At 43.1% G+C, this 106,185-nt stretch overlaps 1 protein-coding gene and 1 long non-coding RNA gene across 4 annotated transcripts; one reads left to right on the top strand and one right to left on the bottom strand.

Moving 5' to 3' along the window:
- Positions 1-16,202: 16,202 nt before the first annotated feature.
- LOC311137286 (C2 domain-containing protein 5-like) lies at positions 16,203-80,563 on the bottom strand. 2 transcript variants are annotated; one of them, XM_084171710.1, is made up of 29 exons: positions 79,831-80,563; positions 78,294-78,419; positions 69,407-69,515; positions 69,221-69,307; positions 68,726-68,897; positions 66,141-66,236; positions 65,865-66,020; positions 56,956-57,205; positions 46,887-47,047; positions 45,343-45,431; positions 36,922-37,030; positions 27,101-27,215; positions 26,766-26,939; positions 26,390-26,581; positions 26,081-26,267; positions 25,804-25,968; positions 25,662-25,706; positions 24,410-24,550; positions 24,230-24,293; positions 24,074-24,135; positions 23,874-23,972; positions 23,660-23,749; positions 23,420-23,480; positions 23,166-23,258; positions 22,501-22,539; positions 22,110-22,181; positions 19,264-19,460; positions 17,523-17,669; positions 16,203-17,343 (listed from the first exon to the last, which is right to left on the bottom strand). In XM_084171710.1, exons 3-29 carry the CDS (start codon positions 69,494-69,496, stop codon positions 17,218-17,220), a joined length of 3,279 nt encoding a protein of 1,092 aa, XP_084027836.1. In that variant the 5' UTR covers positions 69,497-69,515; positions 78,294-78,419; positions 79,831-80,563; the 3' UTR covers positions 16,203-17,217. The 2 variants fall into 2 exon arrangements, with proteins under 2 accessions (XP_084027836.1, XP_084027835.1); XM_084171709.1 differs by having other exon boundaries at positions 22,110-22,211.
- LOC311137301 lies at positions 70,429-95,930 on the top strand. Of its 2 annotated transcripts, none has more exons than XR_014613935.1 (4): positions 70,429-70,649; positions 88,303-88,669; positions 92,640-92,731; positions 93,087-95,930. It is a non-coding gene; the product is annotated as an uncharacterized lncRNA (long non-coding RNA). The 2 variants fall into 2 exon arrangements; XR_014613936.1 differs by having other exon boundaries at positions 93,090-95,930.
- Positions 95,931-106,185: the final 10,255 nt, after the last annotated feature.

Raw genomic sequence — 106,185 nt, forward strand, 5'->3', positions numbered from 1 at the left:
TCTTCATAAAGAAACAGCACACACAAGCTAGGTTTCCATCCAATTGGTTACAGATTTTCATGCGAATATTCTAAAATCTGCATAAAAAGAATATGTGCATTTTCCCACCAGAGATATGTTTCCATCAAATTGACTTGTTGGGGATAAAAGGCTTTGTGTGATGATGTAGTGCACATAAAATCAGCTCCCATGAATGAGACATTAGCTCCCCTAAATGGAACAAAAGTCAAACTTTGGAGGGTCTCTAAATAATGCTAATTTAACCATTTTCCTATTTGTTTAAAATGCAGTGGTAAATATTAAAATAAAAGCTTTGAAATGAAACAAACACCCCCACCTCTCTGTCATGGTTTAAACCATTTATTTCTACTTGGCTGCACAAACGGTCTCCCTGCTCCTTTAAACGCATAGATTTTCCTTTGTACTTGCTCATTTTTCCCCCAAAATGGCCATGCGACCTTGATAAAAATAGCCTTTATTCCAATACATTAGATTTATCCATTGATTTATAATTGTTTTCGTTTGTCAGTCAGCTGTTTAGAGCGCTCATTGCTTAGTTTTTCAGGTGTGCGGGTATTGGTGTGCTCTGTGCTGTCTGTGGCCAGAAGTAGACAATTTATTTTCTATCAATAGTTGTTTTCTTTCCTGGATCAGCTGATGTTGGTCACCAATATCACTAGACAACTAGCCTACAGCTAGACACCAATGCACATCTAATCCATCCAACATTAATGACAGTAGGCCAATAGTAGCCTCTTTTGCTTAGAAGCATTCCATTTTGCAATATAAACCTACATTATTTTGGATTTGTGTGCCCATGAGAACTGTTTTCATGGCAAAATACAGTGCATTTTCCGAGATCTCCAAGATCCAGGAATCCTACAGGGTTTAAGTTCAATGTTCTAATTCAATTGTTAAATGCCTAATAATTACAAATAACACCGTCATAAATGTAATTAATGTAAGGAAAGGACTCCAAGCATTCAACTCATGAATTATGGACAACTCATGAACTACGGTGTAAACATGTTTTGATTCAACTCCTGTATTATATTGAACGTAGGCTACCTGTGTATTATATTGAATGTAGGCTACCTGTTCTGCATGTGTTCATGTGTGTAAAATTGTCTCGGCTGAGAGGGTAGGCTACCGGCGGTGGTGTAGGTCTAGTGGAGGGTAAACACAACTAAACTCATTAAAGAAAAAGTATTAGTCCAGTTCAAGGTGAGTAATCGCTGTTCTGATGTCCAGAAGCTCTTTTCGGTCATAAGAGACGGTAGCAGCAACATTATGTACAAAATAAGTTAAAAACAATGCGAAAAAACAAACACAATAGCACGGTTGGTTAAGAGTCCATAAAACGACAGCCATCATTATTTTTTCTGTGCTGGCTGAGCATGCTCTCCAGGAAGGTGTCACCCAGATGCACTGTGGGATAGAATTCCTCAATGTACACCCTCCTCCACCAGCGCTTAGGATACGACCTACAACCTACACACTAAGTCAGCTGTGAAAACGTAACAATGACTCACCCGTTAATTGATGCTTTCTGCATTGCCTCAATGAAGATGTCGACATTCAGAACATTGCCGTGCAACATGAAGCAACAGCTACCTATTTACCACCCAGTGGTTCTCTGTCTGTCTGTGTCTGTGTATGTGTACTAACCTGTCAGCCAGTGTTTCAGTGAACCAGTATTTGTAGGGGTGAGGTCTGAGGTACTTAGACACATCAGACTGGATCAGTTCAATCACTGGAGAGAGACATGCACGGTATTAAGAGATTTCAAAACACAGTGAACTCACATTTAAAGGCATATGTGTGTGTGTGTTATTGTGGCTGCATCGGCAGTAACGCAGTGCCATTAACCTCAAAAAGAAGAAGTGTCTGTACCCTACCGTCTGTCTTGCCCTGCAGCAGTCTGTACATTAGGCTGGTGAACCAGGGAGTGTCCGTGTGTGTTCCCAGGGCTGCAAACCACATCTGCCAGTCCAGCCATGGTTGGTGAGGGGTGATGACCGAGGGAGGGGCACTGAGGTTCCCTGGCTTATACATAAACTCTATATCCTAGAGGAGGGGAACGGGGTGAGGGGTAAGAAGAGAGACAATTAAGTTGCATTAAGAAAGCAATGAGTTTGTCAACTTCAGGTCTTAGGTTTAAAACAAAGTTCTGATAACAGACATATTACTAACTAGTAAAAGTCACCTGCCGTCCAGGTGACTTTGTCCATGGATCCCTCAATGACCACCTCAGGACGCCCCACCCCCACCCCAGTCATGCATCTGAACAGGCCATAGGAGTTGACCAGCTGGTAACGGCTGACCGCATCGTAACCCTGACGCACCACCGGCCACACACTGGCGTTACTGTCATACTCTATATAGGTGAATGGGACCTGGAACACACACACACTGCTGTTAGAGTCATATTCTATACAGGAGAACAAGATCTGGAAATGCTGGAACACAAGGGATTAGGTGTGTAACAGTTCACCACAGTTCGGTACATATTGCAGTTTTGGGGTCACGGTTCGGTTTCAGTACAGTGGAAAAATGAAATGCCAACAGTTACTGTAGTTAATTTTTCTTTATTTAAGAAAATACAAAGTGTTGGTATTCCTGATTCCATATATGATCATGAGTCATATAATACCTGATGAGAGCACAATCAGCATGCTGAAAATGGTATACACGAGTTCATCTGACTCTGGGGTAGTAGATAAAGGGCCTCATTGCCAAAATCCCAAAATATCCCTTTAATACAAAAAAATATATGTTTTAAGTGAAATATTAGCTTTTGTCTGAAGCCAAAAAAACAGGAAATTCAAAAGCTAATTTGACCAATGCACTAACAAAGCTTTTCAGCATAAGCAGCTTGACTACTGCTAGAGTACTGTAGCTTTATTGATCTACTGTACTTCAACAACAGACGTACTGACATTGGATGGGTTGATTAGGATTCAAACCTTCTCTCAAACAACCTAATATACAGAGCAAAAATATAAACACAACATGTAAAGTGTTGGTCCCAAGTTTCATGAGCTAAAATAAAATATCCCAAAAATGTTCTGTATGCACAAAATGCTTATTTCTCTCAAATGCTGTACACAAATTTGTTTACATCCCTGTTAGTGACAATTTCTCCTTTGCCAAAATAATCCATCCACCTGACAGGTGTGGCATATCAAGAAGCTGATTAAACAGCATGATCATTACACAGGTGCACCTTATGCTGGGGACAATAAAAGGCCAGTCTAAAATGTGCAGTTTTGTCACAACACAATGCCACAGATGTTTCAAGTTGAGGGAGCATGCAATTGGCATGCTGACTGCAGTAATGTCCACCAGAGCTGTTGCCAGAGAATTGAATGTTCATTTATCTACCATAAGCTGCCTTCAACGTCTTTTTAGAGATTTTGGCAGTACGTCCAACCAGCCTCACAACCGCAGACCATGTGTATGGCGTCGTGTGGGCGAGCGATTTGCTGATGTCAACGTTGTGAACAGAGTGCCCCATGGTGGCGGTGGGGTTATGGTACGGGCAGGCATAAGCAATGGACAACAAACACAATTGCATTTTATTGTATGGCCCATTTTTTGTATCGGTGACCAACAGATGTATATCTGTATTCACAGTCATGTGAAATCCATAAATTAGGGCCTAATGGATTTATTTCAATTGACTGATTTCTTCATATGAACTGAAACTCAGTAAAATCTTTGAAATGATTGCATGTTGTGTTTATATTTTTGTTCAGTATACATACTCTTAGAGGAGGTTTACCCCTACTCTACGGTAGAGATTATCCCATTCCACTCATTTATACATTATGGGAAGGTTTTCCCGGACACAGATTAAGCCTAGTCCTGGACTAAAAAGCAAGATCAATGGGAAATCTCCAGCCAAAATTATTTATAGTCCAGGACTAGGAGTAATCTGTGTCCGCGAAACCATTCATTAACCCTACATTTGACCGGCCTAATACATAAGCCTACTGAGATGGGAAATGGACAAGGTAGTTGACAGCTTTTGAACATGTTTTGAAGCTATACATGGTTTATGTTCCTGTTATAAACAATGAAGTAATGCAACCTTATATTTTGGATTATGATAGGGTAAAACAGTTACGCTATGCTCTTGAGACAGTTATAATTTATAATATTTTAAGGGTCAATCTGTGATTGCTTCATACACGTTTTGACTTTTAAATGATGTACAAATTCTTGAAGAATATACAGTGAGGGAAAAAAGTATTTGATCCCCTGCTGATTTTGTACGTTTGCCCACTGACAAAGAAATGATCAGTCTATAATTGTAATGGTAGGTTTATTTGAACAGTGAGAGACAGAATAACAAAACAAAAATCTAGAAAAATGCATGTCAAAAATGTTATAAATTGATTTGCATTTTAATGAGGGAAAAAAGTATTTGACCCCCTCTCAATGAGAAAGATTTCTGGCTCCCAGGTGTCTTTTAAACAGGTAACGAGCTGAGATTAGGAGCACACTCTTTTTTTTCTTTTTTTTATATATATATTTTTATCATTTTTTAAAATATTTTTTATTTTTTTAGTATTTTTTTTAAATATTTTTTTAGGGGGAATGGATCAGCTTAATATTGCAGATAGATTGTATCTTCTATCAATGTAATTGTCTGCATCACTTCCAATCGCCCATGTTTTTTAAAATCTTTATATATACTCCCCTTTATTACTCCACCATAACCCCACCATCCTTTCCCTACTTGGAGTAAATTAGTGAACAACAATGCCCAGGCCTCTACTTCCGGTCTATACTTACTATCTACACCTTATGGACAGAGTTAATTTTACAATAATTCTATTATATATATATATATAATTTATTTTTTTATTTTTTATTTTTGGCTCCTGAACTTCTTCTACTCTCAACCTCTCCGATCATTTTCATGATGTCCATCCGGTTTGCTTCTATATGCCATATCTTTCTAACTGTGCTCTTTCCCAAAAGATCCCAACATACAACCTATATACTTATTATGGACACAGTATGCTTACATTATTAGCTATCTTTGTTATTATTTGTTGTTATTTGTTATTAGTCCCATCCTTCAACTCTATTCAATACCTCCCATCTATCTCTTAACACCATCCATATAGGATTTCTATTTGCCATATATATTTCAACCGTACTGTGATGTTTTACAAAAGTTCTGAACCTTTCTATTCTCATTGCTTCTACAGATTGTGAATTAAAAATAAACATTTTTGCTAAAAGTATTATTATATTATTGATTGATTGACTATGACTTTTCAGATCACCCAGTAATGCTATCTGCAAGGTTAGTTCCAGGTAAATATTGCAATCTTTTAGCCATTCCTGGACCTGTGTCCAAAAACAAGCTACAAATGGACAGAACCAAAACAAATGATCTAATGATTCTGTCTCTTCACAGCAAAATCTGCAGAGCTGGGAAGATTGTATCCCCCATATAAATAACATTCTATTGGTAGCAAGAATTTTATATAATAATTTAAATTGAAAGATTCTAATTTTTGAATCCGGTGTCGTTTTGCGTGTCAGTTCATAAACACTATGCCATGGGATCGGTACGTCAAAGATCTCTTCCCAACTATTTTGCAATCTATATGGGACGGCTGTCAATCCTTTGGTCCTTAAGTGAAACTGATATACTTTTTTATTTATCACAGTTTTCCTTAACCAATTATGTTCTTTAATGCAAGGCCGACAGACAAGTTCCTTACTTTCTCCCCCTTCCACTTTCCTCTTCCACTTTTGCGGTAAGGCTGCAATTATTTGGTTGTAATTTTGGGTAGAGCAGACATCATTTACAAAGATTATACCTTTTTTAAACATTCTGTCAAAAAATAAAGTTTTTTTGTCAATTAGTATATTTGAATTTAACCACAATATTTGTTGCATTATTTGTTCTGTCGTTTCTGGAGGATTAAATTGAAATTGCAACCAACTTTCTATAGCTTGTTTTAGAAATAGTGACATTTGGGAGATTATTTCCTTTTCAAATAACTGAAAGTGAGAGGTTGTAATCTGAATAAAGGGAAAAAGGCCTTTCTTGAACATTGGGTGAGACAATCTTACTAATTTGCTTGAACCAGTTCGGATTTAAGTATAACTTTTGTATGACTGAAGCTTTTAGTGATAGGTCTAATGCTTTAATGTTTAATAATTTCTGTCCTCCGAATTCATATTCATTATATAAATATGCTCTTTTAATTTTGTCTGGCTTGCCGTTCCAAATAAAATTGAATATTTTTTTCTCATATAATTTAAAAAAACTGTTCGCTAGGCGTAGGCAAGACCATAAGCAAATAGGTAAACTGGGATAATACTAAAGAGTTAATCAGTGTGATTTTTCCACAAATTGACAGGTATTTTCCTTTCCATGGTAGTAAGATCTTATCTATTTTTGCTAACTTTCTATTAAAATGTATTGAAGTGAGATCATTTATTTCCTTTGGGATATGTATTCCGAGTATATCCACATCACCATCAGACCATTTTATTGGTAAACTACATGGTAATGTAAATTTTTTATTTTTTAGTGATCCAATACATAATATAGTACATTTGTCATAATTTGGTTGTAATCCAGAGAGGTTAGAACATTTATCTAGATCCTCTATGAGGCTGTGGAGGGATTCTAGTTGTGGATTTAAAAGAAAACATGAATCATCAGCGTACAATGACACCTTTGTCTTTAAGCCCTGTATTTCTAATCCTCTGATATTATTATTGGATCTGACTTTAATAGCTAACATCTCGATGGCCACAATAAATAGATATGCCGATAGTGGACAACCTTGTTTCACTCCTCTTGACAGTTTAAAACTTTCTGAGAAATAGCCATTATTTACTATTTTACACCTAGGGTTACTATACATGATTTTGACCCATTTTATAAGAGATTCTCCAAAATTGAAATGCTCCAGGCATTTATATATAAACCCCAGTCGAACTTTATCAAATGCCTTTTCGAAGTCTGCTATGAATAGCAGACCTGGTTTTCCATATTTTCCATAGTGTTCTATTGTTTCCAATACTTGCCTTATATTATCTCCAATGTATCTTCCATGTAAAAAACCTGTCTGATTAGAATGAATAATATCCGACAATACCTTTTTAATTCTATGCGCTATACATTTTGCTAGGATTTTTGCATCACAACACTGAAGTGTAAGGGGCCTCCAATTTTGTAAATGGACTGGATCTTTATATTTTCCACTTGTATCCTGTTTCAGTAATAATGAGATCAGTCCTTCTTCTTGAGTGTCAGATAATCTACCATTTACATAGGAGTGGTTAAAACATGCTAATAACGGTCCTCTTAGTATATCAAAAAAGGTTTGGTATACCTCGACTGGTATGCCATCCAACCCTGGAGTTTTCCCAGACTTAAAGTCTTTAATTGCATCCAGAAGTTCCTCCTCTGTATTTTCACCTTCACATGAGTCTTTCTGTGTGGCTGTTAATTTGACATTATCAATAGAAAAAAAATCTCTACATACGATTTCTGGCTCCCAGGTGTCTTTTATACAGGTAACGAGCTGAGATTAGGAGCACACTCTTAAAGGGAGTGCTCCTAATCTCAGTTTGTTACCTGTATAAAAGACACCTGTCCACAGAAGCAATCAATCAATCAGATTCCAAACTCTCCACCATGGCCAAGACCAAAGAGCTCGCCAAGGATGTCAAGGACAAGATTGTAGACCTACACAAGGCTGGAATGGGCTACAAGACCATCGCCAAGCAGCTTGGTGAGAAGGTGACAACAGTTGGTGCGATTATTTGCAAATGGAAGAAACACAAAATAATTGTCAATCTCCCTCGGCCTGGGGCTCCATGCAAGATCTCACCTCGTGGAGTTGCAATGATCATGAGAACGGTGAGGAGTCAGCCCAGAACTACACAGGAGGATATTGTCAATGATCTCAAGGCAGCTGGGACCATAGCCACCAAGAAAATAATTGGTAACACACTACGCCGTGAAGGACTGAAATCCTGCAGCGCCCGCAAGGTCCCCCTGCTCAAGAAAGCACATATACAGGCCCGTCTGAAGTTTGCCAATGAACATCTGAATGATTCAGAGGAGAACTGGGTGAAAGTGTTGTGGTCAGATGAGACCAAAATCGAGCTCTTTGGCATCAACTCAACTCGCCGTGTTTGGAGGAGGAGGAATGCTGTCTATGACCCCAAGAACACCATCCCAACCGTCAAACATGGAGGTGGAAACATTATGCTTTGGGGGTGTTTTTCTGCTAAGGGGACAGGACAACTTCACCGCATCAAAGGGACGATGGACGGGGCCATGTACCGTCAAATCTTGGGTGAGAACCTCCTTCCCTCAGCCAGGGCATTGAAAATGGGTTGTGGATGGGTATTCCAGCATGACAATGACCCAAAACACACGGCCAAGGCAACAAAGGAGTGGCTCAAGAAGAGCACATTAAGGTCCTGGAGTGGCCTAGCCAGTCTCCAGACCTTAATCCCATAGAAAATCTGTGGAGGGAGCTGAAGGTTCGATTTGCCAAACGTCAGCCTCGAAAACTTAATGACTTGGAGAAGATCTGCAAAGAGGAGTGGAACAAAATCCCTCCTGAGATGTGTGCAAACCTGGTGGCCAACTACAAGAAACGTCTGACCTCTGTGATTGCCAACAAGGGTTTTGCCACCAAGTACCAAGTCATGTTTTGCCGAGGGGTCAGGATGACTGATCCGTGTAAAGGAAAGAATGAATGGGGCCATGTATCGTGAGATTTTGAGTGAAAACCTCCTTCCATCAGCAAGGGCATTGAAGATGAAACATGGCTGGGTCTTTTAGCATGACAATGATCCCAAACACACCGCCCGGGCAACGAAGTAGTGGCTTCGTAAGAAGCATTTCAAGGTCCTGGAGTGGCCTAGCCAGTCTCCAGATCTCAACCCCATTGAAAATCTTTGGAGGGAGTTGAAAGTCTGTGTTGCCCAGCGACAGCCCCAAAACATCACTGCTCTAGAGGAGATCTGCATGGAGGAATGGGCCAAAATACCAGCAACAGTGTGTGAAAACCTTGTGAAGACTTACAGAAAACGTTTGACCCGTGTCATTGCCAACAAAGGGTATATAACAAAGTATTGAGAAACTTTTTTTATTGACCAAATACTTATTTTCCAACATAATTTGCAAATAAATTCATTAAAAATCCTACAATGTGATTTTCTGGATTTCTTTTTCTCATTTTGTCTGTCATAGTTGACGTGTACCTATGATGAAAATTACAGGCCTCTCTCATCTTTTTAAGTGGGAGAACTTGCACAATTGGTGGCTGACTAAATACTTTTTTCCCCCACTGTATATGTGCTTTCTTGAGCAGGGGGACCTTGCGGGCGCTGCAGGATTTCAGTCCTTCATGGCGTAGTGTGTTACCAATTGTTAAATTGGTGACTATGGTCCCAGCTGCCTTGAGATCATTGACAAGATCCTCCCGTGTAGTTCTGGGCTGATTCCTCACTGTTCTCATGATCATTGCAACTCCACGAGGTGAGATCTTGCATGGAGCCCCAGGCCGAGGAAGATTGACAGTTCTTTTGTGTTTCTTCCATTTGCAAATAATCGCACCAACTGTTGTCACCTTCTCACCAAGCTGCTTGGCGATGGTCTTGTAGTCCACTCCGGCCTTGTGTAGGTCTACAATCTTGTCCCTGACATCCTTGGCGAGCTCTTTGGTCTTGGCCATGGTGGAGAGTTTGAAATCTAATTTATTGATTGCTTCTGTGGACAGGTGTCTTTTATACAGGTAACAAGCTGAGATTAGGAGCACTCCCTTTAAGAGTGTGCTCCTAATCTCAGCTCGTTACCTGTATAAAAGACACCTGGGAGCCAGAAATCTTTCTGATTGAGAGGGGGTCAAATACTTATTTCCCTCATTAAAATTCAAATGAATTTATAACATTTTTGACATGCGTTTTTCTGGATTTTTTTGTTGTTATTCTTTCTCTCACTGTTCAAATAAACCTACCATTAAAATTATAGATTGATCATGTCTTTGTCAGTGGGCAAACGTACAAAATCAGCAGGGGATCAAATACTTTTATCCCTCACTGTATACATGATCAAATACAAATCTTAGAATCAACTATTAAAGACTACCAGAACCCACTGCATTCTCAAATTACATTGAATGAACTACAGGACAAAATACAAACCCTCCAACCCAAAAAGGCCTGTGGCGTTGATGGTATCCTAAATGAAATGATAAAATATACAGATCACAAATTCCAATTGGTATACTTAAACTTTTTAACATCATCCTCAGCTCTGGCATCTTCCCCAATATTTGGAACCAAGGACTGATCACCCTAATCCACAAAAGGGGAGACAAATTTGACCCCATAACTGCCGTGGGATATGCCTCAACAGCAACCTTGGGAAAATCCTCTGTATTATCATTAACAGCAGACTCGTACATTTCCTCAGTGAAAACAATGTACTGGCTATTTACCAAATTACCGTACGGCAGACCACGTATTCACCCTGCACACCCTAATTGACAGACAAACAAACAAACCAAAACAAAGGCAAAGTCTTCTCATGCTTTGTTCTTTTAAAAAATGCTTTTGACTCAATTTGGCATGAGGGTCTGCTATACAAATGGATGGAAATCGGTGTTGGGGGAAAAACATACGACATTATAAAATCCATGTACACAAACTAGTGTGTGGTTAAAATTGGCAAAAAACACAAACATTTCTTTCCACAGGGCCGTGGGGTGAGACAGGGATGCAGCTTGAGCCCCACCTTCAACATATACAGTATATCAACGATATACTGTGTATGTGTATATATATATCAACGAATTGGCGATAATGAACTTCCCAGTTCACTGCCGTGCAATAACTCTACAGTCTGCAGCACCCGACCTCACCCTACTAGAATCTGAAGTCAAATGTCTACGGTTTGCTGATGATCTGGTGCTTCTGTCTCCAACCAAGGAGGGCCTACAGCAGCACCTAGATCTTCTGCAAAGATTCTCAGACCTGGGCCCTGACAGTAAATCTCAGTAAGACAAAAATAATGGTGTTCCAAAAAAAGGTCCAGTTGCAGAACCACATACAAATTCCATCTACAGTGGGGAGAACAAGTATTTGATACACTGCCGATTTTGCAGGTTTTCCTACTTACAAAGCATGTAGAGGTCTGTCATTTTTATCATAGGTACACTTCAACTGTGAGAGACGGAATCTAAAACAAAAATCCAGAAAATCACATTGTATGATTTTTAAGTAATTAATTTGCATTTTATTGCATGATATAAGTATTTGATACATCAGAAAAGCAGAACTTAATATTTGGTACAGAAACCTTTGTTTGCAATTACAGAGACCATACGTTTCCTGTAGGTCTTGACCAGGTTTGCACACACTGCAGCAGGGATTTTGGCCCACTCCTCCATACAGTCCTTCTCCAGATCCTTCAGGTTTTGGGGCTGTCGCTGGGCAATACAGACTTTCAGCTCCCTCCAAAGATTTTCTATTGGGTTCAGGTCTGGAGACTGGCTAGGCCACTCCAGGACCTTGAGATGCTTCTTACGGAGCCACTCCTTAGTTGCCCTGGCTGTGTGTTTCGGGTCGTTGTCATGCTGGAAGACCCAGCCATGACCCATCTTCAATGCTCTTACTGAGGGAAGGAGGTTGTTGGCCAAGATCTCGCGATACATGGCCCCATCCATCCTCCCCTCAATACGGTGCAGTCGTCCTGTCCCCTTTGCAGAAAAGCATCCCCAAAGAATGATGTTTCCACCTCCATGTTTCACGGTTGGGATGGTGTTCTTAGGGTTGTACTCATCCTTCTTCTTCCTCCAATCACGGCGAGTGGAGTTTAGACCAAAAAGCTATATTTTTGTCTCATCAGACCACATGACCTTCTCCCATTCCTCCTCTGGATCATCCAGATGGTCATTGGCAAACTTCAGACGGGCCTGGACATGCGCTGGCTTGAGCAGGGGGACCTTGCGTGCGCTGCAGGATTTTAATCCATGACGGCATAGTGTGTTACTAATGGTTTTCTTTGAGACTGTTGTCCCAGCTCTCTTCAGGTCATTGACCAGGTCCTGCCGTGTAGTTCTGGGCTGATCCCTCACCTTCCTCATGATCATTGATGCCCCACGAGGTGAGATCTTGCATGGAGCCCCAGACCGAGGGTGATTGACCGTTATCTTGAACTTCTTCCATTTTCTAATAATTGCGCCAACAGTTGTAGCCTTCTCACCAAGCTGCTTGCCTATTGTCCTGTAGCCCATCCCAGCCTTGTGCAGGTCTTCAGTTTTATCCCTGATGTCCTTACACAGCTCTCTGGTCTTGGCCATTATGGAGAGGTTGGAGTCTGTTTGATTGAGTGTGTGGACAGGTGTCTTTTATACATTTACATTTACATTTTACATTTTAGTCATTTAGCAGACGCTCTTATCCAGAGCGACTTACAGTTAACGAGTTCAAACAGGTGCTTATCCAGAGCGACTTACAGTTATACAGGTAACGAGTTCAAACAGGTGCAGTTAATACAGGTAATGAGTGGAGAACAGGAGGGCTTCTTAAAGAAAAACTAACAGGTCTGTGAGAGACGGAATTCTTACTGGTTGGTAGGTGATCTAATACTTATGTCATGCAATAAAATGCAAATGAATTATTTAAAAATCATACAATGTGATTTTCTGGATTTTTGATAAAGTGTACCTATGATAAAAATTACAGACCTCTACATGCTTTGTAAGTAGGAAAACCTGCAAAGTCGGCAGTGTATCAAATACTTGTTCCACCCACTGTATACACCGTTGCCCTAGAGCACACAAAAAACTATACGTACCTCTGTCTAAACATCAGCGCCACAGGAAACCTCCACAAAGCGGTGAACAATTGAGAGACAAGGCAAGAAGAGCCTTCTATGCCATCAAAAGGAACATTACATTTTGACATACCAATTAGGATCTGGCTAAAAATACTTGAATCAGTTATAGAACCCTTTGCCCTTTATGGTTGTGAGTGCTGGGGTCCGCTCACCAACCAAGAATTCACAAAATGGCACAAACACCAAATTGAGACTGCATGCAGAATTCTGCAAAAATATCCTCTGTGTACAACGTAAAACACCAAATAATGCATGCAGAGCAGGAGTAGGCCGATATCCGCTAATTATCAAAATCCAAATAAGAGCCGTTACATTCTACAACCACCTAAAAGGAAACAATTACCAAACCTTCCATAACAAAGCCATCACCTACAGAGAGATGAACCTGGAGAATAGTCTCCTAAGCAAGCTGGTCCTGGGGCTCTGTTTACAAACACAAACAGAGACCCAGGACAGCAAAACAAAAAGATAATTACTTGACACATTGGAAAGCATTAACAAAAAAACTGAGCAAACTAGAATGCTATTTGGCCCTAAACAGAGAGTACACAGTGGCATAATACCTGACCACTGTGAGACTGACCCAAAATTAAGGAAAGCTTTGACTACGTACAGACTCAGTGAGCATAGCCTTGCTATTGAGAGAGGCCACCGTTGGCAGACCTTGCTCTCAAGAGAAGACAGGCAATGTGCACACTGCCCACAAAATGAGGTGGAAACTGAACTGCACTTCCTAAGCTCCTGCAAATTATTGGGGATTTATTATTCTCCTAAATTGATGGGATGACTAACTTAGAAAGAATGCATTCTTGACTGGGCTAATGTAGGTTGTGACACCTGGCAAGGCTGTGATTGATGTGAAGAGCTGTTTTAGGGGGTAAAATGAGATAAGGATTGTGTCTTCAAATGCTAGACTATACTGGTTCTTTGTGATCTGTGAGCCTTCCTTGGACGTAGGAATGATGTCTAAGGGAGCTGGCTCTTCTCACTATGACAGGTTGCTATGATAAACTTGTGCCTGGCTGAAGTGTGCAACAAATGGCGCCGAGGAGATGGGACCAACCCCTGAACCAACGGATTGGCTGAGTAAGTTTAAACCACGCTCAAGTCTTTACTCTAATTGGCCAGCAGAGAAGTGGGAAATTCCCTCTGTCAGAGTATTTGAGTATTGAATCTGAAACAATGTGTTAGTTCTCTGGGGTGTCCTGCGAGGCATCTCAGAGAGCCCGTATATACGAAACATCATATTTACCATTGAAGGTTTTTGCATTAATTAAAATAACTAGTATATCTTAGAAGTCGTGTTGACCTCTTTTGTTCCTAATACCAGATTTGAATTGACGCGACTTTGACAAAATGTATGACCATAGAGACACATTTTACCCTCAGATTACACAGACTCACAAAGAATTAGAAAACAAATCCAATTTTGATAACCTCCCATATCTAATGGGTGAAATACCACAGTGCCATCACAGCAGCTAGATGTGTGACCTGTTGGCACAAGGGCAACCAGTGAAGAACAAACACCATTGTAAATACAACCCATATTTATGTTTATTTATTTTCTCTTTTGTACTTTAACTATTTGCACATCCTACTACACTGTATATAGACATATGACATTTGAAAAGCCTTTATTTTTGGAACTTTTGTGAGTAATGGTTACTGTTCCTTTTTATTGTCTATTTCACTTTTGTTTATTATCTATTTCACTTACTTTGGCAATGTAAACATGTTTCCCATGCCAATAAAGCCCTTTGAATTGAAAATAGCTAGCTGGCTGGCAAACAGCTGCTAACATACCACAACAATCATAGCTCGCTATCTGGTTAGAAAGCAATGACTGTATGCTAGAAAGCTATCCTAACTAAATGGGACAGCTAGCTAGATAGCTCATCTGGTATGTGTAGATAGAGGGAGACGAAGGCGAACATTTAGATGAGAGCTATACACCAGAGGAACAGGGGGCGCGGCAGAGTGATACAGCCCATGTCTGCGCTGTGTGGAGCACTTTACTGGGTGTCTCCTCTCTCACTGCTCCTCCAACAGGGACCATCAGTTGGCTACTGTAGCGGGGTAAATCAGAGTGGGATTTCCACATGACCGGAAGACATGTGAGGTGGAGCACTGAGGTGGAGACCGTTCTAAAGCGGCGTTCACATGCAAGTTGGAACTAGGAAACTCGGAAATGTCCGACTTGCTACCTGGTTGAACGCGGCATGTGTATGACATATCCTAGTTCCGACTAGTATATGAACGCGGCATTATTATATTAGTGGTGGAGACACGTCGCTACAGGTGGTTGAAAATGTTCAGGGGGAAAGGAAAAGACTGCCGCACATGCGCAGGATAGACACCCTAAACGGAGTTTCTAAACCCAGATGCGCAACATCGCGAGACTCCCGTGAAAGCTTGTGAAGCAGACCAGGCCAGGTTTTGGGGTTAGAGAAGTCAACGAGATGAGTGAAACATTCTGCCTTAGTTGTACATTTTCTCGAAATCTAAAGGCACAACCTAGATTCGAGCCAATGTCTTAAGTTGTTGAACATGTTATTACTCTAACCCCGTGCAAGTGACATACTGACACGTTTTCATTTTAGTCAAACTTTACATCGATGGTCTGCACATGCGCAGTTCGGCGCGAGACAACCGTTAGACGATGACGTGTTTCTGCGCATGCGCTTAGCTAGCGTCACGTCACTATGATATCGCCTACAAGCGTGATCGGGGATTTCTATTGGAGACGCAGTTTCTGCTTATCTTCATACTGTACTGTCTTAGCCCTAAATCACGTAGCTCTGGTCCTGAGCTTGACGTTATACGTGCGGCCTCAAACGCCATGGACCAGAGCTACCCTCAATCGAGAAGATTTAATGTACCCCAGGATAACTTGTCTTTCCTCGTTTACAAATTAATCATAATTTCAATGCAATGTTATCTGCTTTGACATTGAGGCAGGACCAGGCACTGGCAGGCTGTTTTTCACTGTATCAAATCAAATTTTATTAATCACATGCATCGTAAACAACAGGTGTAGACTAACAGTGAAATAGTTACTTGCAGGCCCTTCCCAACAATGCAAAGAGAAAGAAAATAGAAAAATAATAGAAAAGTAGTAACACATAATAATAAACAATAATATATACAAAATGAGTAGCGATAACGTGTCTATATACATATATTTAGCAGAAGCTCTTATCCAGAGCGACTTATGGGGTGCCAGCACCGAGTCGATGTGCAGAGGCATGAGGCAATTGAGGCAGATATGCACCTATAACTAGGAATAAGGTAACTAGTCAACAGGACTAGTTTAGTTTATTGTGAAGGACTGATTATCTCAGGCAACGAGCAAACAGACAGTCATGGCAATAATAGATACATGCAGACACTAAGCAACACAACCTATGTATGTATGTACATTCAAGTCTTACAGCAAAAGAGACAGGTTATATTAATTAACAGTAGAACAGATCACCGTACCCTTACTTCTCTTATACCGTATAAATCAAACTTCCAGGATTTCATTAGACATGCAAAATTAGACTCCACAAATATCATTTTACATTATAAAAATACTCAAATCTGATAGTAGAGCACATTTACACAAACAAAAGTGGCATATAAACAATGAACAAAAATGTGTCATCGCAATTAGTTTGTTTTCCAGCATTTACATGATTGTTAAAGACAGGAGAGTTCAGTAGTATGGAGACCTGGAAGGCTGCAGTCAGGACAGCCAGGAGTATGGCAGGAGGCTGTCCACAGGGTGTGTGTGTGTGTGTGTGTGTGTGTGTGTGTGTGTGTGTGTGTGTGTGTGTTGGCCAAAAAATAGTCTGACAGACAATTAAAATACTTTTATTTCTACAATCTCTATCATGGCCATCTACAGTAGTTACTACCCTGTACTGAGTATGGTACTCTCTAACATGGCCATCTAGTAACTTCCCTGTCCTCTCTCCCATGGCTGTCCACTAATGAATACCCTGTCCACTCTAGCATGGCCGGCTAGTGACTGCTGAGACTGGATGGAGAAGGATCGGTCTTTTAGCTGCATAAAGCTTTACCATGTTTTGGAATGTCTATAATATCACAAACAGACAGAGAGACAGCGACATGACAGACTGCCTCTCTAAATGGCTTCTGTAGAGAACCTCAATGGACAATTAAGAGACAATTTCTCCATTACCTCTGCGTGTTTGTTTGCATGTGTAACTTTTGGGGTCTTACCTAACCTTATGACGTCCATCTGTTTAAGGCAGACACAAATCCCGATTATTTGGATGGCTAGACTCAAGTGTGTGTGTGTGTGTGTGTCATGTGGTCCCATCAGCCCCAGTGCTGCTGGTCTGTCTGCTGGTCAACAGAGGGGGTATGGCCTCTTGGTCTGATTCTCTGATGAAGATAACAGCATCACCACTAACATTAATCAGACACTGAGCCTAGAGAGAGAGAGAGAGAGAGAGAGAAAGAGAGAATGAATGACGGAGAGAGTGAGAAAGAGAGCGAGGACAGACATGAGGTTCTTTAACCTGTTGGTTCTTTGAGAATATCTTGTAATGCTATAGGCCTCCAGTTCTTTAACTAACAGAGCAAAGTAACAGTGTGTGTGTTTTTGTACCTGGTTCTTGTTGGGGTTTTCCATGAAGACACACTCCTTCATGCTGTATGACACTAAGGCGTTGCCCCCCAGAGCTGCAACATGGGCACGGACCATGGCAAACACCTCCGCTATGAAGGAATGGAGGAACCCACTTACACCCCCCTCCTAACACACACACACACACACACACACACACACACACACACACACACACACACAGGTAAATATGCTAACCATTTCTCAAATGACTGCCTCGCCTGGTTCACCAACTACTTCTCAGATAGAGTTCAATGTGTCAAATCGGAGAGCCTGTTGTCTGGACCTCTGGCAGTCTCTATGGGGGTGCCACAGGGTTCAATTCTCGGGCCGACTCTATTCTCTGTGTATATCAATGATGTTGCTCTTGCTGCTGGTGACGCTCGGATCCACCTCTATGCGGATGACACCATTTTGTATACATCTGGCCCTTCATTGGACACTGTTAACAAACCTCCAAATGAGCTTCAACGCCATACAACACTCCTTCCGTAGCCTCCAACTGCTCTTAAACACTAGTAAAACTAAATGCATGCTCTTCAACCGAACGCTGCTTGCACCCGCCCACCCGACTAGAATCACTACTCTCGGCGGGTCTGACCTAGAGTATGTGGACAACTACAAATACCTAGGTGTCTGGTTAGACTGTAAACTCTCCTTCCAAACTCACATTAAACATCTCCAATCCAAAGTTAAATCTAGAATCGGCTTCCTATTTCGCAACAAAGCCTCCTTCACTCATGCTGCCAAACATGCCCTCGTAAAACTGACTATCCTACCGATCCTTGACTTCGGCGATGTGATTTACAAAATAGCCTCCAACACTCTACTCAGCAAATTGGATGTAGTCTATCACAGTGCCATCCGTTTTGTCACCAAAGCCCCATATACTACCCACCATTGTGACCTGTACGCTCTTGTTGGCTGGCCCTCACTACATATTCGTCGCCAAACCCACTGGCTCCAGGTCATCTATAAATCATTGCTAGGCAAACCCCAGTCTTATCTTAGCTCACTGGTCACCATAGCAACACCCACCCCTAGTCTGCGCTCCTGCAGGTATATCTCACTGGTCATCCCCAAAGCCAACACCTCCTTTGGCCGCCATTCCTTCCAGTTCTCTGCTGCCAATGACTGGAACGAACTGCAAAAATCTCTGAAGCTGGAGACTCTCATCTCCCTCACTAACTTTAAGTATCAGTTGTCAGAGCACCTTACCGATCACTGCACCTGTACACAGCCCATCTGTAATTAGCCCACCCAACTACCTCATCCCCATATTGTTATTTATTTTGCTAATTTGCACCCCAGTATCTCTATTTGCACATAATCTTTTGCACATCTATCATTCCAGTGTTAATATGAAATTGTAACTATTTTGCACTATGGCCAATTTATTGCCTTACCTCCATAATTTACTACATTCGCACACACTGTATATATATTTTCTGTTGTATTTTTGACATTATGTTTTGTTTACCCCATATGTAACTCTGTGTTGTTGTTTTTATCGCACTGCTTTGCTTTATCTTGGCCAGGTCGCAGTTGTAAATGAGAACTTGTTCTCAACTGGCTTACCTGGTTAAATAATGGTGAAATATATATATATATTTTTTATCACTGCTATGAGCGAGCAGAGGAACAGACTACGCACACCTCATTTCCTATTCATCTCTGATGACACCTTCAGGAATCTATCACACAAACGTGTGTGTGAGTGTACCTCTCGTAGTGATGTGGTCTCCCTAATGAAGAACATGTTGATGATTCCCAAGTATTTCACAATGCGCGTCCCGGGAAGGAAGGACAGAGGAGTCATCTTCACCACGGTAACAGGGGCACTGCACGGCAACGACCTGGTGGAGCGTAGAGACCGGGACCGCCCCTCTGGGAGAGGACTGCAGCGCTCTGAAGACGAGACTGGAGGAGGGGTGGTGGGGGAGAGAAAGGGAGCGAGAGAGAAAAAAAGAAAGGGATGGATGGAGATAACAAACTCAGCCTTTAGATGGCGCTACAAAGAATAGCAGACATGAGCTATGAGCTGGAAGAAAATCGATGCAGTGTGTGTGTGTAATTTGAATATGAACTATAAGCGGTGTGTGTATGTGAGTGTGTGTGTGCGCAGTAAGGCAGCATGGTGCCAGTATAATCACAGTGATGAAAGCGTGAGCTGCCATGTAGTGACAGACAGATAAACAGCCATACAGCCTCCGCAGACAGACAGACTGGCCAGACCTCAGCCACATGTGTGCGTGCGTATGTATTTACAGTGCCTTCAGAAAGTATTCATACCCCTTAACTTATTCCACATTTTGTTGTGTTACAGCCTGAATTCAAAATGGATTAAATAAAAAAGAATTCTCACCCATCTACACACAATACCCCATAATGGCAAAGTGAAAACATGTTTTTTAGAAATGTTTGCAAATGTATTGAAAATGATATACAGAAATCTAATTTGCATAAGTATTCAGACCCCTTTGCTATGACACTCCAAATTGAGCTCAAGTGCATCCAATTTCCTTTGATTATCCTTCAGATGTCACTACAACTTGTGGCCAATTCAATTGTTTGGACACGATTTAGAAAGAAACACCTGTCTATATAAGGTCCCCAGTTGACAGTGCATGTCAGAGCAGAAACTACACCATGAAGTCCAACGAACTGTCCATAGATCTCCGAGACAGAATTGTGATGAGCCATATATCTGGGGAAGGGTATAAAACAATTTCAGTGTTGAATGTGTCAAAGAGCACAGTGGTCTCCATCGTTGGGAGATGTAAAAAATATGGAACTACCCAGACTCTGCCTAGAGCTGGCCGTCCGACCAAACTGAGCAACTGGTCAGGTAGGTGACCAAGAACCAAATTACCACTCTGACAGAACTAAAGTTCCTTGGCTGAGATGGGAGAACCTGACAGAAGGACAACAGTCTCTACAGCACTTCACCAATCTGGGTTTTATGGGAGAGTAGCCAGATGGAAGCCACTCCTGAGAAAAAGGCACGACAGCACACCTGGAGTTTGCAAAAAAGCATGTGAAAGACTGAGATCATAAGGCAAAGCATGTGAAAGACTGAGATCATAAGGCAAAAGATGTGGTTTGACGAGACAAATGTAACTCTGAGGTGAATGCAAAGTGCTTTGTCTGGAGAAAGCCAGGCACAGCTCATCACCTGTCGAACACCATCCCTACCGTGAAGCATGGTGGTGGCATCATGCTATGGGGATGCTTCTTAGTGGCAGGGACTGGGAGACTGGTAAGGATAGAGGGAATAATGAATGGAGCCAAATACAGGCAAGACCTTGAGAACCTGCTTCAGCATGCAAACGACCTTAGACTGGGGCAAAGATTTAAATTCCAACAGGACAATGACCCCAAGCATACAGCCAAAGCAACGCTGCAATGGCTTCAGAACAAGAATGTGAAAGTCCTTGAGTGGCCCAGGCAAAGCCCAGACTTGAATCCCATTGGAAATCTGTGGAGACTTGAAGATTGCTGTTCACCGCCGCTCCCCATGTAATTTATGAGAGCTTGAGAAAGTATGCAAGGAAGAATTTGATTAAATCCCCAAATTCAGATGTGCAAAGCTGATACAGACATACCCAAGACGACTCAAAGCTGTAATCGCCGCCAGAGGTGCTTCTGCAAAGTATTGACTCAGGGGTGTGACTACTTGTGTAAATTAGATATTTCTGTATTTCATTTTCAATAAATTTGCTAACATTTCTAAAAACATGTTTTCACTTTGTCATTATGGGGTATTGTGTGTAGATGGGTGAGAAAAACATTTCATACACTTTGAATTCAGACTAACAACAAAATGTGGAATAAGTTAAGGGGTAAGAATACTTTCTGAAGGCACTGTACCTATGTGTGAGAACGAGTCCCCATGTGCGTTTGTTTGAATTAGCGTGTGTGTATATGATCGATACAAAACAGAAACAGAAGGCAGTCTGCTAAGCAGAATGATTGAATCAAGACAGAGTGTGAAAGATGTTCCATCTAGTAACATAGTGAATGATGCTTCAATCAGACCAGGAACCTTCACAGACAATTTGAACAACATTATGTCTGCATCTCAAATCACTCCCCAGTTAGAGCATTACACAGGGATCTGCCATATGGCTCTGATCCAAAGTAGTGCATTATAAAGGGAATAGGGTGTGATTTGAGATGTGTCGTGTCATTTAAACCCAGTTAATTATGCTCAGTTATCATCACAGTTTATGACAGTTAATTTACGTAGCGCAGAAATATCAAACTGCATTTCCCCCAGTTGCCAGCTTTAGTGAGATATTTTTAGTGCGGTTTAAGCGGGTTTTAAGATCCTCTTTGATGTTTACTTCCTCCATGTCGGTCACTATTGCGACAGAGTCAGAGGTTATACACTGGCTGTTGGTGGGCTAACCCTCTGAGGGGTGGAGCTTCAACTTTCACACTCTAGCTAATCAGCTGGTGCATGATCTGCGACGCTCCACCACCCAGCGGGGAGGGATGTGTATATTTGTTTGTGTGCGCGCGCGCGTGTGTGTGTACCAGAGTGTGCTAGCAACTGTGTCCTCCTACTTGTCTTAACTGATCCTCGTCTTATGGTGTGAGCTTTCAGCCTAAGCAGCTCTAGCCAGGTGCTGCATCTGTCTGCAAAGGAACCGTAATCAACCGAGGGAGCTGGAGAAAAATACACACACCGCATACATGCACACACACACACAAACAGAGAGAGAGAACACAACATCCACACCGCATATATGCGCGCGCGCACACAAGTACCGAAAACCGCATACACACAACATAACATAATGCATAATACAGACACACATAAAGAAAAGAACATGGGATAAAAAAATACAATAAATAAAGGATGAGGTTGGGGGCGGAGCAGGAGAACAAAAGGATGAGAACTTAAAACAGGACCGTGGTAGCCATGGCAGCCGGGAGGGGGTGGGATGGGGCTTACCTCGAGACGAGGAGTGGACCATGACACTCTCAGGAACACCTGTCGACATACACACACCATGATCCACTGCCAGACACACCCACAGGTGTTGACTCTTCAGTCCTCAGCAAGATACAACACACAGTATCTGAATACCTTACAGACACTTCCTTTCCTACGTTCTATTCCTTTGTCCTACTACCTGGTCCTATATCCACATCTTGTTCCCTAGTCCTAAATCCCATCTCCTAGTCTTGGTTGATATGGAGGAGGTGGAGGGCGGCCGTTTTGGTTGAACCCCTGCTCTCTTTCCAGACCAATGAAGAACAGGATTGTTTCTCTTCTAGACATCAAAATGCTATTACTCCACTTCGCTCTAGATACACAGACAGGGCTGCAGGTCTAAAATACCTGAGAGAGGATTTACCTGGTTATACAGTCACAGTATTTACCTGGTCATACAGTCTCAGGTGGTAAATTCATGCTTAACAACCACCACGGAACACATTGAAAAAGACAGAGAATAGAACACTATGGTTAAGGGAGTTTCAAGGGGTGAGAGATTACAGGCAGTTAGAGGATTTCTGATGTTTTGTCTGCTGAGGGATGGTTATTGGAGGATAAAGGTTAGGCGGTTGTGAGTGGTTAGGGTTAGAGGGTATAAGGAGTAAGGTGTGGTGGTGTACCTGAAGGTTTGGCTGTAGGCTGGTTGTTGGAGGACGTTGACTCTCCACACAGCTCCATAGAAAACTGTAGCTGCTCCTCATTCTCACCACTCCCTGGAAAACAAACAAACAAACAAACACACACAGAGTTCAATCTCTTTCACCACTCAACCCACCAGAGTGCACCAACTCAAGTAGAGGGTCTTATCTCTCCAGCTCTCCATAACTCCAGAACCTTCTCTAAGCCCTGACATATAGCCTTTAAGAATACTGACCCTTGGTGACTGCCTGCTGAGTCTCCTTGTCAAAACTCATGGCTACGGCTGTCACCGCCACCTGGAAGGGAGAGGGGGAGAGAAAACGGGAGAAGGTATGTGAGAAAATGAAACTATCTTTACCTTGTTGCTATCATTTAATGACACAAATGTAAGAAAAAGACACTGACAAAAATTTAGTTAAGAAAGATGGACAAGATAGGAGAGGTGTGCTCAGGTATGTACAGCATGTCCTCTCACCTGTATGAGTTCTTCCTCTGGTACGGCTACAGTGAAGTTGAGATGGCATAGACAGCAGGGGATCATGGAACGCAGCTTAAAGTATAGACTCTACACACACAGACAAATAAAAAGCAGACAGTTCAATTTAATATGGAAGTTATAGATTAAGTAGATTAAGTAAGAGGAACAACAACGCTTGACCCATGCTTCCCTCTTGTGTGTATGGTCTTACTCTGAGCATGTTCTCACAGAGGTCAGTGAAGATCTTGTTTAGGCCCTGGTTGGTCAGATTGGCATTACTGAGTCTGTAGACCCGGACAGACGTAAACATCTTGGGAGGAACAGAAGAGAACAAGATATTATAAATCGCACAATAACCTGTAGTACAGTAGTAGTAGTGGTAGTAGTATTGTTTCAGTGTGCGAGTCTAACCTGTAGTCCTGAAGTCCAGTTGTAAATCCCAGGCATGACCTCCGTGTTACAGCTGTAGAACCCTGGAGAGAGACAGACAGATGGACGGATATGGTGAAAGAGCAGAGCCGAATTGAAAATATAATTTATAGTAGAACAGTGTGCCTGTGTGTATACCTGCAGGTATGGGGGCATCAGTGAGTAGGGATTGGATGTCCTCTACTGCATCAGTGTCATCAATCTTAAGACAGAAGAAGAAATGCATTAACACACCGCATCCTATACTATGACCACACACTACAATTTACACATCCAACATAACACACCCTACAGTACAGGACACCCAGCCAGCCATACCTCCAGTACGAAGGCATCCTTCTTGCCGTGGGAAAGGTCTAGTTCTGACAGCTCGTCTGAACTCTCAGAGGTAGACCTGAACAGTCTGCTGGACCGCTGTCTGTCAGGGATAGGAGACCCCACCACCTCCTCAATACACTCCTACAACAACAGCAATAACAACAACACAACAATACATGTAAACGTGTGTCTGTGTGTTTCTGACCAACCCTGTCCGGGTTTTGAGCCGCTGAGTTAGTCACAGTCCCATAGAAACACCATCAGTCCAAACCACACAATAAGTAGCTACTTCCATATCACATCCAATTCACCCACACCCAATATAGCGCTATCATCAGAGTAGGTTTTTATATTAGTTAATAGCACACACACACAATTTAGTAGAGGGAGGGAAAGTGAGAGGACTCTTTTCAGGGGTCGAGTTAACGCAGGATTTAGCTTTTTTCACGCAGAAAAGGAAAGACAAAACGCAGAAAAAATATCTTGCTGCATTTTGTAAATGCAGATCTAAAATGCTTCTTATTGTAAATTCTGCTTGGCTTCAGTCAGGGTTTGCTCAAAATTATTAATGTAAAAGGACTAATTTCATGCTTCAGTTTCACTTTTCCACTCGGATGAAATATCTTTGCTCTAGTCATTGGATCACCAGACAGAGCTCTGACTGATGTGTAGGCTACTTTTCTCAGGTACTTTTCTCCGGTAGCAAGTTAAAATGCAAACAAAACATTAGGAAATGCAGCTGGCTACATTCTTTCTATGATAAACATTTTTGCTAAAAATACCTTGCTTATTGATTGTAAGCTAATTTACTGATGTGTGGATGCTAGCCAAATAGCATTACACTGCTGTTGTCATCTGATAAACTATTTTCTGCCAAATTTGTTGCACTAATGTATTTTGTGTTAAGAAAAACTACAGTTGCACGCCCCTTGGAAATGCATGAGCATACTAGCTGTGTTCTTGAGTGTACCATCATAGAGCTCTGATTCTAGACTGTACTTACACAGAGTTGTGATTCTAGAGTGTACGCATTTACTATAGAGCAGTGATTCTGGACTGTACTCATACAGCTGTAATTGTAGGACTACTCATATTGTGATTTTAGTGTATTGTACTCATATAGATGTTTAATTCTTGAGAGGCCATTGTACTCATACAGAGCTGTGATTCTAGAGGGTGTTGCACTCATAGAGAGCTGTGATTAATAGAGAGGGTAGTGTGGCATGCATCACTAATTGGGCATGCTCAGTACCGTATTCAGGCTGGTGAATGCCTCAGGGTCCAACGTAAATAACTTCTTAACAACCAGAGAAAGATACAGAGAGGAGATAACTATCACCTTCATATTTACACAGAATTACAGCTACACACATATGGCTGTGTGTGTGTCTCACCGGGGGGTGTATGTTGTAGAGCTCCTTGTTCTTGGCGATGGTGTCATTGATGCGTTTCTGCATGGTGGAGATGTGTTGGTCGTAGCTCAGGTCACTGGGGGTCTTACTAGCTATCTGGATACCACCTGGAGCTGGCAGCGCTGACAAGTACACGCCCGTTGCAGACTGGACACACACACACACACGTCAGAGAGAGGGACACACACACACTTGTCAGATACACACCTTGTAGAAGACTCGAGGAGAGGTAGGCACGCACACAAGCACACAGACTTACAGCTAGTCCCAGGAGCATGTTTTCTCCCACACTGATCTGAATGCGGAGTCCAAACAGAGCGTTCATGGAGCGCAGCTTGAGTTTGTTCATCAGCTGGGTGTGGAGCTCATACTCCATGAAGGGGAGGAGGTTAGAGATGGCTGTAGCGTTCACCTCCCCTTGGGCCTTCTTCTTCGTACGACACAACCTGTAATATAACACAATTTTATACACCTCCCTGGGCCACCTTCTTCGTAGGAAACAGTTTGGAGGAACAACATAATATTACCCACACATAGACAGGATATATGGTGGTAGTGTGTGTGTTACCTGGCCTGTATGAGGCAGCCCTTTCCAGTAACAGCAGCCTCAGCAGGTAGGTCTATGGTAGTAAAGAGCACGTCAGGGACCTTCTGTCTCCTACAGTGGTAGCAGTATGTGAGCTGAGCTGGGAACGGCATGTTGAACTCATCATACGGGATGTGACAAAACCCGCAGCTAGGGGGCGACGCATCCTCAAACCTGGAATACACACACTGCTCAGAAAGACTGCTAAAACGCAATTTTTTAATTCAATTATTCCAATTCATAACACCACTCTCCATTTAGAACCAATCAATGACTAGGTTAGTCCAAAACCTCCCGGCCACTCAAATCTTCTCATACCTACACTAACACCCATCCAGCATTGTGTGTGTGTTCCTACCCCAGCCAAGTTGAGCTAACTTCCCCATCGCCCCTCTCCGACCCCACCATGCTGGGGTGCGGTTGCCGTGACAACCTGTGGTCGCTGCCGCCAGTGTCCAGACAGCCCTCACGCATGAATCTGGGATTCAACATGGCTGCCGTGCCAGATGCAGACAGGATACACACCTCCTCACTGTGGGAAGAGGAGTGAGGGGAGAAGGAGGAGAAGAGAGGGTGGAGATGGTGGATAACTTTAGATACATTTCTTTGCCTATAATACACTAACAGACTTTGAAATAGCGCTTCAGTCTATGTATTGTGTGAGTATGAGTATGGTGTGTGTGTGTAGTGTACCAGATGCTGGTGCTCTCGCTGTATCCCACAACAGCGTGGCAACCCAGGGCTTTGGCATGAGACTTGATCTCCTGACGAATCTCCTCCCACCACGCGTCCCTCGTCTCCGGCTCGTCTGCAACACAAACACACATAACATAATACACAGACATGCATAGCGACACACACACACACTGGCTGGCTACCTAACTGACTGACTGTCTACCAGAAACTAGCAACAGTCAGAAATTAGCTGACTATCAAAAACTAGCACCTATTAGAAACTAGCAGACTATCATACACTAGCACCTATTAGAAACTAGAAACTTTTAGAAACTTACTGACCATCGGAGTGGCGACTATTAAAAACTAGCTACTATCGGAAAATAGCAACTATCGCAAATTAGTGACTTTTTGCAAATAGCGACTATTAGAAACTAGAACTATCGAAACTAGCGATTATCAGAACATAAGATGCAACTGACATTTTTTTTTGCTGATTGTGTTAAAATGGTGGATCATAGCAAGCAGATAACGCTTAACCAACTGTCAGTTCGTAACACAGTGAACATGTTGATGACGATGATGAACATAATGAAGGTGTTTAGTTAGTGTCTGGGCTGTTCTCATCTCATAGCATCATCTCCAGGCCAGCCAATCACAGGAAGACAGGAATGTAGGGTGGCGTCCAAACCCCCTACATCTCCTTTACTTCATTCCCATAATGTGTTGTGTTCAGTAGGCCACACCAAAGCTATAAATATGGAAACAAATAGGAGTATTCTTATTGGACAAGTTCAGGAAGTGCTTTCCTGTTTCAAAACATTATCTACAGTTTTCGAGGTTCCTGAACAAGGCCCTGGCCTCACATAAGGCCAGGAGAGGAGGAGAAGAGGCCCTCTCAGAGCCTTCATCATACTCAAATGAGGGACACCTGGTGGAGGCTGAACCATGGTCCTTAATAATAACCATGGGTCCACTCTGTACCTCCTGGGACAGGCCACATGCTCACAGAGAGATAGAGAGATGAGAGAGAGGGAAGAAGGGAGAGAGAAAGAGGAAAACAGAGAGAGGAAGGAAGGAATGGATAAATGAATCAGGCATAACAGACCCAGAGCAGGGTCCTCTCAAAAAAAAGCAGCATGTCTCACACGTACGCTTGTGTTCACACGCATGGGTGAGCTCATAAACACGTGCACGCGCATGGGCAGAGGGCCATATTCATTCATCACAGAGCTTGAACCAACACAGCCCTTTCTCAATCGAACTACACTACCCTCTGTCTCGCACTCCCTCGATTCCTGTACCCCCCTCCATCCTCTTGTCTCTTCCCCCCCTCCCAGCATGAATACGGCCCAGTGGATCCAGGGATGATGCACATGCCCAGTCTGTCTCAGTTTGAACCTGGACAGGTTTGATAGAGGAGCATTACTGAAGTGCAGGGAGAATGTTAGGGATGCAATGTGTCACACACTGCCGTAGCAGCTTGGGAAGGTGGGCTAGCCAGGGGGGAAGGTAGGGGGGGCTTAGCACATGCTCAGCACACACACATACACAGACTAGAGAGAGGAGGATGGCAGCTCAGTGAAAGAAACAGAGCTTTAGTTTAGAGGTTTAACTAGATGCTTGCAGACACCCATATTTGTGTGGCTGGGTGTTTCAGTGAGCTACCATGTCTCCAGTGTGTGAGACCAGTAGGAGGATGGAGGTACCTGCAGCGACACTATTCCAGTCTAGCAGTTTGTAAGAGCGTGTGTTACCCAACACTGGGCCAGAACAACACACACCATTAGTACAGAAAGAGAGAGGAAAAAGAGAAGACAAACTACAACACAACAGCACCACAGTCATTGCAAAGACACAGACCACTGAGTCAATACCAGAGTCTAACAGAGAGAGAGAGAGAGCGGACAAGTAGAGAGAAAAGCAGATAGAGTGAGAAGACTGATCAGAGAGATGATGTGGAATTAGACAAGCAGGGAGAGAGAGGTATAGGCTATTAGAGAAAGAGAAGAGGCATTCACTAGCAGATGTCTAAGACAGGGGTGTCAATCTGGCCCACCGGTAGTTTGAGTAATAAAAAATTAATATATACACACACTGAGTATACAAAACATTAAGAACACCTGCTCTTTCCATGAAATAGACTGACCAGGTGAATCCAGGTGAAGGCTATGATCCCTTATTGATGTCCCTTAATCATGCTCCCTTCAAAAAATGAAGGGTTAAAGGTAGATTGAATGCCTGGTACACTCCAGAATTATCAGAAGTCATTCATAAAAGAGATCACGCTTGGGCCAAGGCCTGGAACATAGGCTTAGGGCCGGACTGGCAAGCTTTTAAACAACTGAGGAATCTTTGTTTAAGACAAATCAGAAAGGCTAAATCTGATTGTAATGGGAACCCAGCTAAATTGTGGAAAACTCTCAGATCCCTGAAGGGTTCTACTTCCTCCTCTCTGCCACAACAAATTAATTTACTGAAAAAAATGCCATCATTGATGCATTTAATCACCATTTTATTTCAGCGGGCTCTCTTTTAGAAATAACTTCTAAGCCTATTGATAATGATATTGGGTTGGATGCTGATAGGGGAAACTTGCTGTATGATCAGAGAAATGATAGTCAAAGCTTTTCTTTTAGGCTATTTACAGAAGAAATCCACAGGGCCTGACTAACCGGATCCGGGTCTGCTTAAGTGTGCAGCACCCATCATTGTTGGCTTAAATGAACCACATTTTTATTTAACACTGTATAGTGTTAATAACATATTCAAAAAGTATAGAAATCAGCTCGTGCTGCCACTCCATAAGGGCGGGGATAGTAGTGATCTTAATAATTATCGCCCCATTTCAAAGCTTCCTTGTCTAGCTAAGATTCTTAAATCCTTGGTAAATGTACAAGTTAGCTCTTTTTTATCTGAGAAATATATTTTGAATGTAAACCAATCAGGATTTAGGCCTGGGCATAGCACTATTTCAGCAAAAACTTTAGTTGTTAAGGTTGGACAAAGTTGAATTACTGTTTAACGGTTGCCACGCCTTACTTTTCTCCACACCACGCAAAAAAATAAACTAGGCGTATGTCGCGGGTCACTACTTCACAGGAGAGCCATTTGAACGTAAACTTTTTTTTAAAAATGAAAATGCGTTATTGGGGCAGAAATGCCTTCTGGAACATGTGAACTTTCATGTGCCTTAATAACAAACTTGTATGCCATTCGTAAATACAAATAAAATCGTTAAATTACGAGCCTAGTTGGTTTAGCCACAGAAAAAGACAAGAACCTTCCCGCTAGCCATGATTGGCTGAGATAATTGTGGTCCTCTGTAGCTCAATTGGTAGAGCATGGCGCTTGTAACGCCAGGGTAGTGGGTTCGATCCCCGGGACCACCCATACGTAAAAATGTATGCGCACATGACTAAGTCGCTTTGGATAAAAGCGTCTGCTAAATGGCATATTATTATAATTGATGGGCTGGACATGCAGGTAGATGAGTTTGGATTGGTCTGCCATGTAGCATGCTTCTGTTTATAATGGGAGCTGCTCAGTATGTGTTGATAGTCCTTTCTACTGCTCCGTTTTTTAAATGTATAACGTTAGCCATCGAGAACTACAGAAGTTTTGCTACTTTTCTTAACAACATTGATGCCCTGAATTTAGCAGGCGCTATCGACAGATCAGATGGAAAAAGTGATTTGCTACTTTCTGCACACGCCACAGTCAGTGTGAACCGGAGTAACTTGACACAATGCTGCCCAAACAAGATGTAGCTGCAAACAAAACTGAGTTAAATGGTTCTAGTCTTACGTGAAGCTTTCATCCATGTATACGGGTAAGAGTCTAGAAACAATTTCAGATGTTATAAATTTCAAATTTGGTCAGAAAGTCATGTTCATTGCAAGTTAAAGCGTACTGTTAGCTAGCTAGCGAACGTTAGCTTGCTGGCTCACTATTTGCATTCTTAGTTACAGCCTAATGTAAGCTAGCTAACATTGAACCTGGTTGGTTAGCTTTAGCTATATGCAGATTCATACTCCAGCTATGACAATGTTTCTATTGGTTGATAGTAGTACGAGTTTGGATTATGCCAGTTCATTGTTTAGCTAGCTAGCTACATGTCTAAACAAAACACTTCGCCAGATGATTACATGACCCATCAAGTTAGCCAGGTGTGTCTGGGGGTGATTACGGCCATCTATTGTATTTCATGAACATGTGTATATGTCTAGACAATAGTGACCCATCCACTTAGCTTGATAGCATTCTAGCATTTCCTTCACATGACCCATCAATTTAGACAAGTGAGTCAGGTAAGCGTCATGTAATAATTATAAAATATTTTTATCTGGACACTTTGTTTTTGATATTGCTACTATGCACGTATCCATTACACTATCCTGTTTACACCATCTGTATCCTGTGCATGTGACAAATCAACTTTTTATTTTATTTGACATAGTGTGTTTACCAGAGACTAATGTGAAGAACAACATGACCTGCACCAAAGTCTGATTAGGAAATAGGCCAAGGACTAGATAAAGTGTATTTTTACCTGGAGTTTTCCTTATTGTAGGCTACTACTTTAACCACTTTTAGTCTTGAAATCTTTGGTTGTTTACTAAACTAATCGCTCTGTTTAGCAAATGGCCTCATGTGAATGCTTAAAGACATGGGTGTGAACAATGCTGAATGGGCATAGACAAAGAGCAGCTCTCCAGTAGGTGTACCAAAACATTCAAGGGCCATTTTCTCGAAAGTGGAGTTACAAGTTTATGAACTTTCAAAGCAGAATTACTTTCCCATTGTTCTTCAACTGCAATGTATGATATACCATTTTCTAGCTCTGAGTCGCTACTTTTATCCAACGTAAAAAACACAATTTCAAATTTTGCTATATAAGACCGAATCGAGGCAGTAGGTCACATATGCAGATGATACTATTATGTATGCCCAAACTGTTGTCACAAAGTTGGAAACACAGAATCCTCTATATTGTTATTGTATGCTGTAGTGTTAAGATTTCCCTTCACTGGAACTAAGGGGCCTAGCACAAACCACAAAAAACAGCCCCAGACCATTATTCCTCCTCCACCAAACTTTACAGTTGGCACTATGCATTGGTGCAGGTAGCGTTCTCCTGGCATCCGCTAAACCCAGATTTGTCCGTCGGACTGTCTGATGGTGAAGCGTGATTAATCACTCCAGAGAACGCGTTTCCACTGCTCCAGAGTCCAATAGCGGCGAGCTTTACACCACTCCAGCTGATGCTTGACATTGCGCATGGTGATCTTAGGCTTGTGTGCGGCCATGGAAACCCATTTCATGAAGCTCCCGACAAAACAGTTATTGTGCTGACGTTGCTTCCAAAGGCAGTTTGGAACTTGCTAATGAGTGTTACAACAGAGGACAGATTATCTTTACACGCTAAGCGCTTCAGCGGACCTGTTCTGTGAGCTTGTGTGGCCTACCACTTCGCGGCTGAGCCGTTGTTGCTCCTAGACGTTACCACTTCACCATAACAGCACTTACAGGGCAGAAATTTGACGAACTGACTTGTTGGAAAGGTGGCATCCTATGACGGTGTCACATTGAAAGTCACTGAGCTCTTCAGTAAGGCCATTCTACTGCCAATTTTTGTCTATGGAGATTGCATGGCTGTGTGCTTGATTTTATACACCTGTCAGCTCTACATCCCAGGAGAGTGGGAGGTTTAGGCCAAAACACCAACATACGACACAGCCAAGCCACAGCCATGCACTACCAAACCTCAACACCAGGGGCAGCAAACAACACACACAGCACAGCGTAAGCTACTACACAGCTACCACACACACACACAACTACCACACATGCACAACTAGCAGCTCCCGGTTGAAGTCCACCCTAACCACAGATCTAGCAGTGTTTCCCCTATATTAATTTAGCCAAGACACATCCTTAAAGGGATAGTGTGAGATTTTGGCAATTAAAGGCAGTGTAGCACCTATTTCTCAATGTCAGAAATGCATATAATAGTAACTTAGAGCACCCCAAGAAAACATTTCCAAATTACAAACTCCTAAATCAATTGTTATAATATTGTAATGTTATTCTAAAAGTTGGGTTTGAGGTTTTCTCCAAATCAGCTCTAACTTCGGAAACAATCCCAAAATGCCCTGCGGTCAGCGTCACACGGTGAATGAAAAACTTCTAAAAAGTGGTGAAAATGAGGTGGGCGCATTTGGAGTCTACTCGTCAATCCGCCGGGCACGTCTTCCCTGATAACTTCCATGGCTATCAACAATGGAAAGAGGACTTCAGCAAGAAGTTGCTTCTCAAAGTGGATGCTGACCCTTCCATTAACATGGCTTCTAAAGCATCTCAAACAGCCAGCAGCACCAGCAGAAACCGCAAGCATTATCACTGGCATGCTAGTGAACCGGGTAACTGATACAACTAACCAAATGTAAACATGTCTGCCAGCTGTTGGTAGCCAACTGCTGATGCTGTCATAGATGGTACAAGCCCATGGGAAAGAGTAGTTTTCAAGGTGTTTGTCGGGCTGCATGATGTGGTAATTCGGTCATTCAGCAGTTTTCTATATAGCCTGCCGAGTGTGGGCTAAACTGAAATATGACGTGTCGGCCATGGATCCGATTGTGGATCAGGTGGCATTTCGGAGAAGCCCCGGAGCCATGCTTTCTTTGGAGGGGTAAATTGTGGATTCTGGTCCGTGGAAAAGTGTATTTTTTTACCTTATGATCAATGTGGTCACCAGTTGCTTCTTGTTGAAGAGGCAGCAGATAACATTAGCTTCCTATAGCTAGCTATCCTCTTCTTCCATTTCTGAATACATTTGTGGCAATTTCTTTCTAGCTGGCTAAATAAGTGAGCTAGATTTTGTTTGTGTACTGCCATTTGTTCATAACATTGCTAAGTTTGTCACTGGTATGGACTAGAAAATATACTAAATCGCGCTCGTTAGACAATGATAGCCGCAAGCTAAAACTGGGGAGAGAGAGAGGTGAGAATTCACTTTGTTACTTTCAGGGGTGTGAATACTTACAGTACCAGTCAGAAGTTAGAGTTATTCTTTATTTTTTACTATTTTCTACATTTTAGAATAATAGTGAAGACATCAAAACTATGAAATAACACATATGGAATCATGCCGTAACCAAAAAAGTGTTTTATATTTGAGATTCTTCAAAGTAGCCACCCTTTGCCGTGATGACAGCTTTGCACACTCTTGGCATTCTCTCAACCAGCTTCATGAGGAATGTTTTTCCAACAGTCTTGAAGGAGTTCCCACATATGCTGAGCACTTGTTGGCTGCTTTTTCTTCACTCTGCGGTTCAACTCATCCCAAACCATCTCAATTGGGTTGAGGTTGGGTGATTGTGGAGGCCAGGTCATCTGATGCAGCACTTCATCACTCTCCTAGGTCAAATAGCCCTTACACAGCCTGGAGGTGTGTTTTGGGTCATTGTCCTGTTGAAAAACAAATGATAGTCTCACTAAGCGCAAACCAGATGGGATGGCGTATCGCTGCAGAATGCTGTGGTAGCCATGCTGGTTAAGTGTGCCTTGAATTCTAAATAAATCACTGACAGTGTCACCAGCAAAGCACCCCCACACCATCTCCTCCTTGTTTCACGGTGGAAACCACACATGCAGAGATCATCCGTTCACCTACTCTGCTCGCGTTTCTTGGCCCAAGAAAGTCTCTTCTTATTATTGGTATCCTTTAGTAGTGGTTTCTTTGCAGCAATTCGATCATGAAGGCCTGATCCCCGCAGTCTCCTCTGAACAGTTGATGTTGTGATGTGTCTGTTACTTGAACTCTGTGAAGCATTTACTTGGGCTGCAATTTCTGAGGCTGGTAACTCTAATGAACTTATCCTCTGCAGCAGAGGTAACTCTGGGTCTTCCTTTCCTGTGGCGGTCCTCATGAGAGCCAGTTTCATCATAGCGCTTGATGGTTTTTGCGACTGCACTTGAAGAAACGTTAAAAGTTCTTGAAATTTTCCGTATTGACTGACCTTCATGTCTTAAAGTAATGATGGACTGTCGTTTCTCTTTGCTTATTTGAGCTGTTCTTGCCATAATATGGACTTGGTATTTTTCCAAATAGGGCTATCTTCTGTACCACCCCTACCTTGTCACAACACAACTGACTCTGCACCGGTACCCCACTGTATATAGCCTCCCTACTGTTACTTTATTTGACTTCTGCTCTTTTTTTCCTCAACACTTTTTTGTTGTTGTTGTTTTATTTTACTTTTTTATAAAAATAAAAAATACATTGTTGGTTAAGGGCTGTATGTAAGCATTTCACGGTAATGTCTACACCTGTTGTATTCGGCGCATGTGGCAAATACAATTTTATTTGATTTGATTGGCTCAAACGCATTAAGAAGGAACGAAATTCCACAAATTAACTTTTAACAAGGCACACCTGTTAATTGAAATGTATTCAAGGTGACTACCTCATGAAGCTGGTTGAGAGAATTCCAAGAGTGTGCAAAGCAGTCATCAAGGCAAAGGGTGGCTACTTTGAAGAATCTCAAAATATATTTGTTTAACACTTTTTTGGTTACTACATGATTCCATATGTGTTATTTCATAGTTTTGATGTCTTCACTATTATTCTCCAATGTAGAAAATAGTAAAAAATAAAATAACTGGAATGAGTAGGTGTGTCCAAACTTTTGACTGGTACTGTATGTAAATGACATATTTCTGTATTTCATTTTCAATAAATGTATTAACATTTCTTAAAACATGTTTTCACTTTGTCATTATGGGTTATTGTGTGTGGGTGAGAAAAAACATGTTTAATCAATTTTAAATTCAGGTTGTAACACAACAAAATGTGGAAAAGTCAAGGGGTATGAATACTTTCTGAAGACACTAAATATCAGATAAAGGTCCATTATTTGCTACCTGGAATGTAAACCCTTTTTCTACTTACGCAGAGTCATGCCCCCGAAACCCCACCAGTGAGGATACCTGACATGGCGCTTTCCTGACGTGACGATCCACTGTTGTGCAGCGCAAGAAATATGATTAAGTTACACTTGAAATTCACTACTAATGTTTGCCATCTAAATATCTTATAACTTTAACTATAAGTCTAACTATCTAAGATGTGCCAAAAAAAATCCTCTCCAGCTCAGGGCTCCAGCTATGCATTTGGTTTGCTCACTTGCTAGCTAGTGGCTAGCTTGCAAGATCATGCTTCTTGTAATTTTGCCCAGAATTTCAAGTGTAACTTGATCACCTGTTGGTAACAGTAAAGACAATCAATCCCCTCCTGGTTTAAGATCCCTGCTGTCTAATATTTGTTTTGTGCGTGCAGCAAACCTTTTGAGATAGTTGTACAACTTTATGAGCTGGGGTGTCTGTCCTTGCATTAGTTTATATTCGCTTGCACTAGTTAGCATTTAGCTAGCATCCGCTACGGGAATTCGCTAGTACTTTGTTAGCAAATATATATATATATATATTTTTTACACTTTGACATAAATAGCGCCCCCTTGTGTGGACTGCCAGTAATACCGTAAACCCCGGTATGGTACAGGAAGAGTATGAAGGTATGAAAATCTGGATACCGCCCATCCCTAATAAACTCTAGCTGACTAACACACTGATCCCACTATGTGACACACCCCTCTAGCCATTTGTTGATCCTTAATACAGATGATCCCATTGATGATCCTATTGGGTGGGTGGGTCATGTCATAAACATGATCTAACTAGCCTTGAAACACAAGCTACAGTGCAAAATGGAATACAACCTGTAACACACGTTGCAGTGTTTTCCTATAGCTGGGACCGTGCGGTCGTGTGGAACTCACCGGGGTTGTGTATGCGGTCAAGCAGCTTGACCGAGCGGGTGCTGACCACTCCCCCGACGTGAACCAAGAAGCCAGGGGGGAAACAGGTCAACGTGAAGAAGGGGAACTCCTGAAAAGATACAGGGTCACAAATAGGGTCAGTTACAGTAAAAGTCAGGTTAGGAATCAGTGGTCAAACCTGTCTCCACGACCTCTCCTTACAGTGGAAACAGTAGAATAAAGGATTGGCGTGCTCAACCCTATCTTCTTCACACAATAAGGTGCAGGGTTGTAAGGGCATGAGAAAAACCTACACTGACTTAAAGTAGTCTCTGCCCACACAGATATATGTAATCTGCTAAATGAATGAGTGTTGGTTCTTCTCTTCTACTTCTGAAACACAACCAGACATAGGACAGGCAGGCAGAGAGTATACAACAGGGCTCAAGTCCAGGCCTGGAGGTCTGAAGTACTACTGGTAGGCTTTTCTCCCTGCTAGTTAATTCAGTTGATTGATTATCACCAATGTCTAAATCATGTCCCTGATTAGCAAGGGAAAGATAACAACCAACAGGAGTACTGACCTAGAGGTCTGGATTTAAATATCCCCAATATACAGTTTATACTACAACAGCATACCTGTAATACAATACTGAGTCCGGTGAAAATCTAATTGTGTATCAGAGTAAATACACAGGGTCATACTGCAGCCTCCTGCTCTAATGGTCTGTAGTTAACCCAAGTGTGATCCAGGTGTGATCCAGGTGAGGGGTAGTGAGTAGAGGTCTTCACGGGTCCAATAAATTGGACCTATTCCAAAATGGACCTGGGGCTTTCCCACCCGGACCTGATATTCATATTGTTTTTGTTATAGAGACTCGTTCCGAACAGAGGACAACTAGATGTGGTCCTCTGTAGCTCAGCTGGTAGAGCACGGCGCTTGTAACGCCAAGGTAGTGGGTTCGATCCCCGGGACCACCCATACACAAAAAAAAAAAAAAATGTATGCACGCATGACTGTAAGTCGCTTTGGATAAAAGCGTCTGCTAAATGGCATATTATATTATTATTATTATTATTATTATTATATTATATTATATTATATTATTATTATATATATATTATAGATCTGGTTCTTATTCGCTGTGTGTGCCACTCTCTGCAGCTTGCTGTAAGTCATGCTTACAATGACACCATCCCCCGTAGTGTGGAGTACTTGGTACGAGAGACTTATAACTGGTTTTCAGTGTCTCCAAAAAATAATAATAAGTAACTCCGCCAGAATGTCTCTTTTGGGTAACTTTTGCCAGTCCCAAGCCCGGATAAAGGAGGAGGGTTGGAATTGTGACATAAAAAAAAAAAAGAAGAATCGACAGAAGAAAGTTCATTTGTAGTTCTAAACATATTTAGGGTGTTTTTTACTCACTTTTTGTCTCACCCACAAAGTTATTCCTCTCTCCTACAGCGTCCATCACAATGACATGCACATGGCAAATTATGCAAATTAGGTGATGACGTCATGTAGCGACTTCTAGCAACTTTTAGGACAGCCAATAGCTACTTTCCTTACTGAGGAGTTGGCAACACTGAAGCAGCATAAATAATAGAATTGCGCTCTCTCTCTACTGCAACAGTCCGTTTGGATCTGTACGGGCCATTCAGGACAAGTCAGTTAAAATTACACATACCCGAGACCCATGACAATCATATCAGAGCGGACCCAGACCTGTACCAATATTTAGAATTCGAATGCTCGGGTCCCGGATCGGTTGCAGGAGAATGGCGCCGGAGGAGACGGCTGCAGTTTTACGGCCCTCTAACCAATTGTGCCATTATGTGTGTTTTGTCGCGTGATTTGTAATTTATTCTGTACATAACGTTTCTGCCACCGTCCTATGACCAAAAAGAGCTTCTGAATATCAGGACAGCGATTACTCACCTCGTATTGGACAATGATTTTTTCTTCAACGAGTTGGATGAGAAGGATATTCTACAGGGTCCCTGTAGCTCAGTTGGTAGAGCATGGCGCTTGCAACGCCAGGGTTGTGGGTTCGTTACCCACGGGGGGCCAGTATGAAAATGTATGCACTCACTAACTGTATGTCGCTCTGGATAAGAGCGTCTGCTAAATGACTAAAATGTAAATGTACAGACACCCGACAATGCCCAAATCCCCGTCATTCGCATGAGAAAGAGACTGAGATATCGTGGACGTACACTACTGTTCAAAAGTTTGGGGTCACTTAGAAATGTCCTTGTTTTCCATGAAAACATACATTAAATGAGTTTGAATAGGAAATATAGCAAAATGCATAGGAAATATAGTCATTGACAAAGTTAGAAATAATGATTTTTAATTATAATAATAATTGTGTCCTTCACACTTTTCTTTCGTCAAAGAATCCTCCATTTGCAGCAATTACAGCCTTGCAGACCTTTGGCATTCTAGTTGTCAATTTGTTGAGGTAATCTGAAGAGATTTCACCCCATGCTTCCTGAAGCACCTCCCACAAGATGGATTGGCTTGATGGGCACTTCTTATGTACCATACGGTCAAGATGTTCCCACAACAGCTCAATAGGGTTGAGATCCGGTGACTGTGCTGGCCACTCCATTATAGACAGAATACCAGCTGACTGCTTCTTCCCTAAATAGTTCTCGCATACTTTGGAGCTGTGCTTTGGGTCATTGTCCTGTTGTAAGAGGGAATTGGCTCCAAACAAGCGCCGTCCACAGGGTATGGCATGGCATTGCAAAATGGAGTGATAGCCTTCCTTCTTCAAGATCCCTTTTACTCTGTACAAATCTCCCACTTTACCACCACCAAAGCACCCCCAGACCATCACATTGCCTCCAACATGCTTGACAGATGGCATCAAGCACTCCTGCAGAATCTTTTCATTTGGTCTGCGTCTCACAAATGTTCTTCTTTGTGATCCATAACACTTTTTTCCAATCTTCCTCTGTCCAGTGTCTGTGTTATTTTGCCCATCTTAATCTTTTATTTTTATTGGCCAGTCTGAGATATGGCTTTTTCTTTGCAACTCTGCCTAGAAGGTCAGCATCCCGGAGTCGCCTCTTCACTGTTGACGTTGAGACTGGTGTTTTGCGGGTACTATTTAATGAAGCTGCCAGTTGAGGACCTGTGAGGCGTCTGTTTCTCAAACTAGACACTAATGCATTTGTCCTCTTGCTCAGTTGTGCACCGGGGCCTCCCACTTTCTATTCTGGTTAGAGCTAGTTTGCGCTGTTCTGTGAAGGGAGTAGTACACAGCGTTGTACGAGATCTTCAGTTTCTTGGCAATTTCTCGCATGGAATAGCCTTCATTTCTCAGAACAAAAATTGACTGACGAGTTTCAGAAGAAAGTTCTTTGTTTCTGGACATTTTGAGCCTGTAATCGAACCCACAATTGCTGATGCTCCAGATCCTCAGCTAGTCTCAAGAAGGCCAGTTGTATTGCTTCTTTAAATCAGCACAATAGTTTTCAACTGTGCTAACATAATTACAAAAGTGTTTTCTAATGATCAATTAGCCTTTTAAAATGATAAACTTGGATTAGCAAACACAACGTGCCATTGCAACACATGACTGACGGTTGCTGATAATGGGCCTCTGTATGCCTATGTTGATATTCCATTAAAAAAAAATCAGCCGTTAATAGCTACAATAGCCATTTACAACATTAACAATGCCTACACTGTATTTCTGATCAATTTTATGTTATTTAAATGGACAACAAAAAATGCTTTTCTAAGTGACCTCAAACTTTTGAACGGTAGTGTAGGTCGGGGTGCCTTGTAAGAATCCGACGGCGAGCAAGTAATCTGCCTCTTCCTTCAATCCTATTAGCCAACGTACAATCATTGGAAAACAAAATGGACGACCTAAGATCAAGAATATCCTACCAACGGGACATTAAAAACGGTACTATTTTATGTTATGTTTCACCGAGTTGTGGCTGAACGACGACATGGATAACATACAGCAGGAGGGATATACACTACATCAGCAGGATAGAATGGCTGACTCCGGTAAGACAATGGGTGGTGGTCTGTGTATATTTGTAAACAACAACTGGTGCATTAAATGTAATACTAAGGAAGTCTCGAAAGTTTTGCTCGCCTGAGGTAGAGTATCTAATGATAAGCTGTAGATCACACTATTTACCAAAATAGTTTTCTATATTTTTCGTAGCTGTCTATTTACCACCACAAACCGATGCTGGCACTTAGATTGCTTATGGCCTTATACAGCTCATTGAGTGCAAACAGGAAAACGCTCATCCAGAGGCAGCGCTCCTAGTGGCCAGGGACATTAATGCAGGGAAACTTAAATCCGTTCACCTCATTTCTACCAGCATGTTAAATGTGCAACCAGAGGAAAAAAAACTCTAGACCACCTTTACTCCACACACAGAGACGCGTACAATGCTCTCCCTCGCCCTCCATTTTGCAAATCTGACCATAATTCTATCCTCCTGATTCCTGCTTATGAGCAAAAACTAAAGCAGGAAGTACCAGTGACTCGGTTAATAAGGAAGTGGTCAGATGACGCAGATGCAAAGCTAAAGGACTATTTTGCTACCACAGACTGGAATATGTTCCGGGATTCTTCCGATGGCATTGAGGAGTACACCACATCAGTCCCTGGCTTCATCAATAAGTGCATCGATGACGTCGTCCCAACAGCGACCATACGTACATACCCCAACCAGAAGCCATGGATTACAGGCAACATCCGCACTGAGCTAAAGGGTAGAGCTGCCGCTTTCAAGGAGCGGGACTCTAACCCGGACTATTATAAGAAATCCCGCTATGCCCTCCGAAGAACCATCAACAGGCAAAGAGTCAATACAGGACTAAGATCGAATCGTACTACACCGGCTTTGACGCTCGTCGGATGTGGCAGGGTTTGCAAACTATTACAGACTACAAAGGGAAGCACAGCAGCGACCTGCCCCGTGATACAAGCCTACCAGACAAGCTAAATCACTTCTATGCTCGCTTCGAGGCAGGCAACACTGAAGCATGCATGAGAGCATCAACTGTTCCGGATGACTATGTGATCACGCTCTCCGTAGCCGATGTGAGTAAGACTTTTAAGCAGGTCAACATTCACAAGGTCGCAGGGCCAGACAGATAACCAGGACGTGTACTCCGAGCATGCGCTGACCAACTGGCAAGTGTCTTCACTGACATTTTCAACATGTCCCTGACTGAGTCTGTAATACTAACATGTTTCAAGCAGACCACCATAGTCCCTGTTTCCAAGAACACTAAGGTAACCTGCCTAAATGACTACCGACCTGTAGCACTCACGTCTGTAGCCATGAAGTACTTTGAAAGGCTGGTCATGGCTCACATCAACACCATTATCCCAGAAACCCTAGACCCACTCAATTTGCATACCGCCCCAACAGATCCAGAGATGATGCAATCTCTATTGCACTCCAAACTGTCCTTTCCCACCTGGACAAGAGGAACACCTACGTGAAAATGCTATTCATTGACTACAGCTCAGCGTTCAACACCATAGTGCCCTCAAAGCTCATCACAAATTAAGGACCCTGTGACTAAACACCTCCCTCTGCAACTGGATCCTGGACTTCCTGACGGGCCACCCCCACGTGATAAGGGTAGGTAACAACACATCTGCCACACTGATCCTCAACACAAGGGCCCCTCAGTGGTGCGTGCTCTGTCCCCTCCTGTACTCCCTGTTCACCCATGACTGCATGGCCAGGCACGACTCCAACACCATCATTAAGTTTTCCGACGACACAAGTGGTAGGCCTGATCACCGACAACGATGAGACAGCCTATAGGGAGGAGGTCAGAGACCTGGCCGTGTGGTGCCAGGATAACGACCTCTCCCTCAACATGATCACATTAGAGGCTGCTGCTGCCTATTGAAATCACTGGCCACTTTAAGAAATGGAACATTAGTCACTTTTATAATGTGTACATATTTGCACTACTCATCTCATATGTAAATACTGTATTCTATTCTATAATATTCTACTGCATCATAGTCCAAGCCGCTGTCATTGCTTGTCCATATACAGTGGGGAGAACAAGTATTTGATACACTGCCGATTTTGCAGGTTTTCCTACTTACAAAGCATGTATAGGTCTGTAATTTTTATCATAGGTCCACTTCAACTGTGAGAGACGGAATCTAAAACAAAAATCCAGAAAATACCATTGTATGATTTTTAAGTAATTAATTTGCATTTTATTGCATGACATAAGTATTTGATCACCTACCAACCAGTAAGAATTCCGGCTCTCACAGACCTGTTAGTTTTTCTTTAAGAAGCCCTCCTGTTCTCCACTCATTACCTGTATTAACTGCACCTGTTTGAACTCGTTACCTGTATAAAAGACACCTGTCCACACACTCAATCAAACAGACTCCAACCTCTCCACAATGGCCAAGACCAGAGAGCTGTGTAAGGACATCAGGGATAAAATTGTAGACCTGCACAAGGCTGGGATGGGCTACAGGACAATAGGCAAGCAGCTTGGTGAGAAGGCAACAACTGTTGGCGCAATTATTAGAAAATGGAAGAAGTTCAAGATAACGGTCAATCAACCTCGGTCTGGGGCTCCATGCAAGATCTCACCTCGTGGGGCATCAATGATCATGAGGAAGGTGAGGGATCAGCCCAGAACTACACGGCAGGACCTGGTCAATGACCTGAAGAGAGCTGGGACCACAGTCTCAAAGAAAACCATTAGTTACACACTACGCCGTCATGGATTAAAATCCTGCAGCGCACGCAAGGTCCCCCTGCTCAAGCCAGCGCATGTCCAGGCCCGTCTGAAGTTTGCCAATGACCATCTGGATGATCCAGAGGAGGAATGGGAGAAGGTCATGTAGTCTGATGAGACAAAAATATAGCTTTTTGGTCTAAACTCCACTCGCCATGAGGTCGAAGGAATTGTCCGTAGAGATCTGAGACAGGATTGTGTCGAGGCACAGATCTGGGGAAGGGTACCAAAAAATCCCTGCAGCATTGAAGGTCCCCAAGAACACAGTGGCCTCCATCACTCTTAAATGGAAGAGGTTTGGAACCACCAAGACTCGTCCTAGAGCTGGCCGCCTGGCCAAACTGAGCAATTGGGGGAGAAGGGTCTTGGTCAGGAAGGTGACCAAGAACCCGATGGTTAATGACAGAGCTCCAGAGTTCCTCTGTGGAGATGGGAGAACCTTCCAGAAGGACAACCATCTATGCAGCACTCCACCAATCATGCCTTTATGGTAGAGTGGCCAGACGGAAGCCACTCCTCAGTAAAAGGCACATGACAGCCCACTTGGGGTTTGCCACAAGGCACCTAAAGGACTCTCAGACCATGAGAAACAAGATTCTCTGGTCTGATGAAACCAAGATTGAACTCTTTGGCCTGAATGCCAAAGGTCACGTCTGGAGGAAACCTGGCACCATCCCTACGGTGAAGCATGGTGCTGGCAGCATCATGCTGTGGGGATGTTTTTCAGCGGCAGGGACTGGGAGACTAGTCAGAATCGAGGGAAAGACGAACGGAGCAGAGTACAGAGAGCGCACAGGACGTCAGACTGGGGCAAATGTTCACCTTCCAACAGGACAGCGACCCTAGGCACACAGCCAAGACGACGCAGGAGTGGCTTCAGGACAAGTCTCTGAATGTCCTTGAGTGGCCCAGCCAGAGCCCGGACTTCAACCCGATAGAACATCTCTGGAGAGACCTGAAAATAGCTGTGCAGCGACGCTCCCCATCCAACCTGACACAGCTTGAGAGGTTCTGCAGAGAAGAATGGGAGAACCTCCCCAAATACAGGTGTGCCAAGCTTGTAGCGTCATACCCAAGAAGACTTGAGGCTGTAATCGCTGCCAAAGGTGCTTCAACAAAGTACTGAGTAAAGGGTATGAATACTTATGTAAATGTGATATTTCCATATTTTCATTTTTATAAATTTGCAAAGAAATCTAAAAACCTGTTTTCGCTTTGCCATTATGGGGTATTGTGTGTAGATTGATGATAAAAACAATTTAATCAATTTCAGAATAAGGCTGTTACGTAACAATATGTGGAAAAAGTCAAGGGGTCTGAATAATTTGCGAATGCACCGTAAGGAGAGGAAAAAAACTGTAAACTGTTGAGAAGCAGCCCAACTCAAGAATAAAACCCCTGAGCAGAACCCAGGCAGAAAAGAGAGGTTTGATAGAAGCATCCAGAACAAACACTGTGTGTGTGTGTGTGTGTGTGTGTGTCATACCCTGGTGTTTACAAATATACCAGAGGATGAGGCTCCCTGAGAGGAAGGAGTGGTCAAGAGGATGGAGAGATGGAACATTATTCACTATTACATAATCATACTTCCCCCTAATAAACTTTTCACAATTCATCCTTTCACACAGCTAAATGCGGTGCGGTGTGTGTCCGGTGTGTGTGCGTACCCTCTGCACCAGAGCTGATTGGGTATGCTGTCTGAGGAGGGTCTTCAGAGGCCCCACCTCTTTTCCAACGCTGCCCACACTCCCCGTCCCTGATAGGACGAGAGAACAACACTTCACCAATCACGTCGCTTCATCACAGAAAGCTGGCATTCGTCGACAACCATAAGTATGTAAGTAGCCTTGCATGAGCCTTAGCTTGTGTGAGCTGGAACACCTTGAAAAGCATGCATATCCCATATTAATACTGTCCCTTAGACTCCTATGCTAATATCTACATAGTATTTATCATACATCTTTGTTAATGACAACATTCCCATTCCCTTAAATCTACCTGTGAGGATAGAGATAGTTCAGATAGCTGCTTTATTATCCCCTCTGTACACTACTCTACCTGCCACTGGCCATGGAGGCTGCATACTACGCCACCATAGAGAATCATAAATAGGGGTGGATGTGGGGGGGCTGGACATGCCTTAACCACACATTGGGGTGGAGAAACATGGGTAGGGGGGAGGGGGTCACTCCAGGGCAGTCAGTATCAGGGCCAGAGACCAGCAGGGCTGGACAGTTCACCCAAGGTTAAGTGGGGTAAAGTCAAGTGGGGTAAAGTTTGAGAGGAGCACATTTATGGCTGTTATAGAGGTTTCTAAGGAGTAGTTATAGATGCAGTTTGTAAAAGGTGTTTTAGAGCTTCATGACTTCTGAACTCTGTACCCTACCAGAGACTATAATAAAGGATATTTAATTATTTAAGTGTAACAGGTGTTATAAGGACTGCTATAGACCTTCATGACTGTCCTACCGGAGGACGCCAGCATCAGCTCTTCACTGAATGATACACTCTTTCTCAACACGGACCCCTCTGATTGGAGAGAGGGGAGAGGGGGTGGGGTGTAGGTTATGAGGGCAGACCCAATGCTGCACAGGATTAGCCCAGAGGGAGGAAAGGACGGGGAATCGGAGGAGAGGGCTGGGGAACTGGGACAGAGGAAGATCCCAGGACGAGACACAAATCTCTCTGGGGAGGAGGTCACTGTTGGGCAGAGAAAGAGGTAAAGAAAGAGAGGGGAGGAGAGGAGGGGAGAGAGAAAGAGAGAGAGAGGCAGGAGGTGGGGAGAAGAGAGAGGAGAGAAAAAACAAGGAGAAAACAAGAAGAAAAGACAGCAACAAAAGAAGAAAGAGACAATGGAGGAGAGTCACATGATCTTAAATCTGACAGGAAAACAAATGGAAGGGACATAAAACTCCTTTAGGAAGAAGGGAGTAGGGGAAGAGAGGAAGTAAGGGGGATCCTAGGGTGTTTTTCCACCAGTAGGGGGAGCCATGTCCTGTCCTACGGGATGTGCGGGTTATTATGTGATGAAAACCAGAACTCTACGGTCCACAGCTGTTGTTAGCGTGTTTCTAACAAAATGACTTGAAAAAAAATCAATAAAACAATGAACTCGGATGGCAAAATCAAACAACACAGTGAGTTTCTGAGTGGGGGTGAGGAAAGGTGCAGAGAGGGGAGGAGAGGGTGAGGAAGGGTGGTGAGGTCTTACCCATCTTGGGTGTCAGACTGAGGTCTGTGTCTGAGGAGGAGGACTGGCGACTGCATGGCTTGGATGGAGAGAAGGGAGGAGGAGAGGAGGAGGAAGGGAGGGTTCTGAGAGGCGTGGGTGGGACGGAGAGGGGGTGGGGGGGGTCCTCACTGAACACGGGCCTGCCAGGAGAACACACACACATCAGTCAGTGTGTGTGTTTGTGTTTGTGTTTGTGGAAAGATGCTTTGCTGATAGGTGTATGTGAAGTGTGTGGAGTACAAATGACTTGGCCGCGGAACAGAAAGCCAAGCACATGAAGCGTAAGCACAGTGTTTCCCTTATATTAATTTAGCAACAGCGGGTCGCCGCTGCTAAAGCATTGCCGCCACTCCCCCAAAAAATAAAACGGATTTTAATTAAAAGATATATATACAGTGGGGAGAACAAGTATTTGATACACTGCCGATATTGCAGGTTTTCCTACTTACAAAGCATGTAGAGGTCTGTAATCCAGAAAATCACATTGTATGATTTTAAAGTAATTAATTTGCATTTTATTGCATGACATAAGTATTTGATACATCAGAAAAGCAGAACTTTATATTTGGTACAGAAACCTTTGTTTGCAATTACAGAGATCATACGTTTCCTGTAGGTCTTGACCAGGTTTGCACACACTGCAGCAGGGATTTTGGCCCACTCCTCCATACAGACCTTCTCCAGATCCTTCAGGTTTCGGGGCTGTCGCTGGGCAATACAGACTTTCAGCTCCCTCCAAAGATTTTCTATTGGATTCAGGTCTGGAGACTGGCTAGGCCACTCCAGGACCTTGAGATGCTTCTTACGGAGCCACTCCTTAGTTGCCCTGGCTGTGTGTTTCGGGTCGTTGTCATGCTGGAAGACCCAGCCACGACCCATCTTCAATGCTCTTACTGAGGGAAGGTGGTTGTTGGCCAAGATCTCGCGATACATGGCCCCATCCATCCTCCCCTCAATACGGTGCAGTCGTCCTGTCCCCTTCGCAGAAAAGCATCCCCAAAGAATGATGTTTCCACCTCCATGCTTCACGGTTGGGATGGTGTTCTTGGGGTTGTACTCATCCTTCTTCCTCCTCCAAACACGGCGAGTGGCGTTTAGACCAAAAAGCTCTATTTTTGTCTCATCAGACTACATGACCTTCTCCCATTCCTCCTCTGGATCATCCAGATGGTCATTGGCAAACTTCAGACGGGCCTGGACATGCGCTGGCTTGAGCAGGGGGACCTTGCGTGCGCTGCAGGATTTTAATCCATGACGGCGTAGTGTGTTACTAATGGTTTTCTTTGAGACTGTGGTCCCAGCTCTCTTCAGGTCATTGACCAGGTCCTGCCGTGTAGTTCTGGGCTGATCCCTCACCTTCCTCATGATCATTGATGCCCCACGAGGTGAGATCTTGCATGGAGCCCCAGACTGAGGGTGATTGACCGTCATCTTGAACGTCCTCCATTTTATAATAATTGCGCCAACAGTTGTTGCCTTCTCACCAAGCTGCTTGCCTATTGTCCTGTAGCCCATCCCAGCCTTGTGCAGGTCTACAATTTTATCCCTGATGTCCTTACACAGCTCTCTGGTCTTGGCCATTGTGGAGAGGTTGGAGTCTGTTTGATTGAGTGTATGGACAGGTGTCTTTTATACAGGTAATGAGTTCAAACAGGTGCAGTTAATACAGGTAATGAGTGGAGAACAGGAGGGCTTCTTAAAGAAAAACTAACAGGTCTGTGAGAGCCGGAATTCTTACTGGTTGGTAGGTGATCAAATACTTATGTCATGCAATAAAATGCAAATTAATTACTTAAAAATCATACAATATGATTTTCTGGATTTTAGTTTTAGATTCGTCTCTCACAGTTGAAGTGTACCTATGATAAAAATTACAGACCTCTAAATGCTTTGTAAGTAGGAAAACCTGCAAAATCGGCAGTGTATCAAATACTTGTTCTCCCCACTGTATATATTTTACATTTAAGTCATTTAGCAGACGCTCTTATCCAGAGCGACTTACAGGAGCAATTAGGGTTAAGTGCCTTGCTCAAGGGCACATCGACAGATATTTCACCTAGTCGGCTCGGGGATTAGAACCAGCGACCTTTCGGTTACTGGCACAACGCTCTTAACCACTAAGCTACCTGCCGCCACACATATGTTTTTTTAATGTAATATTTTAAATACATAAAATATATACACTACCGGTCAAAAGATTTAGAATACCTACTCATTTAAGGGTTTTTCTTTATTTTTACTACACTGCTCAAAAAAATAAAGGAAACACTAAAATAACACATCCTAGATCTGAATGAATGAAATAATCTTATTAAATACTTTTTTCTTTACATACAACAAATCACACAAAAATGTATCAATGGAAATCAAATGTATCAACCCATGGAGGTCTGGATTTGGAGTCACCCTCAAAATTAAAGTGGAAAACCACACTACAGGCTGATCCAACTTTGATGTAATGTCCTTAAAACAAGTCAAAATGAGGCTCAGTAGTGTGTGTGGCCTCCACGTGCCTGTATGACCTCCCTTTGGTGGATGGAGCGAGACATGATGTCCCAGATGTGCTCAATTGGATTCAGGTCTGGGGAACGGGCGGGCCAGTCCATAGCATCAATGCCTTCCTCCTCCTGGATGAGCTGCACTACCTGAGCCACTTGTGTGGGTTGTAGACTCCGTCTCATGCTACCACTAGAGTGAAAGCACCACCAGCATTCAAAAGTGACCAAAACATCAGCCAGGAAGCATAGGAACTGAGAAATGGTCTGTGGTCACCACCTGCAAAACCAGTCCTTTATTGGGGGTGTCTTGCTAATTGCCTATAATTTCCACCTGTTGTCTATTCCATTTGCACAACAGCATGTGACATTTGTCAATCAGTGTTGCTTCCTAAGTGGACAGTTTGATTTCACAGAAGTGTGATTGACTTGGAGTTACATTGTGTTGTTTAAGTGTTCCCTTTATTTTTTTGAGCAGTGTATTTTCTACATCGTAGAATAAGACATCAAAACTATGAAATAACACATATGGAATCACATAGTAACAAAAAAGGCATTAAACAAATCATAATCTATTTTATATTTTTCAAATTGCCACCCTTTTGCCTTGATAACAGCTTTGCACACTCTTGGTATTCTCGCAACCAGCTTCATGAGGTAGTCACCTGATATACATTCCAATTAACAGGTGTGGCCTTGTCAAAAGTTAATTTGTGGAATTTCTTACCTTAATACGGTTGGACGTACTGACAAATTCTCTAAAACAAACATTAAATTATCTGGCAACAGCTCTGAGGAACATTCCTGCAGTGAGCATGCCATTACACGCTCCCTCAAAACTTGAGACATCTGTGGCATTGTGTTGTGTGACAAAACTGCACATTTTAGAGTGGCCTTGTATTGTCCCCCAGCACAAGGTTCACCTGTGTAATGAGCATGCTGTTTAATCAGCTTCTTGATATGCCACACCTGTCAGATGGACGGATTATCTTGGCAAAGGAGAATTGCTCATTAACAGGGATGTAAACAAATTTGTGCACAAAATGAGAGAAAAACTTTGTGCGTATGGTACATTTCTGCTATCATTTATTTCAGCCCATGAAACATGGGACCAACACTTTACATGTTGCGTTTATATTTTTATTCAGTTTATCTTTGAGAACTAACAATCACCTAAAAAAAAAATCCAAAAATGTCATGGCATGGCATGGCCCCCATTGATTTAGTTATAATGTTTAAGTCACTCAGATAGCATAAGAACACGGCATAAGCCATGGCAAAATGTGTACAATTGCAGGAAATTTGCTTTAAAACAGAATTTTTTTCAAACATCCCAATGGCAAATTGTAGAATTGCAGGAAACTAACTAAAAAAAAGTAATAATAATATTTAAATGCTTTAAAACAGCGACAGTTGTTCTCTGCGGCCAAGAGGAGGGCCTCTAAAATCTTTGGTCGGAGACTGCACCACTGGCCACGCCCACTACCACGCCTTCGCCACGCCCACCACTTAAGCACCATTTTGATCCAGAAAAAACCTTGCCACTGCTGCTGAAAAAAATCCTAGGGGAAACACTGGTAAACATAAACACACAAACACAGCTACTGTATATCCAACTGAGGAAGAAAGCATGGAAACAACACAAAATGGGCCATACCAACACAACACCAAAGGAATGAGCAGTTTCTTGAAATGTAATTTCAATTAACTTCCAGAATAGACTGAACTGAAATGGAATTGAGCCCAACAGGCTCCTGAGTGACTGCCCCTTTGAGACAAACAACGTTGATTATACTAAACTGGACTAAGATGGGTGCTGAGGAAAGGTGGAAGGGATGGATCTGCCTGGCTGGGTATCATATGTCCAACAGTGGGCATGGCTCTGCTGAGGGGGCTCTATGATTGGCTGAGGGGTACACAGGAAGAGGAAGCGTTTGGGGCTGCGGATATCACCATCTTCTCATCTAATTGCAAGGAAGAAGGGGCTCTCCGGGCGACTTTTTTTTTTAGGGAGAGGGTGGTAATTCTCTCTCGATTCTCTGTCCCATGCTCTTTTTCTCTGGCTTTCCCTTTCCACCCCCCCTTTACCTCGGTCTCCTTATCCCTCTTTAATAATCCCTCCCTCCCTCTCTATGTACCAGTGAAGGCCCATGTAGGAACACAGAAGTTCTGGGACAATATTTATCTTCCTGCCTCCCCTTCTCTCCCTCCCTCCTTCACACTCTCCCTCTTTTTTTCTGTCCGTACCAGTGAAGACCAGAGTAGGGACAGAGACAGAGAAGTTCTGGGAGTGGGACAGTCTCTGAGAGCTGCAGGTTGAGTGGACAGGGCTGTTGTGGGTGGAGCGACATCCGTGGGCCAGGGGAGACCTGAACCATTCACCACGCAGAGACAGAGAGTAGACGAATCCAAACGCACACAGCAAGAGAAGAGCCAATCCGTGTGCAGCAAAGGCAGAGAAGAAGAGAAACACAACACACCACAACATTGCAGCAAAGAAAAATAGAGCACAACAAAAGACAAGACAAAATACAGTGGGGAAAAAAAGTATTTAGTCAGCCACCAATTGTGCAAGTTCTCCCACTTAAAAAGATGAGTGAGGCCTGTAATTTTCATCATAGGTACACGTCAACTATGACAGACAAATAGAGAATTTTTTTCTCCAGAAAATCACATTGTAGGATTTTTAATGAATTTATTTGCAAATTATGGTGGAAAATAAGTATTTGGTCACCTACAAACAAGCAAGATTTCTGGCTCTCACAGACCTGTAACTTCTTCTTTAAGAGGCTCCTCTGTCCTCCACTCGTTACCTGTATTAATGGCACCTGTTTGAACTTGTTATCAGTATAAAAGACACCTGTCCACAACCTCAAACAGTCACACTCCAAACTCCACTATGGCCAAGACCAAAGAGCTGTCAAAGGACACCAGAAACAAAGTTGTAGACCTGCACCAGGCTGGGAAGACTGAATCTGCAATAGGTAAGCAGCTTGGTTTGAAGAAATCAACTGTGGGAGCAATTATTAGGAAATGGAAGACATACAAGACCACTGATAATCTCCCTCGATCTGGGGCTCCACGCAAGATCTCACCCCGTGGGGTCAAAATGATCACAAGAACGGTGAGCAAAAATCCCAGAACCACACTGGGATTTTTGGTCCTCTGTAGCTCAGCTGGTAGAGCACGGCGCTTGTAACGCCAAGGTAGTGGGTTCGATCCCCGGGACCACCCATACACAAAAATGTATGCACTCATGACTGTAAGTCGCTTTGGATAAAAGCGTCTGCTAAATGGCATATTAATTAATATTAATTAATTAATTAATTAATTAATTAATAGTGAATGACCTGCAGAGAGCTGGGACCAAAGTAACAAAGCCTACCATCAGTAACACACTACGCTGCCAGGGACTCAAATCCTGCAGTGCCAGATGTGTCCCCCTGCTTAAGCCAGTATATGTCCAGGCCCGTCTGAAGTTTGCTAGAGTGCATTTGGATGATCCAGAAGAGGATTGGGAGAATGTCATATGGTCAGATGAAAACAAAATAGAACTTTTTGGTAAAAACTCAACTCGTCGTGTTTGGAGGACAAAGAATGCTGAGTTGCATCCAAAGAACACCATACCTACTGTGAAGCATGGGGGTGGAAACATCATGCTTTGGGGCTGTTTTTCTGCAAAGGGACCAGGACGACTGATCCGTGTAAAGGAAAGAATGAATGGGGCCATGTATCGTGAGCTTTTTAGTGAAAACCTCCTTCCATCAGCAAGGGCATTGAAGATGAAACGTGGCTGGGTCTTTCAGCATGACAATGATCCCAAACACACCGCCCGGGAAACGAAGGAGTGGCTTCGTAAGAAGCATTTCAAGGTCCTGGAGTGGCCTAGCCAGTCTCCAGATCTCAACCCCATAGAAAATCTTTGGAGGGAGTTGAAAGTCTGTTGCCCAGCGACAGCCCCAAAACATCACTGCTCTAGAGGAGATCTGCATGGAGGAATGGGCCAAAATACCAGCAACAGTGTGTGAAAACCTTGTTAAGACTTACAGAAAACGTTTGACCTGTGTCATTGCCAACAAAGGGTATATAACAAAGTATTGAGAAACTTTTGTTATTGACCAAATACTTATTTTACACCATAATTTGCAAATAAATTCATAAAAAATTCTACAATGTGATTTTCTGGATTTTTTTCCCCTCATTTTGTCTGTCATAGTTCACGTGTACCTATGATGAAAATTACAGGCCTCTCATCTTTTTAAGTGGGAGAACTTGCACAATTGGTGGCTGACTAAAAACTTTTTTTCCCCACTGTAAGTGGTTCTCTACCCCCTCCTTTTGCATTTTAACATCCACCTACAGTGAGGGAAAAAAGTATTTGATCCCCTGCTGATTTTGTACGTTTGCCCACTGACAAAGAAATTATCAGTCTATAATTTTAATGGTAGGTTTATTTGAACAGTGAGAGACAGAATAACAACAAAAAAATCCAGAAAAACGCATGTCATAAATGTTATGTTATAAATTGATTTGCATTTTAATGAGGGAAATAAGTATTTGACCACCTCTCAATCAGAAAGAATTCTGGCTCCCAGGTGTCTTTTATACAAGTAACGAGCTGAGATTAGGAGCACACTCTTAAAGGGAGTGCTCCTAATCTCATCTTGTTACCTGTATAAAAGACACCTGTCCACAGAAGCAATCAATCAATCAGATTCCAAACTCTCCAACATGGCCAAGACCAAAGAGCTCTCCAAGGATGTCAGGGACAAGATTGTAGACCTACACAAGGCTGGAATGGGCTACAAGACCATCGCCAAGCAGCTTGGTGAGAAGGTGACAACAGTTGGTGCGATTATTTGCAAATGGAAGAAACACAAAAGAACTGTCAATCTCCCTCGGCCTGGGGCTCCACGCAAGATCTCACCTCGTGGAGTTGCAATGATCATGAGAACGGTGAGGAATCAGCCCAGAACTACATGGGAGGATCTTGTCAATGATATCAAGGCAGCTGGGACCATAGTCACCAAGAAAACAATTGGTAACACACTACGCCGTGAAGGACTGAAATCCTGCAGCGCCCGCAAGGTCCCCCTGCTCAAGAAAGCACATATACAGGGCCGTCTGAAGTTTGCCAATGAACATCTGAATGATTCAGAGGAGAACTGGGTGAAAGTGTTGTGGTCAGATGATACCAAAATCGAGCTCTTTGGCATCAACTCAACTCGCCGTGTTTGGAGGAGGAGGAATGCTGCCTATGACCCCAAGAACACCATCCCCACCGTCAAACATGGAGGTGGAAACATTATGCTTTGGGGGTGTTTTTCTGCTAAGGGGACAGGACAACTTCACCGCAATAAAAGGGACGATGGACGGGGCCATGTACCGTCAAATCTTGGATGAGAACCTCCTTCCCTCAGCCAGGGCATTGAAAATGGGTCGTAGATGGGTATTCCAGCATGACAATGACCCAAAACACACGGCCAAGGCAACAAAGGAGTGGCTCAAGAAGGAGCACATTAAGGTCCTGGAGGGGCCTAGCCAGTCTCCAGACCTTAATCCCATAGAAAATCTGTGGAGGGAGCTGAAGGTTCGAGTTGCCAAACGTCAGCCTCGAAACCTTAATGACTTGGAGAAGATCTACAAAGAGGAGTGGGACAAAATCCCTCCTGAGATGTGCGCAAACCTGGTGGCCAACTACAAGAAACGTCTGACCTCTGTGATTGCCAACAAGGGTTTTGCCACCAAGTACTAAGTCATGTTTTGCAGAGGGGTCAAATACTTATTTCCCTCATTAAAATGCAAATCAATTTAAAACATTTTTGACATGCGTTTTTCTGGATTTATTTGTTGTTATTCTGTCTCTCACTGTTCAAATAAACCTACCATTAAAATTATAGACTGATCATGTCTTTGTCAGTGGGCAAACGTACAAAATCAGCAGGGGATCAAATACTTTTTTCCCCTCACTGTACATGCTGTAGCTAAAGAAAACACTTGCATCGGGCACCCACCCTACCTCCTTTCATCCCTCCCCTCCATCCATCCCTCCCCTTTTCCATTCCTCTCCGACCGTGCACGAGCAGTTACAAGCTCATGCACAGCTCTCAGACATACAATGCATCTAGAACTCACTAGCAGCAGTAAGTACGCTATTGATAGTGGAGTACTAGTCAAAAAAGCTTAACCACAGGAGCACACAGTACATTGATTAGCCTGGATAACTATCAGACAGACAGACAGAGAGACAGGGGGAGGCTGTACAGGGAAGGGGGTTGTGTGTGTACGTGTGTATGTCCCAGATATGGAATGTACTGTAGCCATGTCACATGATTATAATACAAAAACACACTAGGGCTGGACGATACAGGCAACATATCATATCATAATATTTTTCACTTTTTTACGGTATGACAGTTTTGGAATATTAAAATATCTTAATATGTTTTATGAGTGGTTCACGACCCTAGGGTGGCAACACAAATTATGTGATTTCAAATGGGGCTTTCTCCATTCTGTTTTATACTGTTAAATCCAACTTGAAACAAAAATCAATTTCAGCATTTCCTGTCCTTTTGTTATCATTTCCACACTGTGCCACGCAAGGCAGGATGACACAGGCAAAGAATCTTGGCCTAGTTAATTGGTGAACTGTTGGAGTCATGGAAATAGAATGATTATTCTAATTATATAGTTGGAATATAGTGGGCAGCACAATGAATACATAGTTGTTTGACATGACAACGAATTAATAAGCCAGGGAATAATTATTGACAGGGTAGGATCCAAGTGTTGGTCAGTGTTTCCAGGTGATCATAATTAGATGTTACATTACATGTTCTTACCTCACGTAGCTAGCTATTCATGCTTCGCCTATTCCTCTCTGATTTAGAATACACCGTTTCACAAACAACATGCGTATCTAGGCCTACACCAGCACTGGTACCAGGCTATATTACGTTTGCTCTGACTGAGTACATTTAGCCAGCTAGCTAGCGATTAGCATTAGCGGCTAACTTTCTAAGAAATTACAAACTAGCAGACAGTTTGCAGACAGTAAGATACACAAACTAATAGTGTACTTTTAGAACACTTGTGGAAAGTAGCATGTCACCAACATGTTGTTGTATTTATCTGACTCAGTGGTCGAGCAACTGCTCTTTCCTTGTGTGACAGGGGTCAGGGCTTGGTGTGGAAAGCAGCATGCAGCTACACAATAGGAGAAAGACGACTCAAGTAGAAAACGGAGTAAACTATAAAAACTGACATTACACGCCCCAGATTTGCATATCACATTTAACAAACCAAGCATTGAAATACTGTTATAGAAGATAAAGAAAAAATCCAAACCAGTCCGTGCATCAATACCGGTATATAGTAAAATACGGTATACCGCCCAGCCCTAACAAACACCACATGTTGAGAACCTCAAAAATACTAAAACACACACGAGTCAGTACAATGGCAGGACATGGACACATACACTCTTTCCCTCTCTCGCATGCACACGCGCACACACAGGCTCCATGCTCATACAGTCATTCAATACTCACTCTTTGCTGTCCTTGGAGGGGGAGTTGCAGGCATTGGATGTGGGGGCAGTGTTGGGGAGTGTATGTGTGTTGGTATGTGTGGTGGTGTTTGGAGCAGTCCCAGGGCTGAGTTTGTCCAGAGTGCAGGCGGTGCCGATGGCTCGGACCACCAGACCTGACTCTCCCTCCAGATCAAAGCACTGCAGGTACCCCACCACCGCATTACCACCCATCTCCAACACCTTCAGACCTATCTTCCTCTGCAGCTCACCTACACACACACACACAGAGAGGGAGAGACGGTTTAATTTAATGGAGTGGCTGCAGTTCCGGATTTTCTGGAAACCCGATTTGCCGTGGCTTAAGGATACAGAGATTTCTGTTCATGTGCGGGATTTGTTTTTACATAGCTGCTGCCCACTCCGCTGCAACTGTAGCTGCTGCTCACTGCTCCGCTGCTGCTTCCCTATCCTATATCGGCGATGAACGCCTTTGTCTGGTGTCGTCTACAAATGTAAAAATTCCATGCCTCAGTAGGCTATTAAGCATAAGCGCGATTCCATGTTCCTTTTTCAGGAGGGGAGTTAGAGCTATTTACATGTTGTACACGAAAGATATGAACATGTTCATACAAACTTGCAGAGTTTTTTGTTTCATCGCAAAACTCAAGTGGGTACATGCAGCTATCTAGGCTGCATATCAAACACAACGTTTTTTAATCATGATTGCAAACATTGGCTAAGCAGGATGCAGACAAAGTAGTAGTGTTCTTTTTCAGCAAGTCTGGCTAATGGCTACAATACGGCAGCAACTACAAACATTAGCCTACATCATCACACAAAACGCAGATTGTTTTTGCTCCAATGCAATGTGTAGGGACTGTGTCCTGCCTGTGCAACTGCAATATCCGTTACAACAGTCTGAAGGTTGTAGCCTTCATAACAATGGCAGGCTCCCGAGTGGCGCCGCGGTCTAAGGCACTGCATCTCAGTGGTTGAGGCGTCACTACAGACCCCCTGGTTCGATTCCAGGCTGTATCACAACCGGCCGTGATTGGGAGTCCCATAGGGCGGCACACAATTGGCCCAGCGTCGTCCGGGTTTGGCCGGTGTAAGCCGTCATTGTAAATAAGAATTTGTTCTTAACTGACTTGCCTAGTTAAATAAAGGTAAAATAAATAAATATAATTACGGCCTTGAATGTTCATTCAAATCGCCTCTGGGTGTTTATTTCAGCTGTTCAGAAATATCAGCTACATCATCATGTTTCAGAAGAGGGTGAGTAAAGAGAGAAACGTTAAGGGAGGTGGAGTGTGAGCAGCAGCTATGTAGAAAAAATGTGTGTAAAACACCACACGCACAGAAGGTGATCTGGAGCCGTAGCTTTGAGAAAGAGGTTTCCAGAGGGGCAGGGCGGGGGAGAAAACTCAGTGTTCGCAACCATTGGCCTTAATTTAACCAGGGGTCAAAGGCCAGTGATGTTTTTACTTTAGTGTCTGATTTAGACCTGGAAAGACTAAGTTATATTTCAACCAAGTTATGTGTGGACTTCCTAGCTAATCATTACCAGGGAAAAACTAAAACCCACAGACACTACTGTCCTCAAGGACTGGAGTTTGACACGTGGTTTACCTTCAGATTATCCTACAGTATGTGTATGTTTAGATAACCCTGGGTGTTGATGTATATACCAGACATAAGGGAGATGAGTCTCTGGCAGGCCTTGTTAGAAGCCCTGAGGGTTCTGATGTTATATACTGTAATACTATAGAATAGTTATATAGTGTAATATATACAGTAGTCATTGAGTGCTAAGAATAGGTTTAAAGTATTAATGTCACGTGCACAAGTACAGTGAAATGCCTTTCTTGCAAGCTCTAAACCTAATATGCAGTAACCAATATCAATTTAGTACTAAAAATAACAAGGTAGAACGAAAACACACAATAAATAAAAATAAGAACACGAAAAGTAAGTAAGGTATATATAGGGTCAGTTCCAATAAAATATTTACAATGTGCAGGGGATACTGTAGTGATAAGAGGTAGATATGTATAGGGGTAAGGTGACTAAGCATCAGGACATTTGATAAACAGAGTAGCAGCAGCGTATATGATGATTGTACGTGAGTGTGTGTGTGTTTGTAGAGTCAGTATAAATGTGTGAGCATATGGAGTGTGTGTTTGTGCGCGCGTGAGTGTGTAGAGTCCTGTGAGTGTGCATAGAGACACTAACACACAAGGGTCAACTCCAATAATCTGTGTAGCCAGTCTTATGGCTTGGGGATAGAAGCTGTTCAAGAGCCTGTTGGGTTTCAGACTTGATCCACCGGTACCGCTTGCCTTGCGGAAGCAGCGTAACAGTCTATGACTTGGGTGGTGGAGTCTGTTGCGATTTTCCAGGCCTTCCTTTCACACCGCTTGATATAGAGGTCCTGGAAGGCAGGGAACTCGGCCCCAGTGATGTACAGGGCTGTCCGCAACACCCTCTGTAGAGCCATGAGATCGAGGGTGGTGCTGTTGCTACAACAAGTAGTGATCCAGCCAGTAAAGATGCTCTCAAACGGTGCAGCAGTATAACTTTGAGGATATGAGGGCCCATTCCAAACCTTTTCAACCTCCTGAGGGGGAAGAGGCGCTGTCGCCCCTTCCTCACGACTGTGCCAGTGTGTGTGGACCATTTTAAGTCCTTAGTGATTTGGACACCGAGGAACTTGAAGCTCTTGACCCGCTCCACTGCAGCCCCGTCAATATGGATGGGGCGTGCTCGTTCACCCCCCCCGTTTCCTGTAGTCCACGTTCAGCTCCTTGCACTTACTGACGTTGAGGGAGAGGTTGTTGTCCCGGCACCACACTGCCAGGTCACTGACCTCCTCCCTGTAGGCCTTCTCATTGTTGCCGGTGATCAGGCCTACCCCCGTCGTGTCGTCAGCAAACTTGATGACTGTGTTGGGAGTCATGCGTGGCTACGCAGCCGTGGGAGTACAGGAGGGGACTAAGCACACACCCTTGTGGGGCCCCCGTGTTGAGGGTCAGCGTAGCGGAGGTGATGTTGCCTACTCTCACCACCTGGAGTCGGCCCGTCAGAAAGTCCAGGATCCAATTGCAGAGGGAGGTGTTCAGTCCTAGGGTCCTAAGCTTGATGATGGAGTTGATGTGTGCCATAACCAGCCTTCGACTTCTTGGGAACAGATGTGAGTGCTACAGAGCGGTAGCTGTTATGGCATAAAGCCTTCGACTTCTTGGGAACAGGAATGATGGTGGTCAGTTTAAGACATGTAGGGATTACAGACTGGGACAAGAAGACGTTGAAAATGACTCTGAATATGCCTGCCAGCTGTTCTGCGCATGCTCTGAGAACGCTCTGTAATACCGTCTGGCCCCGCGGCCTTGCGAGTGTTGACCTGATTAAATAACTTACTCACGTCGGCCTCGGAGAGCGAGATCAACAAGATGGCGCAGACAGACATGGTCGCCCTGTTTATAGCGCCTAGCCAACTTCGAATAAATGTTTTTTTGCTCAGAACTTTTCTTGCATTATTACCTACAGCCGAATATAACTTTTGGATATTAGATCAACGGTCACTCACCAGCATTTTGACTAGAAATGAGACTTTCCTGAATTGGATCCTTTTCTTTTACTCCCCAAGGCAATTCCATTAATCCCAGGGGCTGCCCCAAGACACCGTCGTTGGAGAAGAGGAATAAGGATTGGGCTTTTCGTCCGACTCAGGAGGCGTGCATATTATCCACCGATTCGGAGTATATTACTCGCTAATGTTCAGTCCCTGGACAATAAAGTAGACGAGCTCAGGGAGAGGATATCCTTCCAGAGACATCAGGGACTAACATACTAGACTTGGGCAATATCCGTTTATACAGTGTACAGGGGTATTTCGAAATCCCGATGGTATGAAGGGTTGGGGGAGCTGCGAGGGTGCGTGCTACGCCACTGCTTATAACTAAGCAATAAGTTAAGTATAACTATAAGAAATCTAAAACGTGTCAAATAAATTTTATCTAGCTCAGGGCTCCATGCATTTGATTTGCTAACTTGATAGCTAAGTGGCTAGATGTCAAGATCATGCTTCTTGGTTACAGCAGATACATTCAATCCCCTCCTGGATCAAGATCCCTGTTAACTAAATTGTTTTGTGCGTTAACAAAATTATAGCGCCCCTTGTGTGCACATTCGGTAATACCGTATACCATGCTACAGTACAGAAAGGAAATGGTAGTATGAAAATCAGGATATCGCTCAACCCTATAAATAACTCTTCCACGGAATCATGGCTCTCTCCGGATATGCTGTCCCTGTCCATTCAGCCAGCGGGGTTCTCCATCCATCACACAGACAGAAAGGTGGAGGTGTATGTTTCATGATTAACTACTCATGGTGTGACTGTAGTACCGTACAGGAACTCAAGTCCTTTTGTTCTCCAGATCTGGAATACCCCACCATCAAATGCCAACCGCGTCACCTCCCGAGATAATTATCTTCGGTCATCGTCACGGCCGTGTATACTCCCCCCCCCCAAGCTGACCCCACGACGGCTCAAGGAACTACACTGGACTATGTGCAAACTGGAAACCGCATATCCTGAGGCCATATTTATTATAGCTGGGAACTTAAAGGAAATCTGCGGAAAACGCTACGGAAATTTTATCAACAGATCTCCTGTGCTACTCGCTCATCTAGCACTCTTGACCAATGCTACTACCCCTTCCGGGTCAGCTACAAGGCCGTACCCCGCCTTCACTTCAGCAAATCAAACCAAACTTTGTCACATTCGCCGAATACAACAGGTGTAGACCTTACCGTGAAATGCATTCTTACAAGCCCTTAACCAACAATGCAGTTCAAGAAATAGAGTTCATAAAATATTTACCAAATAAACAAAAGTAAAAAATTATAAAAAGTAACGAGGCTATATACAGGGGGTACCGGTACCGAGTCAATGTGCAGGGGTACCGGTTAGTCGAGGCAATTGTAGGTAGGGGTAAAGTGACTATACATAGATAATAGACAGCGGGTAGAAGCAGTGTAAAATTAAATTGGGGGGGGGGGGGGGGGGTTGTCAATGTAAATAGTCAAGGAAGCCATTTGATTAATTCTTCAGCATTCTTATGGCTTGGGGATAGAAGCTGTTAAAGAGCCTTTTGGTCCTAAACTTGGCGCTCTGGTACCGCTTGCCGTGCAGAGAACAGTCTATGACTTGGGTGACTGGAGTCTGACAATTTTCTGGCCTTTCCTCTGACACCGCCTAGTATATAGGTCCTGGATGGCAGGAAGCTTGGCCCCAGTGATGTACTGGGCCGTACGCACTACCCTCTGTAGCGCCTTACGGTCAGATGACGAGCAGTTGCCATACCAGGCGGCGATGCAACCGGTCAGGATGCTCTCGATGGTGCAGCTGTAGAACTTCTTGAGGATCTGGGGACCCATGCCAAATCTTTTCAGTCTCCTGAGGGGGAATAGGCTTTGTCGTGCCCTCTACACGACTGTCTTGGTGTGTTTGGACCATAATAGTTCGTTGTTGATGTGCACACCAAGGAACTACAGCCCCGTCGATGTGAAAGGGGTCGTGTTCTGCTCTCCTTTTCCTGTAGTACACGATCAGCTCCTTTGTCTTGCTCACATTGAGGGAGAGGTTGTTGTCCTAGCACCACACTGCCAGGTCTCTGACCTCCCTATCGGCAGTCTCATCGATGTCGGTGATCAGGCCTACCACTGTTATGTCGTCAGCAAACTTAATGATGGTGTTGGAGTCGTGCTTGGCCACACAGTCGTAGGTGAACAGGGAGTACAGGGGGGACTAAGCACGCACCCCTGAGGGGCCCCAGTGTTGAGGATCAGTGTGGCAGACGTGTTGTTGCCTACCCTTACCACCTGGGGGCGGCTCGTCAGGAAGTCCAGGATCCAGTTGCAGAGGGAGGTGTTTAGTCCCAGGGTCCTTAGTTTAGTGATGAGCTTTGTGGGCACTATGATGTTGAACGCTGAGCTGTAGTCAATGCCTCCATTCTGCTCCTCCCCTCCTATAGGCAGAAATTTAAACAGGAAGTACCCGTGGTAAGGACTGTTCAATGTTGGTCTGACCGTTCAGAATATATACTTCAAGATTGTTTTGATCAAGTGGACTGGGATATGTTCCTTGTTGCCTTAGAATAGTATTGACGTATACACTGACTCGGTGCCTTAGTTCATCAGGAAGTACATAGAGGATGTTGTTCCCACTGACGATTTGAACTTATCCAAAACAAGTGGATAGATGGTAGCATTTGCGCAAAACTTAAAAGTGCGAACCACCGCATTTAACCAAGGTGACTGAGAACATGGAAGACTACAAACAGTTCAGATATGCCCTCCGTAAGGCAATCAAGCAGGTGAAAACGACAGTACAGGGACAGAGTGGAGTTGCAATTCAACGGCTCAGACAAGAGACGTACAGTGCATTTGGAAAGTATTCAGACCCCTTGATTGTGTAAATTCTACTGATTGGACATCGATTTGAAAAGGCACACACCTGTCTATATAAGGTCCCACAGTTGACAGTGCTTGTCAGAGCAAAAACCAAGGCATGAGGTCGAAGGAATTGTCCGTAGAGCTCCGAGACAGGATTGTGTCAAGGCACAGATGTGGGGAAGGATACCAAAAAATATCTGCAGCATTGAAGGTCCAGAAGAACACAGTGGCCTCCATCATTCTTAAATGGAAGAAGTTTGGAACCACCAAGACTCTTCCTAGAGCTGGCCGCCCGGCCAAACTGAGCAATCGGGGGAGAAGGGCCTTGGTCTGGGAGGTGACCAAGAACCCGATGGTCACTCTGACAGAGCTCCAGAGTTCCTCTGTGGAGATGGAAGAACCTTCCAGAAGGACAACCATCTCTGCAGCACTCCACCAATCAGGCCTTTATGGTAGAGTGGCCAGACGGAAGCCACTCCTCAGTAAAAAGGCACATGACAGCCCACTTGGGGTTTGCCAAAAGGCACCTAAAGGACTCCCAGACCATGAGAAACAAGATTTTCTGGTCTGATGAAACCAAGATTGAACTATTTGGCCTGAATGCCAAGCGTTACGTCTGGAGGAAATCTGGCACCATCCCTACGGTGAAGCATGATGGTGGCAGCATCATGCAGATGTTTTTCCATCGGCAGGGACTGGGAGACTAGTCAAAATGTGGAAAAGGTGAAGGGGTCTGAATACTTTCCGAGTGCCTTCAGAAAGTATTCACACCCCTTGACTCTTTCCACAGTTTGTTGTGTTAGAGCCTGAATGTAAACATGTTGTTGATTTGTTGTCTCTGGCCTACAAAATACACTATAATGTCAAAGTGGAATTATGTTATCAGACATTTTTACAAATGCAATAATGTTTAACATGATTTTTTAATGACTACCTCATCTCTATACACCACACATAACATTTTCTGTAAGGTCCCTCAGTCGAGCAGTGTATTTCAAACACAGATTCAACCACAAAGACCAGGGAGGTTTTCCAATGCCTCGCAAAGAAGGGCACCTATTGGTAGATGGGTATAAATAAGAAAAGCAGACATTGAATATCCCTTTGAGCATGGGGAAGTCATTACAAAGATACAGGCATTCTTGTAGTCCCCTGTAGCTCAGTTGTTAGAGCATGGCGCTTGCAACGCCAGGGTTGTGGGTTCGTTTACCATGGGGGGCCAGTATGAAAATGTATGCACTCACTAACTGTAAGTCGCTCTGGATAAAAGCGTGTGCTAAATGACTAAAATGTAAATTCTTCCTAACTCAGTTGCCGGAGAGGAGGGAAACAGCTCAGGGATTTCACCATGAGGCCAATGGTGACTTTAATAAAACAGTTTCAGAGTTTAATGGCTGTGATAGGACAAAACTGAGGATGGATCAACAACATTGTAGTTACTCCACAATACTAACCTAATTGACATAGTGAAAAGAAGGAAGCCTGTACAGAATAAAAAATATTCCAAAACATGCATCCTGTTTGCAACAAGACACTAAAGTAATACTGCAAAAACTGTGGCAAAGCAATTAACTTTTTGTCATGTTTGGGGCAAATCCAATCCAATACATTACTGAGTACCACTCTCCATATTTTCAAGTATAGGGATGGCTGCATCATGTTGTGGGTATGCTTCAAATCGTTAAGGACTGGGGAGTTTTTCAGGATTAAACAGAAACGTAATGGAGCTAAGCACAGGCAAAATCCTTGAGGAAAACCTGGTTCAGTCTGCTTTCCACCAGACACTGGGAGATGAATTCACCTTTCAGCAGAACAATAACATAAAACACAAGGCCAAATCTACACTGGAGTTGCTTACCAAGAAGACAGTGAATGTTCCTGAGTGGCCGAGTTACAGTTTTAACTTAAATCTACGGCAAGACCTGAAAATGCTTGTCTAGCAATGATCAACAACCAATTTGACAGAACTTGAAGAATTTTGAAAATAATAAATGGGCTAATGTTGCACAATCCAGGTGTGGAAAGCTTTTAAGAGACTTACCCAGAAAGACTCACAGCTGTAATCGCTGCCAAAGGTGCTTCTACAAAGTATTGACTCAGGGGTGTGAATACTTATGTAAATTAGATATTTCTGTATTTAAGTTTAACTAGCAACATTTTCTAAAATCATGTTTTCACTTGGTCATTGTGGGGTATTACGTGTAGATGGGTGAGAACATATATCAATTTAATCCATTTTGAATTCTGGCTGTAACACAACAAAATGTGGAATAAGTCAAGGGGTATGAATACTTTCTGAAGGCACGAAAATACCCTCAAATAAAAAGACATTCCTGTACTGTCACCTCAGAAAACATTTGATCTCAAATCCAAAACGCTGGAGTAGAGAGACAAATTAAACGTTTTAGCTTCACTGTCCAAAACGTAGGGGAGTGTATATAGAGAGAGTTAGATAGCGGGGTTATGTACCAGACATGAGAGAGATGAGTCTCTGGCGGGCCTCGTTAGAAGCTCTGGGGGTTCTGATGCGGTCAATCCACTGGTACTCTGGGTCCTCGTTCACCACCAGCTCCTCAACAAAGCCATGGACCAGCGCCACGCGGTAACACCTCGGGATGGACGTTGCTAACACACAGCGATGCGCATAAACACATATCAAACACATATTCATCATCATCATTAGTCATTTCTTGTGACTAGACGTCATCTCTACTATATTACAGCCCCATAGCGAACCAGACTCACTACAAAAGAACTTGACACCACAGGAGGACTGTCTGAAGCGGTTCAGGTCATTGAAGAGGTCCACCTTCACCAGAACATAAATCTCCCCTCTGATACCTGCAGGAGAGGAGAGGACATCAACAGAAACATTACTACCAGATAGAAACAGCACCTAACCCTAGAAACCCCAACTCTTCACTAACACGTTACTCTCTCATCTGACACTAGGAAGACAGAACCTACATCATTACGACCCAACGGACACAGTTAAAGAACAGCTTTAAGTAAAGCAGTTTTTTTTACAGCAAAGACCAACAGCATACATTTATAGGCTGTTACACAGAGAACACTGTATCTGTGTCTGAAAAGTCCCACTGTGGCCATGCACCTTTTGATGGGGAAGTATATGACTGACGTCACTAGTGTCAGATGGGGAACTACAGTGAGGGAAAAAAATTTTTGATCCCTTGCTGATTTTGTACGTTTGCCCACTGACAAAGACATGATCAGTCTATAATTTTAATGGTAGGTTTATTTGAACAGTGAGAGACAGAATAACAACAAAAAAATCCAGAAAAACGCATGTCAAAAATTTTATGAATTGATTTGCATTTTAATGAGGAAAATAAGTATTTGACCCCTCTGCAAAACATGACCTAGTACTTGGTGGCAAAAACCTTGTTGGCAATCACAGAGGTCAGACGTTTCTTGTAGTTGGCCACCAGGTTTGCACACATCTCAGGAGGGATTTTGTCCCACTCCTCTTTGCAGATCTTCTCCAAGTCATTAAGGTTTCGAGGCTGACATTTGGCAACTCGAACCTTCAGCTCCCTCCACAGATTTTCTATGGGATTAAGATCTGGAGACTGGCTAGGCCACTCCAGGACCTTAATGTGCTTCTTCTTGAGCCACTCCTTTGTTGCCTTGGCCGTGTGTTTGGGGTCATTGTCAAGCTGGAATACCCATCCACGACCCATTTTCAATGCCCTGGCTGAGGGAAGGAGGTTCTCACCCAAGATTTGACGGTACATGGCTCCGTCCATCGTCCCTTTGATACGGTGAAGTTGTCCTGCCCCTTAGCAGAAAAACACCCCCAAAGCATAATGTTTCCACCTCCATGTTTGACGGTGGGGATGGTGTTCTTGGGGTCATAGGCAGCATTCCTCCTCCTCCAAACACGGCGAGTTGAGTTGATGCCAAAGAGCTCGATTTTGGTCTCATCTGACCACAACACTTTCACCCAGTTCTCCTCTGAATCATTCAGATGTTCATTGGCAAACTTCAGACGGACCTGTATATGTGCTTTCTTGAGCAGGGGGACCTTGCGGGCGCTGCAGGATTTCAGTCCTTCACGGCGTAGTGTGTTACCAATTGTTTTCTTGGTGACTATGGTCCCAGCTACCTTGAGATCATTGACAAGATCCTCCCGTGTAGTTCTGGGCTGATTCCTCACCGTTCTCATGATCATTGCAACTCCACGAGGTGAGATCTTGCATGGAGCCCCAGGCCGAGGGAGATTGACTGTTCTTTTGTGTTTCTTCCATTTGCGAATAATCGCACCAACTGTTGTCACCTTCTCACCAAGCTGCTTGGTGATGGTCTTGTAGCCCATTCCAGCCTTGTGTAGGTCTACAATCTTGTCCCTGACATCCTTGGAGAGCTATTTGGTCTTGGCCATTGTGTAGAGTTTGGAATCTGATTGATTGATTGCTTCTGTGGACAGGTGTCTTTTATACAGGTAACAAACTGAGATTAGGAGCACTCCCTTTAAGAGTGTGCTCCTAATCTCAGCTCGTTACCTGTATAAAAGACACCTGGGAGCCAGAAATCTTTCTGATTGAGAGGGGGTCAAATACTTATTTCCCTCATTAAAATGCAAATCAATTTATAACATTTTTGACATGCGTTTTTCTGATTTTTTTTGTTGTGGTCCTCTGTAGCTCAGCTGGTAGAGCACGGCGCTTGTAACGCCAAGGTAGTGGGTTCGATCCCCGGGACCACCCATACACAAAAATGTATGCACGCATGACTGTAAGTCGCTTTGGATAAAAGCGTCTGCTAAATGGCATATTATTATTATTATTATTATTATTTGTTATTCTGTCTCTCACTGTTCAAATAAACCTACCATTAAAATTATAGACTGATAATTTCTTTGTCAGTGGGCAAACATACAAAATCAACAGGGGATCAAATACTTTTTTCCCTCACTGTATATAACAGACTCAATGTATAGTGTGGTAGACGGGGAATTATACAAGGTCGTTCCATTTGATTGCGATCACTTTTTGACCACACCCCTTTTGATTTGAATGAAACTTTCCATACAAGCTTTATTTTTTATATAAGCTTTTAAATTATATCAAACTCATCCGTAAAAATGTTCCAGTGATTAAGAAATGGATGTCTCATGGTATGGTGGGGTATGCAAAACGGGTCAACTTTGAGTACCTCCATCTCCTGAATGTTTTGCCAATCAGGTCCAAAATGTCACTTTCTGACCACTTCTACCATGGGCAAATAAGTATGGAAAGTTTCGTTCAAATCAAAAGAGGTGGGTCAAAAAGTGATTGAAATCAAATAGAATGACCCTATAACAAACACACCGTGTATAGTGTCGTAGATGGGGAACCATCCAGAGATGACAGTAGCAGCCTCGCAGGACAGCAGAGGGTCGATGTCAATGTAGACCTTCCCTATTGCATCGTTGGCACTGTAAGTGTCATGGTCCAACACTGTGATTTGTAATGGCTCATCCTGCAAGTCCTCATCATCCACCTAGTAGGAGGGTGACAAAGTTGAGGAAACAAGGATACATACTATCATGTTGACTGTAGCGTATTTACACTGTAATCCAATGCCATTCACAAACACGAATTATTAAAACATCTAATTGGGCACAGGAAACGAGGGGAAACGTCAACAATAAGACAGCGATTGGAGGAAGGCTCCAGGAAGATGGAAATGATCACAACAGCACAGTCAGTCAGCTCCTGTAGCGCGCTAGTACTAAGCCAAGGTTGAACAATTCTGGTAGCCTACTTCACGGAGATCTAATTTCACAGAGAAATAAGTCAAGAAGTAGTTTCCATACATTTTACCTCAAATTTGAACCACTCCGAGTTCCACTGTGGGTTAAGGGACTTGGGGAAGACGTCTGTTTTGAAAGTTGTGTTGCCAAACTTGACCTGTAAGAACATCAATGAAGAACACCACAAGGCTAGGACTGCAGCACTGTAACACAGTATATACACGTGTTGAAATGGTTGTAGGATTACGTTGCTCACCTCTACGAAGGCATCAGTGAGGTCGCTGGCTCTGTCCATGACTGGTAAGTGGCGCCCTGCCACGATCTTAGCTTTCAACTTCCCCGGCATGATTCAGCTTTGTCTTAACCTGCAGATGCAAGAATTAAAAGGTAAATCACTTCATTATTACAATGCCTACATAAGAAGATGTCAGCGTTCTTTAAAAATCCTTAATACTGAAGTGTCTGTTCCAGGTGCGTAGGAGTCAAAATAAGAAAACTGGAAGAGATGGAGACCCGCACACTGTCGAAAAAAGAAATAAATCCAAAACTGAGGCTTGAATGCAAAATAAATAAGTTTATTAAAACATCATAGTGCAAGAAAGTGCATAAATGAAAAGGTTTGTTTCATGGGCACCATGATGTTTTAATAAACATCTTAATTTTGCATTCAAGCCTCAGTTTTGGATGTATTCCTTTTTTCGGCAGTGTGCGGGTCTCCATCTCTTCCATTATTACAATGCCAACACGTGTACTGTTTACCTGTATTCATCAGACCATGATAAAATATGAAAAATTAATGAGCTAACAAACCTAAGGTCACACTGCAGTTATGCTACTAAGAAGAATGATGATAGTCCTGTTTGGCCCAGACATGGGCACGTGGTCAGGTGACATATGTTGCTGACAGTTAAAGAGTAGGAAGCAGGAGTTTTTACTCAAAGTAACAAAAGTGTGGTCAAGGACTTAGTAACTTAGTTGTAGTCCCAATCTGGTTACCTATAACTACAAACAGTTATGTATTTTCATATTTATTTACTTATTTCCAGATATCTTCTACACTTGCCAAAATTGCACTATTTCTCAACATCATATGGAGAATATACTTTGCATTAGCTAGCTTGAGCGTTGGCAGTGGTGAGCTACAATCCACCAATCACCGAGGAGGTGTGCCGTAAACAACCAATCAGATTCCCCCACGTGGGGGCCGCATGATGAAGTAGGCTACCAGAATTGTTCAACCTTGGCTTAGTACTAGCGCGCTACAGTAGCTGACTGACTGTGCTGTTGTGATCATTTCCATCTTCCTGGAGCCTTCCTCCAATCGCTGTCTTATTGTTGACGTTTCCCCTCGTTTCCTGTGCCCAATGCCACCTCTGGATTATTGCCTCTGGAATGTATCTACTTTGGATTTACCGCACTATATTCCTATTGGATTAGCTGACTCTCCCTCGGCCGGTGAAATGGTGAAGCGCATCGTTCCTTGGCTCTCCGTCAAATCAGTAAGTCTTCGCTCTCTCTACTTTATATGTGCTGGCTTTTTTTGTTGTTGTGTTCTGTGAGTTCCTGCCTGTGCTAGACTAGATGGTGTTGTTCTCCATCTTACCACTTCACTATGTCGATGTGGGGGTTGGCTAGCTAGGCTAGCTAGCAGGCTCAAATAACTAACTTTAGCTGGCTGGCTTGCTGGCTAAGATAACTGTATATACCGGTAACATTATTTGATAACTGGTTAGATGGCATTATGTATTTCCAAAACGTTGGTTTACTTTAATGTAGCTGTAAGCTAGGTGTTGATAGCAACTGGCTGATTCATGCAGTGCTAACATAAGAGTATCAGGATGGTAGGGCTAACGTTAGCAGGCTAGTAGGGCTAATGTTAGCAGGCTAGCAACCTTGCAAGCTGATTTGTAACAAACTCATAATGTACTGTATATGCTTGTAAGTTGGCTGAAAATGTAAGTGAAACCAGTAGTGCAAACAATTTGGTTTAATTTTAATTTATACATTTAAAGTTATTTCTGTTGGGAGTTTACATTATAGGGAGTAGGCTGGCTTGCCGGGTCCTCCATATTACATCACATCGCACAAAACATTTTCAAGCATGACTTCGGCATTCTTCGGTTTGATGTAATAACTCGAAAAGTGAGGTGTAACTTAGCATTGGGACTTTTGACGCATATACTAATGCAAATCTACACTACCGGTCAAAAGTTTTAGAACACCTACTCATTCAAGGGTTTTTCTTTATTTTTACTATTTTCTACATTGTAGAATAATAGTGAGAACATCAAAACTATGAAATAACACATGGAATCATGTAGTAACCAAAAAAAGTGTTAAACAAATCAAAATATATTTTATAATTTGAGATTCTTCAAATAGCCACCCTTTGCCTTGATGACAGCTTTGCACACTCTTGGCATTCTCTCAACCAGCTTCATGAGGTAGTCACCTGGAATGCATTTCAATTAACAGGTGTGCCTTCTTAAAAGTTAATTAGTGGAATTTCCTTCAGCTTCGAACTAAGAATGTAACTGTTGACATATTGATCTACAAGTCATTTTGCATGCCGAACAACCCCCAGGCAATATCAATAGCCTAGTCAAACTGGGTACGGTGCCCTGCTTCACGCACGCACAGTGCCCAGCTTCGTGTGCTGACCAACGCAAGGTAGGTGACCTGTTTCTGATATTGCACATCTATGCAGCACCTTCAGCATTCAAATGCTAAAACAGCTTACGTGATATTAGGCTTTATTTATACTGAACAAAAATATAAAACGCAACATGTAAAGTGTTGGTCTTATGTTTCATAAGCTGAAATGAAAGATCCCAGAAATTGTCCATACACAAAAAAAGCTTATTTCTCTCAAATTGTGCACAAATTTGTTTACATACCTGTTAGTGAGCATTTATCCTTTGCCAAGATAATCCATCCACCTGACAGGTGTGGCATATCAAGAGGCTGATTAAACAGCATGATCATTAGACAGGTGCACCTTGTGCTGGGGGACAATAAAAAGCCACTCTAAAATGTGCAGTTTTGTCACAACACATTTCCCTCAAGTTGAGGGAGCATGCATTTGGCATGCTGACTGCAGGAATGTCCACCAGATCTGTTGCCAGATAAATTAATGTTAAATTCTCTACCATAAGCCACCTCCAATGTCATTTTAGAGAATTTGGCCTCACAACCGCAGACCACGAGTAACCACACCAGCCCAGGACCTCCACATCCAGCTTATTCACCTGTGGGATCGTCTGAGACCAGCCACCCTGACAGCTGATTAACAACAGAAGAATTTATGCACAAACTGTCAAACAGTTTCAGGGAAGCTCATCTGCGTGCGTCGTCCTCACCAGGGTCTTGAACTGACTGCAGTTCAGCGTCGTAACCGACTTCAGTGGGCAAATGCTCACTTTCGATAGCCACTGGCACGCTTGAGAAGTGTGCTCTTCACGGATGAATCACAGTTTCAACTGTACCGAGCAGATGGCATTGTGTGGGTGAGTGGTTTGCTGATGTCAATGATGTGAACAGAGTGCCCCATGGTGGTAGTGGGGTTATGGTATGGGTAGGCATAAGCTATGGACATTAACACAATTGCATTTTATTGATGGCAATTTCAATGCACAGAGATACCGTGACGAGATCTGAGGCCTATTATTGTGCCATTCATCTGCCGCCATCATCTCATGTTTCAGCATGATAATGCATGGCCCCATGTCGCAAGGATCTGTACAAAATTCCTGGAAGCTGAAAATGTCCAAGTTCTTCCAAGGCCTGCATACTCACCAGACATGTCACCCATTGAGCATGTTTGGAATGCTCTGGATCGACGTGAACGACAGCGTGTTCCAGTTCCCGCCAATACCTAGGAACTTCGTACAGCCATTGAAGAGCGGTGGGACATTCCACAATCAACAGCCTGATCAACTCCATGCGAAGGAGATGTGTCGCGCTGCATGAGGCAAATGGTGATCTCACCAGATACTGACTGGTTCTGATCCACGCCCCTACTTTATTTTTAAAGATATTTGTGACCAACAGATGCATATCTGTATTCCCAGTCGTGAAATCCATAGATTAGGGCCTAGTGAATTTCCTTATATGAACTGTAACTCCGTAAAAACGTTGAAATTGTTGTTATCCATGCGCTGTTGAAAATAGTACAATATTTACAAGTATATTGGGCAGGGCTGACCCCATTTAGTCGACTGGTCGATTGTTGGGTCGATAGGCTGTTGGTCGACCGATAATTTTTACGTCGAGCAGTGGCCAAAAAAAATAACAAATAAAAATGTCACGTCTTGATTGACGCCTGTCTCAGTGAACTAATCATTTGCGGACGTCGCGGGGATGGCACACCAGTAGTAAATTTCCCGTTAATTCCCATCATTTCTCATCTACAATGTTAGTTTGGTTACTGTAATTTCTGTTAATGCATTCAATATATTGTTATTACAGTCTTTTACAGAGTGGACACGTTGTTTGCAGAGCGCACATCCTAGGCTACACTTGTGAGAAACAAGTTTTGGTTTATTTCATTCCATTTACGAGTTGTCAATTTATTCATTGTGTTTTGTTTGGAGCGCTCCTGTCAATGTTGAGTAAGAACGCGCACCTGATTACGCATAGAAGTATGCCTAGGCTACCTGGCCTGCACACAAATGTAGGCTTATAAATGTGCCCATTTGGGGATCTGATAGTATTTCTGATTGTTTTAACTCGCAACCACTAATGAGCTATGGAGCTTCTCAGAGTAATGTTTTCACCTCAAACAGCAAGTAAACAAAGTCTGTTTTTGCATCCATTGAGAATGAATTGTTGCGCCCTCTTGACATGAGTGGTGGTGTTGTTGGTCCATGACAAGTCCTCATGATGTAGACGTAGAGGAACTTAAGACTTGTGACTCTACTACAGTCCCATTGATGTGGATCAGGGCATGTTCCCTCCTCTGCCTCCTGAAGTCAACAATCTCCTTGTTTTACTGACATTGAGGTTGAGGTTGTTATGACACCACAATGTCAGTTAACTTACCTCCTCCATATAGGCTGACTCGTCATTGTTGGTTATCAGGCCTACAACAGTGGTGTTGTCAGCAAACTTGATGATCGAGTTGGTGTCATGCAAGTGTGGAGGAGGGGTTGTTGCCAATCCTCTCAGCCTGTGATCTGCCCGTCAGGAAGTACAGGATCCAGTTGCAGAGGGTGGTGTCGAGCTTGGGGGGAACAATTGTTTTGAATGCTGAACTGTAGTCAATGTACAGCATTCTCACATACAGTGAGGGAAAAAAGTATTTCATCCCCTGCTGATTTTGTACGTTTGCCCACTGACAAAGACATGATCAGTCTATAATTTTAATGGTAGGTTTATTTGAACAGAGAGACAGAATAACAACAAATAAATCCAGAAAAACGCATGTCAAAAATGTTTTAAATTGATTTGCATTTTAATGAGGGAAATAAGTATTTGACCCCTCTGCAAAACATGACTTAGTACTTGGTGGCAAAAACCTTGTTGGAAATCACAGAGGTCAGACGTTTCTTGTAGTTGGCCACCAGGTTTGCGCACATCTCAGGAGGGATTTTGTCCCACTCCTCTTTGCAGATCTTCTCCAAGTCATTAAGGTTTCGAGCCTGACGTTTGGCAACTCGAACCTTCAGCTCCCTCCACAGATTTTCTATGGGATTAAGGTCTGGAGACTGGCTAGGCCATTCCAGGACCTTAATGTGCTTCTACTTGAGCCACTCCTTTGTTGCCTTGGCCGTGTGTTTTGGGTCATTGTCATGCTGGAATACCCATCCACGACCCATTTTCAATGCCCTGTCTGAGGGAAGGAGGTTCTTACCCAAGATGACGGTACATGGCCCCGTCCATCGTCCCTTTGATGCAGTGAAGTTGTCCTGTCCCCATAGCAGAAAAACACCCCCAAAGCATAATGTTTCCACCTCCATGTTTGACGGTGGGGATGGTGTTCTTGGGGTCATAGGCAGCATTCATCCTTCTCCAAACACGGCGAGTTGAGTTGATGCCAAAGAGCTCCATTTTGGTCTCATCTGACCACAACACTTTCAACCAGTTTTCCTCTGAATCATTCAGATGTTCATTGGCAAACTTCAGACAGGCATGTATATGTGCTTTCTTGAGCAGGGGGACCTTGCGGGCGCTGCAGGATTTCAGTCCTTCACGGCGTAGTGTGTTACCAATTGTTTTCTTGGTGACTATGGTCCCAGCTGCCTTGAGATCATTGACAAGATCTTCCCATGTAGTTCTGGGTTGATTCCTCACCGTTCTCATGATCATTGCAACTCCACGAGGTGAGATCTTGCATGGAGCCCCAGGCCGAGGGAGATTGACTGTTCTTTTGTGTTTCTTCCATTTGCAAATAATCGCACCAACTGTTGTCACCTTCTCACCAAGCTGCTTGGCGATGGTCTTGTAGCCCATTCCAGCCTTGTGTAGGTCTACAATCTTGTCCCTGACATCCTTGGAGAGCTCTTTGGTCTTGGCCAGGGTGGAGAGTTTGGAATCTGATTGATTGATTGCTTCTGTGGACAGGTGTATTTTATACAGGTAACAAGCTGAGATTAGGAGCACTCCCTTTAAGAGCGTGCTCCTAATCTCAGCTCATTACCTGTATAAAAGACAAATGTGAGCCAGAAATCTTTCTGATTGAGAGGGGGTCAAATACTTATTTCCCTCATTAAAATGCAAATCAATTTATAACATTTTTGACATGCATTTTTCAGGATTTTTTTGTTGTTATTCTGTCTCTCACTGTTCAAATAAACCTACCATTAAAATTATAGACTGATCATTTCTTTGTCAGTGGGCAAACGTACAAAAAATCAGCAGGGGATCAAATACTTTTTTCCCTCACTGTATCCCACGCCAATTTCTGGACTTTCACATAGGGGTTACTAGGTCACACCCAGTACAAACAACATTTGAAAAATAAAACAAATGTGGCTTGATTATCAAGTGTTTTGCCTTGCAATAATAAATAAAATAACAACAAAAAAACAACAAAATGCTTAGATAGCATTTTGAAGTACTATAAATGGTATTTACTAACATAATATTATTACTAAAATAGTTTATAAAAAATCCTACCCTAGAATTGGGTTTAGGGTTAGATTTAGGGTTTTTAAGGGGGAAAAACTGTGTTTATAGTGCTCTTGCTCCTCCCTGTGGCCTACTGTGGGTACTACATACCTCACACTTACTAGGCTCATATTCTGAGGTAGAGCTACAAATCAATGAGCTAGACCTATTTTTTTGTTTGTTTGTTTATTTAACCTTTATTTAACTAGGTAAGCCAGTTGAGAACAAGTTCTCATTTACAACTGCGACCTGGCCAAGATAAAGCAAAGCAGTGCGATAAAAACAACAACACAGAGTTACATATGGGGTAATACAAAACAAAGTCAAAAATAAAACAGAAATAAATATATATACAGTGTGTGCAAATGTAGCAAGTTATGGAGGTAAGGCAATAAATAGGCTATAGTGCAAAATAATTACAATTAGTATTAACACTGGAATGATAGATGTGCAAGAGATGATGTGCAAATAGAGATACTGGGGTACAAATGAGCAAAATAAATAACAATATAGGGATGAGGTAGTTGGGCGGGCTAATTTCAGATGGGCTGTGTACAGGTGCAGTGATCGGTAAGGTGCTCTGACAACTGATGCTTAAAGTTAGTGAGGGAGATAAGTGTCTCCAGCTTCAGAGATTTTTGCAATTTGTTCCAGTCATTGGCAGCAGAGAACTGGAAGGAATGGCGGCCAAAGGAGGTGTTGGCTTTGGGGATGACCAGTGAGATATACCTGAGGGAGCGCATACTACGGGTGGGTGTTGCTATGGTGACCAATGAGCTAAGATAAGGCGGGGATTTGCCTAGCAGTGATTTATAGATGGCCTGGAGCCAGTGGGTTTGGCGACGAATATGTAGTGAGGACCAGCCAACAAGAGCGTACAGGTCACAGTGGTGGGTAGTATATGGGGCTTTGGAGACTGAGTTGCAAACCTATCCATTTGGTTTGCAACTCAAGTGAACCTGCGCAGTATTCGCTCAATTCGATGCCTAAGAACGAACAGATTTCAACGCATATCAAGTTATCCAGCAGCCATTTAGAAACAACAAATCGTTTTAAAAAATGTTCTTAGTTAAATTATATGTATTCTGGCTGTTTAAATTGGCCACATTTTGAATAAGAGGCCAAGTTTTACACCTTTTTCTGAAGAAAAAATAAATATGGCCAGCCATCTCTAGCACTGTGGGTCATCACAACATGTTCCGAGGGGAACACTTTGCTTGCTCACCAAGTAGCCGTAATAATAAGTTACCTGAGGTTAGCTGAGTGGCGATTTTAGCATGTAAATCTTGGTGGGCAAAAAAACAATATTTGGGGATGCATGCCAGCAAAGCCACTACACAACATAACACAAAACATGAATTGCACTATAAAGGTGACCACAAATTGTTAGGGCCTACATAAAGCGGTCTGTCCCAACAGCAGTCCCAACACCTTACCACTGTTACACCTGGCTTTCAGCGGAGCCTTGTCTGGCAGCGAAACAGTTCATTCAGGCTCATTTACTGCCTTTAAAAAAAACATTGCTGATATGGGTGACTTGCTTAAACAAATTGGGTTTCTACTGACAATTGAGATGTACAAACTATGGCATAAGGGGACGACATGCGGATAAGAGGCAATCCGTCATTTTATAAAGACATTAATGAGCGAGCTAGGACGGATGTAGTCAATATAACTATTTGTTCAACACTTTTGAAATGTACAGGGATAGAATTCAGAACATGGGCCTTTCTTACAGTGTTCTCCCTGTACACCAAGTCAGAAACGTATGATAAATAAAGGGGGCATATAAGCAGACAATGAAAGCTCTTACAATATTCAATGACTACATTTCTCTAAAACAGGTTATAGGCCACATGTACACCACCAAGTCAGAACAGTAGGTGAAATTAGACAAAATTATTAGGGTGAGGCACATGGGCTACTAACAGCTTACTACACAACATACACTTAGTATTACATGCTTAGCTACAGTATACATATCTCCCTGGCATATTACATTTATGCAGCAGCATTCAAGAAATTTTTGGACTCACCTTGTTGTGCTTACTTGAACAGGAAGGTGGCGCGGCAGTCCATTGTGGGCAAATTTTGTCATCAAACTTTGTCATCAAAGTCTGGCATTCTCTGGATTTATGGTGCTTTCAAGACAACTGGGAACTCTGAAAAAAACAAGGTCGAATCATGATGACGTCAGTGATCTTCAGGTCGGAGCTCTAGAAAGAGGCCTGAGTTCCCGACTTACAATTCCGAGTTGGATGACCGTTCAAAACGTATTTTCCCAGTCAGAGCTAATTTTTTTCCTTGAGTTCCCAGTTGTCTTGAACTCACTGAAGTCAGATTTCCCAATTCCGAGTTAACAGTTGTTTTGAGCGCGGCATAAATTATGCTGGCTTGACAGCATGGCCAATGTTGAATGTTTATCCTTTTAAGTTTGGAAAATAGACCCTTAAACCCAGATATGGGACCCACACCTAATCCACTGAATAGCAGGCTAGTTATTGCTTTGCAATGCTTGCAGTTAGTCACTAATTCCTTTCAAACCACTCATTGTTGAATTTGCGATTTCCCACTTGTTGTGTACTGTTTATGTCCAATGGCCGATGAGCACCGATACATTTCATATAATTTCTCAAGAATATTTATCTTCATATGACAAGGATTAAACATGATTTTCCAGTAGATTGTCAACTTGACTCATGATGATGACTGCTAGCTAAGATTTTGAAAGTATGATGTTGACATGATCAGTCCAATCAAAACTACTGTAGATATAACGTGATTTGATGTCATTTTATCTGTGGCCAATGACCTTGAGCATTATTGGATGGGCACTTCTAATGTGACTATGGCTCTACCCTTAGATTTGGCGGTGACATAGGGTCCCCATGAGTGACAGAACACTGATCCAATCACGGCGAAACTAGAGAACGTTACCAACCCCTAAACTCTGTTTTTTCCACTGGCTACCCCACCACCACAGAAAGCACTGAGCTAGGCTGAAACACCTGCATTTGGAGCTGCCTTACTAAAGAAAGCAAAAAAGAGACCATGTTTGTATGCGGCTTTATTAACTCAATGAACTTCCCTGAATGACGGGTCGCCACTGGGTAAGCCTACAAGGTTAATGTGCCAACTATAGCGAAGTTGGCATTGTGACGCAGAACAATGGTCTGGGAATAGAACTTTCGGAAGGAGAGTTGCTGCTCAATAGAACTAATAGGAGCTGGCAGGTTGAAAAATGTCCTAAAATAAGGCCCGTTTTTTCACGATTACTTCAAACTACGGCAATCAGCTGGGACATATGGTAATAATGAAACTGGGCTCCATGGCGGATGCAATTAAGTAGTTTTAATCAGAAAAAAGGGTAAAAAATGTAATGTGTCCAGCCTACCAGTAGCTAGCGTTAACGTTACGGAATTGCAGTTGAGTGACATGCGTAGTTAGCTATTTCTGGGTCGCCACACAACATTGACATCTGTTAAAAACAGCATAGGTAGCTAACATATAAAGCAAGTTGGCTAACTATGTTATTAGACGTCATTGAGTGTCGTTACCAGGACTATGACTTACGAGAAAGTTGGGGACCCAGCAGCGTTTTTTCAGCTGGACATTGTTGACAACCCGCGCGCCTGACCTCCGCCTCTCTCCCAAACATGACAGGAGGGTTCTCCTCTCAAATACCGGGTGGAGTTGGCTAATTCACTCTTCGACGCTATATGGCCATTCACTGCTTCAAAAACGTTACTTCTGTTAAGTTGATAATTAGCTAATAAAAAATGCAAATACACTGTAGACACATTGCGGCTAACATCCCCGACTCGACGAATGGAAAATGCTAGCGTCTCGGCAGTAACACTAAAACGTAGTTCCGGGTAACGGCGTTTCGGAATCTTTCAAAATAAAAGTCCACTATTCTAGGTGCCAAAGTAAAAAGTAGGGTTGGGATTACTCACTAGGACAGGGGGATTCAACTCTTACCCTACGAGGTCGAGAGCCTGCTGGTTGTCTGTTCTACTTGATAATGAATTGTACACACAGGGGCGGTCTGCAACAGCGCGTGAGGATTATTTTTAAGTCTATGTTGAGGATGGCAGGGAAATCGCCGATTAAAATCTATGTCGATTTTGTGTATAGAGCACACTTCTGACAAAACAGAATTACGTTTTTTTTCTGCAATGTTGCAAACTAGCATAAGGTCAAATGTGTCCTTCCTGGTCTGAAAACAGTGATGAACATAGCACCAACAGACGTCATTCTTCTTCTTCTTTGGAGTTTAACGGCGGTTGGAATCCAAAATGTTGTATTACCGCCCCCAACTGGACTATTATTTAAATCCATGATGCTTCGTGAAACAAAATGGGAAAAGGTGAAAAGAAAAAGTCAAACTAACCTTACACTCATTTAAAAACCCACTACCCCATTCCACTACTTTGACCCCATCTGCTCCTGCACCATGCCAACGGCCTGGAAGGACGGGACACCACCACTAAAGTCAAATCTCATATGATCAAATACTTCTCTGCAGCTTCCACATCTATTTTCTGTGATTTACCACCAACATACATGTGTGGGAGGGTTCTTGAAATGTAACATCCAATCAAAATCTTGTTGCTGGGAGCCAGCGGACCATTCAAACCGTTTTTGCCATTCAAAATTATCCAGACCTCCAAGAGTATGGAGGACTAAAAGTGCCACAATTAAATAAATAAATACACCATTAAATAATTACTTAAATGTGTCATTAATTAATTAAAATTAGAATTAAATACATAAATGTGTAATTAAATGTATCATTAATTAATTCAAATACCGATTCATTTTATGTAAAATACATATATAATTATTTCACTATTTACATTTACATTTCATGATCCTGCATTGCAGTGATTCATGAATTACTTAAAACTGTCAAACTGACCCATCAAAGTCAGTGGGCGGGGCTAACGCGAATCTAGTCTGATCCATTGCTTTGGTCTGAAGTAGAGTAGGCCAACCTGGATAGAGACAATGGAGGATCTTCGTGAACTTTCCAGGGAGTTGGTTAGAGACATTTTAAACTTAGCAGAGGATGTAGAAGCAGGACCTGCTGACATTATCCGGAATTGATTTGTCTTGGCTTGATGCAGAGGGTAACCAATCAGGCGTTAGGTTCCGCCTACCAACTTTTGATGGGTCAGTTTGACAGTTTTAAGTAATTCAGGAAGCACTCCAACGCAGGACCATGAAATGTAAATGTAAATAGTGAAATTATTATATATGTATTTTACATAAAATGAATCGGTATTTGAATTAATTAATGACACATTTAATAACACATTTATGTATTTAATTCTAATTTTAATTAATTAATGACACATTTAAGTAATTATTTAATGGTGTATTTATTTATTTAATTGTGGCACTTTTAGTCCTCCATACAAGAGAGGCATGACAGCTATGTGACTTTGGAGATATGCCAACGCCAGACTACTACTAAACTAACATATGGAATTATTTTAAGATGGTCATACCAAGAAATATGTAGCTATTTGATTTTGAATTGGAGGACCCCTGGTAGATATAAAAAATACATATATTTGTAAAACTATTTGATGAAACATTGAATTTGGTCTTAGGCCTATTCGCCAATAGAAATGCATTGAATAACAGATTCATACGTGGCGTGTCTGTTCTATATCTGCGAGAGCTCAGAAAAAAATAAAATAAAAACTTTTTACCATGGAATTACCTGTATACCTTTGACATGGAAATTCCCTATTCAGTTCCATAAATGTTTCTGCCCGGTACCGGGTTACCTTCAGACGAGTCCCGTGACACATGTTGGGGGTCGTAGACATCATCTTTCCATAGGGGGGTATGCTACGGATGTTTTTGTGAAAAGACAGATTTTCGAGATGTCTCCTGGTCTGACATACATCGCTGTAGCTCTGCCAACTTCCACCGCAGATGTGGAAGGCCGACATCGGCGGATGTGGTGGATTGAGACGCAGCCCATGCAAAAAAACGGATATCTCTAGTTAAAGAAAGATTTGCATGGGGATTTTTTTATTATGCCTCAAGCGGAGAATGGGGGGTCTCAAGTGGAGAAATTAGTGTAATATATATATACAGTGCATTCGTAAAGTATTCAGACCCCTTGACTTTTTCCACATTTTGTTACGTTACGGCTTTATTCTAAAATGTATTCAATTGTTTTTCCCTCATTAATCTACACACAATACCCTATAATAACAAAGCAAAAACAGGTTTTTAGAATTTTTTTCAAATGTATTAAAAATAAACTCAGTACTTTGTTGAAGCACCTTTGGCAGCGATTACAGCATCGAGTCTTCTTGGGTATGACGCTACAAGCTTGGCACACCTCTATTTGGGGAGTTTCTCCCATTCTTCTCTGCAGATACTTTCAAGCTCTGTCAGGTTGGATGAAGAGCATCACTGCACAGCTATTTTCAGGTCTCCAGAGATGTTCGATTTGGTTCAAGTCCGGGCTCTGGCTGAGCCACTCAAGGACATTCAGAGACTTGTCCCGAAGCCACTCCTGCGTTGTCTTGGCTGTGTGCATAGGGTCACTGTCCTGTTGGGAGGTGAACCTTTGCCCCAGTCTGAGGCCCTGAGCGCTCTGGAGCAGGTTTTCATCAAGGATCTCTCTGTACTTTGCTCCGTTCAGCTTTCCCTCGATCCTGACTAGTCTCCCAGTCCCTGCCGCTTAAAAACATCCCCACACTATGATGCTGCCACCACCATGCTTCACCGTAGGAATGGTGCCAGGTTTCCTCCAGATGTGACGCTTGGCATTCAGGCCAAAGAGTTCAATCTTGGTTTCATCAGACCAGAGATTCTTGTTTCTCATGGTCTGAGAGTCCTTTAGGTGTGTTTTGGCAAACTCCAAGTGGGCTGTCATGTGCCTTTTACTGAGGAGTGGCTTCCGTCTGGCCACTCTACCATAAAGGCATGATTGGTGGAGTGCTGCATAGATGGTTGTCCTTCTGGAAAGTTCTCCCATTTCCACAGAGGAACTCTGGAGCTCTGTCAGAGTGACCATCCTGACCAAAAACCTTATCCCCCGATTGCTCAGTTTGACCAGGCAGCCAGCTCTAGGAAGAGTCTTGGTGGTTCCAAACTTCTTCCATTTAAGAATGATGGAGGCCACTGTGTTCTTGGGGACCTTCAATGCTGCATACATTTTTTGGTACCCTTCCCCAGATCTGTGCCTCGACACAATCCTGTCTCGGAGCTCTACGGACAATTCCTTCGACCTCATGGCTTGGTTTTTGCTCTGACATGCATTGTCAACTGTGGGACCTTATATAGACAGGTGCGTGCCTTTCCAAATCATGACCAATCAATTTAATTTACCACAGGTGGACTGTTGTAGAAACATCTCAAGGATGATCAATGGAAACAGGATGCACCTAAGCTCAATTTCGAATCTCATAGCAAAGGGTCTGAATACTTATGTAAATAAGGTATTTCTGTTGGTTTTCGCTTTGTCATTATGGGGTATTGTGTGAAGATTGATGAGAATTTTTATTTATTTCATCCATTTTAAAATACGGCTGTAACATAACAAAATGTGGAAAAAGTCAAGGGCTCTGAATACTTTCCGAATGCACTGTAGATCTAGATCTGGTTCAGATCGCTTGGTTATAGAAGAGGGTGGTAGGTTTGAGCCCTGCATGGGCCACTAATACATACTGATTATATGTATTAAAGAGAAAAGTCTGCCACATGACCAGATAATTACTATCTGAAGGAAGAGACATCACACACAGAGGCCAGACCCGTCAAACATGATTAAAACGGCCATGGTGCACCCCAGCTTCAGTAAACCCAACTGTTATGCCTGTCTACCCAGCCTAGCCCTAGTAGCGTCCTACCAATCGATGTGTATAAACCCTGGATGGACAGGGGGCGCTGTATTGAAGCCACCGCGCAGCCATCTCGGTACTCCTCAATTGTAAAACATATTTTTGAAGCTATAGAAATGCATTTATTAATGTCTACATTCGTTTTTGACACGTTTATTATATTACACACATTAATGCATACTTTTAAATTATATTATGTGAGCTAAACAGAAAAAATAAAAAAAGGAAAAAAGATATAAAAACATTTTCCTTGAAGTATTTTTTTGGGGAGTACTGATGGTGCTGTCCTCACTACAACAACAAAAATACTTAAATATATGTCATTTTGTCCTTGAAACATTTAATTGAAATACTGAATTCCATTCATTCCTATGGAGGACTGCTCCTACTAGGGAGTGCCAATATGGCCGACCGGTGGCTTCAAAGCCTGTCAATGGCCAATACATAGCATCAGGTTTATATACGTAATTGATCCTAACCCCTCCCTGTACTCCATCCCCAGTGATTGATTGACAGGTCTGAAACCCTACCAACGCTGTCTCTCACAAAGTGACTGAGTGACAGGCCAAACTGGGATGAGATGTGATTTTAGTTGTAGCCAGAGGGGTATACTATGAAGGAAGGATGGTAGGTCTACTCAGGGTTTTCTAAAGCTAGCCAGCTTCAGTTAGCTTCACATTCCATCAGGCTTCATCCATATTATGATGGTGGATATTGCTCCCCCGCCTGTATGGAGGTAAAATAGTGACTTAATTATACAAGCATGTAAAGTATGATTTGCACATGTAAAATATGAGTTGCAGCTGTATACTGAGTTTTGTAGGTGCAGAAAATATTTTCAAACGTAACTTCTTTTGAGAATAAATGCAACAACACTTGCAAGCGAATAACGTGATATGTGAATAAATACAACAACACTTGTAAACATGTAAGTTGATATATTAATACATTCAATAAGATTTGCAAGCATGCAACTACATTTACTAAACTTGCAACTGGTGAATTTTCTTCTGTGAATCAAAACTACATCTGTGCGCTCAGAGTTCTGGCACTAATTTTGCAACTAACCTGTGGCATAAGTTTTGCAGTTGTAAAAAAAAATGTTTTGCAAGCAAGCAGCACAGAAAAACACGAGCTCTGGTGTACAGGGCTTTTTATTCCGACCAATCAGGTGAGTTGTTGTCATTCCTCAAATCAAATAAAATAAAATAAAATTTTATTGGCCACATGCGCCGAATACAACAGGTGCAGACATTACAGTAAAATGCTTACTTACAGCCCTTAACCAACAGTGCATTTATTTTGTAATAAAAAAGTAAAATAAAACAACAACAAAAAAGTGTTGAGAAAAAAGTAAAATAAAATAACAGTAGGGAGGCTATATATACAGGGGGGTACCGGTGCAGAGTCAATGTGCGGGAGCACCGGCTAGTTGAGGTAGTTGAAGTAATATGTACATGTGGGTAGAGTTAAAGTGACTATGCATAAATAATTAACAGAGTAGCAGCAGCGTAAAAAGATGGGGTGGGGGTTGGGGTGGGGGTGGGGGGTTAGAAGCTGTTGAGAAGTCTTTTGGACCTAGACTTGGCACTCCGGTACCGCTTGCCGTGCGGTAGCAGAGAGAACAGTCTATGACTAGGGTGGCTGGAGTCTTTGACAATTTTGAGGGCCTTCCTCTGACACCGCATGGTATAGAGGTCCTGGATGGCAGGAAGCTTGGCCCCAGTGATGTACTGGGCCGTACGCCCTACCCTCTGTAGTGCCTTGCGGTCGGAGGCCGAGCAGTTGCCATACCAGGCGGTGATGCAACCAGTCAGGATGCTCTCGATGGTGCAGCTGTATAATATTCTGAGGATCTGAGGACCCATGCCAAATCTTTTCAGTCTCCTGGGGGGGAATAGGCTTTGTTGTGCCCTCTTCACGACTGTCTTGGTGTGTTTGGACCATGATAGTTTGTTGGTGATGTGAACACCAAGGAACTTGAAGCTCTCAACCTGTTCCACTACAGCCCCGTCGTGCTCAGTCCTCTTTTTTTTCCTGTAGTCCACAATAATCTCCTTTGTCTTGGTCACGTTGAGGGAGAGGTTGTTATCCTGGCACCACACGGCCAGGTCTCTGACCTCCTCCCTATAGGCTGTCTCATCGTTGTCGGTGATCAGGCCTACCACTGTTGTGTCGTCGGCAAACTTAATGATGGTGTTGGAGTCGTGCCTGGCCATGCAGTCATGGGTGAACAGGGAGTACAGGAGGGGACTGAGCACGCACCCCTGAGGGGCCCCCGTGTTGAGGATCAGTGTGGCAGATGTGTTGTTACCTACCCTTATCACCTGGGGGCGGCCCGTCAGGAAGTCCAGGATCCAGTTGCAGAGGGAGGTGTTTAGTCCCAGGATCCTTAGCTTAGTGATGAGCTTTGAGGGCACTATGGTGTTGAATGCTGAGGTGTCGTCAATGAATAGCATTCACACGTAGGTGTTCCTCTTGTCCAGGGGGGAAAGGGCAGTGTGGAGTGCAATAGAGATTGCATCATCTGTGGATCTGTTGGGGCGGTATGCAAATTGGAGTGGGTCTAGGGTTTCTGGGATATTGGTGTTGATGTGAGCCATGACCAGCCTTTCAAAGCACTTCATGGCTACAGACGTCAGTGCTACGGGTCGGTAGTCATTTAAGCAGGTTATCTTAGTGTCCTTGTCCGTGGTCTGCTTGAAACATGTTGGTATTACAGACTCAGTCAGGGACATGTTGAAAATGTCAGTGAAGACACTTGCCAGTTGGTCAGCACATGCTCGGAGTACACGTCCTGGTAATCCGTCTGGCCCTGCGGCCTTGTGAATGTTGACCCGCTTAAAAGTCTTACTCACATTGGCTACGGAGAGCGTGATCACATAGTCATCCGGAACAGCTGGTGCTCTCATGCATGCTTCAGTGTTGCTTGCCTCGAAGCGAACATAGAAGTGGTTTAGCTCGTCTGGAAGTCTTGTGTCACTGGGCAGCTCGCGGCTGTGCTTCCCTTTGTAGTCTGTAATCGTTTTCAAGCCCTGCCACATCCGACGAGCGTCAGAGCCGGTGTAATACGATTCAATCTTAGTCCTGTATTGACTCTTTGCCTGTTTGATGGTTCGTCGGAGGGCATAGCGGGATTTCTTATAAGAGTCCGGGTTAGAGTCCCGCTCCTTGAAAGCGGCAGCTCTACCCTTTAGCTCAGTGCAGATGTTGCCTGTAATCCATGGCTTCTGGTTGGGGTATGTACGTACGGTCACTGTGGGTACGACATCATCGATGCACTTATTGATGAAGCCAGTGACTGATGTGGTGTACTCCTCAATGCTATCTGAAGAATCCCGCTTTCACGTTTTACAGGGTTCCGGTCTGGAACCACGCTTTCCAATGTCCTAAGTATGGATAAAATGTGTTAAAATGACTAGCTAGTTAGCTAAATGATATTAACAGAATTTGAAAGCTACAAGGCTTTGGTGAGGATGATGAAGGGAATCATTAAAATTAGTTTTTCCACATAGCATAACCACTACAAAGCTGATGCTAACTAGCTTCCTAGTCTCTTCTATTGGCATTACATGACTGATTAGCTAGCTAGCTGGCATTAGAGCCTTCTGGCTAGCATGTATCTAATGGTTCTTACGTTTTGTATCAGAGCAATAGGTCTAGCTTTGTACTTTTCATTTGGTTGAGACTAACATTAGTTTAGCTAGCTAGATGTCAATGTCGAACCAATGCAATTATATTAATTTTATTGGCTTGCTATATGAGCTGCTTTTCCTGAAAAGGTCTATCTGATATACTGTAGCTAGATAGTTGTTGTTCTAGTGTCAGTTAAATGTTGCAGCCACAACATCATGATCATGTAGTCATGCATCTGCAGACCAGAGAGGAGGAGAAAAGCCTGCTTTGGGTGAGCTAGCTAGAACAACATCAACTAGCTAGCTATAATATCAGATAAACATTTTCTGGAAAAGGATGGATAGAGCTAGCTATCAGTAGTCATTTTATTATTTGAAACCACCACATGCACATAATCTGTATCTGTGTTACATTTAATATGATGTTTTAATCTATTTGTACTGTATTGCTATCTGTCTCAAGTTGTACAAATCATCAGCATAAATTCTGTTTGAATTTTCAGGTTTCTCATTCAAATAATGTTGTGCCTCTCTTTCAGATCTGCCAAGCACACCTCTGCCTCTGCTAGCCACACTACCACTGCCTCAGATTGGTTGGGTAAGCTCCTTCCTGGCTGGCCCTGTCCAGGGGTGACATTGGACAGGGCCACAGTGTCTCCCAACCCCCCTGTCTCAGCCCCCAGTAATTATTATGCTAGGGTCAACTTGTCTTATCTGGACATGTATTCACAAAGCGTCTTAGAGTAGGAGTGCTGATCTAGTATCAGTTTTTACTTTTAGATTGTAATGAATCAAATTATATTGACTGGTGGGACCTGACACTATATCTCCCCTCCCTGAGGATCTGAGCCCCTGGTGGTACTGCCGTTCCGACTGCAGCTGTGGACCCCCTGCTGATCAAGCCAGGTAGTCACTGTGCTTCTACCTCTGCATTGCTTGCTCTTTTGGGTTTTAGGCTGGGTATCTGTAAAGCTCTTTCTGACTGTTGATCAGGGCTGTCCTGATTAACATGAGACAATAGTCATGCATTTGTAACAAGAACAGTTAGTGTAGTTTGGGGGTTGTAGATCCTTATTTTGCAAATTAGTTGATCTGGAGTGGACTATATTTGAATTAAAATTATTTGCTAGGATGACTAAAACCCATCATAACCCATGACTACCATCCACATGCAATCCACCACCACTTTTCTAATTAATATTCCTCAATCTATTGTAAATGGAACAACAACATTTTCTATGTATTCATGATTAATATTCCCTTTTGTCAGTAACATATTCTACACCTCATAGCAACATGCTTGACTGAAAAAGTCTTTAAACATGTCTTTAGACTTTATGTATGGAGGTTATGGGGGTGACGCTGTCGCCCATCAGATGTAATATTATGCTAATTTGTCAAAGTTATCTATTAGGAAGATGGTGCTGTTCAGAATGACATGTTCATGACTGTTGATGTTCACAGGACTCTCCTAATGCTATGTTGAACGAGCACCACGGACAAATGATGGGAAAGAAAACCAACAGCTTCTCTCTACATCACCTACACAAATCAAATCAAATGTTATTTGCCACATGCGCCGAATACAACAGGTGTAGACATTACAGTGAAATGCTTACTCACAAGCCCTTAACCAACAATGCAGTTTTTAAGAAAAGAAAAAAAGAAGCAAAGTCAAAAAAAGCAAAGTAAAAAAAATAAAAATTAAAGAGCAGCAGTAAAATAAAATAACAGTAGGGAGGTTATATACAGGGGGGTACCGGTGCAGAGTCAATGTACGGGGGCACCGGTTAGTCAAGGTAATTTAGGTAATATGTACAGTGAGGGGGAAAAAGTATTTGATCCCCTGCTGATTTTGTACGTTTGCCCACTGACAAAGACATGATCAGTCTATAATTTTAATTGTAGGTTTATTTGAACAGTGAGAGACAGAATAACAACAAAAAAATTCAGAAAAACGCATCTAAAAAATGTTATGAATTGATTTGCATTTTAATGAGGAAAATAAGTATTTGACCCCTCTGCAAAACATGACCTAGTACTTGGTGGCAAAACCCTTGTTGGCAATCACAGAGGTCAGATGTTTCTTGTAGTTGGCCACCAGGTTTGCACACATCTCAGGAGGGATTTTGTCCCACTCCTCTTTGCAGATCTTCTCCAAGTCATTAAGGTTTCGAGGCTGACGTTTGGCAACTCAATCCTTCAGCTCCCTCCACAGATGTTCTATGGGATTAAGGTCTGGAGACTGGCTAGGCCACTCCAGGACCTTAATGTGCTTCTTCTTGAGCCACTCCTTTGTTGCCTTGGCCGTGTGTTTTGGGTCATTGTCATGCTGGAATACCCATCCACGACCCATTTTCAATGCCCTGGCTGAGGGAAGGAGGTTCTCACCCAAGATTTGACGGTACATGGCCCCGTCCATCGTCCCTTTGATGCGGTGAAGTTGTCCTGGCCGAGGGAGATTGACAGTTATTTTGTGTTTCTTCCATTTGCGAATAATCGCACCAACTGTCAATGCAAATAGTCTGGGTAGCCATGATTAGCTGTTCAGGAGTCTTATGGCTTGGGGGTAGAAGCTGTGTTTCTTAAATATATATTCAGTCGCAAATCACTTGGATTATTTTATGTTGCCTTTTTAAATGTTTGCTAAAATGATGTGTTGTTACTTTGTAGATGCTGAAACAGTCTCATTCGTTTTGGGCTAGACTATGATCTGTAAATGTCTACTACCCTTTTACAAAATGTTAGTGAAATTAGCACTCGTCAACCTCAGATGTGCATTAGGTATTCATGTAAAGTGGACTTGGGTGTTGAAAAATGAAACGTATAAAACTTAATTGACCAGAAGAGATAGCTAACAAACATAATTGAATGGTAAGAATCATCACAGATACCCTTCTAAAGTGTTGTGTGATGTTTATTGTTGAATATGTAATATAATGAAAAATGTTTTATATATGCTTCAAACTACAGATTTAAGGGCATTGAAGTGGAAAACATAATGACATAAAAAGGCAAAAAGCAATAAAGAGGAGAAAATACATTTACAATGGTTATCTCTGTATTAGTATTACTCACATCAGCCCATTAAAACATATACATTTAGCTAGAGCAGAGAGGACTTAGAGCATGTGGCTTTGCACCTCACAGATGTTTCATCTCCACACTGGGATGATTTTAACAATGCAATGCCACACAGGCCTCATTCCACTCAGGTAGGAGGGTACCAGAAATAAATGAGTAAAAACACAAAACTAATGAAAGAGCACACAGGGCCACAGCACTTCAGGAGCACACAGACACCAAAAATATCCATGGCATCAATATTTTCAACTGGCTCGGCTCGCTATTACAGCACCACCAATTTCCATTTATTAAAGGTGGATACAATTCTTATTGAGCGAGGTGGCTGGAAACAGACAAATCTGCCAAAGTATGCAAAAAGCTCTAGCACTGTGTTTGTTAAAGTGAAAATCAGGAGATACTCCATTTGTTTGAGCTCTGCAAAAACCTGTTACAGAGTCTAGCCTTGCGTAGTGTGGCACTGTCGTTGACACCCTTGTGAAGAGGAAGAATATGAGCACCATGATCATGGTGAAGTAGAGGATGGTAGTGGCCGCACTGATGAACTGCAGCTTGGAGAAGAAGTAGTGCAAGTCGTAGACAAACAGGTAGACTGCCATGAATGATGTCGCTCTTGCTGCTGGTGACTCTCAGATCCACCTCTACACAGACGACACCATTTTGTATACATCTGGCCCTTCATTGGACACTGTTAACAAACCTCCAAATGAGCTTCAATGCCATACAACACTCCTTCCGTAGCCTCCAACTGCTCTTAAATGCTAGTAAAACTAAATGCATGCTCTTCAATCGAACGCTGCTTGCACCCACCCGCCCGACTAGAATCACTACTCTCGGCGGGTCTGACTTAGAATATGTGGACAACTACAAATACTTGGGTGTCTGGTTAGACCGTAAACTCTCCTTCCAGACTCACATTAAGCATCTCCAATCCAAAGTTAAATCTAGAATCGGCTTCCTATTTCGCAACAAAGCCTCCTTCACTCATGCTGCCAAACATGCCCTCGTAAAACGGACTATCCTACCGATCCTTGACTTCGGCGATGTCATTTACAAAATAGCTTCCAACACTCTACTCAACAAATTGGATGTAGTCTATCACAGTGCCATCCGTTTTGTCACCAAAGCCCCATATACTATCCACCATTGTGACCTGTATGTTCTCGTTGGCTGGCCCTCACTACATATTCGTCGCCAGACCCACTGGCTCCAGGTCATCTATAAATCACTGCTAGGCAAATCCCCGCCTTATCTTAGCTCATTGGTCACCATAGCAACACCCACCCGTAGTATGCGCTCCCTCAGGTATATCTCACTGGTCATCCCCAAAGCCAACACCTCCTTTGGCCGCCATTCCTTCCAGTTCTCTGCTGCTAATGACTGGAACGAACTGCAAAAATCTCTGAAGCTGGAGACACTTATCTCCCTCACTAACTTTAAGCATCAGTTGTCAGAGCAGCTTACCGATCACTGCACCTGTACACAGCCCATCTGTAATTAGCCCACCCAACTACCTCATCCACATATTGTTTTTTATTTTGCTCATTTGCACCCAAGTATCTCTTTTTGCACATCATCTTCTGCACATCTATCACTCCAGTGTTAATACTAAATTGTAATTATTTTGGCCTATATATGGCCTATTTATTGCCTTACCTCCATAACTTACTACATTTGCACACACTGTATATAGATTTTCTATTCTGTTATTGACTGTATGTTTTGTTTATCCCATGTGTAACTCTGTGTTGTTGTTGTTTTTAATCGCACTGCTTTGCTTTATCTTGGCCAGGTCGCAGTTGAAAGTGAGAACTTGTTCTCAACTGGCTTACCTGGTTAAATAAAAAAAATGAAGAGACTGCTCAGGAAGGAGTGCCACCACCAGTGAGTCCTATACAAAACACAACACACTCTGGGTTCGGCTCAATAAAATGTTTTGACACTGTAGTGAGGTCTAAGTGCTTGGATCGATGAGCAGAGATAAATTGAGTGATATGAGAAAGAAACTTTTGCATCATTTAGAATGTTTAAAACATTTGATTTACTGTTGACACGAAGACTTCACACTTGGTAGCTAAACATAACAGCATAGATAATCTGGCAAACTGGAAAGGTTGGAAATCCGTTTTACAAATATTACACAATTCATTTACATACAAAGAGAGAGCATAGAATGCCATTACTGTGATAACCAGATCCATGTACATACTGTATGTCTCCACCCACTTCTGCACACAAGTAGAAGTAGCACAGCAGGACGGTGGCCTTGGAGCATGTGATGAGGAAAATGATGAACACCAGGAACAGGAACTCAAACCAGATGCTGTTGAGGATGAAGAAGAGCTGAATGAAGATGCAGCCGAAGGGATGGATGCCCCCCATGACGGTTCCGGGCACGGGCTTGGTGAAGAAGGAATGTTAATGGATCTGCCTAATGATCTTGATTCGCACTGGCTGCTCAATCGCCTGGAGTACAGAGAGTAGCATAGAAACTCATCAAGACATTGTTAGACCCTTGTTAGTGTGCTATGTTTTCTTTGATTGTTATGCCAGTGTGAAAGAGATTTCAAACACAGGGGAAATGCACATAATGTAAGATGACCTGTAAGAGTTATTCATACAGACAGTGTGATTGATAGGTGAAACTCACAGGCCTCTTGAAGATGAAGTAGGCTAGGCATCAGCTTTGTAGCAGTAATGCTATGTTGAAACAGTCATTTTAATTATTCCCGTCATCTTCCTCACCAACGCCTTGTTGTAGCTTTCACATTCTGTTAATATCATTTAGCTAACTAGCTAGTCATTTTAACAAATGTTATCCATATTTAGCAGTCGAAAGCGTGCTTCCAGACCGGAACCCTGTAAAACGTGAAAGCACGTTCATGAATGACAACACCTCACCTCATTGGTCGGAAGAAAAGCTTGTGTTCTGTGCTGCTTGCTTGCAGATTTTTCTTTTTTTATACAACTGCAAAGCTTTTGTCACAGGTTAATCACAACATTTGTGCCAAAACTCTGAGAGCACAGATTCGACATAGTTCTATTTAAAGTAATGTTCTCAGAACATTAAGAAAACGTTCCATAAAAACCACAACAAAACATTAGTAACATTCAAAGAATGTTCTAAGAATGTTATTTAAAAACATATACATTCCGTTCTCAGTGTCTCTCTATTCTCTATCTTGTTCTGGTGTAAATAAAGCTTTGAATGAATATAAAAATTTAAAAAACACTAGCTCCATCTCAGTGGCACGGTGGACCAGTTCAATGGATAGAGAATAGAAGATCATAGGTGTGAATCTCACTGACACGATGCCACAATAAAATGCCTAAGCAAATTAATTTAAATGTGTCCTATCTGTGCTTGGAGTTCAAAACAGTTAACCTAAGCTAGCAGTGTTCTGAAGGATTCATTGCCATAGAAACGTACCTGGCTAAAAGGTGAGCCACTTTCGTGGTACCGGTTATCCTGAGTTGAACTCAGAGTTTACCAACGTTACTTCGGTAACTCCTTAAACCTGATTTGTAGTATAGGGCTCAGGATAATGCATGGTTTGTGCTAATTGGTATGCTTGGGACGACCAAACTCTGACGAAGTTGAAGTGATTAAGGTAAGGGGTTAAGGTTAGGTAAGGTTTATGGTTAAGGTAAGGGTTATCTCAAAGATCCCAGTTAGTACCTACCGATAATGCATGTCAAGGAAATTAAATCTCAAATGGGAGATTGCTTTTGGTTTACCCAATTACAGTTTGCATTTGAATTTGTCAGTCTTATAAAATTGACTATACTGCAAAATTGATTAGCCAAAAGGTACACTGACCCTTGGTATGTGAAGAAAAAACATTGTCAAGTTGCACAGTTTTATTTTATTTTTTGTCTCAAATCATGCCATTACAATAAGTAGAAAAGTACATTTCCTAAAGAAAATGTGGTGTGCTTACTAGATTTGTTTTAAAATATTAATTGTTTTAAAATACGTTTTAGTAGTGGTAGTGACTGCTGTTGTGACGAGGTGTGAAAGAAGGAGTCAGGCGCAGGAGGTAAAATACCGAAGTCCAGAGTTTAATCCGTTTGCATAAATCAAACGCCTCAAGCATCAAACGAAACTGTACAAGGGAAACCATCCACCTTGGCAATAAACACAGTGAACGGCAGCTCAACCGAGCTGCACGCTCTCACAACAAAACAATCACTCACAATGACAAGGGGAACAGAGGGAACACTTATACACATACTAATTAGGGGAATGAGCACCAGGTGTGTGTGATTGACAAGACATGACAAGTGGAGTGATGAGAATGGGATCGGCAGTAGCTAGTACTCCAGTGATGACGAACGCCGAAGCCTGCCCAAACCAGGAGGGGGGGCAGCCTCGGCGGAAGTCGTGACAGCTGTAGTAATGGTAGTGACTGGTTATAGTTGGAAAAGTTGGTAGATGGAAAGATTGAATGATTGGATATGATGTGATAGGATCGCCTCAACATGTGAACGTTGGTTTGGTGTCTCTAGCTTGAACAGTTCAAGAGATATTGTTTGTGGATTATTTTATGCTAGTTTATGCACATTTACATAGTTATAGTTGATCAAGAATTTAAAGAATTTGAAGTTAGGATAGCCTGAACATAGGAAAGTTAGTTTGGTGTCTCTAACTTGAACAATTCAAGAGTTACTAACTAGGTTTCCATCCTATTTGCGACAGATATTCATGCAAATATTCTAAAGTCAGCATAAAACAATTTGCACATTTTCCCCACCAGAGATGTTTCCATCAAATTGACTTATTGCGGAGAAAAGGCTGTACGTGATGAAGTAGTACACATAAAAATTAATTTTGTGGTTAAATTCCCATGTACCGAATGAAAGTCAAATGGGTTTCCATCGCATTTTCAACTCTACTGATGGTTTTATCACAAAAACTGTTGCGTTACATAGCAAATGTGCCCACTCTGGTCTTGGCACGTGTGCTCTAGCCAACAGCTCGCAGATACAGCGTGGGTAGGCTACCTACAGTGGGGAGAACAAGTATTTGATACACTGCCGATTTTGCAGGTTTTCCTACTTACAAAGCATGTAGAGGTCTGTAATTTTTATCATAGGTACACTTCAACTGTGAGAGACGGAATCTAAAACAAAAATCCAGAAACTCACATTGTATGATTTTTAAGTAATTAATTTGCATTTTATTGCATGACATAAGTATTTGATACATCAGAAAAGCAGAACTTAATATTTGGTACAGAAACCTTTGTTTGCAATTACAGAGATCATACGTTTCCTGAAGGTCTTGACCAGGTTTGCACACACTGCAGCAGGGATTTTGGCCCACTCCTCCATACAGACCTTCTCCTGATCCTTCAGGTTTCGGGGCTGTCGCTGGGCAATACAGACTTTCAGCTCCCTCCAAAGATGTTCTATTGGGTTCAGGTCTGGAGACTGGCTAGGCCACTCCAGGACCTTGAGATGCTTCTTACGGAGCCACTCCTTAGTTGCCCTGGCTGTGTGTTTCGGGTCGTTGTCATGCTGGAAGACCCAGCCACGACCCATCTTCAATGCTCTTACTGAGGGAAGGAGGTTGTTGGCCAAGATCTCGCGATACATGGCCCCATCCATCCTCCCCTCAATACGGTGCAGTCGTCCTGTCCCCTTTGCAGAAAAGCATCCCCAAAGAATGATGTTTCCACCTCCATGCTTCACAGTTGGGATGGTGTTCTTGGGGTTGTACTCATCCTTCTTCTTCCTCCAAACACGGCGAGTGGAGTTTAGACCAAAAAGCTATATTTTTGTCTCATCAGACCACATGACCTTCTCCCATTCCTCCTCTGGATCATCCAGATGGTCATTGGCAAACTTCAGACGGGCCTGGACATGCACTGGCTTGAGCAGGGGGACCTTGCGTGCGCTGCAGGATTTTAATCCATGACGGCGTAGTGTGTTACTAATGGTTTTCTTTGAGACTGTGGTCCCAGCTCTCTTCAGGTCATTGACCAGGTCCTGCCGTGTAGTTCTGAGCTGATCCCTCACCTTCCTCATGATCATTGATGCCCCACGAGGTGAGATCTTGCATGGAGCCCCAGACCGAGGGTGATTGACCGTCATCTTGAACTTCTTCCATTTTCTAATAATTGCGCCAACAGTTGTTGTCTTCTCACCAAGCTGCTTGCCTATTGTCCTGTAGCCCATCCCAGCCTTGTGCAGGTCTACAATTTTATCCCTGATGTCCTTACACAGCTCTCTGGTCTTGGCCATTGTGGAGAGGTTGGAGTCTGTTTGATTGAGTGTGTGGACAGGTGTCTTTTATACAGGTAACGAGTTCAAACAGGTGCAGTTAATACAGGTAATGAGTGGAGAACAGGAGGGCTTCTTAAAGAAAAACTAACAGGTCTGTGAGAGCTGGAATTCTTACTGGTTGGTAGGTGATCAAATACTTATGTCATGCAATAAAATGCAAATTAATTACTTAAAAATGTGATTTTCTGGATTTTTGTTTTAGATTCCGTCTCTCACAGTTGAAGTGTACCTATGATAAAAATTACAGACATCTACATCAGGGGTGTCAAACGTCCAGCCCGCGGGCCGGATCAGGCCCGCAAACGGGTTTAATCCGGCCCGCGAGATGATAAAAAAAAAAACTGTCCTCAGGCTCCAGCTTTATGTTTATATGTTTTTATGTTGATGTGCTATTGTTTTTAATAGATTTTATTTTATTTGTATATTTAACCTATTCTTGACTCTGTGGTTCGTGCACTTGTTTGGGGAACAGGATTTCATTATTTTTTATCTACATTTCTGCCTGAGAAATGACACCCTGATATAGTTCTGTGATCTGTGAAACAGTTCTGTTAATCACTGAGGCATTGTGTGTTTGTGTGTTCTTTTTCTTTAGAATTTTCAAATAAACTTGACGTGTTTTATGATTAATAGGGATGTTGTGCTTGTACTATTTTGGACACACTGTCCTCAGGCTCCAGTTTTATGTTGTATGTTGATCGTATTAAAACAAAGAAAACAATCTGAAGTTGTTGTTTTTAAGTTATATATACCATGATTTTTCCGGTCCGGCCCACTTGGGAATAGATTTTCCTCCATGTGGCCCCTGAGCTAAAATGAGTTTGATACCCCTGCTCTACATGCTTTGTAAGTAGGAAAACCTGCAAAATCGACAGTGTATCAAATACTTGTTCTCCCCACTGTACATTATAAGATTATTATGGATAAGAGCTATATTATTTGTATTTGTCAAACGGCAGCCAAGCATCGATCATCATGTCACCAGAATAAGACCCTCAATATTTATTGGAAATGCGCATCAAGCTCGTCACCTTGCACATTCACCACCCTGTGAAGTTCATCATAATTTATTTAATCTGTAGCCTAATAAACTGCATGCCTTCTCAAGTACACTACATGACCAAAAGTATGTGGACATGGCTCGTTGAACATCTCATTCTAAAATCATGGGCATTAATATGGAGTTGGTCCCCCTTTTGCTGCTATAACAGCATCCACTCTTCTAGGAAGGCTTTCCACTAGATGTTGGAACATTGCTGCGGGGACCTGCTTCCATTCAGACACGAGCATTACTGAGGTCGGGCACTGATGTTGGGCTATTAGGCCTGGCTCGAAGTCTACGTTCCAATTCATCCCAAAGGTGTAAGATGGAGTTGATGTCAGGGCTCAAGTCAAGTTCTTCCACACTGATCTCAACAAACCATTTCTGTATGGACCTCGCTTTGTGCACGGGGGCATTGTCATGCTGAAACAGGAAAGGGCCTTCCCCAAACTGTTGCCACAAAGTTGGAAGCACAGAATCGTCTAGAATGTCATTGTATGCTGAAGTGTTAAGATTTCCCTTCACTGGAACTAAGGGGCCTAGCCCAAACGATGACAAACAGCCCCAGACCATTATTCCTCCTCCACCAAACTTTACAGTTGACACTATGCATTGGGGCAGGTAGCGTTCTCCTGGCATCCGCCAAACCCAGATTTGTCCGTCGGACTGCCAGATGGAGAAGCGTGATTCATCACTCCAAAGAACGCCTTCCACTGCTCCAGAGTCCAATGGCGGCAAGCTTTACATTACTCCAGCCGACACTTGGCATTGAGCATGGTGATCTTGGGCTTGTGTGCGGCTGCTCGGCCATGGAAACCCATTTCATGAATTTCAGTTATTGTGCTGACGTTGCTTCCAGAGGCAATTTGGAACTCGCTAGTGAGTGTTGCAACTGAGGACAGAGGATTTTTAAGCATTACACGCTTCAGCACTCAGCTCCCATTCTGTGAGCTTGTGTGGCCTACCAGTTCGTGGCTGAGCCGTTGTTGCTCCTAGACGTTGCCACTTCACAATAACAGCACTTACAGTTGACGGGGGCAGCTCTAGCAGGGAAGAACTGACTTGTTGGAAAGGTGGCATCCTATGATGGTGCCACGTTGAAAGTCACTGAGCTCTTCAGCAAGGCCATTCTACTGCCAATGTTTGTCTATGGCGATTGCATAGCTGTGTGCTCGATTTTATACACCTGTCAGTAACAGGTATGGCTGAAATAACCACTAATTTGAAAGGGTTATTATATATATTGTATATATAGTGTATCGTTGCGTGACTACAAGTTTACTTCGATATGATGGTCATTACTAAATTATATATAAATCAATATTTGCGCATTACGCCATTTCTCGCATAATTAATTTTACAGACACAAAAAGATCCCACTGTGTCGAACGAACAAATTGTCTGTCGGCATTTATAAAATTGTACCATCATTTCCTGTTTCCATCAGCCCGATTGTGACTTTTTTTATGTGTCAGGTACAGTGAGGGAAAAAAGTATTTGATCCCCTGCTGATTTTGTACGTTTGCCCACTGACAAAGACATGATCAGTCTATAATTTTAATGGTAGGTTTATCTGAACAGTGAGAGACAGAATAACAACAAAAAAATCCAGAAAAACGGATGTCAAAAATGTTATAAATTGATTTTTCATTTTAATGAGGGAAAAACGTATTTGACCCCTCTGCAAAACATGACTTAGTACTTGGTGGAAAAACCCTTGTTGGCAATCACAGAGGTCAGACGTTTCTTGTAGTTGGCCACCAGGTTTGCACACATCTCAGGAGGGATTTTGTCCCACTCCTTGTTGCGGATCTTCTCCAAGTCATTAAGGTTTGTCGTTTGGCAACTCGACCCTTCAGTTCCCTCCCCAGATTTTCTATGGGATTAAGGTCTGGCGACTGGCTAGGCCACTCTAGGACCTTAATGTGCTTCTTCTTGAGCCACTCCTTTGTTGCCTTGGCCGTGTGTTTTGGGTCATTGTCATGCTGGAATACCCATCCACGACCCATTTTCAATGCCCTGGCTGAGGAAAGGATGTTCTCACCCAAGATTTGACGGTACATGGCCCCGTCTATTGTCCCTTTGATGCGGTGAAGTTGTCCTGTCCCTTTAACAGAAAAACACCCCCAAAGCATAATGTTTCCACCTCCATGTTTGACGGTGGGGATGGTGTTCTTGGGGTCATAGGCAGCATTCCTCCTCCTCCAAACACAGTGAGTTGAGTTGATGCCAAAGAGCTCGATTTTGGTCTCATCTGACCACAACACTTTCATCCAGTTCTCCTCTGAATCATTTAGATGTTCATTGGCAAACTTCAGACGGGCCTGTATATGTGCTTTCTTGAGCAGGGGACCTTGCGGGCGCTGCAGGATTTCAGTCCTTCACGGCGTAGTGTGTTACCAATTGTTTTCTTGGTGACTATGGTCCCAGCTGCCTTGAGATCATTGACTAGATCCTCCCATGTAGTTCTGGGCTGATTCCTCACCGTACTCATGATCATTGCAACTCCACGAAGTGAGATCTTGCATGGAGCCCCAGGCAGAGGGAGATTGACAGTTCTTTTGTGTTTCTTCCATCTGCGAATAATCGCACCAACTGTTGTCACCTTCTCACCAAGCTGCTTGGCGATGGTCTTGTAGCCCATTCCAGCCTTGTGTAGGTCTACAATCTTGTCCCTGACATCCTTGGAGAGCTCTTTGGTCTTGGCCATGGTGGAGAGTTTGGAATCTGATTGATTGATTGCTTCTGTGGACAGGTGTCTTTTATACAGGTAACAAACTGAGATTAGGAGCACTCCCTTTAAGAGTGTGCTCCTAATCTCAGCTCGTTACCTGTATAAAAGACACCTGGGAGCCAGAAATCTTTCTGATTGAGAGGGGGTCAAATACTTATTTCCCTCATTAAAATGCAAATCAATTTATAACATTTTTGACATGCGTTTTTCTGGATTTTTTTGTTGTTATTCTATCTCTCAATGTTCAAATAAACCTACCACTAAAATTATAGACTGATCATTTCTTTGTCAGTGGGCAAACGTACAAAATCAGCAGGGGATCAAATACTTTTTTCCCTCACTGTAATTCATCCGCATTCTTGGTTGGATGTAAACCTGGTTACTGTTGGTGATTTATTTTATGCTCATTTATGCAAAAATATAGTTTCCATGAAAACATACATGAAATGAGTTTGAATATGAAATATAGCAAAATGCATAGGAAATGTAGTCATTGACAAGACTTCACCCCATGCTTCCTGAAGCACTTCCCACAAGTTGGATTGGCTTGATGGGCACTTCTAACGTACCATACGGTCAAGCTGCTCCCAAAACAGCTCAATAGGGTTGAGATCCGGTGACTGTGCTGGCCACTCCATTATAGACAGAATACCAGCTGACTGCTTCTTCCCTAGTTTGCAGTTTGGAGCTGTGCTTTGGGTCATTGTCCTGTTGTAGGAGGAAATTGGCTCCAATCAAGCGCCGTCCACAGGGTATGGCATGGCGTTGCAAAATGGAGTGATAGCCTTCCTTCTTCAAGATCCCGTTTACCCTGTACAAATCTCCCACTTTACCACCCCCAGACCATCACATTGCCTCCACCAAGCTTGACAGATGGCATCAAGCACTCCTCCAGCATCTTTTCATTTGGTCTGTGTCTCACAAATGTTCTTCTTTGTGATCCTAACACCTAAAACTTCGATTTGTCTGTCCATAACACTTTTTTCCAATCTTCCTCTGTCCAGTGTCTGTGTTCTTTTGCCCATCTTAATATTTTATTTTTATTGGCCAGTCTGAGATATGGCTTTTTCTTTGCAACACTGCCGAGAAGGTCAGCATCCCGGAGTCGCCTCTTCACTGTTGATGTTGAGACTGGTGTTTTGTGGGTACTATTTAATGAAGCTGCTAGTTGAGGACCTGTGAGGCGTCTGTTTCTCAAACTAGACACTAATGTATTTGTCCTCTTGCTCAGTTGTGCACCGGGGCCTCCCAATCCTTTATATTCTGGTTAGAGCCAGTTTGTGCTGTTCTGTGAAGGGAGTAGAACACAGCGTTGTACGAGATCTTCAGTTTATTGGCAATTTCTCGCATGGAATAGCCTTCATTTCTCAGAACAAGAATAGACTGACGAGTTTCAGAAGAAAGTTCTTTGTTTCTGGACATTTTGATTCTGTAATTGAACCCACAATTGCTGATGCTCCAGATACTAATCTCAAGAAGGCCAGTTTTATTGCTTCTTTAATCAGCACAACAGTTTTCAGCTGTGCTAACATAATTGCAAAAGGGTTTTTTAATGATAAATTAGCCTTTTAAAATGATCAACTTGGATTAGCAAACATAACGTGCGATTGGAACACAGGACTGATAGTTAGATATTCCAATAAAAATCAGCGATTCACAATTTTACAGAGTTACAGTTCATATAAGGAAATCAGTCAATTGAAATAAATTCATTAGGACCTAATCTATGGATTTCAAAAATATAAACACAACATGCCTGTTTAGCTTTTTACATACATTTTCCTATATCTGGCTACTCTGACTAGGTTGTAGATATACTGTACCATTGTCACACCCTGGTGCTGGGACTCATTATTGTTTATCCAGGGTGTGTGCAGTCTATGTGTTTATGTTCTAGGTTGGGTGTCTAGGTTGTTGTTTTTCTAGGTTTGTTCAATGACTCCCAATCGGAGGTAACGAGTGTCAGCTGTTCGGCTCGTTATCTCTGATTGGGAGCCATATTTATTCTGTATGTTTTCCTGTGGGGTTTGTGGGTTTTTGTTTCCTGGTTACATGTTCCGTATGTCAGTGATTTGTAACTTGAGAACTTCACGTATCGTCTTTTGTTTTGTTTTCGTGAGTACGTTTATTAATAAATCATGTTCACTCGCAACGCTGCGCTTTGGTCCGCTTCCTCATTGGTAGACGATCGTGACAGAAAAACCCACCACAAGAGGACCAAGCGGCGTAACAAGCGGCAACAGGACCTACCTACGCAGGATTTATGGGAGCCTCCTAAGGACTTTTGGACATGGGAGGAGATACGGGCTGGAAAGGGTCCTTGGGCACAACCAGAGGAGTACCACCGCCCTCGTGAAGAGCTGGAGGCAGCTGCAGCCGAGAGGAGGTGGTATGAGGAGGCAGCGCGGAGTCGAGGCTGGAAGCCCGTGGTTACTCCCCAAAAATTTCTTGGGGGGGGGCTAAAAGGGAGTGTGGCGAAGGCAGGTAGGAGACCTGCGCCTACTCCCTGGACTGACCGTGGAGAGCGGGAGTACGGGCAGACACCATGTTACGCAGTAGAGCGCATGGTGTCTCCTGTACGCAGGCATAGCCCGGTGCGGTACATTCCAGCTCCTCGTATCGGCCGGGCTAGATTGAGTGTTGAGCCGGATGTCATGAGGCCGGCCCCACGCAGCAGGCCACCAATGCGTCTCCTCGGGCCGGCTTACATGGCACCAGCCCTACGTATGGTTTCCCCGGTTCGCCCACATAGCCCGGTGCGGGTTATTCCTCCTTCCCGTACTGGTCGGGCGACGGGGAGCATACAACCAGGTAGGGTTGGGCAGGCTCAGTGCTCAAGGGAGCCAGTACGCCTGCACGGTCCGGTATTTCCGGCGCCACCTCCCCGCTCCAGCCCAGTACCACCAGTGCCTACACCACGCACCGAGCCTCCTGTGTGTTCCCAGAGTCCTGTGCGTCCTGTTGCTGCTCCCCGCACTAGCCCTGAGATGCGTGTCCTCAGCCCGGGACCACCAGTTCCGGCACCACGCACTAGGACTTATGTGCGTCCCCAGGGTCCTGCATGCCCTGTTGCTTCTCCCCGCACTAGCCCTGAGATGCGTATCCTCAGCCCGGTACCTCCTGTTCCGGCACCACGCACCAGGCCTACGATGCGCCTCAGACGGCCAGAGTCTGCCGTCTGCCCAACGGGGTCTGAACTGTCCGTCTGCCCAACGCCGTCTGAACTGCCCGTCTGCCCAACGGCGCCTGAACTGCCCGTCTGCCCAACGCCGTCTGAACTGTCCGTCTGCCAAGCGCCGCAGGAGCTGCCCGTCTGCCATGAGCCTGCAAAGCCGCCCGTCTGCCATGAGCCTACAGAGCCGTCCGCCAGACCGGAGCCGCTAGAGCTCTCCGCCAGACAGGAGCAGCCAGAGCCTTCCGCCAGACAGGATCAGCCAGAGCCTTCCGCCAGACAGGATCAGCCAGAGCCTTCCGCCAGACAGGATCAGCCAGAGCCTTCCGCCAGACAGGATCAGCCAGAGCCGTCCAGCCGGGATCCGCCAGAGCCGTCCAGCCGGGATCCGCCAGAGCCGTCCAGCCGGGATCCGCCAGAGCCGTCCAGCCGGGATCCGCCAGAGCCGTCCAGCCGGGATCCGCCAGAGCCGTCCAGCCGGGATCCGCCAGAGCCGTCCAGCCGGGATCCGCCAGAGCCGACCAGCCAGGATTCGCCATTCAGCCTGGTACTGCCCCTTAGTCCGGTACTGCCCCTTAGTCCGGTACTGCCCCTTAGTCAGGTGCTGCCCCTTAAACCGGTGGGGGTCATTTGGAGGAGGCTACATAAGCGGGAAGTGACTATGGTGGGGTGGTGGTCTAGGCCGGAGCCAGAACCGCCACCGAGGAGGTATGCCCGCCCAGCCCTCCCCTGTTTGGGGGTTTTGAGGCGCGGTCGCAGTCCGCGCCTTTAGGGGGGGGTACTGTCACACCCTGGTGCTGGGACTCATTATTGTTTATCCAGGGTGTGTGCAGTCTATGTGTTTATGTTCTAGGTTGGGTGTCTAGGTTGTTGTTTTTCTAGGTTTGTTCAATGACTCCCAATCGGAGGTAACGAGTGTCAGCTGTTCGGCTCGTTATCTCTGATTGGGAGCCATATTTATTCTGTATGTTTTCCTGTGGGGTTTGTGGGTTTTTGTTTCCTGGTTACATGTTCCGTATGTCAGTGATTTGTAACTTGAGAACTTCACGTATCGTCTTTTGTTTTGTTTTCGTGAGTACGTTTATTAATAAATCATGTTCACTCGCAACGCTGCGCTTTGGTCCGCTTCCTCATTGGTAGACGATCGTGACAACCATACAAGCTCTCAGACTGCTAACTGATGTCTATTTAAAGTTTACACTAAGGAAGCCTTATGAAGACAGTTTAGAGTTGTGAGTGCAATTATATTTTTGTGAAAATTGGTTATTCATCTATCTGGATACTCTGGCTAGGCTGTAGATATACCATACATACTCAGAAATTGTGAAAATGTATTATTCATAAAGATAACTGTTTTCCTCCAACTGTATACTCTAATGAGCTTGTATGGTATATACACTGAGTATATAAAGCATTAAGAACAGCTGCTCTTTCCATGACAGACTGACCAGGAGAGCAGAATATGCATTTCTGATTTAAGTTGGCCAAAGAAAGTTGTATTGTACAAAACGTGGATACACAAAAACAAGAGTTTGAGTCATTTCTGTTTATTAGATCCTTCAGTCGGAGAACCAACCATAATGCTCCAATCAGACAGACCCCCCCACCAACACACATTTGACACCCCAAACCCCACCCACTGACGATCTCACTCCCTAGCTGCGCCGCCCTGTTCCAACACACCTGATTCTACAAACCAACTGCTCCACAGGACTGTGATTAGCTGAATCAGGTATGATTCTAGAGCCAGATCTGCTAGATAGGGATGCTGTATGTAAGTCTGCATCTCAAATGACACCGATTATCTATATAGTGCACTACTTTATAGCAGCCTCCTTAGGTTAGACACAGGGCACTGGTCAAAAAGTAGGGCATAGTGTAATTTGGGATGCAGCCATAGACTACAGTAAGACTATATATATATATATATATATGTAATCTGACGGAGCTTTATACTGGTTGAGTTTGACCAGGAGAAGCTGCTAGTTCATATCAGCTGCTACACACACTTTCCAGTTGTGAAGTAAATCATCATCCCATTAAGAACAGTAAAGACAGAAATCATAAACCCAGGCTAACAGTGTTTGAGAAGCAGAGAGCAA

The sequence above is a fragment of the Coregonus lavaretus genome, assembly GCF_964263955.1.
Source record: "Coregonus lavaretus genome assembly, chromosome: 11".
Taxonomy (NCBI): domain Eukaryota; kingdom Metazoa; phylum Chordata; class Actinopteri; order Salmoniformes; family Salmonidae; genus Coregonus; species Coregonus lavaretus.

Bases quoted from the DNA above. Each gene is read 5' to 3' on its own strand.
- LOC311137286 (XM_084171709.1), bottom strand. From the start codon at position 69,496: ATGCCGGGGAAGTTGAAAGCTAAGATCGTGGCAGGGCGCCACTTACCA. The intron at 37,031-45,342 runs GTACGCACACAC...GTATCTTTTCAG, and splicing joins AATCAGCTCTGGTGCAGAGG to GAGTTCCCCTTCTTCACGTT. The intron at 24,294-24,409 runs GTATGGCTGGCT...TTCTGTCTTAAG, and splicing joins AGGATGCCTTCGTACTGGAG to ATTGATGACACTGATGCAGT.